General features: G+C 45.6%; 2 protein-coding genes across 4 annotated transcripts; both read right to left on the bottom strand.

The window, feature by feature from the left end:
- Positions 1–32,283: 32,283 nt before the first annotated feature.
- Positions 32,284–45,890, bottom strand: Cfap20 (cilia and flagella associated protein 20). The gene is made up of 6 exons (XM_052728645.1): positions 45,593–45,890; positions 35,892–35,971; positions 34,739–34,850; positions 34,013–34,201; positions 33,110–33,220; positions 32,284–32,700 (listed from the first exon to the last, which is right to left on the bottom strand). Exons 1-6 carry the CDS (start codon positions 45,674–45,676, stop codon positions 32,695–32,697), a joined length of 582 nt encoding a protein of 193 aa, XP_052584605.1. The 5' UTR covers positions 45,677–45,890; the 3' UTR covers positions 32,284–32,694.
- Positions 45,891–58,510: 12,620 nt separating this feature from the next.
- Positions 58,511–99,892, bottom strand: Csnk2a2 (casein kinase 2 alpha 2). Of its 3 annotated transcripts, XM_052727115.1 has the most exons (12): positions 99,743–99,892; positions 98,954–99,065; positions 87,655–87,756; positions 84,009–84,059; positions 75,149–75,208; positions 70,272–70,355; positions 69,487–69,597; positions 68,681–68,782; positions 68,142–68,242; positions 66,646–66,794; positions 64,239–64,332; positions 58,511–58,955 (listed from the first exon to the last, which is right to left on the bottom strand). In XM_052727115.1, the coding sequence occupies exons 1-11, from the start codon at positions 99,844–99,846 to the stop codon at positions 64,256–64,258; spliced, it is 1,053 nt and encodes a 350-aa protein (XP_052583075.1). In that variant the 5' UTR covers positions 99,847–99,892; the 3' UTR covers positions 58,511–58,955; positions 64,239–64,255. The 3 variants fall into 3 exon arrangements, with proteins under 3 accessions (XP_052583075.1, XP_052583076.1, XP_052583077.1); XM_052727116.1 differs by lacking the exon at positions 84,009–84,059 and having other exon boundaries at positions 99,743–99,891; XM_052727117.1 differs by lacking the exons at positions 84,009–84,059; positions 87,655–87,756 and having other exon boundaries at positions 99,743–99,890.
- Between the last annotated feature and the right edge of the window lie 34,202 nt (positions 99,893–134,094).

The raw sequence follows: 134,094 nt of genomic DNA, 5'->3' as shown, positions 1-134,094 counted from the left end.
GCTCAGTGATTAAAAGCCCTGACTGCTCTTCCAGAGGACCCTAGTTCAATTCCCAGCACCCACATGGCAGCTCCCAACTGTCTGTAACTATTGAAACTTTGTCTCAACAAAACAAAACAACAACAAAAAAAAAGAAGTTAATAAGAAGAGGATATCACACTTACTTATAAGCTCATCATGTGGGAATCTAAGGCAGGAAGATTGCAAGTTCAAGGCCAGGCTGGAATAATAGTGAGACTTTATCTAAAAAAAACCACTGGGGCGGGGGAGAGGAGAGAATTAAGTCATAATTGTTTAGTTTAATATGACGGAAAGACAAAACTATATTTCCTTGTTGAGAGATCTATTTTATTTTTATTTATGTGTATATGTATATCCAAACATGTGAGCAGGTGTCCAAGGAGGCCAGAAGAGGGTGTTAGATGGCCTGGAGCTGGCTTCCAGGTGCTTATGAGGCACCCAATGTGGATATTGGGAACTCAATTCTGGCCCTCTGTAAGAGCAGCAATGTTCTTAACTACTAAGCATCTCTCCAGCCCCTAAAAGTACATCTCTAAAGTAATGTTTTCCTAACGTGTGATGTTTTGTTTTGTTTTGAGATAGGTAGCCCTGGCTGTCCTGGAACTCGCTCTGTAGACCAGGCTGGCCTTGAACTCAGAGATCCTCCTGCCTCTGCTTCCCTAGTGCTGGGATCAAAGGCATGTGCTACTATACCCAACTCACGTGTGATGTTTTAAACATGTATACAGACCTAATCCATTGTTTATTGTGGATGTGGAGACTGCACTCAGGGCCATGCACATGCTAAGGAAACACTCTACCACTGAGCTGCACGCTCCCAACCACCATCTGGATCAGTGGTTCTCAACTTTCCTAATGCTGTGACCCTTTAATACAGTTCCTTGTGCTGTGGGGACTCCAACCATACAATTATTCTCATTGCTACTTCATAACTGTAATTTTGCTACTGTCATGAATTGTAAATATCTGTGTTTTCCAGTAATCTTGGGTGACTCCTGCGAACGGGGCATGACCCACAGGTTGAGAAACACTGATCTAAACTTTTTTTTTTTTTTTTTTAGTTTTTTGAGACAGGGTTTCTCTGTGTAGTTTTGGAGCTGTCCTGGATCTCACTCTGTAGACCAGGCTGTCCTCAAACTCACAGAGATCCACCTGTCTCTGCCTCCCGAGTGCTGGGATTAAAGGCGTGTGCCACCACCACCTGGCGATCTAAACTCTTTTAAGAATATAGTTTGAGGACTAGGAGCACAGCTCAGCAGTGGTAGGGCACTTGCTTAGCATGTGCAAGAATGCAATGTGAGCACATTTGTATTGTGCTATCATCTGTCTGCAAATGGAAGCGCTGCTCTTTCAACGCCTCCCATTCCCCCTCATCCCACCCCCGGCAACTCCCCTCCATCCCATTACCTTTCTCCGTGAATGTGATTATTCTGGGCACATCATGTAAGCAGAATCATACAATATTTTTCTTTTGTGACTGGATTATTTCATGTAACAGAATGCTGTAGCATATGTGAGGATTTCCCTCCTTTTCAATGCTGAATAATATTCCATTATGTGGCTATACAACATTTGTTTATCCATTCATCAATGGACAGATTTGCTCCCACCCTCTGGATATTGCAAGTAGTGCTGCTTCTGGACATTGGTGTACCAGAACCCCTGAACCACAGCTTCCAATTCTCTTGGGTATAAACCCAGAAATGAAATTGCTGGATTGTAAGGGATTCTGTGTTAAATTTCTGAAGAAACACTGTACTGCTTGCCATAGTGGCTGTATCATTTTGCATTCGTACTAACAGTTTTCCACCTTCTCCCCAGTATTTGCTTTTCATTTGGACAGTGGTCGTCCCACTGGCCATAATGCTTGAGATCTCTGAGAATAGGAGAATGTCATATATTCAGAAAATATGGTACTACCTGGGATGCATAGGCAACTATGTGGGATGAAACTCTGGGCCAGAGAGTGTGTACATTCTGAACTTACCAATTATTCCCACCACAGGAGACACTTCTCACTGCCACCTACCACAGGGCCCAGATCCTGTTTCTGTGGACGAGCACAATCAAATGCTCTTGTGGGTTAACTAACCTTCCTATTCTCTGTGAGTCCATAAGGTAAGGCAACCTCTGCTTGGTTCTGAGCCATGCCACCCCTCAGCAAAACCCTAACTAAGATGCCTCTGAGATCCTCCTTGCAACACATCTCCACCCTCCCACCCTGCCATGTGGGTCCCCAAGAGTTTCCTCAACTTTTCCTCAACAGTTGTCCTCAGGTTTGGAATGGTTTCAGCTCCTGTTCACATAGCTGCACTGTGTCTCAACGTGAGTCACCTTTGAGGAATCCATACAGCAGCTGCAGGCCCCTCCCATATTGCAGTTTGGGCATCCCCAGAGGGAAGCCCGAGGTGAGGATTCCTAAGAAAGTAGGAGCCGTAGTTCATTGCTAATGATCCGAGACATGAGTCGGGAGTGGGAAGAGAAGGGTGGACAGAAGACGGAGGACGTATTACCTGGCTATTTACTACTGGGGGTAAAGGGAGATTCATGCCACTGGTCCACCTGGGAGATGACCACTTCCAGGTCATCCTATCTATTACCAACCTTGGCATGGGCAGAGTCTCTCTTGAAGCTCTGGGAAGTTGGACCAGAATGTCTGACCGGCAGGGGAGAAACCTGGACAGCTCTGCCACACCCAGTGGCCCTGTCTTCCAGAGTGAATAAGATCACTAAGGAGACTTCTGTCCCGGCAGCTCACCTCTCGTTAGCCTGGGACAGGTGACTTGAGTGGAGGACTCTCACTTGTCCTCTCACCTGGTTCTGTCTTTGCCATGCTGGCCCTGACACCACAGGCAGGGCTGGACTCTCAGTACCCACACTGAAGTGTGGATGGCTCAGGTTTAGGGCTGGGGCCATGACCAGTGTGACTGGTTCACAGATCAGCACGTGATCCAAGCTTGAATTTCAGAACACAGCTGCTGCTCCTGGGGAGGCACGGCTCCCTTTCTGACGGGCCTGTGGGTCTTGAGCTAACTGCTGGTTGCCCTCACATCATTCTGGGAGGTGTCTTTGTGTGGGGACCCTGCAAGAGCCATTGCAGGGAAAGACCAGCAGAGACATGACCCCGGGACTGGTGTCTCAGAGTCCTGGATGCTCTTTATGAGGTGAGCTCTGACACCCCAGGACAGCAACCTGCCCATTTAGCTTAAGCTAGTTTGAACTGAATATTTGTTGCAACCAACAGATCCAGGACCAGTCCAATAAGGCCCCCTGGCAGACATAGCCACTGAGAGTGAGTGGGGGACTTCCTTGCCCCACATTTTTTGGAGGGAGTCATCAAACTGGGTCTCCTAGCAGGAGAAGCTCAGACAGAATATTTTTTCCATATTAGGGTGGAGGCAGAAATGTCCCTGTGGAAGCTGGACAGTGGCTCACCTGCAGGCTGAGGAGGCCCCTGCCTCTCTGCTTCATACTCTCCTTTCTCTCCTCCCTTTCCAGTCTCTGTTCTGCCCACCAGTGACCCCTCCCTTCCCAGTCCTACTTCAGGAATCCCACACCTCTCCTCCACATCCGGTCCTGCTCAAATGACCACTTCATGAAGGCCACCAGGGACAAGGTCCTGAACAGAGCATCTCATCCCTTCCCACATTTACAGCCTCCTTCTGAGTGGGTCGTGTGGGACCACATGCTCCCTCATCTTTCTCTGCTTTGGATTATCTTCCAAACATGTATCCAGGACTGTTTTGTACATTGGGACTCCAACATGATTTTTTAAAAAAATTTGTCTTTATGTCAGGGATAATGATGCATGCCTTTAATCCCAGCACTCAGTGGAGCAGAGACAGGCGGATCCCTGAGTTCAAGGCCAGCCTGGTCTACAGAATAAGTCCCAGGACAGCTGAAGCTACATAGAGAAACCCTACCCCCCCCCCCAAAAAAAAAAAAACCCAATAAAATAAAAATTAAAAAGTTGTCTTTGTGAAGCTTATGTTCTGGTATAAAGACCAATAAATATCCATAAGTCAGCCGACCACAGTTGTGCACCTGAGAGTAATGTGCTCTAGCAGGAAGGGGACAAGGAGAGCTCAGGCAGGTTCATGCATGCATGCATGCACTTTACATGATGAGGCCAGGGAACACTCGAGGAAAGGCCTGGAGGAGATTAGGGAGTATGGAGGATTGAATGATGTCCCCCGAAAAATGGGCCCACTTCCTGATGCCCCAGACGTTATTTGGCAAAGGGCTTTGTAAGACCTAGGATCTCAACGGGAAAGTATCCTCAGTTCTGCAAGTTGCCCCAGATCCAATGACAAGTGTCTCTATGAGAAACACCGGAGTGATGCGATGTCTGGTCTTTACTGGCCTTCCTGGTCTCCTACCGGGACATAAAGAGAGTGTGAATGAACAGAATCTGTCTACGTTTGATGGTCGTTAAGGGGAAGAGAAACTTGCTCCATTGTTCAGAGAGGGGTGTATGCTGCCCGATGCAGGTGTGGGTCCCAGGTTGCTATCAGGTTGCCAGGCGCATTGTTCAGGGAAGAGACTGTGTACAGTATGTACAGGTGAGGCTTTCAGTCATTAGTATTAGGGAAGGGGTGTGTGTGTACAGCCCAAAGCAACCAAATCTTAGGTCACCAAACTGCTCCTTGCACTTGCCTGCCTCACAGCGCTGCATGGAAAGCAGAACGTACCAGCAATGAACTTGGATGTTCACTGGAACAGTTCCCAGCACGGTGTTAGCTGTGTGACCTGACTCTCCTCACTGTAAAATGTAAGATGGAAAAGGTAAACCGAGGAAGAGCCTGATAAGTGAAGGGGAGCCAGCCTTGTGGACCGTGGGAAGTCATGTCGTGTCTGTTTTGAAGAGGAGACTCGTGAAGAGTCACCTGTTGGGAACCCAGGTACTGGCAAGGCGATGAGCAGGTGGTTAGGGTATGACTCAACTCTACTCAACCATCCCAGGGATGAAAGAGAGATGGACTTTACCAGGAGCCACCTGGGGTGGAGCCTTTGCTTAATGGCACAGGTCTCTGCCACATATGGAGACCCACAAGGTTTTGAGGTTGTTGCATCAGCAGAAACACCACCCCCTGGGGCAGCAAGGGAGCAAAGACAAGAGAAAACTCAAGAAGGATATTGGATTCCAAACTCAACGGACGGAGCCATCATTACACCAGGAGGATTAGCCTTGAGCCTTGCAGTACAGCAGCACTACCCTGTTAGGTCTGGGTTCCAGCTCATAGTTTCTTTTCTTTTCTTTTTTAAGATTTATGTATTTTTTTTTATTTTAGATAAGTGCTCTATCTCCATGTATGCCTTTATGCCAGAGGAGGGCATCAGATCCCACTAGAGATGGTTGTGAGCCACCATGTGGTTGCTGGGAATTGAACTCAAGACCTCTGGAAGAACAGCTGGTACTCTTCATGACTGAGCCGTCTCTCCAGCCCTGATAGCTAACTTTTCTTGTCAGTCTGAAGCAACTTCAGGGATGAAGGGCTGGTGCTTGGCTCACAGCTTCAGAGGATCTTAGAACATCATGGCAGGAAAGGCATGGCAGTGGATCAGAGAGCAGAGGGTAGGGGATGGGGCTGAGAACATAAGGGAATGGGATGGTTGAGCTGGAGCAGGGACCCAGTGGGAGAGCAATGAAAGATACTTTGGCCGGACGGTGGTGATTCACACCTTTAATCCCAGCACTCGGGAGGCAGAGCCAGGTGGATCTCTGTGAGTTCGAGGCCAGCCTGGTCTACAGAGCAAGATCCAGGACAGGTAGCAAAACAACACAGAGAAACTCTGTCTCAAAAAAAAGACAAACAAAACAAAAAAACAAAAAACAAAACAAAAAAAACAGAACAGATGAAGATAGGTTTCTTCTGTGTCCCAGAATCTAATCAATATTTATATGTATAATTCAGCTATTATTTGGCTTAAAAGGGCTTATTGGGGAATGTTATCATTTTTACTATTTTCTACAGAGAAAATATTTTCCAGTTTCAAATAACCGTGGACATTTGAATTATAACCTGTTTTTATGTTCAAGCTATCTGTGTATTTATTTCTCCTGCAGTTGTACATAAAATGTTTTTATATTTAAAAAAGGACAAATACTATAGAATTGTATTACATGAAATATATAGAATATACAAATTCATAGAGACAGAAAGATTAGACTCAAGTTATCTCAAGATGGAGAAGAAAGGAATATAGAGCAATGATTTCCTAAGTACAGAATTTCTGTTTTGTGTGATGGAAAAGTCCCACAAACAGAAGTAATATCAGGACATAATATGAATGTAATAAATCAATACAATCAAAGTTTTTTTAAAAAGCTATTTGAGAGATAATTTTTACTATAAATTTAATGGTTGGAAGTATGTTAGAATATAAATTGTTTATAAAATAAACTAATGGCTTGTTCACATTTCTTAAAAAAACAAAAAAGAGAGAGAGAGAGATACTTTGATAGAGGAAGACATCTTGGGGATAAGGAGAAACCTGGTGCTAGGGAAGTTCCCAGGAATCCACAAGGATGACCCCAGCTTAGACTACTAGCAATAGTGGAGAGGGTGCCTGAACTGGCTTACCCCAGTAATCAGATTGGTAAATACCCTGTCATAATAGAGTCTTCATCCAGTGACTGATGGGAGCAGATGCAGAGAGACACAGCCAGGCACCAGGCCAAGCTCCAGGAGTCCAGTCAAAGAGAGGGAAGAGGGATTCTATGAGCAAGGGGGGTCAAGATCATGATGGTGAAATCTACAGAGACAACCAAACCAAGCTACTGGGAACTCATGAACTTTAGACCAACACCTGTGGAGCCTGCATGGGACTGGACTAGGTCCTCTGCATAAGCTTGGTCTGTTTAAGGGGTCCCCTGGCAGTAGGATCAGGATCCATCCCTGGTGTATGAGCTGGCTGGGAGGAGATATGAGAGGGGGATCTGTGGTCGGTATGTAAAATGAATAACAATTTCTTAATAAAAAAAACCCTCAAAATAATAAATAAAAAAGGAAAAAGAAAAAGAAAGTAGAGAGAGCCCGCCAGAACTTTCGAAGGCCCACCCCTGGTGGCCAACTTCTGCCAGACATGCCCCACCTCCTAAAGGCTTCACAGCCTTCAAAACAGCACCACAGTGGAGGAGGGATGGCTCAGCCCATAAAAGGCGTAAAAGGCACTTGGCAGGCAAGCCTGAGTGTGACTACTGGGACTCACGGTGGAGGAAGAGAACTGACGCCCATAAATTATCTTCTAACCTCTCTTTCAGCAATTCTCAACCTGTGGGTTGTGACTCTTTTGGGATTCAAATGATCCTTTCATGGGGGTCACCTAAGATCATTGGGAAGATATGGATATTTATAATATGATTCATAACAGTGGCAAAATTACAGTTATGAAACAGCAACGAAAATGATTTTATGCGGGTTGGGGATTTAGCTCAGTGGTAGAGTGCTTGCCTAGCAAGCGCAAGGTCATGGGTTCGGTCCTCAACTCTGAATTAAAAATAATAATAATAATAATAATTTTATGGTTGAGGGTCACCACAACATGAGGAAATGTATTAAAGGGTACAGCATTAAGAAGTCGAGAACAAACTGCATGTTGTGGCACATACCCCCACCCTCAAAATAAGTCAGTAAATATCATTTTTAAAATTCCAATATAGGTCTCATCTGTTAAAAGTGCTTACTGGCTTTGCAGAGGTTCTGAGTTTGGTTCCCAGCATCCATGTCCAGCAGCTTACAATCACACTTAACTCTAGCTCCAGGAGATACAGCACCCTCCTCTGGCCTCTGCAGGCAACTACACTCATGTGCACACACACACACCATAAATAAAATTGAACAATTTTTTTTTTTTTTTTTTTTTTTGGTCTTTCGAGACAGAGTTTCTCTGTGTAGCTTTGGAGCCTGTCCTGGAACTCACTGTGTAGCCCAGGCTGGCCTCAAACTCACAGAGATCTGCCTGCCTCTGCCTCCCGAATGCTGGGATCAAAGGCGTGCGCCACCACCGCCAGCTCTACTCTGGTGGATTTTGAAGAACCAGAAAGAGGACTGTAGTGACTTGAATGCTGCCCCCCTCACATCTGCCCCTAGAACCTGTGTGTGCAGTCTTAGATGGGGAAAGGGTTCTCGTAGATGTCATTAAATATCTGAGACAGGGTCATTCTTGATTTTCCAGGTGGGTCCCAAATACAGCAAATGTCTTTCTGGAATAGCACAAAGGGGAGCTGGGGATATAGCTCCAGGGTAGCTAGAGCATGTGCTCACACATTCAAAGAAAGGGAAGGACGGAGGCAAGCAGGAAGCGGGAGAGAGTTATGTGAGGATAGAAGCAGCTATGACACAGGAAGTAACATCTGGAGCCACTAGACAGGAAAACACTGGAGTTTTCTCTCAGAGCCTTTGGATAATGGCCCCCTACATGCTGGACTTGGGACTTTGAGCCCCAGAACTGTGAGGGAACAGATGTCCTGTGTTGAAGACTCTGAGAATCTGGTATCATTTGTTACAGTAGCCTAGGAAACCAATAAAGGAAGGAAAATCGAGTGAACTCTGGGTAAGGATGCTCCAGAAAGGCAACCTTAAAAGACAAAGTCTCAGCGTGTAAGAGAGCAGGGGCCAGAGCAGGGGATAGAGGGGCCAGAGCAGGGGACAGCAGGGGCCAGAGCAGGGGACAGCAGGGGTCAGAGCAGGGGACAGCAGGGGTCAGAGCAGGGGACAGCAGGGGACAGAGCATCAGGATAGCAGGGGACAGAGCAGGGGATAGAGGGGCCAGAGCAGCGGGAGCCCCGTAGACAGGGGGAGAAGTGCAGGGTGTGAGGCATGCTGAAACCGGAGGAGAGGGCACAGGTCGGAATCTCAGTCTCAGTGAGCAAAGCCTGAAGTCACCGTCACAGCCACCGCAGCAACTGCCACTCATGGTCCTGTCTGTCTTCTACCTCCTCTCCTAAAGTAGCAACTTCTCTCTCCCTCTGTCTCTCTGTCTCTCTGTCTCTCTGTCTGTCTGTCTGTCTGTCTGTCTGTCTCTCTCTCTCTCTCTCTCTCTCTCGTGTGTGTGTGTGTGTGTGTGTGTGTGTCTATGTGTGTGTGTGCAGCTGCAGCCTGGGTGCTCATCAATAAGGGAGCAGATGAATAGCCTAAGTATCAAGATATAGGTGAATATTCAACAATGAAAACCAGCAGATTAGCCAGACGGTGATGGCGCACGCCTTTAATCCCAGCACTCGGGAGGCTGAGGCAGGCGGATCTCTGAGTTGGAGGCCAGCTCGATCTACAAAATGAGTTCCAGGACAGCCAGGGCTACACAGAGAAACTGTTTTTGAAAAACCAAAAAAAAAAAAAAAAAAAAAAAAAAAAAAAAAAAAAAGGAAGGAAGGAAGGAAGAAACCAGCGACTATGCAACAGCCTATGTAAATGGCACAGATACTGTGGCGAATGGAAGAGCTAGGCACAGAAATACGCACACTATGTGATCTCACCGGATGTCCCCACACAGTCAAAATGAGTCCGTGACGCAGGTGAGATGACCATTACCTCTGGGGCTGGTGTGGGCAATCCTAGCTACCTAGGTGGGAGCAGGTGGCAATTTTCTGAAGTCCCCATTCTGTGTCATAGTAGCCTTTATCATAATCAATCAAGTGACACTTAAGATCACAACATTGCCATGTGTAAATTTTCCTTGAAAAAGAACCAGAAAGAAATGTTGAATTCAAGTTAATGCTACGCTCAGTTTAGAGGTGAAGCATGCTGGTGGCTGCGACTTGCCTTGAAAGGAATACATTACGAGCAGTAACAGATACTCGCTAAAGGAAGTCTCAGGAAACCCATAAACTGGACGGTGTTCACACCCATTCTTTCTACATTACTGGGTGTTGTAAGAAGGCTCAGTCAAGGGTGTGGCAATAACAATAAAACTCTCTCCGGTGTGCGTGGAATCCCAGAACTGCTGGGGCTGCCTGGTGTACCCGGAAGGTGGACCGTCCTGGAGGTGACAGGGCCTTTATGATATCAGCATTTCCTTCCGATTCCTGTCTCATCCTTTACATGCGATGTATACAGCTTTGTATCCTGTTTTTCCAACAGCCTTCTATCCACATTTCCCCACTCATTTAAAAGCTCATGCTAAAGATATAAAATACCTTCTATTATAGGGTGTGGGTATTCGATGTTTTGTTTGGTTTTATTTGTTTTTTTTTTTTAATGACTGCAAAGTTTACTGTAGAAAAAAAAAAAAAACAGAAAACTCTCCAGCAACCCTGACATCCTGATGTTTTGTGGGTCCATCTGACTTTCTGTGTGTGCACAAACACACACACACACACACACACACACACACACACACATGCATACATACACATGAATACCACAGCATGCATATGGAGGTCAATGGACAACTTGTGAGAACTGGTTCTCTCTTTTCTCTACGTGGTCCCTGGGACTCAAACTCAGTTTGTTGGGCTTGACCATAGTGACTTTTATCTACTGAGCCATCTCACCTGCCCTTGGGTGGACATTGAGGTCCTACAGGACACTGAGTTTTGTTGTCTACTTCATGACTTTTTTGGAACACGAATTTTCAGAGTGCCTGATTCTCTAAGGGGCGGGGGGCCATCCTGTGTCCACTGCTGTGGCACAGGGTCAGCCTGATCTTCCTGCATCCTTTGGGTAGCCTGGGATGATAATGTTGAAGGTGTGCAGGTTAGTGTGGTTTGAGGGTCCGGCAGAAGTACCCAGGGGTGACACAGAGGGCCACTCTGTTCCCTGGCCCTGCCTGGCTGCCCCATCTGCCCCCACTGTCCCCACTGTCCCCTCGCTGTTCCACTGCCTGTCCTAGCTTCTCATGGCCTGTCCTGAGCTGCCCTTAGGGTGAGGTTGAGACTTGCGTGTCCCTGAAGGCTGTGGTAAGAGCAGATGCCTGTGGCCATCCATCAGGGAGACTTACTTCAGGGAGAGAGGCTCTTGGCCCCAGTCGCATCCTCAGACCAGTTCCGTGTCTAGAGGAAGTCTCTGCACTGGGCCTCATTGTGTTTCAGGATTTCCCGTTTCCTGACCGCCTAACCTATTTATGGGCCACAATAGTTCCTTCCCCAGGGAACTCTACTGTACTGGGCCCAATTGATGGAGCCTCTGGACAGGTCCAGCCTGGGCTTGGGGATCATTTTACATAAGTGGGTATCATTTTACATGCTACATTACAGAGCCAGCTAGGGTGTGGGGTTGATGACTCTGAGGCTCTGTCTGAATACAGCAGTCCATCAGAGACCGTGTGTGCAAGACGACCAGCCCTTGGCTCAAGGCGTCGTGACAGGCATTCTACCTCGGCACCAACTTCCTTTCTCATCTCATTTCCTACCTCCCTTACCTGCCCCTCCCCACTAGCTGGAGGCCCACTCACTTCTTGGCACATGCCTCTTTTCCTGCCCCAGGACTGATGCTTGATGCTTGTGACATTCTATCCACCCTCAGTAATTAAATCTAGCAAGATTTAACCAATGAGGAGACACAGTTGTAGTTGGACGATTCCTACCCAACTCTCAATGCCCATATTCAAATGTCATTTCTCTTGGGGAGCTTTCTCGTGCCTGGATCCTGGTCCACACCCAACCCAGTTCTGATCCCATCAAGAGAATATTAAGCAAATGAGTATCAAGCAAATGCTGTAGGTGTTTTAGATTAAGAAGCAGAGCCTGGAATGGGAACTCCTGGACTTGGTGAGAGTCTTGGCATCCCAGAAAGAAAGCAAAGGAGTTTGGTGGGGTTGGAAAAAGGCTAAGGAATTCCACAGCTACTGCGGAAAGCTGGTCTAACCTGACCTTGGGCTCATCAGCAAAGCTGCAGTGTGTGGAGGCTAGGGAGCAGGGAAACTGTCCAGTCCTTCAGCTTCACCCAGACCTCCCAGACGTGCTCAGGGAACGTGGCTTTATTGGGCCAGGGTATCCTCTCCAAACAGCAGCAGCTGAGGGGGACTACCAGCCATCTGGGGACCCGAGGAGACAGGAGCAGCATTTGCCATAAGGAGTCCAAATCCTGCCCAAAGCAGGCTCCCTGGAACAGGCACAGCCACCCAAGTGCCAAGTTGTGGTAGCCATGCTAGCTCATTATGGATTACATCAGGTAGCAACAAGCATGTCCAACAGTCCCCTGGCACACTTAGCATGGCGTTCGTCGCTTACTGTGGGTTGGAGGGGTAATGACTGATGAGACGCTGCATGCAACTGGCCAAATTGCATTGCCTTCTGGGCTCATCTGAGGTCACGTGTTCTAAAGTTCAGAAATATGAACAACCCCAAACAGGGACCTAGTAACAGATCTGCTCTTTGTGAACTATGAAGAGGCCGCAATATCTTTTCCAGGGCTTGGCATTTAGTACGAATCAGTGGATGGATGATGGACAGGTAGATGGGTAGATGATAGACAGGTGGATAGGTAGATGAATAGAGGGTAAGTGGATGGTGGGTAGGTGGTAAAGAGGTAGATGGCTAAATCAAATAGTGGATAGATAGATGGGTAATGTATGCGGATAGATGAATGATGGATGGATGAATGACAAGTGCATGGATGGATGATGAGTAGAAGATACATCAGTGGTAGATGGATACTTAGTGACTGGATGGAGGGAGAGACATTAGATGGATTGAAGGAGGGCAAACAGGCAGGTGGACGGGTAGTGATTGGCTAAATCAGTCAATGAATGGATGGATGTAAGTGAATGAATAATTGCACATTTTATTGTTTTATTATATTATTTATTTTGAGACAGGGTTTCTCTATGTAGCCCTGGGTGCCCTGGAACTCACTCTGACCTTGAACTCAGAGATCTGCCTGCCTCTGCATCCCAGGTGCTGGTATTAAAAGCATGTGCCTCCATGTCCGGCTTTAAGTGCATTTTAAAAAATGATTTCTTGCCGGTGGTGGTGGCGGCGGCGGCGCACGCCTTTAATCCTAACACTTGGGAGGCAGAGGCAGGTGGATCTTTGTGAGTTCGTAGGCCAGCCTGGTCTACAGAGCGGGATCCAGGAAAGGCACAAATCTACACAGAGAAACCCTGTCTCAAAGAAAAAAAAAAGATTTCTTTATTCTTATTTTGTATGCATTGATGTTTTGCCTGTGTGCATGACATGTAGGCCTGTGTGAGGGTGTCAGATCTCCTGAAACCGGAGTTACAGATAGTTGTGAGCTGCCATGTGGGTGTTAGGAATTGAACCGGGTCCTCTGGAAGAGCAGTCAGTGCTCCCAACCTCTGAGCCATCTCTCCAGCCCCTAAGTGGATGTTTTATACATGGAAAAACTGGAGTTCCAAGAGGCAGAGGTCACAGGGAATTGTGGCTTGTACTCAAGGTTTAAAAAAAAAAAAAGTTGCAGAAGATTCCAATTTATTTACCCCAGAGATGACAAAAAATGAATAAACTAAAAATCAATGGATTCAGGCTCTGCCTTGTTCCTATGACAAGGAACATCCCCTAAGGTAAGTCCTAAATGGATATGTGATGGGTGATGGGTGATAGACTGGTGTATAGGTAGAGTACCCTAAGGAGAGGAGAGGGGAAATCCTCTGGAGAATGAGTGTGGAGTGGAATGGGCTGGGAGAAAAGATGACCCTGGAGCAGAGGCCCTGCTCCTGCTGCTTCATGGCCCTAAGGTAGTCTTCAACAAAGGCCTGGGCCATCCAGACGCGAAGCATGTGTTTATACAGGGGAGGAAGCAGGCAGAGAGTCAAGACCGGCTGGAGGAGGGCCACATCCCTTTGACCAAACTTAGATGGAGGTGATCATGCCTAGGGAAGGGGCAGGGAGAGGAGGAATGTTCAGAGGTCCCAGTGTCCCCATGCAGCTGAGCGGTTCTCTGAGGAAGGCAGGGAAATCGCGGTGGGTTTTCAACCTGGTGGAAAACAGAGAGGAAATGAAGGTGTCTGGCTGCCGGTGCCTATCGCCTGGACCTGCGGGCAGGAGGCTGGAATCCCATCCTTACAGTATGTATTTTGCAACCTGAAGCCATGTGCTGGGACCTTGGGCTCCCCCAAACAAGTGACAAAGGTCTGGCCAGATGTCTACAGGGATGCTTCGGGTTGGCACAAACTGCAGAACATGCCCAGTTAAGAAACCGTCATAGCTCTCCTAGGTTCAGTGGGCCTAATCCCCAAGGGCCAGGAGCCAAGGCTCAGAGCCCTGGAGGGAGGAGGGTCTGAGGCTCTGTCTCTGTGTTACCCTGTGTGACCTTGAATTGGAGACGATGCCTGAGGCTCTGTAATAAATCAATTAGACCCAGGGCCTAACCTCAGGTTGGCCACTGGCCAGATGTGGGGCAGTTGACATTCTGGAGCCTCTGTCTCCTCCTGGGAGAGAAGAGTGCAGCACGTATCCAGGGACCCAGCAAAAAGTGCCAGCCTTTTCTGCCTTGCTTCTCTGTGACATTTAACATCAGCCTTCAGGAAGCAGGCAAACGCTGTCCTCACATTGCAGGTGAAAATCCAGGTCCCAAGCCTGTGCAGTGGCGCATATCCACTGTCCCAGCCACTCAGGAGGCTGAGGAAGGAGGATGGCTGAAGCCTAGAAGTTGAAAAACAGCCTGTGCAATGTGACGTGACCCTGTCTCAAAGACTCAACAGCTCTAAAAAATACCCATTCCTGGCCCTAAATAACAAACCCAGAGCCTCAAGCAGTGAACTTAGTCCTGTCCGTCCTCCCCGCCTCCCCCAGAAAAAAAAGAAAACCTGCTTCTCTCTCAACCATGGCATTGAAGACCACGGCCAGGCTGTCTCCATTTCTCACAAGTACCTGGGGTCTGTTAGCTGCAGCAGCATGTGTGTGTGTGAGTGTGTGTGTGTGTGTGTGTACACGAGTCCATGTGTTCACGAGCACACTATGCCAGCATTCACTTGTGCACACACATACCTGTGCTTGCGTACTCATATTCATATCACTTTGTATATGTATGTGACACACTCATTCATATACATGTGAACATATACACAGTCTTACCCTCGAATGTGCACGATACTTCTGCACACTCCTGAACACACTCACAGGCCTGCCTCTCCTCACCTACTGGCATCCAGGGTCCAGTGCTGAGAGACCAGGGTTTGTCCTGAGGCTAGCAGGAGAGGGAAGAAGAGAGGGAAGCAGAGGTGGAGATGAGGTGGGGAGGAGGGGGGAGGGGAGGGGAGGGGTGGGGAGGGGCAGCAGCTAGCTGCCTGTTCCATGGAAGGATCAGATTTTCCCTGGAAACACCCAGGCCCTGCCCTCCGCCCCTCTTCTCCAGCGGCCTTTTCCTGACTTCCCTGGAACAAAGGATGTGGTAAGGATCCACCTGGGCACGGGCACACACTGGCCTCACCATTCAGCTTGGGCTGAAGAGCCCCTCCGCTGCCTGCCACGCTCCCTACCACAGCTCTGACTTGAAGAGAAACTGAGTTGCTGAGCTGCTGCGCGCTGCCGACCCGCAGAAGCATGTGCAGTCCATACCCTTCAAAGGGCCGCGGTGGCTAGTCCCCTGCCTGAGGGAGGGATGGGCTGCTCCGCGGGGAGGAGGGCACCTTCCCTGCAGGCCTTCTAGTGAGAAGCTCCTACTGGTGTCTAATTGATCCGTCTTGTGTGGTTCCTACCCTGGCCCTCCAAGACCCTTGCTTTGTGTCTTCTCTGCCAGCAGAGCTGGGTGGGTCACAACAGGATGACTGGGAAGAAGCGGCCCCTGCCCAGGCCCCGTTTCCATCTGTGGCTCCTGCCCAGGCTTCCTGCCCCCACCCCCACCTCGTCTCCTCATTTCCTCGATCTCCCCTCCTTTCATTTCCCTCTCCACCCCCACGCCCTCGCCCTCCCCACCCCCCACCAGGCCTCTTGGGCTTTCTCCCGCTTTCCTGTCCCTGTGGCTTTCAGACGCTCTCTCCTTTCTTCTCCCTCCCCAGCTCTCAGACCATCCTGTCAGCCACCCTTCTCCCCCGGGGATGGCTCGCACGTCTCCCACCAGAGCTGTGTCCTGAGTGGGTCCCCTGCTCCCACCCCCACCCCCACCCCGCTCCTTCAGTCCCTCCTGGCTCCCGGGTACTCTCCTCCACGTGGGGAGGGCTCTTGGCTCCTGATGTCGTCCCTGCTCTGGGGACAGACTTGCAACCCTCCCTACTTGCCATTTCAAGGCTCCATCTCAGCGGCAGCTTCCTCCCTCCATTCCACCCAACCCTGGCCTTTGCAGGTACCCCTCCCCTCTGCCTAGGAGACCATTAGTCGGCCCTGCTCCGTATACACTCTCCCTAAAGGTAACAGCCTCACATCCCTTCTTTATCATTATTATTACTATTATTACTATTTGACAACTTCATGTATGTATGTAATGAATTTCTGTCATTTTACCCTTGCTCATCTTCCTCTCTCTCCTACTGAACCCTTCTTCATAAGTCCGCTCCTACTCTGAGTTCTGTTTGTGTCTGCCGAGAGAGAGCCTCTGAATTTAACTAGGGTTGCGTGCATGAACACCCCCGAAGGTCATTTACTGGAAAAAAAAAAAGGCGACTTATCAGTGGTTACATCACTAAAGAAAAATGACACCCCTCCCCTAGTCACCATTAACTGCCAATAGTTCCTCAGGAAGGGGTGGGAGCCTCATAAGCCCCTCCCTCACCTTTGATGAAATGTTTCCAGGGCCAGTTAGCAGGAAGAGGTTCTCAGATTCAGAAATCACACTACCTTGCCCACTCTGCCTTCCCAACAAGGAGTTTTCACATGACTTCATGACCAGATCCCCCCAGCCACTGGGAGGACCCCTCTGTGCTCCCCACTTCCTGCCCACCTCCTCTAAAAGCAGGTCTGCCCAGCCCAGAATGCAGCAGCTGCAGGGAGGGATGTGGCCTTGGTGGGGGTGAGAAGTCCAGGCCAACCATTCAGAAAGAACAGCTAACACTCTGAAAGAGGCCAGCCCACATGGCCCCGGGACAACAGAACTGAGGAGACCTCGGACCCTACAGACCTGACCCCTTTTCTCCAGTCTGGAGGATTCCAGTTCCCATTTAGGGGTGTGCACTAGATAGGCACCCCACACCCCGGCTGGTGCATGGCTCTTTGTCTGTGGGGTTCCCTGCAGCAGAAGGCTGCCGCTGGTTGCTGCCATCCCAGCAGCCACCCAGCATTACAGGCTGTAAATCACTGCTCTTGTCTGACTTGGCCTATCTGCACATACTTTGAAAGGGAAGGACAGATTCTTGCTGCCCCCGGCTGCTGCCCCCGCCAGCCCAGAAGCTGGTGCCGTAGAAGAGAAAGGGGGTCTTTATGCCCACAGGCAAGAGGGCACTCTGTCCCCTGTCAGTCCCCACACAATGCACTCTGGTGAAAGGGCCTTTTGTGATTGGCCAGGACAGACTTAGCACCCTCCCCACTTAGGAGGCGGTGGTCACCAGATCAGGGGCCCTCTCCGGGGTTGGGGGACGGTCACAAGCCACAGTCAGGGAAGCCTTGGACCTAAGAACTCTAGGAAGAGGTCATCGGAGTCTGAAAATATGCAAGGACACAAATGGTGGCCGGAGGGGTGGGGATGGAGTCCTGTGTCCACACAGCCTGTGCTCACATAGCTGCTTGAGACCCTTCCTAATGGAACTGTCTCTGAGGAGGCCACGCCCACTCCCAGAGTGACCTCCACTGCCTTGCCTTCTCTTCACCCCACCCTCCACCCTGGCACATGCCACCTCAAGGATGCACATGCGTTGTCCCCTCCACTCAGGATGCTGCTCCCTGAGACACCTAGCTCCATGCCACCACTGTGAAGGAAGAGGGGTCTACAGGGACCTCTTGGCTGGCTTCCTCACACCACACTGTGATAACTGTGTCTGTACATGTTAGTTATTGGTCTTCCCAGTTAGGACAGAAGTTAGTCCGGCAAGGGAGTTCACATTCACTTACTTCACGGCCTGCTCCCATCACCCCGTAGGTTCACGGTGACTGTTTGTGTGAACACATAGATGGTTGTTACTTAGCCTTTCTCCCACCCTGAGAGGCGGGCACAGTGAGCCCATTTATAGATGGCGGCTCTGGGAACTGGGGGATGTTCCCCTGGCTATGTGGAAAGGGAGAAGTAGGGATGTGTTTTCAGACCCATTGCCTTTCCTCACATACTCCCTGGCATTGGCCCCCAGCACATCCCACCTGGCTGGCCCTTTAGACATGTGTGTGAAGATGCCACACATGGCTGGCTCTGAAGTTCAGCTTGACGGATCCATCCCTTGCATGCTGGACGAACCCCACGCTGAGTCTTCATGCCCTGTCATCCTCTAAACCTCTCCCCTACAAGGCTGACCCCACTGAGGCAAGTCTCTTAATACCCCCCAACCTCAGCACCCTACTGGCAATGTGGGGCAGTCACCCCCACCCAGCAGGTGCATCTGTGGGGACATGCACAGGAAAGGGTGCCTGGGACCTGAACCACAAAACCATAGGTATCCACAAGAAAAGGACCGAAGGACCACAGAGTCTGACTTAGTCCTCCCCCTCCATGTCCTTCTCCCCAGCTGGAGGAAAGGCTGAGAGGGGCTGCCGGAGGGGGTCATCCTCCCCAAGGCCAGGCAGAAGGCAGGAGATGGGAAGCCAAGGAGTCCTCCTCCATGGGAGAAGGTTCTCTTCAGAGGAAGTCACCATTCAACCAGGAACCAAGCAGGATCCATCTTTCCCGAGCCTAAGAGGACTTGTCCGTCAGCAGCTTCCATCTGGACGGTGCTAGAGAGAGGGAAAGAGGTTTTCCTATAAAAGCGGAACGCCATTTTCCTTAGTCCCGACACTTCTTCAGAGTCCTTGTCTTGCCCCAATCCATCCTGCCACCTTCGCCCCTGGTGACTGGACAGGCTCCTCTAGAACAGGAAGCTGGTCCATCACTGTGCTGGTGGGACCATGGGCTAGGAGCAGCAGGGCCACTCGTCAGCAGAGGCAGAGCTGGGGTGGAGCACGGTGGCTCTGCCCCACCCAAGGCCTGCACCTGATCTGAAGACAGAGCCTCGGGTGCAGCTGCTGTCTGCAGTGCTTGCTGGAGCCATCATTCGCTTATTCACTCTCACTCACTCACTCACTCATTCATTTATTCATTCACTCGTTCACTCATCTACTCATTCCACTAGTTCATCAAATGCACTCAGTGCCATGTAGTTCGGCAGCTGGCCCTGCCCTCTCAGGGTACAATGTGTTCCTCTCGGTCCCCAACGCCTTTCTTGAGTACCCCGTCTTCCTCCTGGCAAGAATATCATCAGTCCCCTTACTTCAAATCCCTCCCAGTATCTCTGTGAGAATAATCAAGGCCCAGGAGCTGTGCCAACCACTGCAACATCCTGATGACAGCTATGGTTACCATGACAACACACCATGAATGGACCTAAGCCCACCCACTCCCAGGAGGTGCATGTTGCCCTTATGACTCCTCTTTCTGCAAGGGAAGGCTCGGTGAGGTGGCCATGGGTCTTGGGAGAACACAGATGTAGCACCAAGAGTTGAAGTTCAAGTCCAAGCTGGCCTGTCCTCCACAATGGCCTTATCGCTGAACCACTGGACTTTTTCAGGCCCCGAGGCTCATGTCCACCATCCATCAGGCAGGGATGTCACATAGCCATGGAGGTGTGAAGTCCCCACAGCGCCTGCTTCCTGATAGGTGGCACTGGGAGGCCTTGCCTAGATGTAAGGGATTGTTTCTCCTGTGGTCCAGACAGCCCAGTTCCCTACGAGAAGAGGTACCATCCCTTCTCCAGCACTGGCCCCTGGGACTTCCTTTTCTTCTTTACTTCTGTCAGGGCCACAGGGACCAATATGGGAAGACTGAGTCCATCTTAACCCCTAGGTTTCATCCTGTTCCTCCCACCAAGCCCTCAATCAGTGCAGACTGTGCTCAGAGCTCCAGCCTCTCCTGAAGCCTTCTTCTGGCCCGTTTCCTCCATGGCCCAACTCTTTCCTCCACAGCCTGGGCCACTCTGCTGGACCTGGCTCTGCTCCTGTTTCCCTACCCCATTGCCAGTCCTTGACTCGGCCAGTCATAGTTCCTGGTTGGAAGCCAGTGGACCACTCAAAATAACCAGTCCCTTTCCCTAGGGCAGTGAACAGCTGCAAGGGATTTGAGTTGTCAGACCGGAACCAGAAAACCCCCACCCACAGCCCCACACCCACAGCAGGTGGCGGGGGCCTGTGGTAAGGAGTCTGCCTAGCCCTGAGTTCAGAACAGCCTTGTTCCCCAAGCAAGGCCTTCTCCCATCGGGGTAGAGGAGACGGAAGGAGTCTCTGAAGGCTGGCCTCCCCCCACCAAGCCTGTCCACCTGTGCCTCCAACTGGGCCACTTCACGCCTGGGGCTCAGCTCAGAAATCCAATGTCAAGGGATAGTCTGTTTCGCCAAACAAAGATGTCTCTGCACTCTCGGCCTCTCGGTCCCATCTACCACTCTCCACAGCCTGGGTTTGCATCACCTAGGTCCCCAAAGGCCTCCTTCACAAAGCCTTCCTCCTTCCTCCTTCAGTTTGTGAGGAATCAAATGGTACTGCTGTCTCTCAGCTCCTGCCCTGCCTTCTCCCTCCCACACCACAAGAACTCAGACACCCCAAGCTGATTCGAGGCAAGCAGCGCGTCGGTCTGCACAGACCCACAGACCTGCACACGTTTGGGGACCTGGCCTTCCTGCCTTTCATTAGCCTTTTCCCTCTCTCCTCTTCTTTTCTCTTTGAAGATACTCTTCCATCATGTGGTTTAGCTAAGCTGCCTCATATTCTTTTTTTTTGGGGGGGGGGAGGACTGAGATGAGCTACCTGCAATACATAAGCATTTCAGGCTTTCTCCTGACCAGGACCCCTGGTGCTGGCATGATCTGGGAACCTACGGGAAATGCAGGCTCTGGATTTTGAGCCCCTCACCTGCCTAATCAACTTGCATTTTAACAAAATTCCTAGGTGGTGAGACGCACATCAGATCAGCTTACTAAAGACACGATTTTACAGTAGTGGACATTTTCTGGTAGTGATAAAGTTTTATTTCGTTCATTGAAAGCATTCATAGTAGTGGAAAGTTCAGTATGGCTGCCGTGAGTCACACTAGAGTGACTGGACAGGCCATTTGGCATGCTGGAAGCTGAACACAACAACTAAGAATTTTGCAAAAAGGGAATTGAACCTGGTCCCTTTGGAAGAGCAGTCAGTGTTCTCAATCACTGAGCCATCTCTCCAGACCTTGATTTTTAAGTTTAATTCATTATTTATTTAATTTTTGAGATAGGGCCTTACTACACAGACTAGGCTGGCCTTGAACTCACAGAGATCTGCCTGCCTGCCTCTGCCTCTGCCTCCTGAGTGCTGAGACTAAGGGTATGTACCATCACATCCAGCATATTAAAAATTTTTTTTAAAAAGACAGTTTCTTGTATACTCCAGGTTGGCCTCAAACTTGCTGTGGAGCTGAAGATGACTTAGACTTCCTGATCATCCTCTCCATCTTTCCAGGGCTGGGATTGCAGGCATGCTACTGTGCTGTGCTGGCTGGTTTTATGTCAACAATACACAAGCTAGAATCATCAGAGAGGAGGGAGCCTCAGCTGAGAAAACGCCTGGCACATTGTAATTAAGAATTGATGGGGGAGGGCCCGGCCCATTGTGGGTGGTGTCTCCCCTGGACTGGTGGTCCTGGGTTCTATAAGGAAGCAGGCTGAGCTAGCCATGAGGAGCAAGCCAGTAAGCAGCACCCTTCCATGGCCTCTGCATCAGCTCCTGCCTCCAGGTTCCTGCTCTGTTTGAATTCATGTTCTAACTTCCTTCAATGATGAACAGTGATGTAGAGGTGTAAGCCAAATAAACCCTGTCCTTCCCAAGGTGCTTTTGGTCATGGTATTTCACCCTGACTAAGATAACCACCATGCCTGCCTCAAAACCAGCGATTCTGAATTCAACTCAAAGCCAGTAACTGAGAGCAGGTAAAGTGGGAGTCAGCTTAGAATACTCAAGTGTCTCCTAGATGTAGGAGCCCTTGAGATTTCACTCACGTAGCCTGGAGGAGGCAGCACACGCCTTTAACCCCAGCACTTGGGAGGCGGATCTCTGTGAGTTCGAGGCCAAGCCTGGTCTACAGAGTGAGTTCCAGAACAGCCAGGACTGTTTCATAGAGAAACCCTGTGAAAACAAAACAACAAAAAGATTCCACTCATGTGACAGGACTGAAAATTTAATTTATTTATTTTATGTTGTGAAGGGACAAATTAAAGCAAGCTTTATTAAAATATTAAATACTGACCAAGATGGAATTTGGTCAGGACCACTCCTGGAAACATCCCAGCTTGAGTGGCCTAATTTTGTTTTTGTTAATCAATATAATTTTAATTTAAATCACCATATAGAATTCCTGGACAGGGCAAACATGAAATATCCTTTGCTTTCTAATGGCCCACAAACCTAGATGGTTGTCACCAGCCTGGCTCTCTGTCCCCAAGAGGGTCTGTACAGCCCCCATGTCCTTGTTATGCGTGACTTCACAGAGAGGCCCATGGACACTTTTGTGGAAGGGGAGGGTGCTGCCATGGGGTTCCCAGGGTGAGCTTCAGCTCCTGGGGACCATCTGGTTGCCCTGGGGTTCACTTTGGCTTCAACAGTGGGTGCTGGGGGCACATCTAGGTACACAACCAGACGAGTCGTGTGCTGGGCACACCCAGGCGCACAGCCCATCCAGGGCTTGCGGCCTCGGGAAGCCCTGCTCCTTGAGCTCCCTTCCTTGAGGCTGCTGGTTTTGCAGGTGTTTGGGGGGACAGGGGAGAGGTTGGTTAGAAAGAACCCCCTCTCCTGCCCTCTTCCATGCCACGACCAGTGACCCTCCTGCCCCTGTAGTTAGTAAAGTGCCTCAGAAATCCTGTTCATTAACAAAATGAAGCAAGCTCAAAAGAGGTGTTTGCGCAGAAATCTCTCTGTCCCCATTTATAGATAGGGAACCAAAGGCAGAGGACTAACATGCCCCAGGCAACACAGTGAGCCTGCAGCGGTGGAAGCAAATCTCAAACCCAGGCTATATAACACCAGTAGCACTGAACCACTAAGCTTCGATGTGCTGGGTCCTCCTCCTCATTATCCTATTGATAAAGAGAGAAATGTGGAACTGGGGGAAGCAGCCATGAATGACGGATGACATCACATGCGCCACTTGTAGGCAGCGGTGGAATACCACACAGCAAGGCGAAGAAACACGTGACAGCTGGTACAACAGCCATGGGAGCCTCACAACTGTGGTGCAGAGTGGAAGACATAAGCCACACTGGAGCAAGGACAGCTCCACTGACACAGCTACAAAGACAGGCAAACGACATGTTGTAGGATGCAGGCAGGGGACTGGATGTGTTAAAACTCCGAAGCACTTGGGAGGCAGAGGTAGGAGGATCTCTGTGAGTTTGAGTCCAGCCTGGCCTACTTGGAGAGTTCTAGGACAGCCAGGACTGCATAGAGAGACCCTATCACAAAAAAACAAAAGCAAAAGAAAGATTTAGAGCCAGGCAGAGTGGTGTGCACCTTTAAATCCTAGCACTTGGGAGGCAGAGGCAGGTGGATCTCTGTGAGTTCAAGGCCATTCTGATCTACAGAGTGAGTTCCAGGACAGCCAGCGCTACATACTGAGACTCTGCCTCAAAAATAAATAAATAATTCAACAAACAAACAAACCTCCAGAATACTTCACCTGAAGGCGGTAGTGAGGGGTGAGGGCACAAGTCCTGGGAAATACTTCAGAGGTGCCACAAATCAGTAGTGGTGTTCACATGTCAACTTTTTAAGGTTATTCTACTTAGAACTAGATTTAATATAGTCTTTTGGCAAGATTTCTTAATTTAAAAAATCAAAATTGGGGCTGAGGAGACAGTAAGAGTGCTTGCTGCAGCCGGGCGGCGGTGGCACACTCCTTAATCCCAGCACTCAGTGGATCTCTGTGGGTTCTGTGGGTTCGAGGCCAGCCTGGTCTACAGAGTGAGTTCCAGGACAGTCAGGGTGCTGTTACACAGGGAAACCCTGTCTGGGGGTGGGGTGGGGAGCTTGCTGCATGGGGATGAGGACCTGAGTTCAAACCCCCAGTATCCAAGTTTGTTTGTTTGTTTGTTTTAATGGGCCTGGCTGTGCACTGGAGTCCTATAGGCCTATAGTCCAGTCCTTGTAGAGGTGAGGACAAGAGGGTCACTGAGGTTGCTGGCCACCAGCCTAACTCCAGGTTCAGTGAGAGATCCTGTCTCAAAGGAATGAGGCAAAGGATGGTAGAGTAGTCCACCTAACATCCTCTGGCCTGTGTGTTTACAGGCAGGTGCATCTGCATACATGTGTGCATACACAAACACACAAATAAATATCAAATTCCTTGGCCCTGGCTTATTAAAATACAGATTTCTGGGGCCCAGCTTGTTCAAATGAAGATTAACTGCCCTGTCTCAAGAGATCTGTATTTATGTTCTCTTTCTCAATCTCTCTCCCTCCCTTGTAGTTCCCCCACTCTGTCCCTTCCTCTCTCCCTCACTCCCTTCCTGGCCACATTCCTGGTCTCCAGGGCTTCTGTCCTATGACTGATTCAGCCTGGAAGGAGGGGGTTGATGTGGTTCTTGGAGGTGTAGAGGAAGAAGCAGAGACCGCTCAGGAAGCAGGGAGTGTAAAGCGTCTGCTCTTGGGAACCTACCCCGGAGGTGCCCTTCACATCGAGCTTACTTCCCTGTGCCTTTTCTATGACCTGGAGGCACAGGGCATTGGGAAGCAGCCAGCTTGTGTCTCTCAGCTTGATGAAGGCTCAAAATTATAAATCCACAAGGCACTGAACATCTGGATGGAGTGTGAGCTGTGGAAAAACCTTGCCTATTGGTATCCATGGTGTCTGAAGCTAAGCAAAACAGTGCACGGGGAGGATGTGGAACAGACCAACAGAATCCCTTAAAAACGTCACTGTTTCACTGCATGACAGTTATGTATGTTAGCATAGGTTCCCCATCACCCAGGGTTCCCCCACTCTGGCTTCCACAAAGTGAAGCTGTAGAATCACCCCAAGAGGGTGTGAGACCAGTGCTCAAGAATCTGAAGAGGATTGTGAGTTGGAGGCCAGCCTGGGCTACATAGCAAGACCTGATCTCAAGAGACAGAGACAGACCATAAACACAATTGCCTTCACGTTCCAAGGCTCACTCCACAGCCTCCTCTCATGCTCTAAAACTGCCTTATGCTCACTTGAACCCAAAGCATCCTTTGAGCCAGGGACATTACAGGTAGAAGCCTCCCTGAGCCTCTGGCCCTGAGCAAGGGAGAGTTGGAGTCCTTCCTCAAAAACTGACAGGCACTGTGCTACACTGGATGCAAAGCTGAGACCACGGTAGAAATTCCCTGGTGAACGTGCAGAACGGCTCTGTCTCCAAAGCCCCCAGCAGTTCCCCCTGGCTTACTCCTGGGGTGCTTCTGTGGCAGCTCTGGTCTGTGGGTGCCAAGGGAGAAAGCAGGCTGTGGGTGGGCTTCAGGTCCTACAGCCTGAGATATCCCAAACTGACTGGACCCACCAGATTCCTATTCCTTTCTTAGCTCAACAATGTGGCTACCTGGGTATCTACCCCCAACAAAGACTTGGAAAGGTAAAGAATGGCTTACAAGACTTAGGAAGCTCAGAAAATTCATACAAGAATGAGGATTGTTTACCCAGGCTAGAGCCCTTTCAATAGCCAGATGTGCCCAGTGGAGAAGCCACAATGCCAGCCCAGAGCCTGTCAGACCTGGGGACCTAAGATAGGGGCAGCCAATGGGAACACGACCTGACTCTCCCTTGGCCCAGGGCTAGGCTAGACACTGCAAACTGACCCCAGAGAGCTCACTGGGGACAAGGGAGAGTGACAGTGACCCAACCAGTGACCCAGGATGAGGAGGCTGGATGGGTTATGGAGAATGACTGTGGATTGTGGTGGGCCAGTGTACCTGGCCACGCTGCTGTACCTACCATTGTTCTTAGGACAAACACTTGTTACATCAATGGGATCTTTTCCTGCCAAATTGGACCCTGCTGATATCTTTATCTATTATTTGTTTGTTTGTTTTTTGAGACAGTCTCACTATGTAGCCCTGGCTGGCCTGGAACTCACTGTGAAGACCAGACTAATCTTGAACTTGAAGAGATCCACCTGCCTCTGCTTCCCAAGTGCTAGGATTTAAAGGTGTGAGACACCATGCCTGCCCTTGCTGAAGTTTAGTTTATTCTCTTAGCTACTGGACCCAAAGAGCAACTGGCGTGTGCTTGCACTGGTCAGTGGTGGCCTTCAGAGGTCCATGGAAAGATTCCGTTACATGGGTAGGATAACATAAACCTTGAATGTCTTACAGATTTTTTAAAAAGCAGAAAGAACAGAAAAATAACGGTGAAAATATTTAAAAGAATATATACTGGAGGCTGGGCATAGTGGCGCACACCTTTAACCCCAGCATTCAGGAGGCGGAGGCAGGCGGATCTCTGAATTTGAGGCCAGCCTAGTCTATAAAGTGAGTTCTAGGACAGCCAAGGCTCTTTTATGCAGAGAAACCTTGTCTTGAAAAACAAAACAAACAATAAAGGCCAGGTGTGGTGCACACCTTTAATCCCAGCACTCAGAAGGCAGAGGCAGGTGGATTTCTGAGTTGGAGAACAACCTGGTCGACAAAGGTAGTTCCAGGACAGCCAGGGCTACACAGAGAAACCCTGTCTCAGAAAAAAGAAGGATGTATACTGGGGCTAGGAAGACGGCTTAGTGGAATGCTTGCCTGCAGACACAAGGGCCTGAGTTTAATCCCCAGAATCCAAATAAAAATGCTGGGGCTGGAGAGATGGCTCAGAGGTTAAGAGCACTGACTGCTCTTCCAGGGGTCCTGAGTTCAATTCCCAGCAACCATATGGTGGCTCACAACCATCCATAAGGAGATCTGGTGCCCTCTTCTGGCCTGCAGTCATACATGCTGTATACATAATAAGTAAATAAATCTTAAAAAAAAAAAATGCTGAGTGTGGTGACATGTACTTGTAATCCCAGCACAGGAGGGGTAGGTTTTCTCTGGCCAGCCAGCCTAACCTACTTGGCAAGTCCCAGGCCAATGAGAGATGGTGCCTTTGTTAAAAGAGGTAGGTGATACTTATGGAACAACACTGGAGATTGCCCTCTGCCCTCTACATGCATGCACACAACAAACATGTGCATACACACAGACATCCAAGGAAAGTGCCCTGCATAAGTGGAAAAAAGCACTCCTGAGAGCTGTAAGATTGTGAGGTGAAAGGCCCAGGGCCAGAGGTGGGTTGTCTCCTTGTAAGTTATTAGCCAGTGAGGCACCCACACCCAGAAGTCATAAGGACTACTGCTGCCGCTGTTGGGTGCATCCCAGGACTGGACGCTGAGACATTCAACACTTTGGCTGAAGAACATGGAGAAATCAGGCTGGGGTTGAGCCAAACTTCTCTGCTATTGCCTAGCTTTCACACTGCTGGAAGTGTTACTCAGGTTGGTAGGGTGAGATAGAATCTTCATACTACACCACCAACATGATAGGCAACATGTGACTCTGGTGCAATAATGGCATGACCGTTAAGGGTACAACCATCTGGTTTTAATTGGCTCCTAAGACCTGCTCCACAGAAGGGAACTCACACCTGGTACTGTAAGTCAGGGCAAAAGCTGGGAGATCATAGGCCCCCATGAAGAAGCAACTACTGTTGTTTTGTTACGTGGATGTGACCTACCTATCAAATTGCCTTGAGAACATCTGTGTCTACATCCACAGATTTGCTGCTGTTGGCTTCTATCATGGAAGGAAACTTCCTATTTCTGCAATGGGCAGTGATTACTACAGAGACCACCAACATACCCAGTTAAGCTGCTAAGAAAAAAAAAATCATTCTTGCTATGGTATAGTGAACCAATGTTCAGTCATAAATGGGAAAAAACAAAACAAAACCAAACACCTGCATCACCCCCTCCAGGGCCCAGGAAACACTGGAAGATGGGGGGTAAAGAGCCTGAGACATTGGACGGGTGCTGTGTGGCTACTTCTGTTGTACAGAAACACACCTTTTATAGGAGGGTGGGGATGTTGTAAGACTCAGGAAGTTAAAATCTATGGGGTGCAGGAAGCTCACCAAGGTCAAAAGGTTCAAAAGACCCTTCGCCAAGATTATATGAACGGTAAACAGTTGCCAGTGGAGGGGGGACTTCTTGGGGTAGCTTGTAAGTTGTGAAGGCAGCTCCAGAGCAGCTTCTGCAATGTGTCATCACGCCAGGCAAGCCTTTCAGTGCTGCTGGCTGCTTCTGAGTCATCCCTGCTCCTGCACACCCTCACCCACACCCCTCTAAGGAACCCCAGCAAATGCAGAGGCTTGCCAAGCTAAACTTCAGAGAATCACTTCTTCAAGAAGTTGTCAGTAACTCCAACTTCACAGCAACACACTCTACCAAGTGGTCAGGGTATGGTATGGCCAGCAGGGCCTGGAATGTGACTAGGACTCGGTCTATTCATGTTCCTGAAGGAAAGAAACGGGCACTTTCTACTGCGATTCCAGGTCTATTCTAGACTTTTTTTTTTTTTTTTTTTTTTTTTTGAGACAGGGTTTCTCTGTGTAGCTTTGCGCTCTCCTGGAACTCACTTGGTAGCCCAGGCTGGCCTCGAACTCACAGAGATCCGCCTGGCTCTGCCTCCCGAGTGCTGGGATTAAAGGCGTGCGCCACCACTGCCCGGCTGTATTCTAGACTTTCTGTGAGCAGGTATCTGAAATGGTTTTATGGTATAGTCAGCCCTGTCTGGTCTTCCATTGGGAAGTCTAAGGCTTTACTGGTGCCCTGGCCAGGAGATCCACACAGCCTTGGTGAGCCTTTTGCCTTCTATATAGGTCTGTAGACTAGGGTAGCCCCAACCTTTGTCCTTTCAGACATACTCCTGAAGGTGCCTCACAAAGACCTATGAAAGTATGTTACAGTTGGGGCTGGAGAGCTAGCTTAGCAGTTAAGAGCACTGGCAGCTCTTCCAGGAGACTCCAGCTCGATTCTAGCACTGTGACAGCTCATAAACATCTGTAACTCCAGTCAGTTCCAGGGGATCTGAAGGTTTTTTTTTTTTTAAGATTTTTATTTATTTATTACATATATAGTGTTCTGTCTACATGTATCCTTGCAGGCTAGAAGAGAGCACCAGATCTCATTATAGATGGTTGTAAGCCACCATGTGGTTGCTGGGAATTGAACTCAGGACCTCTGGAAGAGCAGCCAGTGCTCTTAACCTCTGAGCCATCTCTCCAGCCCCGGATCTGAAGCTTTTAGACATACACACAGGCAAAACACCTAGACACATAAAATCAATAAAACTTTAAAAAGTATGCTGTGGTAGAAGGCTGTGCCCAATGTACTATGCTGTATGTGCTAATTCTGGGTGGGGGTTTGTCCCACCCTAGGTGAGCCTCACAGCTGAGTGTGACCTTGGGTGTCTAGTCCTCGGGCTTCCACCTCGAGGGCTGGGATTATTAGGCATTCACCATGTGGCTTGGTTTTATGTGGTGCTGTGGGTCAAATTCAAAGCTTCAGGAAAGCTACTCAGACTCTGCCAACTGAACTGTATGTTCCTAGACCGTTCTTAGAAATGCCCCAGCTCAGGCTCCCAAACTCCAGGGAGAAGGAATGGGGGTGGGAATCTGAGCAGGCTGTTGTATCTGTCAGGCCAGGTGTAGAGTGGGCATCTACTTATGTGTCTGAATACAAGAACTGGGACCAAGTCTGCATCGGACTTCTAGTGTGAGCTTGCCACAGCGTACACTCCCTTTGATGCATCTGTGAGACACAGACCTCTATACCTCAGCTTTCTACCCTCAGCCTCAGAGTTCAGGTAATATGTGGCCATGTGGCAAGTGACCAACAGCCTTTACTGCCCAGGCCAAACCAAGTCTAGTCTTTGAGGCAGGCGAATGTGAACACAAGACTGAGTGGCCCAGGACTCCCATCAGGTGAACTGGGTCCTCATACCTCTCTGTCACTATTAGAGTGATGTCAATGTCTTCATCAGTAAAACAGGAGTGTAGATATGTTTTCTGTGACACCAAGAGTTTTTGGCTAAGGGAAACTGTTCAAATCCCTGGAAGTGCTTCAGGAAGTCTGGTCTGGTGCCAGCCAGCTTGTAGGCTGGCTACAAATGAAGCAGTCATTGCACTGGTGGCTAATGAGGGCCATAATAGATCTCCAAGCCCCAGAATGAGCCACTGGGACAGCTGCATGCCAATAAACAAACTGTCATTTAGAAGGCAGCGTCTATTAAACATGACTTCCAAGGAGCTGCACAATGCAGCCCTCCCTGCCCTGGTGACCCCAGACCAGGCCTCTACCCCCAAGGTCTGCCCTTCCCCCAGCTTCTCAATTAGTAATTGCCTGTCTGTCATCTTCCTTCTGAGTTGAAAACCAAAGCCAAGGGCCATGTCATAGTTGATGCCCCTGTCCTCTTGGCCCGGCTCCAGCCTAGATAATATCTGTCTTCCTCAGCACCCCCTCACTTCCTCTCGGATGGGTATGTGGAGCATCAGAGAAGTCAGCAGCTGCCGCCAGCCACCCTTTAGAGGCTGGTGAGGTAATCCCGAGTGCCAGCTGACAAGAGCCTCAGGGTGAAAGGGGCTCTGTGTGGAGGAGAGAGTCTTCCTGTTTCTCTCAGTCTCCAGGAGCGCCTCACTGGTGTCCTGGCACCAAGGGCAGAAGAAAAGCTACCCCGGACTTCCTTGTCTCCACAAAAGCATCATTCACTCCACAGCAGCCACAGACTGCAGCGAAGATTTCAGCACAGTGGTGGGCAGGAAGCCCTGGTGAGGTCACTGACCGCCCACTCCCACCTTACTTCAGGGATTCCTTTTGTAGAGGGGCAGGCACATGGCAGCCAAAAAAAAAAAAAAAAGAAAGAAAAATCCCCAAAGTGTGAACGCTGGCCAACTCAGCCGTCACCTGGGCTGAGGGTCCTCAAGATGCTGAATTGCCAGGGATTCTCAGGACAGGGTAACGGCTGTGGAAGGGGGCTCTGGTTGGCTTGGTGACCCAAAGAGGAAGGTCGGAGAGTCAGGTGAATGACTCTGTACCCGACAACCGTGAGGAGAAAAGAAACAGAGATGGTCATGTAAGGTGGCAATGGGGACCCTTTGTTCCCTGCCCTCCTCAGAGACTTGGCAGTGCTTGCTCAGAGCAGTTTGGAGGCCAAGGATTTGGACAAGGGTGTTCCCTGCTTTTTAAAGTCTCAAAAAGTAGAAACTGTAGTGAGGTATCTCAGAATCTGCTTTCACCTTCAACCAAAATCAAAATGACTCGGAATGACAGCCAATCTAGAGGAACGGAGAACAGCGTCTGGGGCGGCTTTCTGTCCTTTTTAGAGGCAAGTTAACTGTGCCCCATCCTCCAGGTCACCGACATGTCTGCACACTCTGAGGTCCCACGTGCCACAGACAGTGGAGTGAGTGGAGCCAGGGAGATGGCCGAGCTCGGCACAAGCCTGACAACCCGAGATCCATCCCCAGAGCTCATGGTGAAGGAGAGCCAACTCCCCAATGGTCTGAGGTCCACACGCACGCCACGCCATACACGCTTGTCACATGCAATAATCGTAATTTTTTTTTAAGTTCAGGTTTGGGGAGATGGTTCAGCAGTAGACAACTTGCTGGAGGTCTGACTACTTGAATTCAATCCCCAAGACCCACACTGAGTAAAGAGAGAACTGGTTCCTGAAAATTGTCTTTTGACCTCCACATGTACACCCTTCCCATAAATAATACACATAATTTTTTGAAAAGTTATTTTTCGGGGAGTGGTGACACAGGCCTTTAATCCCAGCACTGGGGAGGCAGAGGCAGGAGGATCTCTGACAGTTCCATGACAGCCAGGGCTATGCAGAGACTTTCTCTCAAAATAAATAAACAAACAAATAAGTTCTTCTGCAAACTTAATAAACAAACAAAAAACAAAAATGTGACCGACCTCAGGGCCACTCCACTGGTTGTAGGAATACAAAGGTGCTCTGACAAGCCCTTATCTGGGGACCTGCTCCAATACAGGGGAATCCAACTGAGAACCACGAAGAGCTCAAGGGTGTGCAAGAGCAACTTCAGTCAGATGCCATTTTGTGTTAAACTCAATCTACAATCCACACCCTACTGAGGTGACTCTCCCGGTGACATCCTGGCTGTATTCTGTTATCAGCTTATCTAGAAGTTGCTCCAGTCAGTACGTACAGGCCTGTCTTACACTGCATGAAATGGCTGTACTGTCATAGCAAAACCAGAAACATAACCACAAAAAAGTAGTAGAAACAAGTTTACAAACCAAGAATATAGCATTTTATTCATTTCCAGATTATGCGTCTTATACAACATATACATATATTTAGATAATATATAAAAGAAAGAATAAACTGTAGAAGAAACATTGGTCTGATCTGCCTTGCAGGACGTCTCTAATTCCGTGCGTCTGTTGTGAGTGTCTCACATGCCAGGGCAGGCAGCAGAGGAAACCCCAGCAGCTGGTGTCACTCAAAGCTCTGCTTTCCCCACTGAACTTAGAATGCAAGTAACAGACTGTGGCATGGTCACTGGTGTCCACGACAAAGACACCAGTAGTCAATGAGCCACAGCACAGTGGATTATTTAAATGGTTTGCACTGTCTCCATGTAGTTGTTTTTAACTAAGAGTCACGTCCAGAGTCTGTCCCCCTTAGTTGCTGTCCAGTTATTGCTGAAGGAGAAAAGCAGAAAAGAGCAATCAGTTTCAGCTACTAGAAAACGGAAGGTCAATGCCACAGGCCCCGATTTCTGGTGATACCCAATGGACACTAGGCGGTGGGGACACAAGCGTGGCTGAGCATGCACGCAAAGTGTCCACAACTGTACACTGCTTGCTCACTAGCCTTTGAGGCTGACCAAGAATCAGCCCCAGGACCTACTTCCAAGAAGACCTGGGAGTAGGATAGGGGAAGGCCTGAGAGGGGGAGATGCCCTGCAGTGGGGGAGGCAGCAGCCGCAGAGCAGTCCACAGCTTGGCCTGGCACTGCTGGGCTGGATGGAGAACTAAGGGGTGGTGGCAAACCTCCGTCCCAGGCCACGGCTCCCCAGCCCCTAGGCTTCCTTGAGGAAGGATGTCTTACTTTGGCCTTGTTCTGAACTGGGAGATACAGTTTGAACTCTGCCGGCAGCTCATCTTCTGAGTAGAGTCTGTCTGAGAAGTAAACCCTTCGGATACGACAGTTTGCGTGGATCTGTGGAGATAAGACTCATTTTGACAGGCTAAATACAACTCTTTCCGTTTTGCCTTATTCTCCCAGAAGCCCTCTCATGGCACCCCCCAAACTCCAACTCCATTAGCAAACTGGCTTTGCTTTGGGGTAGACTCCAACAAGAGGGGGACTCAGAAGCTGCAGAAATGGTTCATTGGTTAAGATAATTTATTGTTCTTGCCACGAGAGGACCTGGGTTCAATTCCCAGTCCCCACACCATAGATCATATCTATCTGTAACTCCAATTCTAGGGGATCTGATGCCCTCTTCTGACCTCTGCAGATACCAGGCACACATGTGGTACATGTACATACATGCAGGCAAAATATTCATATACATAAAATAATCTAAAAAAATTCAAGGAGGCTGGAGAGTTGGCTCAGTAATAAGAACACTTGCTACTCTTGCAAAGGACCCAGGTTCAGTTTGCAGCACCCACACAGTACGTGGCTCACAACCATCCCTAACTCTAGTTTCTGGAGTCCAATAGTCTCTTCTGGACTTCTAGGGCACCAAGCATGAACATGGTACACAGATGTACTTGCAGGCAAAACACACATACATATCAAATAAAATCTAAAGAAATTTAGGAAAAAAAAAAAGGATTTTGACTGTTGAATTTACCTTGTTTGAGAAGACCTCAGAGTATTTTCTGGATCTTTTGGAGGCCCTGAAGAGTGCCTTGGGAACTTTGGCTAGCAGCCCCACACTGTCCCCACGTGTTCAGCCAGTGTGTCTAAGCCCTGCTGGGACTCCACGTGTGGAAGCAGTACCTGCACTCTCAGGGTCTCGATGTAGTTTGTGCCGTAGGCCCGCCGGGTGAAGTCAGACAAGTTGAACTGAATCTGGTTCCAGCCGTCGTCCAGCCGCATGGGCATGGTGCAGATGAAGGGCTTGACGCGGGTGGTGCTCTGGTAGTTACTTGCTCGGAAGCGCCGGCGGACATTTTTGTCATCTAGGACCTGCAGCACCCAGGAGGGCCACACTAGTTCCATGTTCTCAGGCTCAGGCAAGCCGTTAAGACAAGACTCTGGGCCTCCACAGCCTGGTTCCCAAGGCCAAACCCCAGGGAGAGTAAACAGGCCAGAGACAGGTCACAACTGGTCACAGATGGTCTGGAAGTAGTAAGTTTATCTTATTTGTTGTCAAGACAACAGCAGCTGTGGTGACATATGACACAGCCAGCAGGCTCCCAGACCATAGGATGATTTCCTATTTCTTCCCTCTAAAGGCTCAGAAATACTAAAACAGAAACAGTAACTCAATAGTAAACACTTACTCCCCAAATGCACATGTTAATCTTTAAGCTTTGAACTCTTGTAGCTATGGATTAGATTTTCTGGGTGTTGTTTCTTTCGAAACCTCACACTAAAACTTTGGTTTTAAAACACCAAATTTACACCCTCGTGAGAGCTGCACTGAGCTTTAGCAGAGGCAGGAAAGAGCACATAGCAAAGGCTAACATGCATTCCTACCGTCTGGGTCTCCTACACACTCACCTGTACTTCAAATGTAAAATACTTCTTCAGGTTTTTGATGATCATGACGAGGAAAGGCAGCTTGATTCCCAGTGTCTTCTTGGGGTCTGCAGGACATGTGATGTATGTGGTGCTGTCAACAGAAACACCAGGGAATGGGTTACTTGTCTTTCTTCCTTTGTGCTGTGTACAATACCACATGACCCAAGACAAAAACTAGAAAACAGATCTAAAGGACTCAGCTTCGTCACGTAATGAACCCCTCAACGGTTCAGCTAGTGAGCATTTTTTAAAATGTCAGGGCTGGCAAGACAGATCAGTGGGTAAAGGCACTTGCTGTCAGTTTGATCCCTGGGACCCACATGGTAGAAAGAGACAACTCTGACCTCCAAACACACACCATAGCATGAGTGCCATCCTCCCTTCCCCACATATACATATAAAATAAATAAAACAAAAAGGTAAAATGTCAAGTGTAGTGATCTGCCAGACTGTTGGAGGCCAGGAGATCAAGGCCAGTTGGGCAAACATAAAAAGATCCTATCTTAAAAAAAAACAAACCCAGCCAGGTGGTGATGGTGCACGCCTTTAATTCCAGCATTTGGGAGGCAGATCTCTGTGAGTTTGAGGCCAGCCTGGTCTACATAGTGAGTTCCAGGACAGCCAGGGCTACATAATGAGACCCTGTCTTGAAACACCAGCTCCCAAAATCAAATCAAAACAAACAAACCCAAACCTACTCAAACAAAAGCTTGAGACCAACAATAAAGTATCTGAAAAACGAAGCCTGGGAAGTTCTTCTAGTAAAAGACTTCAATTCTAAGGCAAATATGAAATAATAGAAAATCAAAAAACTGGAGTCTTGAAAGCCATGATAGCCACAGCTGGATGATCAGAGCACTCTTCCATACTCTGGGTGAACAGTAATAACACAGCTAACTGCTCTCTATGCTGGGCATGGGTCTAAGTGCCACATTTAATCTTCACACTAACCCTACCGGGAAACATCCCCATTTTGCAGATGAAGAAACTAAAGCTGGAGATGAAGTAAACTGCCCGAGATAAGCTGTAAGCGGTAGAGCGGATCCACAGACAGCCTGATTCTGCTAATACCGGAGTGTACTGTCCTCCTGATGCAGCTCGTCTAGAGAACAGAACTGAGCTGGCCACCTACCTGACATTTGTCCCTTCGATCTCTAGCACCAGGGACTGGATGTCATTGTCAGTGATTCTTTTGATGTGGCCATTCCGTACCTATCAGGAAGAAAGTTTGTCAGTGTTGCAGGATTTGACAACAGCCTTATAAAAATCCTGAAGGTTGAATGAGCCATTAGAGGAAAAGTGGCCCAAGGCACATGACAACAGCAAGTCAAAGCCTATGCCTAAGGGACTATGCTATTCCCTCTACCCGCCATTTGGAATAACTTCCTTCACGACTCAGACTCAGCTAACATTTACTCTCTGTAACAGCAAAGTTCATCAATATTATTTTATTTATTTATTTATTTATTTATTTATTTATTTATTTAATTGTGTATACAGCAAGTGTTATTTATTTATTTATTTATTTATTTATTTATTTAATTGTGTATACAGCAAGTGTTCAGCCTGCAGGCCAGAAGAGGGCACCAAGATCTCATTGTAGATGGTTGTGAGCCACCATGTGGTTGCTGGGAATTGAACTCAGGACTTCTGGAAGAACAGCCAAGTGCTCTTAACCTCTGAGCCATCTCTCCAGCCCTCATCTATATTCTTATCCAGCTCCCACAGCAGCAATAAAAACTAAGGTAAAGTGGTAAGAGTCCCACTCTTAGATATGAATTCGACATCCCAGGACTGTAAATGGAAGGTCCTAAGTCGGAGATTGGATTTCCTAGACCTTCCACTAACCATAGCTTCTTTGTCCACAAAGATTAATAAACTACCATCAGCTGGGCATGGTGGCACACACCTTTAATCCCAGCACTCCAGAGGCAGAAGCAGGCAGATCTCTGTGAGTTTGAGGCCAGGCTGGTCTATATAGTGAGTTCCAAGACAGCCAGGGCTATGTAAAGAGACCCTGTCTCAAAAACAAACACCACCACAAAGGTTACTAAGAAGGAAGGGAGCAGGTGAAGAGTGAAAGCAGTATTTCCAGCCTTGTCTGTCGGTGCACACCTCAAAGCTAACTACTAGAAAGCTAAGGCAAGAGACTGCTCTGAATTACAGGCCAGCCTGGGCTACATAGAGACCTTGTCTCAAAGTAAATGTGTGTATGTATGTGTCCCTTGAGTTTACTCCTACTTTTTCCTTCACCTTCTTTTATATAACTTTATACTTTTCTCCAGGATGAGTTCAGGTCCTTCCCATACCATGTACAGACATCCCATTTTCAGTCAAGTGATCTCTCTTTTCTAATTCACTTTCTTGGCTCATGTTGTCTAGATGGCATAATTTAGCACTTCATAAGTATAGAGACATACATACTACATATTACACAGAATGTGAGGAACCCACATTAAATATTAATTCCCTTTCTAAAGTAATTAGGAATACATAAGCATTTCTGGGTACTAAACCCAGAAGCAGCTAATATGCACAGGAGATGTAGGGTGAACGTTCTAACATGGAAAAGATCAAGAGGCTTAGAAAAGGTTACAGGAAAAGGAAAACGTGTCTTCTGGGTGTGACAAAATGGCAGTGTTGGCTTCACAATCAATGACTCAATCTCACTGACTAAAGCTCCTGTTCATTAATCAGCCTGCTGATTACGATTTTATTTTCCATTAGATTTGCATATAGGGAGAGGGCACCATGGGTCTGACAATACTGTTGTGGGATATCTGTACACTGTGTGAAGATATACTGCTGTGATTGGTTTAATAAATAGCTCAACGGCCAATAGCTAGGCAGGAGATACAGGTGGGACTTCTGGGCAAAGAGAGGAAGTAGGAGGAGATAATTGAAGCACACAGGAGATGCGGGGGGGTGGGGGGGCACGGTGGATAAAAGGTAAAAAGCCACAGACAAAACATAGATTAATGTAAGTGGATTAATTTAAGTTATAAGAGCTAGTGGGATAAGCCTAAGCTAAGGCCGAGCTTTCATAATTAAGAAGTCTCCGTGTTGTTCTTTGTGAGCTGGTGGCCAACAACAAAGCTTATTTCACAATACTTTTCAACACAGCTCTGTGCTTTCCCATCAGTTTCTGTGTGCTCTGTCACTGAGTCTGATCTACCCTCACTGTGTGAGGTGTTCTCCAGGTACATCTGGAACCATTGCCCACCTTGTTCTACAGCTGCAGTGGTCTTGTCTGTGAAGTTCAGCCAAGAGTAGGATCAAATACACGCAGTCTTAGGATCTTCTTCAGTGCTCACTCTGAGTGAGGCATAGGCTAAGTGTTCAAATATGTGCTGACTCTGGAATCTGTCACCCTAAGAGTTGGCACATCTGAATAGGTTCAAGGAGGGCTTTAAACATTCCTGGATAACATATCGACCACAGACTATTATAGGAAGCTGGAGATCACGGGAGTCTCACGAAGCACGTGAAGCTAGTGGCATAAAGAATGTTTCTTACAAAACATGCTTTGGTACCATTTTCAGGCACAGAATGCCAGGCTAGATGGACCTCTCATCTGTGCCAATGGAGCAGTTCTTGGGTTGTCAAGACACAAATGTCATATTGAAAAGCTTCTCAAACAAAGCTGGCCACATTCAATGCCCTCCTGCTTTGAATTCTGGGCCACTTTCCAACAGAGATTAAGAGCACAAAGACTCAAGTCTGTAGAACACGCCAGCACTGCCCACCTCCTTCCCCAATGCTCCCAACCAAAGTAGCAATATTTCTGCAATGTTTTCTGTGGAAAATCAGGCAACTTATTGAAGGAAGAATCTGTCAAGAAATTATTTCCAAATAATGTGCTATAGCTCTACTGATAAGAGCCCAGAGCATTCCAACAGGATGGAATATTAATTTGACAACACACCACTAGTTATTCTCAATAACATAAACATTCCTTCTTAAAAAGTTAGCTGCAAGGGCAGGAGAATTCAAGAGACTACTAAGCAATTAGGGCCTTAAGTCTACTATTGCTAAAAGGCAACATGTTGCTATTTATCCAACATTGTTTCAAATCATGGAGTCAATCTTAACATTTCCGAAAAGCTCTCTGTCCAGAGTCAACAAGAGGTCTCCCCCGGCTCAGAAAGCAGCCAGATTTCACAGGGAGGAACTGTGAGGAAATTGGCCTTCTGCCCTTCTCTAAGTTTACAGCTTGCAAATCTGACCCACTCAAGTCCTTACAAAGGGAACAATGCCTTCCAAAGCACGCAGAGGGCAACAGAGGAAGCTAGAATGGACTCTAGTATCCCAGGCCTCTCCTCACCCAGAGGCAAGCATTTCCCCCTTAGAAGGCCCCTTTCAAAGGGCTGCAAATACAAACTCCCTGGAAAAAAGGAGTGGAGGGCAGATGATGATTTGGGGACATGAGCATTCAAGGACAGGAGACTTCCAAAGTCTCTTCTCTAAGGCTCTGAAACAAGGGAGCGGTTCTTGGGGCAAGGTTTCCACCCTCTCCCCTCTGGAAATGACTACATTAAATTACACAGACTAAGCTGGGGTGTGGTAGTACATGCCTGTAAACCTAGCACTTGGAAACTCGGAGGATCCTCAGTGAATTTTGAGGCTAGCCTGGTGTACATAGCAAATTTCAGGCTAGCCAGGGCTACACAGGAAGACCCTGTCTCCAACAAAAACAAAGCAAAACAAAGACACAGGCTGTCACTGCCTTCAATTGTCCAGGCCTTCCAGGAAGTAAGCCCGTCCTCTGAGCAGCTTCTCATAAACACACGAGGTAGGATGTATGTCCCAGAAAGTGTCAACTTCCTTTCCTTCACTCAGAGTTCACTGGGCAGGCCTGGCCTTCGGAGGAACACAAAATGTATTTGCTGGCATTTAGTACACATGTGGAAGCAGATTTCACTAACTTCTTCCTCTAATTAGTGCGCACTGCTTCTGACGTTAATCCTTTCATCCATGATACACTCTCACAATCAGTGTGGCCTATGAGTACTTTCTTTGCTATCCTTTTACTAATACTTAAAAATTATGGCTGAAGAGATGGCTTAGTGGTTAAGAGCACTTGCTGCTCTGGCAGAGGACCCAGGTTTTGTCCCCAGCATTCACACATCGCTCATAATCATGTTACTCCAGTTCTGGGGGATGTGATGTGCTCTTCCAGCCTCTGCAGGCACCTGCACTCACTTGGTAAACATAAACACTATCTGGCAAGTGCACATGGATACACACACACACACACACACACACACACACACACACACGCTCCTTAATCTTTAAAGTCAGTGTGATGGAGATGCACCTCTGGATGTCCACCAGAGTGCTTCCAGAGACATTTAAATGAGGAGTGAGGACCCACTCTGAAAGTGGGTGGCACCAATCCATCTTCTGCTCTGACTCCATCATTGAATAAAAAAGAAAAACGAGCCGGGCGGTGGTGGCGCATGCCTTTAATCGGATCTCTGTGAGTTCGAGACCAGCCTGGACTACCAAGTGAGTTCCAGGAAAGGCGCAAAGCTACACAGTGAAACCCTGCCTCGAAAAAAACCAAAAAAAAAAGAAAAAAAAAAAAAAAGAAAAACGATGAATGCAAGCTTAGTGTCAAGATTCCCTTCTCACTGATTCCTAGTCTTCACAGGTGTGGAGTCCTAGTTGCATGTTCCTGCTACCATGAACTTGGTCATGCCTTTCTCCCTGCTATGAACTAGCTCCTCCTTAAACCAAGAGCCAAAAAACAACTTTCTTACTAACCTCAGTTGTTGTCACAGCAATAAGACAACGAATAGCATGCAAAGTAACAGGTTTAACCAGGCACAGTGTCTGATGCCTATAATCTTAGCATTTAGGAGACTGAGGCAGAAAGATTGCTACACGTTTGTAGCTATCTTAGGCTTTGTAGCTCCAGGTTAGCCTGGGCTACATTGTGAAGACTTTGAGACCTTGTCTTGTATGAAGACCTGAGTTTGGATCCCCAGCACCTACATTAAAGTAGGGCATAGCCAGTCTTGGTGGTACACACCTTTAATTCCAGCACTCGGGAGGCAGAGGCAGGGGAATCTCTGAGTTTGAGGCCAGCCTGGTCTACAGATCGAGTTCTAGGACAGCCAGGGCTACACAGAAAAACCTGTCTGGGGGCAGGGGAAGGCAAGCTGGGCATGGCAATGCACTGCCTCTCATCCAGCACTGGGAGGTGAGGGGTGGGCAGACAGGCAGATCCCTGGGTTCACTGGCTAGCCAGTTTAGAAGACATCCAATGTCCACATCTAGCCTCCACACACTACATCAGCACATACACTACCCATAAACACTCAAAAAAGGGGGAGGGGGAATGAATGGATTTCATAATGATATACCTAAATGTGATTGTATTTTATTCTTTTTTTTTTTTTTTTTTTTGGTTTTTCGAGACAGGGTTTCTCTGTGTAGTTTTGTGCCTGTCCTGGAACTCACTTGGTAGCCCAGGCTGGCCTCGAACTCACAGAGATCTGCCTGGCTCTGCCTCCCGAGTGCTGGGATTAAAGGCGTGCGCCACCACTGCCCAGCTGTATTTTATTCTTATTCATTCCTGTGAACCCTGATACCCCCTGTCATCCTACACATGAAGTATGTGGGGACTTCTGAGCCCAAATTACTGGCAGTAACAGAAAAGATGGACCTTCAGTACTACAGACACCAAAGGAACAAACCTTAAGCTCATCTCCCAGTTCTTCTCCCAGGCTTTCATGGTTGCTGGGCAACTAATAAAGAACACTGATTTTTTTTTCCCCTTCTCATGTAAGCCCCAGGGAGGAGGGTCAAGATGAGGGAAAAATAATACTACAGGGATAGGGAGGAAGCTGGCCAATGTCCACAATTCTACAGAGTGATTCAAAAATAACATATTAGCTGTACCATTCCCATCCCATCCCCCCACTTTCATTTTCTGGCTCCACTCACTCATCCTGGCAGGCAGCTGAACCCTCAGCCATCTGGCATGTCCTCTTAATGACACATGTCCCAATTTACATTAAGCCCTTAGAGCAGGCCACTGCAACAGGAAAGTGTCTGCCCAGGGCCAGGGGCCTGGCTCCAAGTCAGAAAACAGGCAGAGGGAGCCCTCTGTGGGAAACTGTGGTCATAGCTCAGGCTCACAGGTTTGCAGCATTTTTTAGGACTACTTACGCAGCAGACAGGCAGCTGGAATTCACTCTGTAGACCAGGCTGGTCTTGAAGTCACAGATATCCACCTGCCTCGGCCTCCCAACTGCTGGGATTAAAGGTGTACACTACTACCACCTAGCTCATACTTGAAAGGACACAAGTAACCAGAACTCATTATGTTTTCATCCAGTTACAGTAAAAGCTATTAATCATTAAAATAAAGACTGACCCTGGGAAAGTGAAAATCATTTTACTCTATCCAAATGCACTCAATGCTATTCACGGAATGACTCAGCATACATCAACAAAGTTTGCCAAATTAAAAGTTGGGTCTAGGGCCAGCAAAGTGGTGCAGCAGATAATCACTTGCAGCCAAGCCTAATGTCCTGAGTTAAATTCTTGGACCCATGTGGTGAAAGGAGAGAACTGACTCCTAGAAGCTGTCCTTTGACTTCCATGGGCACAGGCATGGTCATACACATAAACACACACACATAAAAATGTAATAATTTATTTATTTTTAATTCTGGAGAGGGAATTTGTTCACCCTTAAAATGAGTAACTGGGACCCAGTCATCCTGACTATTCAACAACAACATCAGAAGACTCTGATAAAGTCCCATTCCATGTGGAAACAGAAACAGCAGCAGCTGAGAGGAAGAGAAGGTGAGAGGGAGGGAGGGAAGGAAGAGAGAGCAAGACTGTGGAATCCCGGGTTCCAGTGTAGCAGCAAAGAGGACTGAAAGGCATGCAGCACTGTGCAGGATGAGGAACAGCTCCTTTTATTTATTTTTGTTTTTTTGAGATGAGACCTCACTACGTCACCCTGGCTGGCCTGGAACTTGCTATATTGACTAAGCTGGCTTCGAACTCACAGAGATTCACCTGCCTCTGCCTCCGGATTAAGATTGTGCTCAGCAAGCTCTAACATTTTTAATTCATGTAATTGTTGGTTCCAGAAGTTAAGGAACATTAAACAACCTGTTGATTTTTTCTACGCTCTTGCTCTGAAAACCTACAAACATCTCTATCAGGAAACTCAGTGTAGCCAAATCTTAACTAAATTCAAGTGTGATGAGAAGGAAGCTGAGGTTCTGAGCTGATAATAAAGTAACCTAGGCTGCAGGGATGAGGCAAACATCGGAGGCACAGCCTCCTCTCAAATGTGACCCAAAGACAAGGAAACGTGGGCAGACTCGGGGTGAAGTGCAGAGGTTTGCAGTTGAAGAGAGTGGCCTTGGTGCAGCAGGAAGCTGTCTCTAAGGAGAGGAGGGGAGCCTGGGGAGGGAGCCTGGAGAACTGGTTAAGCGGGTGTAGACCACCTGCCTGGGCCTCGGATCCTCAGTGCTACACTACAGGTTTGGGAGTGGGAAAGCCAAAGAAGCATGACTACTTTAGTTTAATTTCAGAAGCCTAAGCAGATGCTATCCCTAGTCTTTCAGGATTGTTTTTCACAGAAACCAAGTAGGTATTCTCTCTGTGCACAAACTCAAACGTCAGAATAGTAAATATCCAAGTTATCAAAATAAGGACTCAAACTAGTCTTCAGACAGTATGTACTTACCTCCTGGCAAAGGACCAAGCCTATGCAGGTAATACAGACAAGTGAATCTGCTTCCACCCCACAATCAGACTTCGCCCTTATTACAGCTCTGTATTATTCCCCAGGAAAAGGTGAATTTTTTTTCACAATTCTGTATCTTCTCAACTTTATACAATGCCAGTCACTCAGATGTTGCTCAATAAATCACTGATAAACATATAAAATCCCAGTATTTCCTTGACTGGACTGGATTCCCGGTTTCTGAGAACTTTATAACTTAACTGAGGAACAGCCTCAGTACAACAGAGCTGATGTGGATAGTCCCAAACTTCCTCTTTCCTCCCTCTCCTCCTCTTGCCTCAGATGGAGAAAACCTCTCCACTAAACACTATTGTGTTTTGTCCAAATAGAGTTGGTAACATGTAAATAATTTATTTTGTATTGTAAAGATTTGTCTCAAAACGAATGTTCTGCAGTTTTCTTTGCCAAAATGTCTGTTTAATTTGCTCCATGTAACCCTGCTCTAACAATGAATGCTTCATATGTGTTTATGTCATCAGGGTACCATTGGACCTCTAGTGGCATTGTTAAGGGACACAACGCACCATGGTTACTCTGCTTTCATATGCTATATGTAAACATGTTGACTAGTCAAAAAACCATGCTTGGGAAACACACACACACACACACACACACACACACATCACAGATCAAAGTCGGGGGGTATTAAAATGGACGCTTCTTATAAAAGCTTTATCTCTTCCCTCCCACTACAATCCAGCATGCTCTCCGGACCTGCTCTGACTGCTTTATAACAACACTTCATACAGCTCAGTTTCCAAGTTCAAGTAGCACACAAGCCTGTTCTCTCTACACCCTCTGTTCCTAATAGATATCAAGCCGGTGAGCCGTCATCCTCCTGACACTGCCAGGTGGACCCACTCTGGGTTCTCTTTGCAGAGGTCTAATTTAAGAGCTCCTGATGCTTCACTTCAAAGTGAACAAAAGCTCAGGAGCATAGGGGGGGAAGTTAAGCGTCTGCTTCCTATGCAATACTCTTGACGCAACTCCAGCTCTGGAGAGAATCCTTTGCGAGAAGACTTGGTCAGACTGTTCACGGGTCAAAGGCCGGATTGAGCTCTCCACTGTTTTAACCAAAAGACATGACACTCCCAACATGCTTCTCTCAGAGCTGTCCTCAGAACACACAACTGCCCAGCAGTGACAAGCAGAAGGCAGTCCAGGTGCTCTCTCAACCACTGTGTGGCCCAAAGCCCTCCTCTGCAAATAAGGAAAGTCGCTGTACTGTTCTAGTTCCACTGCCAATAGACCTGGCTTCCTTGGCCCATTCTACATTCACCTCTATAAACACTCTACTAGGAACACCACCTCTCTCCACCCTCCCCCGAAGAGGGCAGAACTAAAGACAGTCCCTAAAACTCCTGGCTTCCGCATTAGAGTGCCCACTTTATATTCAAAAAACGGTCCAGGGGACTGCCCCGGGACTCTGCATGAGAAATAAAACGCCAAGATAATAAATGCAGACCAACTCACATCCCGCTAGATCTTAACATCTCCAAAAGTGGCCAACGAGGGCCACCATCTCATGTGATAGGTGAAAAACTGCCATCCATTCTAGAGGAGGCCCGGATAAAAATACGGAGGCTTGACACTATGGGTCTGAATTGACGGCCTCTGACAATCACCATTTTGCAGTTTTCCCAATGGAGAAAGCCGGGACGGGAGGAACAGTACAGACTCCCAAGTCACAGAGGGCTTGCAGCAGGTTCCAAAGGTTAGCCTGTCAGCATCAGCGAAACGGAGGGAGCTAATGAATGAGACCCGAGCTAATGAATGAGACCCGAGCACGTCTGGCTTGGCCCGTGCGCTTCTGGCTGCGCCTCTGTTCAGGATGTCAGAGACAAAGGCCCCCCGTCTACAGAGCAGCACAGTGCCTGGGACCGGCGAACACGTGCACGCCTTTCATCGCAGGGAGGTACGTTCCCAGCTAGGCGGAGGGGGGGCACTCTGCACCCATTCTCCTGACCGGGAAGCCGAGGCGCAGCAGCCACACCATCACGTGGGCGGCGAGAGCTGTCGGGCTGGCCCCGCCCCCGCCCCGCCCGGCCGCTCACCTTTTTGTCCCAGATCTGCAGGGGCTTGCTGCCGATGCTGTAGAGGATGGAGAGGAAGCCGCTCTGGAACGTGTTCTTGAACATCTCGCCAGCCGCGGCCCCGCAGCCGCCCTAGGCCCGGGACTGAAAGTCGGCACCGAGCGGCCAAGGCCAGAGGAGGCCGCCGGTCCGAAGGAAGGACGCTGAGCTGCAGCCACTGACGGCGGGAAGCGGCGGCGCGACGAGGATCCACAAGCCTGGGCGCGCACAGAGCCACCTCAGCACCGAAACCACAGCAACTGCCGCCCGCGCCGCAAGCCTGCCTGAGGGGAGGCGGAGCGCCTCCGCGGCCCGCCACGGATCCCTCCGCACTCCTGGGCCCGCCTCCCGGCGGCGCGTCGCCCAGTCAGGCCGCAGGAAAAGCAGCTTCCGGTTTCTTTCGCTCTTAAGCCCGCCCCTTCCTGCCTCCCCTGGAGCCGAACTCGGTTGCCAAGGGACTATTGCCCTCCCTTCCCCACCGCAGCCTAGACTTGGTTTGTAACAGCGGAAGGAGACATCGAGTTTACCTCACATGTTGACAGTGTCTTCGTGGTGTCATGGGAACCGGGCTGTAGAGGGGTGGAGTCACGACAGGCCCCGCCCCTGGGGGCGGGACGAGTCGGGAAGGTGGTTTTCTGTGAATGACAATAAGTTCCTTGGCGTGGTGGCGCCTTCATTTAATCCCAGCAGAGGCAGAAAGATGTCTGAATTCGAGGCCAGCCTAGACTACATAACGAGCTCCAGGACAGCCAGAATTCATAGAAACCCTGTCTCAAAAAACAAATGTCGTGGATTGGCCCAGGACAGAAGAACATGTAAGTGAACCAGTATTGAGCACCTTATTTACATCATCACCTTTAATTATCAGGTCTAGTCACGGTGAACAAGATGCTGTCAAAGCGATATTCTGGGGAAAACGTACCGCCTTAATGCATAGGTTAGAAAACAAGAAAGCCTGAACATTAAGATAAAAGCAGAAATTAATAAAAATTAAACAAAATTGGACTGGTTAAGTTGAACCAACAGCTGATTTTTTTTTTTAATGCGTCAACGTCTGGAACATTTTAGGAAAGACATAAGCTGTGGTATTTCAAGTAGAAGGAAATCTCAAATATGAGAGACTTCCCCTGTTACTGAACATCTTCCCCAATGGTATATTGTGCATTCAGGCTCTGCTGAGTGTTCTGCACACAGAAAAGAGTTTGCAGCAAAGGCAATCATTTTAGCAATTTTTATCATCATAGTTGCAAATTACTATGTGACAGGTGTATGAAATGCCTTACCCTGTATTAACTCACTCAATCCTCACACCAAAGCTTTAAGTACTTCAGCCAGAATTTCTAGATACGGTGAAAAAAATATATGAATTTTATTACTGTATAAAAATAAAACTCATTATATATAATTTATTTTTGCATGATATCTAGAAATCTGCCTGGCCTGTTTAAAGTTCTTAAACAAAAAGCCAGGCACAAACCTTTAATCCCAGCACTCAAGAGGCAGAAAGGCAGGCGGATCTCTGTGAGTTTGAGGCCAACCTGGTCTACAGAGTGAGTTCCAGGACAGCCAAGGCTGCTACACAGAGAAACCCTGTCTTGAAAAACAAAAACAAAACAAAAAAGGTAAAACAAAACAAAAAACAATGTATGAAGCCCTTTGAGTTGGAAATGAACCAGTCTAATGTTGAATTTTGAAAAACGATTGCTTATGTTGGGTTTCTATATAGATGATCACCATTTGCATAAAAACTACCTCTTTTCTCCCAATGCTCAGTCCTTTTTGTCCCAGTGAATCCACATGCAAATGTCCTACTTCTTCCTGTGGAGGTGTGACAGGCACTCGGATCCTAAACTGTCCAGGACAGAAGTTTGCAGTCGCTTCCTTCCCAACTGTGTGTCCTGTGGACATTTTAGTAGTTACCAACTTGATTCCTTGTGCAGACCAAACCCACGAAGTCGGCCTCTGCTCCCTTTTCTTCACTGCGGGTCTTCCTGCCCAATATATCCCCAATGTAATTGAAACTCTGAGCTATGGACACCATCCTGATCCAAGCTGTCAGTCACTCCTCATGAACTCCTCTTGCATCCCTTTGCCTCCACCTAGGCTGCTCCATCTGGGCTGACTGGCTGCTCCTTACTCCACTTAGAATGCTGCTTTCAACTGGGTGGTGATGGTGCACGTCTTTACAGCACTCTGAGTTGGAGGCCAGCCTGGTCTACAGAGCGAGTTCCAGGACAGCCAGGGTTGTCTCCTGCATATGCTTCCTATGGCTGCCATGATAACACACCACATCCTCAGTGGCTCAAAACAATAGAACTTTCTTCTTTCATGGTTCTGGAGGTGGGATGTCCAAAATCAGAGTAGTCAGAACTACCCCCCTTTGAAGGTGTTAGGAAAAAAAAATCCTTCCTGACCTGAGGCATTTCTTAGCTGGTGGCAACAGGAGTATAAACTCTACATCCATTTTCACATGGCTGCATTCTCCACTTCTGTGTCCTCTGCCCCTCTACTAAGGATACCAGTCATCAGACTTAAGACCCACCATGAATCCAGTATATCATCTTGAGATCCTTAACTGCTGTCTTAGTTACTGTTCTATTGCTGTGAAGAAACACCATGATGGGGCAACTTATCAAAGGAAGCATTTACTTGGGGGCTTGCTTACAGTTTCAGAGGGTTAGTCCACCACCATCGTATTGGTGAGTGTGATGGCAGGCACGCACAGAAGAAGTGGCTAAGAACTTACATCCTGGTCCACAGGCAGCAGGCAGAGCAAGGATGAGATTAAGCCTGGCGTAGGCTTTTGAAACCTCAAGCTTACCCCCAGTGACACACATCTTCCAATAAGGCCACACTCTTGTGGGGTATTCACCAGAGAAGACTGCTTGGATATGGGTTTAAGCCAATAGAAAGTCTTTATTAGCTGGCCAGAAACTACTACACTGGGTGTTTGGGATCCCAGTGTAATCCTGGCCCTTTCTTTCTCAGGGTGAGCTTTTAAGCGCGCGCGCGCACACACACACACACACACACACACACACACACACACACACACACACACACACACATGTTCTGGGTTAGTACACTTCAGTTAACCAGAACAGTTAGCCAGAAGCAGAACTACAGAAGCCAAAAAGCAAGGTTAGTATACTTAGAGACTTTCCCAGAACTATGGGCTTTGATGGGTTAGGCCTTTGTTTTAGTTTTGGCAGGTGGTGCTATGTGTTTTACAGCCTCGATGGCATTTTCATCATGGAGTCAGTTGTGCTGAGGTCTAGGGCCCTGTTATAACACCTCCCAATCCTTCTTCAACAGTTCATCAACCGGAAACCAAACATTCAAATATATGAGTCTATGGAGGTCATTCTTATTCAAACCACCACGACTACATATACAAACCCTCCTCTTTCCAAACAGGCTACATTCTGAGAATTTGGGGTGAATGTTATTCAATTTACTACTCGACTTTTCGAGGTGATTTGCTTGATGCACCCCTCTGAGACCCCATCCTTCATACCCTAATTACTCTTATCTCCCTCCTTGACTTCTCTGTTCATCACTGCTTGACAGTCTAGACAGTAATTCACTTACATTTATTTTCCTTCCCGCTCAGTTTTGAACTTCTTGGAGAACGGATTTGGTTTGTCTTGCTCACAGGTGTGCTCCCAGAGTCAAATCAAACGCCCACAGTTTGAAGCAGCTATGCAATAAGTACGTGTTGAGTCAGTGACTCAGTCTTGAACTTGGGGCTCCAGGCCACGGTGGGGCCAGTACTGTCTCTTTGTCTCTCCTCTCTACAGGTTCGAACTCATTCAGCTGATGGACCTGCTCATAATCAGGAATGACCTGTGCCATTCACCTGCCCACAAAAGCTCTATAAAGTGTCTTTTTCTTTCTCTGTTTGTGTAGAGACTACATATCCGTGTGTGTGTAGGTCCCTCATGTGGCAAGACAGACAAGGATATCAGTTGTCTTGCTCTGTCACTCTTTTATTCCCTCAAAATAGGGTCTGTTACTAAAACTGGAACTAGGCTAGCAGCCAGCAAAGCCCAGCAATCCCCCTTTCTCCACTCTCCACAGTTCTGGGGTTACAAGTGCCCTCAGCCATACTTGGCCTTTCTACAAGGGCTCTGGAGATATGGAATCAGATCCCCCATGCTTATGCAGCAAGTGCTCTCACCCACTGAGCCATCTTCCCAAGCCTTTTGGAGGCTCCTATTGTAGCAGGTTGGTTTGCTAACCATGCAATTTCCTTCATTAAAACGAAAACACCATTGACATGTGTGAAGTGTTGCTTCCCCGAGCTACTCATCTTCAGTAAATATCTATGTGGACTGTGTCTGGTCTTCCTCCTATTGGGGTTGAAGGTTTTCTATGTGTACTGGATAGTTTTATGTCAACCCGACACAGGCTAGAGTCAGCAGAGAGGAGGGAACCTCAATGGAGAAAATGCTTCCATATGATCTGACTGTAGGCAAGCCTGTAGGGCATTTTCTTAATTAATGATTTCTGGGGAGGGACCAGCCATTTTAGGTGGTGCCATCCCTGGGCTGGTGGTCCTGGGTTCTATAAGAAAGCAGGCTGAGCAAGCTGAGTGGAGCAAGCCAATAAGCAGCTCTCCTCCATGGCCTCTGCATGAGCTGCTGCCTCCAGGTTCTTGCTCTGCTTAAGTTCCTGCCCTCACTGCTTTTGATGATGAACTGTTATATGAAACTGTGAGTAAATAAACCCTTTCCTCTCCAAGTTGCTTTGGTTATGGTGTTTCATCACAGCAATAGTGACCCTAAGACACTATGATTCCAGCTTTGGGTACAGTAAAGACCATAAGATAAGAGGTAGGGAGAATATAGGTAAATGGACTTGGTTTTAGCATATTCCCCCTAGGGTTGTGTAAGGAGTCCTTTTCTGTCCCACCAGCCAGCTCCCAAATAATGACACAAAGACTTCTTATTAATTATGAAAACTCGGCCTATAGTTTAAGCTTGTTCCTAACTAGTTCTTATAACGTAAGTTAACCCATTTATATTAATCTACATTCTATCATGTGGCATTACCTCTCTTCCACCTTGCACCTCCTGTTTCTTCTTTGTGTCTCCTGGTGTCTTCCGCATGCCTGGATGCCTCCTCCTCTTCCTTTCTCTCTCTGGAAATTCCACCTATATCTCTTGCCTAGCTATTGGGCATTTAGCTTTTTCTTACACTAATCACAGCAATACACCTTCACACAGTGTACAAATATCCCACAACATTTCCCCCTTTTTGTCTAAATAGAAAGGAAAGGTTTTAACTCTAACATAGTAAAACTATATACAATAAGAATAATTATCAGGTGAGAATTACATTCACAATGTCCAGTCCATTAGTGTTGGCAAATTCAAAGAAAATACTCCATTATCTATTCTGTCTTGGTGAGTCCAAAGTTTTGTATCTGAATTACTTTCTATCAAAACTAAGGAAAACTGTAACCAAAACTATCTAATCTTCAACCCCATCAGAGGACCCAAAAAGGATATAATATTACCTGATTAAACAGGAAGTGCAGAGCAAGCAATTTCCAAAACAAGAAATGACAAAGACATTTAGCTGCCTGGACAGTCACCCAAGGTTCCTCTGCAATGTTGAGGCATCCATCTTCAGTCTACAGGCCTAGAATATCTGACAGACTTTTCTGTGAAGCAGGAATTTTGAACAACTATCCTACCTTGTCTTGGCAAAGTGTGGCAGTCACTTTCTTTTGTGTCCTGCTTGTCCAGTTTGGACAGCATACTGTCAGCAGTAGAGGCAAGGGCAGTTTCTTTCCCAGTGACTAACTTTCCCACAATGAAAGCAAACTCCATATGGAGGTTCTTCAATGCCCATCATCCTTTTTTGAAGTAGATTGGTGCTGCCAGGAGTAGACGTGTCATGAAAAACCTTAAAACATCTTAAATGCCATATTGTGTAGATCTCTGAAGTATTTGAAGACCATCTATCTACCTAAAATATATCTCTATTTGACCTTGAAAACATACCTAACATGATTATAAGTTTGATTGTTATAGGTGATTAACTACTAACCTGTATTTATTATCCTAAATTGCTTTCAAGGACTAAAACTTTACATTTTAAAATGAACTGCATAGGTACAATACCTTAAACAAGAGTAGAAACATGTACAGAACATAACAAAAATAACCTTAAATTTTTATCAATATACAAAAACCCATACCAATGTAAAATATTTTAGACTAGTGTTTGTTCAAAAGTAGACTTAACAATATACCCTTTTATCCCATCATTTCTATACTACACCCCTTTTTCCCTTCAGAAAGAGATCCCTAAATCTAATCTCCTTTGTTCAGCTTTTTCCCTGACCATGACTAGTAACAATTTGTAACCAACCCCCCTAAATGATGACAAACATTCATAACCTACCAAACAACCAAAAACCACCCACCCCACTTCTTGGGAATGTGGGCATTGTGTTCTCTATACTGCTTCCGTTGTATAGGGTTGATGATATCTTTAGGGGACCCTGAGAAAGCTGGGATAATGGTCAAGTCCTGGAAGAGCTAGCTGTATTATTTTTTTGTTTACTCTCTGTGTGATGGGAAAGTGCAGAGCTTATCTTAAGTCTTGGCTGGATAGTCTGTGAGACTGGACCAGCTCAGCTAGCAGCTTTGAAGTTGTTCTGGATGCAGAATTTTGACGAAACTGCAACAGAGGCATTCTGAGAGTCTGGATCACTTGGGCTACCTGTCTTTACTGGTTTCTGGTCCTTTTTTTCTGAAAACACATGAACTTTTAAAGGTAACTATATATCTGCATTAACACAAGTATGGAATGTGCAGTGTGCACAAGTCAGTTAAAGATGAGTTTTTGTTTTATGTTTGAGCAAATTAAAAGATATTTGTTAACTTAATATGTTTGTTTAGACTGTATAACCAAACTTCTATACATGTGATATAATGTCATGTAATAATAGGTCATGAGGACTCTGTAGCCAACCAGATGTATCATGTCTCATCCAGTCTCAGAATTGTTTCCATGTCGAGGGATCAGCATATATGTCACCTGTCCTGGAATCTTTCTTGGTTGGTTTCTTTCTTTATGTCTATAGCCAAGATTTTGAGGAGGTCTCCCCCAATCAAATTTGATCTTCATTACTTTTTTATGTTTATTTAAATTTATTTTAAATGCATTGGTGTGAGGTGTCAGATCCCCTGGAACTGGATTTACAGACAGTTGTGAGCTGCCATGTGGGTGCTAGGAATGGAACCCAGGTCGCCTGGAAGAGCAGACAGTGCTCTTAACCTCTGAGCCCTTCCTCGAGCCCCGATCTTCATTAATTTTGAAGAGAACCATAATTTTTTGCTTCCTGTGTAATCAAAGGCATAACCTCTCCCTCAATGCAGCACATTTCCCAACTTCCATTTTGAAGCCAAGACATCTCTAAAGTATATAGGCTGGTTTAATTCAGGAGTCCTTTTCATAATCCAATGTCTCTCAGCAGCTGCCATTCACTCATCAGCATTCACAAAATTCAAAGTCAACAAAGCAGCATACAGGATCCAGATGCCCTGTGCATTTCCCATCTTTACATGGCTTTTTTCTTTTCTATTACTTTACTCTCTCTTTAAAGACTTTACTACTATTTTTAAACTATTTATTTTTTTCTATGACTGTCTACACCCATTTTTTTACTGTATCTGTTTAAAGGCCTTTTCCATCTGGACTGCTTTACTGCATGCCTGCAGCCTTCTCTGGCTGCATAAGCCAAGCCATAAACCTGTTGCATGGTTCCATGCATGGCGCTGGCTGGTTCAAACTTACAGGTAGCGGCTAGGAGCCATCTGAGAGACTGTGGACCAGGAAGCCACATCTGGCTCAGTGTTTGTGTGTTTGGAACTTTTTAAAAAGATTTTTCACGTCCTATGTGGAAATACATGCCCCCATGTTGGATGCCATATGTAATGAGTCTTTCTCTGTCTCACCAGCCAGTTCCCAAATAATGATATGAAGGCTTCTTATTAATTATGAAAGCTCAGTCTATAGCTTAGGCTTGTTCCTAACTAGCTCTTATAACTTAAATTAACCCATTTATATTAACCTACATTCTGCCACATGGCCTTACCTCTCTTCCATCTTACACTTCCTGTTTCCTCTTCATGTCTGGCTGGTGACTCCACCTTTCTTTTTTCCAGAGTCCTCTCTGTCCCCACAAATCCCACCTAACCTCTTCCTGTCTAGCTATTGGCCATTCAGCTCTTTATTACACCAATCACAGTGACACATCTTCACACAGTGTACAAATATCCCACAACAGGGGTGGAGTATGCTTTGCTCTGTTTCTGTATCCCAGGCCCTGCCAGTTTCCACTACTGTGGTAGACACTCAGTAAATAAATGAATAGATGGCTGGCTGGATAGATGAACAGAAAACCATATGGTCACTTCTATCATTTACATTTATTTCAAAGGTAAAGTAGACCAAATTTACCCAAATTCAGGCCTTGCACAGACAGATGCATTCAACTCTGTCATTCTTGTTTTCCGGCTGCCTCTAACACTCTAGTTCTTGTATGTGTATCTCATAGACTTCAACAGTTAGGAAGCCTTGCTGATAACTGGATATTATCAATGACAGCAATGACCAACACAATTAGAATGTAGTCAGATAAAGAGACAATCAGCAGCCAGGCCTCCTGCTTTGGGCAGGCCTGTAATCCTGGCTACTTAGGAAGGAGGATCAAAAGTTCAAGGCCAGCCTGTGTAGAGAGTGAACTTAAGGTTAGACTGGGCAACTCAGCAAGATCCTGTCTCAAAACAAAAGAGAAAGAGGACTGGGGATGTAGCTTAATGGTAGAACACTTTGCTGCCACGCAGCAGACCCTGGGTTCAGGCCCCAGCACCACAGAAAGGAAGGGCAACCAGTGAGAAGGGGGCTGCAGTGTAGAAGCAGAGCAATTGCAATCCAGGCAGCAGCCACCAAAGCTCCCATGTTGCTACTCAGGACAACTAGCTCAGGAGGTGTATCACAGGGTGTACTGGGAATGGCATCAATGACACAGGCTTTTAAATCACAGTTCTAGCTAGCCTGGAATCTCTAACCATCAGCCTGTTCTGGACCAGAACTGAGGTAGGGTATATCATGTTGATGGAATATCAAAACAGGTGGACATTAGTTTTTGGTTTTTTTTTTTTTTTGTTTTGCTTTGTTTTTTGTTTCTCTGTTTTAGCTCTGGCTATCCTGGAACTCGCTTTGTAGACCATTCTGGCCTTGGACTGACAAAGATTCACCTGCCTCTGCCTCCTGAGTGCTGAAAATAAAGGCATGCACCACCATGGCCCGGCTTAAACATTTGTAGTAGGAAGTTTTGCTGTGTCCCACCTGGTTCCACAGCCACTCAGTCCCAAGTAAACATACAAAGTCTTGCCAGGCGGTGGTGGTGCATGCCTTTAATCCCAGCACTGGGGAGGCAGAGCCAGGCAGATCTCTGTGAGTTCGAGGGCAGCCTGGACTACAGAGTGAGTTCCAGGAAAGGCACAAAGCTACACAGAGAAACCCTGTTTCAGAAAACAAACAAACAAAAAGACAGGGTACTACATAGCCCTGGCTGTCCTGGAACTTGTCCTAGAACTCACTATGCAGACCAGGCTGGCTTCAAACTCACAGAGATCCACCTGCCTCTGCCCCAAGTGCTGGGATTAAAGACGTGCGCCACCACATCTGACACCCATTAAGTTTTTAATGTATTGACTCATGAAAGTTTAAACACGGGTGCCAGCTCTGGCTGGTTTGTGGCTGTTAAACAAGAATGACAGTTGATCCTAAACATACAATGTAGAGGGCAGGGGAGAGGACTCCGTTGGTAAAGAGCTTTCCAGGCATCAGAAGGGCCTGAGTTTGATCCTCCAGAACTCACACTTACAAGTTGGGTTTTAGTGGTGCACACATGCTAATTCCAGCAGGGTGGTGGAGACAGGAGGGTCCCTGGAGCTTGCTGGCCAGCCAGCCAGTCTAGCCAAATAAGAGAGCTCTAGGTTCAGTGAGAGACCCTGTGCCAAAATATAAGGTGGAGAGTGCCCAAGAAAGACACTGTGTGTTGACCTCCATACATGCACACGCACTGTGTGCATACCTATACACACATGACACAAACTGGATTTTAAATGTACAAATTTAATAACCAAGGGATTATTTCAAGCACCAGTGACTGTAAGAATCCCTTTCAGGGCACAAGGTTCTGGTCATCAGCTAATACCCAGGGAACAGCAGGTATCCAAGTCAACCTGGCCTAGAAATTCACCCAGAGCACTTGTCCCTGGGACACATAGGGAGGCACTACACAGTGGCATGCAGAGGTTTTTCTCCACTTCTCTCTGCTGCCAGGGTGGTGGCCTGGCACAGTAGTGAGATGAACAGGTCTGCACTTTAGACAGAGCAGAAGCAGGAGAGTGCCCTGAACACTGGAAGCCTAATGGGGCCAATGAAAGACAGGGCTACTGCAGAAGTTCCTGCTAACCTGTGAGCGGAGGCCATGTGGGACTCTGTTGGGCCCCTGTGTGACGATTTTTAAAAATACTTCCAAGTTGATCATCAGGAAGACGGACTCTTCGCGGTGGATAGTTTTGACAAAGGTGGCATTTGTAACCTCACATCTATGGATAGTTTTGACAAAGGTGGTGTGTATAACCTCACATCTATGCTACCCCAAAAGGACATCATGCTAACCCCCGAGCCAGACTTCAAACAGCTAGGATCTGCTTTCCTTCCGTCCTTAAATGGTATCATTTGGAACGCAGCCTTTTGAGTCCGGCCTCTCAGCACAATGCATGTGAGAGGAACCTTGTATTAAGAGCCTGAGAAAGAGAAACTGCATTCTGGGAAGAAAAGCCCATCCTCTCCACCTTCTGGCCCTCTGGCCATGTGTCTGCCGGCACACACATAATAAAACACACACACCCCCGCCCCCACCATGCCCCATCCCCCATCCCATCATGCACACACACACATAATAAAATTTTGAAAGGGAAAGTTGACATATACCCCTTTAAAAAGTAATTTTTATCCTATACACACCCCACCTACAGATGCAGAGCAGATTTGCTCACTCAGCAATTCTGAAAAACTAGAAACAGTCCAGAGTTTCTGAAGGAATTAACTGTGGCACATCACACAGTGGAGCACCGTGAAGCCAAGGAGAGAGGTGAGGCAGATGCATACATGCTGAATGTGAGTTTCACTCTCAACTGGAAACATTTTAGCAAAAGAATGTATCATTTTCTTACATTGGCATCATCACTAAGTTTTAGGTGATAGTTTAAAGGGTATACAGAAACATGAAAAACAGGTCAACCTGAGTAGCGGTTAAGATGGCTTGGAGGGGCTTTACCTATTACCTTTTGATAACATTTGAACTGTTTACTACAAGCACAGTAACTTGTCTACAGATGCTGGCAGGGTCCTCTGACGGCCCACGTGTGCTGTGGATGGGCTCCTCAGGCTAGCAGGCTCCATGTCATCGTCTCAAAGGGAAAAGCCCTCTTTCCCTTTCCTCTCCAGCCACCCCCAAACCCAAGCATATCTGACAGGCCTGTCATTTCTGAAAATCAGGACTTCTACACTGGGAAGTGAAGGAGAGCTGGGGCTAAAAAGTGGGGGGAACCAAGGACTAAGCTAGCTTTCCCAGTTCTTCACGAGCATTAACGGATCCCCATGCCCCTACCTGTGGATCTGTCCAGCAGAGACCCTCCACAGCTGCACAGGGCTGTTAACTGAAGACAGGTCTGTGGAGACAGCACATATCCACTGTATACAACGCGAGAACATGTGAATGACCTATTGATGCTGGAATACCAACGCAATTTCTAGAGCCTTGAATTGAAAAGGGCTCCAGGAAATGCTTGAGAACTTTAGGTCAGTGGTGGGATGAGAAACCAAGGCAAGCTGCTTATAGCCCACTGGTTTTTTAGTCTATGGCCAGTGGCCTGGAGGGCACTTGCTGGTGTCCAGTGGTGGGGTAGGGTGAGATGTGTTAAGCTCTCATACCTGGAGAACTGAATGGATCTGACGTGTGTCCAAAGGACATTGACACCATGGTGGCCCGGTAGGGGCCTGTTATATTCTTTCCTCATAATCACTTTAATACTGAGAGTGTTCACACTTGGATTCACATGGCCATTCAAAACAAGAGGCTGAAGGGGGCAGGGCAAGTGGCCCTTGTGAAGAGCAAGTCTGAACCCCAACCCACTGCCTGCTTCAAACCTGCCCATGTCTCTGAGCTCTACAGGCAGTGGCTAGAGGCCGGCCACAGACCTCAGCTGTGTTTACTTCCTCTGCACAGCTGTTCTGGGATCAGAGGGCTGAGGACATTGAAAAGCACTATAAACTGGCTTTGTTTCCTGTTAACAATGGCTGCTTCCACTGAAGCCTCTATGTGTGAGTGCGCACACGCGCGCGTGCGCTTCCCCTACCTGTCCTGGGGGTCCCAGGACAGGATGAGAAAGAAGCCTCTTTGGGGCTTGATCCCTTCCCTCCCATTGGATAGCAGACTCAACCTGTCTCCAGGACTGAAGCTTCTCTTCAGAAGGGAATGGGTCTGACTGAGTGCCAAAATGCTGAGGCATGAGCAAAGAAACAGCAAAGGGTGGCCTCCAGCATCTTCCTGAAGTCACCACAGGAGCATTTAAACCCCTCAGATACTGAGCCACTCCTCATTTGGAAGAGGCAAGGGTGAACAAGTCACGGGGACTGCATCAAGATAAGGCCCAGCTCTGCCCGCCTACGCAGCGAGACACACGGCATCCTGGCCCTGCTTCCCTCTAGTGAGAGCCTGGTACAAGTGCACAGGCCATTCAGTCCTCTCTGGCCACAGGTCTCCGTCAATGGCCCCTTCCATACTGAAAACTCTCCATCCACTTCTTTTAAAACGTTTTATTCAATAATATATACTTTTAAAATAATATGTAACTGCCCATCATGCCATACACTGCCCCGATCCCATCTGTGGAGTCTGTGATCAGCCAGTCCTTGGGATTTGCTGGAGCAACAAGGCAGCCATGGGACAGGGCAAGGGCACGGGGGGCAACAGTAACCAACAACCATTTTTGCATACCCTTCACATTTCCCATGCTTTCTGGGTCGGGAGGAAGTCAACAGGAAGCCAAAGGCATGTGAACCTTTTACATTCGGAAGTGAGGTCTGATATACGGTGGTGGGCTGCCCTTCAGGTGGTCTAGTTCGTGCTCGCCAAGCCTGCCACCATTTTGTGTCTGCTCTCGGGACGTGATCTCGCTACACGCGTTAAGACGTTTGATTTGGTTCTTGTTCTGCTTATGGAAAAGTGTGAGGAACCGCAACAGACCTGGGGAGAGATGGGAGGAGGGGAAAGAGGGCATTAATCAATCTGAGCCAGAGTGAGGCAGGCCACCAGGGACAGGGTGCAAGCTTGTCTTCTCCATGTCACTCCATGGGACATGAGCACAGGCCTTCAAGTGTCCTCTTCCTGCTCTTTGACACCAACAGAGGCAGCCATTGGCCTGCCTTCTGGAGAGGAACTCTGGCCACATCATGCCACCATCAATTCTCTTGCCCTGACCTTCAAGTTCAGGTGCTGATGCAAATGCCTTGACCATTCTGGCAAGCCAGACAATAGGTCCAGCTCCAGGGTCTCTCAGACCTGACATTTCCTGAGGGTGTCTTGAGTCTATTTACTCAGGGAAAGGGCTGAATCTATTAATCACTGAAGGGCAGCAGGTGGGCTCAAAATTTTCAACCTGCCCCTGAAAAGAGCTAGCTGTCTAGCATGACCTCCTTCCGTAACGATCACGGTAAAGCAGGTGATTGACAGGCCAGTGACTAGATTCTAGATGTGGAAAGTACTTGGCATCCAGTAAGCTGTCTCAGTCACTTTGTGGAAACTTCCCTTGGGGATAGGGTTCTTTCTACTGCTTATGAGAAAAGCTGCCCATGCATGTTAATTACATTGCATCCAAGCTCTTCAGCTATTGTCCAAGGGTCCAATGCAGAGGTATTAGTGAGGGATAAAAGCACATGCACCCAAGACCCCTACCATCAGCCAAATGATGGCACAGGCCCACATTCACATGCGTTTGCTGCAAGGAGTGGTGGGGAGAGATGATCACAAATGCCCAAGCCTGGGTCCTAAGATTAGTCATGTAACAAGTCAGTCCTGAGAAACAGGGGTCTTGAGTGCCGCCACTGAGAAACAAGTAGAGAACATGTCCACCATGACACTCCAGTCCCACTCCTAAAGAAGTCGTCACACACAAGTGATGGCCTTAGCCACCGCGTAGATCTTCGAAGCGCCAGGTTTATGCCTGCGCTCCCCACCTCCCCCAAGATAGGGAATGCAAGTTAAGGTCCCCAGCAACTGATTTGTCTCCTAGTTGGGAAGGTCAGGCATTGTCAACATACATTTTTATTTAGGAAAACTGGATTTTACATGGCACCCCATGTCAATCATCTAGGGCTACACCATGGAACTGGGTCTGTAGCGTTCACTTGGAAAGGGATCACAACACAGGCAGTGTTGTTTTCCTGCAGACAGAAGGCTCCCTGGTTCTTGAAGATTATCCAAGCTTGCCTCTGGATATCAAGATTTCTGTCCAAAACTTAAGTTACCATTTACAGCAAGAAGAGCCAGCAAGTGAAAAACTTAAATTTATTGATTCAAAGTTTGTTTTTTAATCCCCCAATACATGCAGTTCAGGGTTAAGTGTCACATTTGTAGCACATTGTTGAGTACTGACACAAAAGTATGCATCAGCTGCATAATCCAACCTTGCCAGCTTCTACAACAAAGACCCTCCACCCCCCCACAGCACAAAAGCAAGTGCTCTTGGCCACCTCCCTTCCCCATCATCCCCACACTGGGATTCAGTTTTTAAAGCAGGACACACTTCAGTTTTAATTTATTAAACTCCCCGACAAACTCAGGTTATGTGTTCACAAGATCTGCTTGCTTTTGCTTTCAGAAGGGCTGGCATTCTGCAACCATCTCTCCCCAGCTCTTATCCACTCACTCACGTCAAGAGGGAGATGCCCTTTCCTGGGGGTGTCTGGGAATCTGAACTGGTATTAAAGCAAACGGTTAACTGGCTCCTACATTTATCTCAATGCACATAGAGACTCTTCCTGTCGTTCCTGTCCCCAGCCTCTGCTGACACAGCAGCATGCTCCTGGAGAAACTAGGTTGTTTCCCTGAGTAGGCACAGACCCTAAGGCCCTTGGCAACGACCTCTCAAGGACCACTGGACCCAAGCCAGGGGCAGTGTCCTCTCCAGGCACATCTGTGACAGCAGCTTAGTGTCCCCTAAGTGCTCCTTGGTTCCCAGGAGTCTGAGCCCTTCAAGGCTTCCCTTTACAACATTTTTCTTACTGGATCCTTTCCTGTCACCTGTCCCTCCTCAGCCACCCTCTCTAAGCATCCCGGACTCCTAGCTCCTTTCTCTTAGCAGTCAGCCAGAGAATGCTTTCCTTTCCACAAGAGGACCCATGTGCCCTAAGCCAGGTGGGCATGGACATGTTAGGGGAAGGTGCACGAGGAGGCCTGGCTGGAACTCTGCTCCACAGCAAGCCTCAGTAACAAGTGTTCTCATTAGACAGGCAATGGCTTCTACCCAGTCACCCATAACAACGGCAGGAGCGGGGTCAGCTGACTGGAACCTGAAAAGAACAAACTGCCACAACACACTTCTAAGTAGCATTCTCAGCATGGCTTTCTTAGCCCAGGCAACCTTGATGTCATGCTCCTTGTGGATACCAAGGAGAGCCACTGATCTGGAGCCTCTGCTCAGCACACCAGGTGCAGGTTCTTGAACACAGGTAGTACCTGAGATGATAGTGCAACACTACCCTGGTCCCCACGGTTTGTTTTTGTTTTTGTTCTTCATTAGGAAATAATCAAGTTCTTGTCATAGGCACTTTTAACTTGTTATAAGGTAATGAAGCAAACAAATGAAAATTACTGAGATGAGTTTAAGAAGTATATATTCACTGTAAAGGATACTGAGTGGGTAAATTTACCAGTTTAGTTTGAATAGAAAACTAGACTCTTACCCCTACACACATACACACACAAACACACTTTAAAACTCTCCAAACCCAAGTAAAATCTCCAGGGGGCTAGACCCAGGTACACCTAGCCCCAAGGTAGATTTGGAGACAGGCAAAAAGAGGTCTACTAGATTTACTGCAACTTGGGAAAGACCAGCCTAGGAAGAGTCCAGATTCAAAGGGAGCAAGCATTAAGCCCAAGTATGCTCCACAGCTAAGGAGAAGAGAGGTAAAGTACAGGTACTGCTGCATACAAAGGACATCCCGCTGAGCTGTCACTCAAGGACCTCTCTCCTAGAGCATGCCAAAGGGGAAGGTCAGGGGAACATGGCCAACTCTCCTCCCACACCTTTTTACTGTCTCTGGATGACCCAGGGCAAAGAGGTGGGGCTACTGCTCAATCAAGACCATCCAAGGGGCTCTCAACAACTTAAAACGAGAAAGAACAAAGAGAAGCATGGGTGATCAAGGAGATGAGGTTAGAAAACAGGAAAGACATATGGTGATACACCCCCCCTGACAACCAAGGGCACACGAGAAGGTCCATGGTAATCCCCGACACTTGAGGTTTGCTACTTGACATGTTAACACAGGTTCAGTCGCATCCATATCATGTTTCTGAGTCTTGGGAAGAACAAATGTTTACATCGAACAGAAGGTGCAATGCAAGGAGGCAGGATCTGTACGAAAACCTTAGCTGCATGTCAGTGTTCTGGCTTTATAAAGGATCTTAAAGAAGATTTTTAAAACTTTATTTATTGTTGTGTGTGTTTACATGCCACAGCACACGTGTGGGAAGAGGACAACTCATGAGAGTAGGTTCTCCCCCCACCACCACGTAGGTTTCGGGGACTGAACTCTGGTCATCAGTCTTTGCAGCAAATGCCTTTACCTGCTATATCACTGGCCCAAGATCTTACTTTTTAACCTATCAACTCAACTCCACACTATCAAGAGAAGAGTTACATTTGCCTTTTAAGTTCCCACAGACCAAACGACAAAATAGAATCTGCATTTAGAGATGGACCTGCTACCAATACCAATACAAGTTTATTGGAATTTGGAATGTAAACACATGTTTCAAACAAACAATCTAACCTTATAAAAATGTATGGCATTATTAAATAGTTAATGAAGAAACCCTAAGTGTAATGTGGTAGATACCCCAAACATGTTAGGTCCCCAGAGCTGAGGCATGGCTCTGCAGACAAGGAGAGGGGACTGGTTGGCAAACCACGTCAGTGACCAGTCCCCCAAATGAAATCAGCCCTATAAAAAACAAAAACAAAAAACCCCCAACAAAATCTAGCTCTTTGCTCACACAAAGGTCAGCACAGTGGATGGATAAAGCTTTGACACTTGCTCCAGGAGCCCCACTTCCTCCCCCAAGCCCTGGCCATCCCTCTCCAGTCAGCTGCAGGAGCCACAAGCCAGCGCCTCCATGCCAGAGACTTCTCTGCCATCACATTCATGTATGACCCATCAGAGCTGTAAATGCCCATCAGCCCGAGTGCAGACAGACCTGCTTGTCATGGGGTTAAAAAGAGGGACGATGGCGGGTATGCCTTCTGCACATGTGAGGGCTTTCCTGAATAAATCCTAATAGAACAATTCCCTCCCTCTTTGACCTGCCTGAAGTCAACTTTCCAGCTGCAGCTATGGTTGTGAACAAAAATAGTCTTTGTTTTCAAGTGGTATATTAAAGCAGGTGCCCACACAAAGATGTGCTGAGAAATGGTGAGGTTTTTCCTTATAAGGCAGGGATTTAAAAAAAAAAAAAAAACAAAAAAAACCAAACCTAAAAAAAGCAACAAGATTCAATAGTTAGGCAAATCAATAAAGGTGAGCCCCAAGTTATGCACACAGCATGGAACTATTCATGAGCCTGGGACCTGTTCATGGCATCTCAAGATTTACAGTGCCATCTTCTGACACTACAGAGGACATGGTGAGAGCAACTGCAGTTTGCTTCCAAATGAATATACTTAGAAGAAAACTGCAGGAATGAGGTACATTTCCTGGAGAGCTCATGTCATAAAAAAATACATAACACATGAATTTGTAAAAGAGCTTAAAAAAAATACTGTCACTGTTTTAATCTTTTTTTTTCCTTTTTCTTTTTTCTTTTTTTTTTTGTAAATGAGGCTGGTGTGTCAGAATAGACTGCTGACTTTTGCTAAAACTTGAGCCTGAATTCTCACAGAAGAAAACCAGACCACAATGGAATAGATAGGAAGTCAGATATTCAGAGCTTGTTGACCGAACGGGTTAATTCAACAGTGGTATCCTGTTAAACGCAGGTACACGTACAACAACTCCGAGCTTCTCATCTCCCATGCATTCCAAAGGGAGAGTCCCTTCCGATCCTGAACTATGCGCACTGCCACACTGCACAGCGCAGCTCCCTGCAGACTAGTACGGGGAGTTTCTTGCTTTTGACAGGCTTTAGGTCTTTACTCTTCTTTGCCTTTAGAAGGAATGATTAGAATTTCTTTTTATCACACTGTAGTTTCCTTCAAGTTTTTGTTTGGTTGGTTGGTTTTATTGGCAAGCATCAGTGCCGCATTACCGTCGATTCCCCAGGCTTCATCGTGCTGCCGTGAGACCACTGGAAAGCACGGTGTTCTCTGCACAAGGCTGGGACTGCTCCTTCACCACAGGGTCTGCAAGAGAAGAGCCCAGGTCGCCACATCAGCACCGGCTTTGAGGGTATAGTGGGAATGCCACAGCCAACCTGCCTTTCCTCTTCTCTATGCACCAAGACAGACACACATGTGGAACTCAGGTCCCATAAGAACAGGCACCAAGTCAGGATCAGGAAAGAACTTTCTTTTTGCCCTCAAGGCAGGGAATAGAACCCAGTGTCATACGTGCTAGAGAATCAATCTTCCACAAGTCATACCCTCAGCTCCTTCTGAAAATTGTATTTTATTGCTCAGACTAGCACTGAACTCCCGTTCTTCTTCAGCTTTGTCCTCTAGCTCAGCCAGGGTGGCCATCATGCCCTCTGGGAATTACTTGGAGATAGTTTTTCTACTTCCTTCGAATACAGACCCAGCTGCTGAAATCACAAAGAATAGTGTGAATTTTGAACAGTGGTATTCTTTGTGATTTCTTCTCTGAGTACTAACATCCTATCTAGCCCCTAAATTCTTTAAAGCATGTACAATAAGCATATTATAAAAAGGGTGAAGAAAAGAGCCAGTGACAGTCTATCAATTTTAAGCAGCAGTGAAATATGCAGTTTGTTTAGAAAGTAAACAAACAGCAAACTATCTGAACTATCCATCAGGTTGTTTTTGTTAGTATTTCTGAGGCAGGGTCTAACTATATACTCTAGATGGCATCAAATCTGTAATCCTTATGCATTTGCATCATGAGTTTACACCAGTATTGCTTTTTACTTTATTGGGTTTTGTTTGCTTGCTTGCTTGTTTTTTGAGACAGGTTTCTCTGTGCAGCCTAGGCTCTCATGGAACTCACTCTGTAGTCCAGGCTGGACTTGAACTCAGTGATCCACCTGCCTCTGCCTTCCCAGTCCTGGGATTAAAGGTGTACATCACCACACCTGGCTATTTTTGTTGTTTTTTAAGACAGTCTTACTATGTATCCCAGTCTGGCCTCAAACTCACAAAGATCTGACTGCCTCTCCCTCTGCGTGCTTGGTTTAAAGGTGTGTGCCACTACCTGGGGTGACACCGGTATCCTTAAAGTGGCCTAACTTGAAGGGTAAAAACAGCTTTCTGTGTTGGAAATTAGAAAGCAGACAATGGAATGTCAGCTGTCTAGGGCCCAGAAGGCTGAAAGAGAAGACCCTTTCAATTTTTAGTCACCTTAAACTTTTGCCCTAGGTTTAAGAGCATAGCAATCAGTCCTTCATATCCGTTAATATTATTAGGAATCAGTTAAACTCCAAAGGACAAAAGGATAGGAAAAGAGCACCGTAGTCAAACAACACACAGAAACTTTAAGGCTTTAAGGACAGAGTCCACCTTGATTTAGAGTGCAGTCAGTCAAGTCGCTACTCAGCTTCTTCCTTTCCCAGCCTCTTCCATGCCTAGACTAAGGCACCTCCTCTTTCAACAACACAGGTAAAGTGTATGTGAAACTTTCAATGGGAAGAACTCCCCAAACCACATGCAAGTGCAGCAGGAACACATACATGCTCTGGGAGATGTCAGAGGTTGAGAATCCAGCTGTCATACCTGCCGGCTTACCTCAGATTCCTCTTACTCACATATTGCTTCTTTTGGAAACACATTAAAATGATCTTACTTACCCCCCCCCCTTTTTTTTTGAGACAGGGTTTTTCTGTATAGCCTTGGCTGTCCTGAAACCTGCTCTGTAGACCAGGCTAGCCTCGAACTCAGAGAATTGCCTACCTCTCTCTGCCTGAAGTGCTAGGATTAAAGATATACACTACCACCGCCTGGCTGATATTACTACTTTGAACTAATTTTTTTTTTTTTAAAGATTTATTTATTTAGTATACAATGTTCTGCCTGCATGTATGTCTGCAGGCCAGAAGAGGGAGCCAGATCTCATTACAGATGGTTGTGAGCCACCATGTGGTTGCTGGGAATTGAACTCAGGACCTCTGGAAGAGCAGTCACTGCTCTTAACCTCTGAGCCATCTTTCCAGCCCCTGAACTAATTTTTTTTAAAGGGGAAAAAAAAATCTTTGATTAGGTTTTCACACTTGAAAAAACAAAACAAAACAAAACAAAAAACAACTTAGATACCTCCAGTATACAAGCCCATGGTGATGGGAATGGGTAGACACAGAGGTACTACTAACAGTGAATAAGCAAGCACCTTCGGGAACTAATATCATTACCTGTAAAGTGGCCTCAGAGATCCAGAATAATGAATAAAATTTGAAGTCTAATTCCTAGGTTGATCTAATCCAAATACCTAGTTTTCTGACTGACCTCAAAGATAAAGGGCGCCATTTTTTTGGCCTTTTAATAACTCACAGAAGTACGGGTGTTCCATGGCCTCTTTGGCAGTCAGTCTCTGCTGATGGTCGTACCGCAGGAGCTTGTCAAGAAGATCTAGGGCCTCGGGGCTGACAAGGTGTCTATTCTCACTATGGATAAAGTTTTCCCAGCGCTTTCGTGAATGTCTAAAGAAAAAAAAAAGTGAATCATTAGTATTGAGACTAAACAACAAGAGAACTCTTCTAATAGACCTAACATAAACAAACCTTTAGAATATTGCACTTCTTGAAGCAGCTGATCTCATTCTTATCGGTACCTACTTCAAATAGGCTGTATCCCCACACCCTGTTGCCCCCAGTTATAACCATGGCGTACTGACATAAAGTGCTCAATCATTAGATGAGCAGAATCTATTTAAAACATCTATACCTGAGTGAGAATTTGTTCAGTATTTCTGGATTATTCTTATGCCTATCTTTTCATCAATTGCAAGTGAGGCCTGGTGGTGACTAATGACGAATTGGTCAGTAGATATATTTAGAAGCTGGCTTTAGAAATAAGTGCTTTCATGAAATAATGTCTGAAGACCACCAGGCAAATATGTACTTGTAATATACTGCACTGAAGCTACAATCCTAGCACCCAGATTGAGGCCAGCCAGAGCTACACAGCAAGGTTTTGTCAAACAAACAAACAAAACAACCCACAAAAAAACAAAACAACAACAACAAAACTAACCAACCAACCAAACAAAAAACCTAAACCATGAAAACCAGAAGAGTACCTGAAAATTCAGCATGCCTTAATATTTATTATAAATAAAACTGACTTCAAAAATAAGCTATTCACTTCTTATTTGAAGAAGCATAGTTTTCTAAAGATTTTTCCATCAAAATAAGCATATGCAGGGTGGGGAGATGGCTCAGTGGTTAAGAGCACTGGCTGTTTTTCCAGTGAACTCAGGATCAGTTCCCAGCATCCACATGGTGGCACTTAACTATCTGTAACTCCAGGTCCAAAGGACCCCTTTTTTGGCTCTGCAGACACCAAACATACACACACGGTGCATATACATGCACATAGGCAAATCATGCTTACATATAAAATAAAAAGAAAATTTTTTTTAAAAAGGACATGCTTTGACCAAATAAACACTTTTTTCTATAACATTATGATTTTGTTTTCCATTTGTTTCCACAGGATCTCATGATTCCCAGGCCAGCTTCAAACTCAATGATCCTTCTGCCGCAGCCTCCCAAGTGTTGTGATTAGAAACATGCACATCCACACATGGCTTATTTTCCATTTTTCTGTTGATAAATAGGCCAAGGCAGGTAGATCTCTGTGAGTTCAAGACTCGTCCTGGTCTACATAGCAAGTGAGATCCCACCTCAATAAATAAATAAGTAAATAAATAAATATCAATACTGATGTTAGGAAAGGGAAAAAAATTGGATTTTGTCCAATCGTCCCACTTCTGAAATAGAGCAAAGTGCTTGCCCCTCCCTCCCTCCCTTTCCTTTCTTACTTACTGTCCCAAGATATCATTGAAGTGCGGATCTAGGTCTATGTGGTACTTCTTCAGATACCCATACAGTTCATCTGTCCCCAGAACCTTGGCAATTCGAACAAGCTGAAACACAAAACAAACTGACCAAACCACCAAGCACAGAGCTTCCCATGAGCTTGTGAGGACACTGTGCCTGGGAATCAGGAAATTCCACGCTGAGCACTCAAATCTCTAGGGACTGAACAGAGACCTGAGTCTAGGATAATCAAAGAGACTCAAGGACACAGTGCTCACATGAGTGCAAGTTTCTGAACTGCTTTTAAAGGGTTAACCTAATTTAGATGCTAACATCTTTGGGGACACTGACCAAATAACTAGAGTCCGATTTTGTTAGACAAAGAGGAGCCTTACCTTTTAGAGCCATCTTGAAAGTTCACCATAGACAGCACTGAATGTCTCTGCATGCTTGGAGCCCTCATGCCCATACACACACTCAATGCCTCCTTCCTGTCTCAGAAGCTATTTCCCTAGCGACGAAGAAGCAGGGCTGAGTCTGCTCACCTGGTCATAGTTGTCCTGCCCATGGAAGAACGGCTCCTTTCGGAATATCATGCTTGCTAACATACAGCCCAAGCTCCACATGTCCAAGCTGTAATCATACATCTGAAGGCAGCGAGGATGGTCAATCAGTCAAGGATGGTTAGAAACCCTGGTTCTCATCATATTCACCTGACTTCTGAAGATTAGCCCTGACTTTTAAGGCACTAGAGCCTTATACATATTAGACAAGCATCTACTATCAAGCTCCATCCTCAGCCTTTCTATAGTTATTTTAGAAATAAAAGTCATTCCTTTCCCTTAAAAAGAAAAGCCAGCCGGGCGGTGGTGGCGCACGCCTTTAATCCCAGCACTCGGGAGGCAGAGCCAGGCGGATCTCTGTGAGTTCGAGGCCAGCCTGGACTACCAAGTGAGTTCCAGGAAAGGCGCAAAGCTACACAGAGAAACCCTGTCTCAAAAAACAAAACAAAACAAAACAAAAAAAAAAAAAAAAAAAAAAAAAAAGAAAAGCCATCAAGAGACTCAGTTGGTAAAGGCTGTCAAGCCTACTAACCTAAGTTTGGTTCCAAGAACCAATACGGCAGAGAGAACAAGCTCCTGAAAGTTGTCTTCTGACCCCACATGGGCTGTGGCACAAGTATGCTCATATATATACACATAAAGAATTTTTTTTTAAATGTAGCTGAGAAAAACCTTTAGAATAGAAGAATAACTGGGTTTTGAATGCATCCAAATTGACTACAGAGCAACCAGGAAAACTCCTAAGAGAATATAAAAATAGCTCAGAGCAGCTTCACCAACAAGTTCACCTGATAGTCCACAAGGAGCTCTGGTCCCTTGAAGTACCTCGAGGCCACTCGAACATTGTACTCCTGAGCAGGATGATAGAACTCCGCCAGACCCCAATCAATCAGTCGGAGCTATGAGAACGACAAGACCAAACAGAATGCAAAAGGGCACTTTAAGATGCCCACGCCTATGACGAGGCCACACCACATTTCTACAACAGGTAGCTGGCCACACATAGTGTACCCATGAAAAACTACACTTTAGAAACTGCAGATGAAGTCATTTCTGGAGCAGAGTACTTGGAATGGTTTTTACTCTCCAGATCAAAAGCATTCAACCGTTTTCCGTTCCATGCTACTTACATGTGGAACACAGCCCCCCATCATTCATAGCTCTTAACATCAGCTCCAGGCACTACTGAAGGACTTATGGTGCGTACCCCACTCCAGAAGAGGAGCACTGCTCTAGTTGGTCATTAAGCTAACCCTGGCTATGACAACCAGAGGTGGAGAGACCCAAATGTACTTTTCTTAGGGCTAGTCAGACTGCTCTAATGGTGGTGAAGAAGCAAGGCAGAAACCACTGCTGTCGTTTCTTCCTGAGACCCTGTGAACACTAAACCAAGATAAAACCAGTGACCATAGTCAAGGTCACTGTGCACTTCCTGGAGCCTAGAGGAGTCACAGTAACGCAGTCTACTGAAGAGATCAGTGGTGGTCTGCAGACACCACAATGCTATTGGACAATGTTTAGGTTTTCCCTAAGCCTTCAGCAAAGATTTGGTGCTGCTTGGCTGGATTGGTACCTTTTTCTGTTGGTGATCTATCATGACATTGTGAGGTTTCACATCCCTGTGCATGATTCCCTTGCTGTGGCAGTAATCCAGAGCCTAGGAGGGAAGAAAGCACAGAGAAAAGTAAGCAAACCCTCTACCACCTCCAACGCAAACACATTTTTATTATCTGTGACACTTTAATTTGAATAGTCTCAAAAAGGGCAGCTAACTGCCTTTAAGGAGAGAGAAAAAAGATGCTCTCCGTGGACACCACAGCTGGCAGCTAGTAGGAAGGGGGCTGTTGATGATCATGCTGAATGAAGGTTGCTTTAAAAAGGGAATGAGAGGCCAGAGTGTGGGACCTCAGAATCCACATGGGCATGAAGAATGACATCTTAACGTATCTTTTAACAAGGCAGACTTAAGCTATGTGGGCCATGTGAGTTTTCCAGATTAAGAAGCATTTACATTTTCGTTAAATATAAAACCTGAGCCAGCATTCAAGAACTATCATTACTACTCTCAGAGAGAGAATTACTTCCTGAAATATAATCAACATAAAAGGATTTAAGTGTTGAAAGCCAAAGGTCTTTAGTAAACTGAGAGCTGTGTAACCACTGCCACCATGTTTTGGAACTTTCTAGTATCTCCACAGTTCCCTAGAGCTCATTCTTAGTTAATGCCCACACCAAGCTACTCCCAGCCACTGGTGAATCTGCTGTCTGTTCTGGAGACTTCTTTCTGCTGGACATTCCTAACAGCACAGTACTTTGTCCACTTTTCTCACTGAGCTTATTTATTTTTGAGACCGAATCAATTACGAACTTACTAGTTTGCTGACTTGGGTTGTTTCTACTTTTAGCTGTTGACAATACTGCTGCACTGAACAGTCCTATGTAGGTTTTGGGGAGGTATGCATCTATTTATCTTGGGTACATTTTTTAGGGGCAGAAGTGCCTTGTACGGTAACTTTACAATTTCTAGGGAACTGCCTGCTTTCTCAAATCCAACACATGATGGTTCCAGTCTCTCTACATTCTCGCCAACATTTGTCACTATTTTTTTTTTTTTTTGTTTTTTTGTTTTTTTGAGACAGGGTTTCTCTGTGTGGCCCTGGCTGTCCTGTAACTCACTGTGTAGATCAGGCTGGCCTCAACTTACAGAGATTCGCCTGCCTCTGCCTCCTGAGTACTGGAATTAAAGGCATGTACTACCACTGCCTAGCTGTCATTGTTACTTTTTTCTTTTAGTTTCTCAAGACAGGGTTCTCTGTGTGACTGCTATGGCTGTCCTGGATCTCATTCTGTAGACCAGGCTGGCCTCAAACTCACAGGGATCCGCCTGCCTCTGCCTCCCAAATGCAGGGATCAAAGGCGTGCGCTACCACCGCCCAGTCACTGTTCCTTTTTTAATTCCAGCTATTCAGGTAGGTTAAAGTAGTAGCTCAATGTGTTTCTGATTTGTATTTTCTTATTAGTGATGAAAAAATTATGTGTCATGTGTTTATTGATCACTATACATTTATATTGCCTTTGAAGAAATGTTGATTTAAATTTTTATCTTTAAGTTTGGATTAATAAGCCTTTTTCCTTTTTATTGTTTACACAGCCCAGTCAGGCTGCCCTTTACTCTCTCTGTACCCAGACTGGCCTCAAAGTCAATATCCTAACTCAGACTCCTAAGTGTTGGGATTATAGGCATGCTCACCACATCCAGCTTTTCTTTTTTTTTTCTACTACACCTCCGACCCATACACTCACAGCTCTTAAGTCTTCTTTCCCATACACACCATGTGCCACCTTTGTGAACCCCACAGTTAAACCCTTTGGCTTATAAAGCACTAGAAAGCTTCAATAAGCCAGAAAACCCTTCACACGGGGGCTATCCTGTATTCAAGAATGTTCAGCACAACACCTGGCGACTCCTTAGCCTAAGTATCCGTTGTGCCACTCAGGCTGTGACTAGACACCCAGTACCCTCCTGGCTGGGGAACAGTGGCAGACTAAGGACACATGCCAGGAATCTTTATGCTGGAGGTATATTTAAGGAGGGGAGGGCAGACGGTAGTGGCGGCGCACGCCTTTAAATCCCAGGACTCGGGACGCAGAGCCAGGCAGATCTCTGAGTTCAAGGTCAGCCTGGTCTACAGAGGGAGATCCAGGACAGCCAGGGGTACAGAGAAACCCTGCCTTGAAAAACCAAAAGAGAGAAAGAGAGAGAGAGAGAGAGAGACAGAGAGAGACAGAGACAGACAGAGACAGACAGAGAGAGAGGGAGGGAGGAAGACTATCAGCATATCAACATACACAAAATGCTCCCTGGTCTGCAGCAACAATAACATACAAGGTTTGATGCTTTTAATTTGAATTTGGAGAGTGGGCAATACAAAACCTGGGGATAGAGGTGAGATATAATCTCCAAAGAAGGGAATACTAGAGGGAAGGGGCCTAAGAGCACTTTCTGGACATCCAGAATTTCTTCTACCAGCCTTGTCCATCATTCTCTGCAGCAAAGGTAGCAATCTGTAGCTGTGGTGTGTCGCAGAGTAGCTGCTAGCTACAAAAGGCCACTAAGCACTTGGCATGCGACTAGTATCACATGGGTAGAAAACAGAATTCTTAAGTTTTGCTTAAACGTCTACCATAGATCTAAGGACACTTGGCTGAAGGCTTACACATAGAAAGTCTAGTATCATGGAAACTCAAAATTTACTTTACAACAGCTGTAGCAAGATTCCATTGTGTGGTTGTGCCTTCTTTCAACTAGCATTTTGTTTAAGCAGTATTTCACAGTTCCCACCCAAATCCCATCTCAGCAGTTTTCTTATGAAACTAGGGTCCATGAGGGCACATCCCCGAATCTGAATCAGATCACATAAAGCCCTGGGGGTGGGGGAGGTCACTGAGCAGTCACACACAGCCTTCAGCCTCAATTTCCTTTACATTTGCTGTGAGGTTAAATATTTCCTACTTCCTACTTCTATCTCTTCTCTAAAAGAGAAAATGTTGATTTCTGCCATTTTACCTAGTCTGTGTCAAAGATCTAATCCAGACAATACCTGGGAAGTGAGAAATACACAAAGGCCAAGGCTGAGGGAAAAAAGCAGTAGTGATTAATTCTTGGCAGTGTTCACTGGCCAGACACCCTGTGGGGCTCCTAACAAACTTTAAATTCCCTGAAGAGATACTTCAGTTATAAAATCTGCTACAGCTTCTGATCGTTCATTAGCAGGAAGAAAGAATACTGCTACCACGAGACAGTAGCATGGCCCTCAGCACTGAGGACAGATGTGCTAGGTTCTGTCTTTATCCAGCTGGTACTTGCTAAAATCTACAAACCTGAACACTGACTTCAGTGAGCACTGTGAGAAATGGGCAGTGGCTCTCAAGGGTATATGTATGTGGCTTTCAGGGATGAGCCTCTAGGAAACACAGCTTGCTGTTCAGAGCACTGCAGACCTCTTCCTACTGGACTTCTAGTCTGGAGAAGACACAGTAAAGGCGGACCACATCAAACTCTAGTCTACCCTTACCAACCAAAAGGAAGCTCAACAGACATGGTGTGAATCCCAAGCCTACCACTCTGACTCCAGCAACAGGCTGATCATTCAAGTACAAGTCTAAGGAGAAGCATTCATTTCATGGAGCCAGTTCTTCAAACTTCACTCCCTAAGTCCAGCCTTGCTTCAACCTGGTATTTTGTTCAAGCAATGTTTCACAGTTCCCACACAAACCCCATCTCAGCAATTTCCTTAACTGAGATCTACAACAACTAACGCCCCCTCCCCAAATTTTTACAATACTCTGTATTTAGTTATTTATTTCTTTTTCTTGGAGATAGAGGTCTCACTTTGTAGCTCTGGCTGGCCTGGAACCAGGCTTGTCTTGAACTCAAGAGATCCTCCTGCCTCAATCTCCCCAATGCTGGGATTTAAAGTCATATGCCGCCATGCCTAGTCAATTCTTTATTTATAAAGCACTTCTGGGGGTAGTTCATGGTTCTTACTAGGTTCTTAGTGATTCATTACTCTAAAAGGTACATGTAGCATTTTCAGAATGCTTTATTCATGTGTTTTCTTAGACAAATGAAAACATTCCTCCATCAACTGATAATGCTTCAAAAAAATTTTTTTTTAATTACTTGATATTTATAAGCCATTTAGAAGGTCCACCCATCACTTCTCTCTGGATTAAGTGCTAGTCAGTGCCTGGGAATAAGGGGTATATATTCTCATATAAGAAAGAGATAGTAAGATAGTTTGAAAAAGAAATGGCTGCCAATTCCGCAGACATGCCTCTACATGATTTTCCCATTGGGAAATAATAACCATTTTATACCCTCTGAGGTCAAGGGCTGGCCACAAGGTTGACTTTTGCCAACAGGGTACTGGCAAACCAGCACAGGCCAAGTGGGATTGTTTACACGTTGAGGCCTCCATTCTTACTGCTATTTGAAAGACAGGACCTCCACTAGTTGAGCAACTCCAGCCTACATCACAGATACATGAATGAGGCTAACACAGACCATTCTGTCTCAGTCAGGCAGACGTGAATCTAAAAAAAAGTTACCAGACTAACTCCTGAGATTATGAGCAATAAAAAGCCATTTTAAAGTCTTTAAGTCTGAGGTGACTTTCTATACAGAAAACACCAGGATTAATTAACTGGCAAGGAAAAAGCTCAACTGCCAAAAAGAGCCCAGGGGTTGTGAGCTTTGTATAATGGCCCTGTACCCTTCTGGCCAGTCTTCTAAGTTCTACTGAAAATCTGTGAGGTCTCACAACAGAATTCTTATCACAAGTTAAGTCTCACTAGATTCTCTGGGTATCAGGAAATATTCTGCTTGAATTCTGTCTTTTCAAAAACTTCTTAAAGGAATGAGCCTGAAAAAAAAAAAATGCTACTTACTTTAAGTAGTTCATACATATAAAACCGGATATCAAAGTCAGTCAGGATCTGGTAGAGTTGCTGAAACAGATTTCAGAAAATAGGAAGTTAATTTAGTCTGACTGTATTTGCTATTCTAAACATGGGCATTCCTCCGCAAACTTAACTACAATGGACACCCACGCCTTCATGGCCTGACCTAGAATGGCAAAGACGAGGAGTGCGCCATTCCACCTCGAGTAGAGAGGGAAACACTTCAGCCAACTTGATCCTTACTACTTACTATCCCACAATTCTAACAGCCACTGCCACACTGCTGTGAAGTCTACACTGTCTAGCTGTCCACATCTAGCTGAGCCCACCCAGCACATAGCACACCTGAAGACCTTCCCGCTGATGTGGACTAGTGTCGGGGATGAAGTGGTTTGTAAAGGGACAGAAGGAAAATGAGGGACATTTGGAGACACCAAGACTTTTCAAAAACGTATGTCCTCTGTTCCCCACCAAACAATTCCAAGCTGAAAAAGATTTCAGAGGCAACAACTGACTTTTTTTTTTTTAAGGAATAGTAGAATAAGGCATTAAAAATGAAAAGGCAGGAGTGTCAAACACAATCACAAGACAAGCTAACATACTCATGGAAACTTTCATTACTGACAATCCAGAGATCCACCTCACGGGAGTTTGAAATCAATTTCAATTTCTTGGAGCAGAGTAGCAGGACTATTAAAGCACCATAAGTGTAGTCAGACACTATGCATTGCCTCTGATAGTCGGTCAAGTCCAAGTAAATCTTTCCCTGTCAATCTCGGCAGCATTTTCTATAATTAAAGTTAATTGGAACGACTTTAAACTTCTCTATCAGAAAGAAGAATCACACATCACAGGGATGCTCCAAGGAGCACACAATGGTTACACTGAGATTCTATAGAGAGTAAACTAAAACCACTTATCTGCAAATATGACAAAGAAACTAACAAAAAGCACAGGTTTAGAGGAAGAGGCCACACCTCCCCTCCCCCTTTAGGGACGAGTAACTTGCCTTTCCAGCTTAGTAGGAATACAAAGCTCTATCTAGCAGCCCCAGACAGCTGCTGGCTCAGGTCCACAAGCTGCTGGGTTGCTAGGGGCTGAGCTGTACTCAAGCACCCTTACCCACTATTTCTGCCAAGTAGTTTCAGCTTCCTAAGGACCAAACTCCAGGTTTCTCTCTCCCCAGCCCTGTGCTTCAAGGCAGGTTTCTTAGCTAGTACTTGGTCACAACTGGCAACCAAAATGTATAGGTCTAACTTTAGATACCAACTTGGGTGTGAGAGAGATCAATCACAGAGACTGTGCTAACACTGAACCATGATGTCAATAAATAGCCCAGAAAAAAGAAAAGATCAAATTCGTAAAACCTCAGAATGCTAGGATTTTTTATTTCTAGAAAATCAATATAGGCTATTTTATTTGAACCTTTATCTATAAAAGGCTTTTCCTCTTGTATCATGTACTAGCTATATCAATCATCGTGTAAAGGGCCTAAGGTATAAAAATAAATGTCCCTGGACTGTCAACAAAGTATTTCTGACTATTCCCACCAGTACTAATTTTACTGAATATGAAAGACATTACCTACACAACAGTGCTTGGACCTCTTCCATCACAAAGCCCTGAATGGCTGGCCATCACCCAGCCTGACCTCCTTTTTTCACAAGTTCTTTGTGGGATAAGATTAAACTACATCTGGACCAAGTAACCTCCTGGGCTTATGATTAAGGCCTCTCCAGGGGCCAACCTGGTTTCTTCTAATTGTTGTTGCTCCACTCTCCACTGCAGGCTTCAGGAATCACTTTCTTTGAAGACATCAACATGCATGTTCTCAACCATCCTAATGCTGAAGCCCTTTTATACACAGTCATTCATGTTGTGGTGACCCCCAAATATAAAATTATTCCGTTGCTACTTCATAGCTGTAATTTTGCTACTGTTATGAATGGCATGTAAATATCTGATATGGGACCCCAAAGGGGTCCCAATCCATAGGTGAGAACCACTGCTCTAAGGTGTTAATAGCACAGTGAGACTCTCAGTTGCCCTAGAATTAGCACCAGGTACTAGCAGTGATCTGGAGTTCTGAAGGTAAATCCTCACTATTGTAAAGGTGAACTTGCTACCTGCCTAGAGTCCCATACCAATGTTGCCTGAGTACCTTGGCTATGTACATATGAGGGAAACAGCTACCCTCAACTGTGGTGATTCAGGATCTCTGAACTCTCTCCCCACCTTCCCAAGAGTCATAAATCCATTGCACAGCTGTACCCTACATCCATTTCTCCACCAAGCTCTCAAGCCAAACCCTCATATAGTAGGACAGCAGGTCTAGCTCCTCCACTTGCTTTTATAATGCTCACCAGTTAGTGGAACAAAACAGAAACTATCTTCTAAGAATTAGAGTCCATGTTAAATTTCCTAAGAACCACACTTTCCCTCTAGCTATGTAGAGAATATTATTAACCAAGCAACTGCAGAATACTGGCAGGAAGTAAGCTCTGCTCACATTTGCATAAGAGACTTATCAAAAACAAACCAAGCTATGTTTCCTGGAAGATTACGGGCTCACAAGTAAAGGTACTTGCTATCATGCCCAACAACCTGAGTTAGATTCCCCTAGGACCCACATGGTACAAAAAAGAACTGCCTCCCACAAGTCTGATTTATACACACACACACACACAAATAAAGATTATGAAGGTAGTAAGGAAGAAACCACTTACCTATTCCAGTTCACCTGCAAGGCTTCATACACACTGGTGTTTCCCTAGAAACCAGTTCTACTACAAGAGTAATCTAAGGAGCCTGGTTGAACATGTCTTTGGCTTTTAAAATAAACCCTGAAACACGTGAAGAGGAGAATGGCAGACAATGCAACTTAATAACCAGGCTTGCGTCTCCTGTGCAAAGTACAGACACCCAAGGAACGGCCACACTCTTAATGCACGCATGCAGAACTTCAAAGATGCTAGGGGCAGGGCAATGCATCACAGCCAGTCAGATCCCACACAAAGTCCTTGCCCAATGGCTACAATTCAAGAGGACTTCATTTTCTATGGACCCAGTACACAAAAACACAGGTATGAGAGGTATGAGAACACAGAGCAAGCATACACAGCTCAGTCTACAAGAAATCTCAGGGCTCAAATGGAGGAAGACCAAAAAAGGAGGAAATATAAAGTGAAAAACAAGTGTTATTTCATGCTGTAGCCACCCATTTAGATACTGCTAACGTGTAACCTTAAGACAGAAAACAAAACCAAACCCCCCAAAATCCAGTGTTTTTGGAAATTTAAGGAACTAGAACACATTTTCAATCTAGCAAATAAATGTTACAACCTGATAATGTCACAGTTCTTACAAGGAAATGATAAAATGTTAATGACTTCTAGCTGTAGTCCACTGGTTCCCCTGATGAGGAACCATCTGGTCTATAAGCCCCACAGGACCAGCCAGCACAGGGTGCTGCTCCTCAAAAATATCAAGGTGGGTGAACCACCACCTTCTCAGGAATGAAGCTCAGTTTAGTCTTACCAATCTTCAATGTTCAAATGATGTCTTTTACTTAAAACTTACGTTCATTTTCATTTATAATCTTTTTTTTTTTAAATTGTAACATTCTAAATGTATAGATAACTGACATGTCTCAACAGATACCTTTTCCTTTAGACTTGTTCTGAGACATGGTCGTTCTACACAGCTCAGGCTGACCTAGAACTCACTATGTAGCCCAAGTTGGCCTTGAACTTAGGATCTCCTATCTGGTCTCCTAAGCACTGGGAGTACAGGTGTGTGCCAGCACATCCAGCTCTCACTTGAGACACTTTCCAGTTGAGGGGTGTGCTGTTAAGTGGTCACACTAACTCTCGGAGATGACTTTCCCATTTCTTTTTAAAGTTCTGTCTTTTTAAGGGCCACTGTGTTTCTTCTACTGTTTAACCCTGACAGACAGAAAACAACCGGGGGCTTTAAAGGGGAACTGACCAGGCGAGCACCTCTACCACGAGTGAAACATAGGGAACAGGAGAAAGGAGCCATCACCGTTTAAAACAACCCACTTCAAATCACAAAGCTGACGTCAACAGGCTCCAAACAGCCAGCACTATCAGGCTGGGTATCTGCGGTGCTTGGGACCAAAAGTTGTCTGTTTGTCAAGACAGGGTTTCTCTGTGTAGCCCTGGCTGTCCTGGAACTTGCCCTGTAGACCAGGCTGGCCTCAGAGATCCCCCTGCCTCTGTTGGGATAAAGGTGGTTGCCACCACCACACTTTGTTTCCAATGTTGGACATGGTATTTTTCAGCTTTTAGAACATTTGCATATAAATAATGAAGTATCTTGGTGACAAGACCCAACATAAAATTCATTTATGGTTTTGTTTTGGGGGTATTTTTATTTTTTGAAATAGGGTTTCATGTAGTCCAGGTTGACTTCAAACTCCTAATCCTTCAACTTCTGCCTTCCAAGTGCTAGCATTAGATGTTCCAGCCACATCTGGACAAAATTCAAAATCCATTTGTGTTTCACATACACAGAACGATGGCAAATCCAAACCTTTTTTTTTTTTTTTAAAGAGACAGGGTCTTACTATGTAGCCCTGGCTGGCCTCAAACTCAGAGAGCTACCTGTCTCTACCTCCCAAGTGTTGAGATTAAAGGCATTTTATGCAGTTCATTCAACATTTTAAATAGTTCTGGTCATGAAACAAAACTTTCATGATGTGCTTCCCATTTTCTACTTTGTGGGGTGATAATGATACTGTGCAGCACTTCGCATTTGAGATTTGTAGACTAGGGATGCACAACCTGGATGTATCCTATTTTCTGGACACAAGTACAATCAAATTAGGAGTCAATGATAAGAGAATTTTTGAAAAGCCCAGTTGATCTTAAACCATATACTCATAAACATATAGCTCTAAAAGTCATGGGGGGCACTAGTTACTGAGAAAGTTCTGAAAAAGGTCATGGTGTAAATGGATTACAGTGTAAATAACTAAACTTCTTGGATACTGTGGCTAACACAGGAAAATGCTAAGGTTCCATTAACAGCCCATTCAAGAACCAAGCATGATAATGTCCAGCTAACTCCAAGATGACTCAGCAAAAAGACAAGCTAGCAATGGGAGGAAGGACAGATGTAACAGCAAGGGTGTCAAAACACCGAATGGCCACTCACAGTGCTGAGAGGTAGCTGATGTGCAAAGTCTGGGAGAAAAACTCCTAATCCAGTTTAAAGTGCGCATTTCCTCTTTCTTTCTCTCTCTCTCTCTCTTTTTTTTTTTTTGTTTGTTTTTTTTGAGACAGGGTTTCTCTGTGTAGTTTTGGGGCCTGTCCTGGATCTCACTCTGTAGACCAGGCTGGCCTGGAAGTCACAGAGATCTGCCTGGCTCTGCCTCCTAAGTGCTGGGATTAAAGGCGTGTGCCAGCACCGCCTGGCTTAAAATGTGCATTTCTAATTAAAAAACTATCATCTAACATTGATAAATAAGAAGTTAGGAGGAGAGCTGCCTAGATTTACACACTGTATATACACTTTCAGAGACTATGATGACGAAAAGCTGCCCAAACTTATTTTACACACGTAATATCACCTAGATACCAAAATGAGATGTCTGCATAATGAAAGGAAATTTACTGATCAAAATTGATTATCAACTGGTCCAAAACAACAATCACTAAGCCATGTGAGCACACAGCACTGCTGCTTTTATTTTGTTGTGTAGTACTGGTGATGGAACCTAAGGCCCTGTGCCATAGGGACATCAGTGCTAGGTGAACACACAGACCAAGCCACAACCTAAGCCGAGCTCATCATGGCTACCACACCACCCTGACATTCAACCAGGACAGACAGCTCTCTGGATATACCTTAAAGCCAGTTATTAATGCACTTCACACTAAAAGGGAAAAAGATGAAAAGGAAAAACCAAACTTTCCCATTCAGGCAGACACAGTACAAAGTAAAAAAAATCCTTACGGACATAAAGACCAAGAGACCGCTCATTTGTGACCTGTCATCCTATCCAGAAAAGAAACTAATTATCTAAGCACCATTATTTATCCTTCCAAAAACACACTCTACCTGATATTTAGTGTTCTTTTAGGATGACCAAAATAGCATGGTTCAGTATTGAAAGGGGATTCCCACCCTCTGCTTCGCCTGAAGGCCCTCTAAAGTAACGCAGTTCCAGGCCTGGGAAGGAGAACTCCAGAACTGAGAGAGACCGCAGCAGGGAGCCAGAAAACGTGTCCATGGACTTAACAGCCTCAAAAAGCTGGAAACTCAGCCAACGGTGAGGAGCCCATAAGCACAGAGCTTCACACTAAGAAGCACAGAAAGGCCCAGACATGGACAGCGTCAGCTATGTCTGAAAGAGAGGCAAGTTGGAGACAGCCAGCTGTGAGCTGGTGCACCAGCACCTCTGAGATCTGCGTGAGATTGCATAGCCCTCTACTGGAGACCCCAACAGCCCAGAGTGTCCTCAAGACTGCCCTTCAGAGCATTACTCTAAAACAAGAGCAGCAACTAAGAGAGCCAAACAACAAAATTGTGAAGAAAAATAGGTGAAAGGCATGGGGAGAAAATGCAATCATCTCTATGAGAAAACAGATATTATATAAAGCATAAGAGAACAGGGCATATTTTTAAAAATTCAGAGACTGAAATGGACTTCTAAACTACAATGAAGTCTAACATCTGAATTATACTCTAGACAGTGAGAAGAAGAGAGGGGCAGATATCAAAGAACACTGACACTATGGAAAGCCATGAGCTTTCAGATGGAAAAGGCCCAGCAAGAAGACAGAATAAAGGATGAAAGGAGCCCACAGGAAGGCACATGTCTGAACATTCAGAAGACTGAGAACGAAGAGAAATTCCTAAACATTCCCAGAAAAAGAAAAGAAAAATCTGTAAGATCAAAGAGGAGGGGCTCCGTGCTGACAATGGAACAAACACTTCAAAACTGAGGAAATCATGAATTTCAATGTACAATTATACCCCAATGAAGACGTAAGTGAGGATAAAAGATATTCTCAAATACCCAAGTCTCAAAACCACCGATCTCCACAATTCCTTTAAAAAAGCATCCATTAGAGCACCTATGTCTTCAGAATACTTCCTTTAAGGGTTCAGAGAAACAGGTTTCCCAGGATGTTAGAATTCCTGTCAACTCCCCACAGAACCCTGATACAGCACCCGGCAGACACCACTTTTGAGAAACACAAAATGCTGAAGCCACACTGACTTCACCTGTAAGGGAGTTGTAACAAAAAAGTATTTGTTACATACAGGAAAGGGTGCATTGGGTATAAAACTCACTACTCATTTTAAGTAAATGCATCTTCTTTCCTTAGTTTTCATTAGATACCCTTAGAGAGATTACCCAAGAAAATGACATGTGCAAGTAAGGTTGTTTCATTTCACCTGCAGCATGGATGCTGGACACCTGCATCTTCAACTGACAAGATGGTTTTATCTCTAGCTTCTAACTCAGCAAACTCCCAAGTGTCTGATTCCTTGCCAGAGGGTTGTATTCACCCTCAAGTCCTCACATACCCCTGGAAAATCAACATCACTGTTTTGTTTTTTATATATATTGTTTTCAAACTGTGTTCTAAAAAAAGGTTTTCTTTTCGTACAACTTAACACCAGAAACCTCATTAGTAGGTTCATGCTTTTAGTTTCAATAAAACAAATTCATGAACCAAGTTAATGCTGCACATGGCTGCTTACTTCCATAATTCCAGCACTCAGGAGACTGAGGCAGAAAGGCTATGATGAATTCCAGGCAAACCTGGGATAGAGTGTCTCAAAAATCAGACATTATTTAAAACATTCTTTTAAAGGAATGCTTCAGCTGGGAACACTGGCAGACACTTGTAATCTTGGTACTCAGGAGCCTGAGGTAGGAGGATAAAGTCTGAGGCCAACCTGAGTTAAACTCGACACTATCTTAAAAACTTCAGGTCAGGCGGTGGTGGTGCACGCCTTTAATACCAGCACTTGGGAGGCAGAGCCAGGTGGATTTCTGTGAGTGCGAGGCCAGTCTGGTCTACAGAGTGTGATCCAGGAAAGGCGCAACGCTACACAGAGAAACCCTGTCTCGAAAAACTAAAAAAACAAAAACAAAAACAAAAACAAAAAAACTTCAGTATATAGCTGGGTGGTGGTGGCACACACGTTTAATCCCAGCACTTGGGAGGCAGAGGCAGGCAGCGGATCTCTGAGTTCAAGCCCAGCCTGGTCTACGGAATGAGCTCCAGGACAGCCAGGGATACAAGAGAAACCCAGTCTCCAAAAACCAAACCAAACAAACAAGAAAAAACTTCAGTATAAAATAGTATGTCCTGATCAAAATAAGACAATGTAAGTACCCTAGGACAGGGTTCTTTGACAACAGCGACTCGAAGTAGGTGTTTGGTATCAACTGCTTTGGACAGAGTGTATGAACACATGTTTAGCGGCTTCAATCCAATGACTCCTTCACAGAAGCTCTGTATCCACTTATCTTTTCCTATCAACAATGCAGATCTCAGAAAATCAAAGTTAATGTCCACTAAACTGTGCTGTATAGAACAGGGATGTTACAGATGAAGTATGGCATCTCATATTACAGATGAGAGGACCCCACAGTGCAGCTGACTCCTTAAGAAAGCAAGTCAAAAAGCAATGAGTAACTCCTCAAACTTCAAGAACCCCAACCAAGGTCTGCACTATTTGGGGTCCAAGCTGCCATCTGACTCACCAACATCATCCCTGACTGCTTTGATTTTAAGTTCAAGCAGTACCCGCTCCACCCCCACCCACCCCTCATTAACCCCATGCCAGAAAGAAGCATACACACCTTAAAATCTGTATTATTGATATATTCAAATACCAAAGCTGGTGTCTTTGACTGAAAGAGAGAACAGTGATTCTTTTTAGATACTCAGACAGTAATAAATGCAATTTGTAATGGCCCACCCTCAAACCTCACAGACGAAAAAGTGGGTTCTCTCATTAGGGACTGCCCGGGTTTTTAGATTTGTTATTCATTTACGTGTCTGTGTGTGTCCATCTCTAGAGAGACCACAAGAGGGTATTAGAACTGGAGCACTAGGACCTGAGCTCAGGCTAAGCAGCAAGCCCTCTCATCTGCTGAGCAATCTCTCTAGCCCTAAAAACCTGTTTTGTTGTTGATGTTGTTTTATTTTGAAGTACTTACGATGTCTGGATTGCTTCAAAATAACTGGGAAAGGGGGAGGTGGGAGAGGGGCATGGTTACAGGTTGGCATAAAGGTGAATACTGCTCAGTCATAACACAAGATGCTCTGTATATATTGTTTATGTCTGTGTATATGTAAAGTTTTAAAAAGGGAGATATTTCCAGAATGACCCAGCAGCAGTCCTGATTAATCTATTAGTAATTTATTATGATTTACACTCAGCAATATCCCAAGTTGCCATCTGTATCAGGCGCTGCACACTTTCATCTTGGTTTAGCAAACAAGATGCACCTGACACAGTTTTCATACTCTGTTAAGTCTTTTCAGGCTCCTAAAAGATCACCTGGGCTCAGAGGTGAATATCTATAATCCAACTTTTGAAAGTACTGTAGCTGAAGAGACTCCTCAGTGGGTAAGAGTCTGCTGCACCCATGCAAAAGCTGGGTGCCGTAATCCCCAAGAGATGGAGACAAGAAGACCCAGAAGCTCGTTAAGCAGTCAGTCTAACTGAGAAGATTCTGGCCTCAAAACACATGTACCCCCACTCATCTGCACAAGGTACACAGCATATAACATATATGCTCTACACAAAACTCAAGTCACCAGAGTCTTCAATGAAATCAGTAAAGTGTTTAGTTCAGTACTTCCTGTAGAAGTCTAGAGCTGCAAATGTCAGGGTTACTTAGGAGAAATAAAATCATGCTAACTGGCAGAAATAGTGTTTCAAAACTGGGAGAAAAGCATGGGTTTTAAAGGTTATAGAAATAAAAACTCATCTCAAAAATCTTTATTGCTGGGAACTTTAGCTCAAGGACAAAGCATAGGTTCTTAGGCAGTGGGTCACAGCGAGTGCGTGTGTGAGAACATGCTCTCGTGCCTCCCCCCACTCAAGCGCGTGCATTTTTACCTGAGCAATAAAGCCCTAGGAACACTGAGAACAAATGGATCTAACATTGTCCTCAAGAATCTGACCTTTCTACAGACTCAAGTAAGCCTGATCCTCTCAAATCCAGGGGCTAAGGTTCCCTTTCTACTTCCACCTACATTATTCAAGAATAGACTTATGAGGCGAATATGTATGTGTCTGCTATGTGCATGTGAGTGCAGTTAATCAGAGGCCAAGTGTCTGTTTCCTCTGGAGCTGGCTCTTGGTCACTTGACACAGGTGCTGGGAATAAAACTCAGGTTCTCTGGAAAATAACAACCGCTCTTAACTACTGAGGCATCTCTCAAGCCCTGCTTCAATTTTTTTGCTTAACTCATGTATTACACAAACATGTTAACAAATTACAAATATTAAGTCAGGTATCAGTAAGTTCAGCTAACAGAGAGGGAGAGAGGAAGAGGCAGGGGACGGGGAGAAAGGGAGGGAAGGAAGAGGGACACATACACCATTTGTCTACCATGTGCAAAGCCCTTAGGTTTAGTCCCTAGTACCATCTTCTGAAGTCATGTGTCCCAACAGGGGTCTCTAGCTCAGGTTAGCCTTAAATCCCCTATGTAGTTGAGAACAATCTTGAACTTCTGATCATCCTGCTTCCATTTTTCTGTGTGCTGGGATTATAGGCAAGCATCACCTTGCCTAGTTTATGCATTTCTAGGAATCAAAACTTAGGGCTCATTCATGCTTGCAGGCACATACCAACTCAACTATAATTATTTCACATTTGTGCTCGCTCACTCTTTCTGTTCTTTAAATGAACAATATCAATTTTTACCTCCAACATTAAGACTATACAGTGTGTGTGTGTGTGTGTGTGTGTGTGTGTGTGTGTGTGTGTGTGTGTGTGTGTGTGTGTGTGTATGTGTGTATTCTTAAGTGGACAATACCCATTTTAACCTCAAACATTAAGCAGTTCAGGGCTAGTCACCAATCTGAACTAAGTAGGATGGGATATAATATTTAAAGAAATCAGTTATAAACTGGTGCATAATCACCCCTTCTCAGTCTTGATCAGGGTCCAAAAGAAAAACCTTTCCTCATGCTGTATTAGTGTGCAGCTGGGCAAATTACTCAGCTTTTGTAGACTCCTGTTTTCATACAGTACAATGTCAACAATAGCAGTACTGATCTCTTGGATCACCGTGGGGATTAAATGGTGTGATCTGTAGGCCAGGCACTGTGCTAAATACTCAGCACAGAGCCTGGCCTACAGAAGGCTAGCTGTTATAGTATGAGGACATCCTCAGCATACAGAAGCAAAGACCTGCTTTTTTGCTTCCATAAAACTGCCATAGAGAACAGGGAAATAATCTCAGATAAAGCAGGTGGACAAAAGAAACAGGATACAAGTGGCACCCAAGTGGATTTTGCAAGGATAGAAGCCTAGCCAATCAAAAATACTCTGTCACTTTTCCCTAGGGAAAGGAAACAAAAGTAAACAGCACCCCTAGAATAGGTCAAAATTAAGCATGTTATTTGATATATTTAAAAAAAAATTTTAGCCGGGCGGTGGTGGCGCACGCCTTTAATCCCAGCACTCGGGAGGCAGAGGCAGGCGGATCTCTGTGAGTTCGAGGCCAGCCTGGACTACCAAGTGAGTCCCAGGAAAGGTGCAAAGCTACACAGAGAAACCCTGTCTCGAAAAACCAAAAAAAAAAAAAAAAAAAAAAAATTTTATTATTGTGAATGTGTATGTGCATGTGTATATGTTGGCACATGTGCCATGGCACAAACGGAAGTCAGAGGCCAACTTTGTGGAGTAGGTTCTCTCCATCTATCCTAATGTGGTTTCTAAGGATCAAACTCTAGTCACCAGGCCTGTGTGGCAAGTGCCTGTACCTACTGAGCCATCCTGCCCCAAATCAGGCATTTTAGTTGTAAAATATACATATATTTTGAGTTGTACATATGCAACATAAGGCTCCTTGTGGTGGATGCAGAACTAGAGACAAGCATATGAAACAGCAAAGTTTCTTTCTCAAAGGACTGGTGGTCTGGGACCTGCCTAGTTCTTTACATTAGAATCAACAAAGATTTCTAACATCAGGCTTACTAGAGTGAGGTAAGATAGCAAACTGGCAGTGAGAAGCTTCAGGGGGCTAAATCAAAGAAACAGGCAATAACAGCTAACAAATCAGGGCAGGGTTCTTCTCTGCACATAGATTGCATTTAGTGGTAGGAGTTAGCTAATCACTGGGCCATGACAGTTGTACGGTTTTTAGACCCACTCAGCAGTCAATAGTAGTGCCACCAGTCCATTATGCAGCACCACACATGGCCCTGGGTGTTAAACAACACCCACCCCAATCCACTATCACGCTCCCCAGCCACCAGGCACCTACCACAGGGTCCTTTACAGTGTCAATCAGCTTAATGATATTTGTTCCACCACGAAGGTTCTCCAGAATCTTAACCTCTCGTTTTATCTTCTTTTTCTTCACTGGCTTAAATACACAAGAGTAATCAGAAGTGAGACTTCTTTTGAAGTTAACATAATAAATACAACTTTAAACAATGTTAAGGCAACAGCATGGATCGTTTGCTGTGTACTATGTTGTGTTAAAGAATACACTTAAATTAGATGAGAAAAAGTGAGTTTACCCATTGTAAACTTTTAGGTTAAATAATTTGCAGTTTATAGCTTATGTAGCAAGATCTTTAAGTAGTTATATATATAAGTAGGCATTCAGCAAATCTGAACACCCATGTCGTATTTTAAAAATAAATGCACGCTTAATGGATTACTGCCAAATATGTTACAGCTCTGAACAGCTGTAGATCATGGACAAACAGAAAAACTGAAACAAAATGGCCAGACACTTGCTCTTCCAATGAGTTACATGTAATTGTGTCTTTAGGGGCAAGAGCCAATTCACTGACATCAAGTTACAAACTTGTTTCCAAGCTGTTGGCTCCCATTTCCTGTTGCCACTCCCATTTCCTTAATATTTAGGATCAAATCAGCTCAGAGTCAGGAACTCTCCCAACAGATCTCATTCCTAGAGAGAGAAAGCTGTTGGCTCAGCAAAGGAGAAAACTGATCTCATCCTGCAATGATTATTAACTGCTAAGCCACCAACCTACAGGATGGGAAATTATAGGTCTTCTTAGAAAGACTCCATTATATATATATCATTTCCTGTCTGAAATAGGATCTGAAGTCAACAAATCTAAAAGCAGTTCTGAAAAGGCAAGTGTGTCATAATCAATGATCTGCAAGTCACTCAGGACAGTGAGAGACACATGTTAACTCTCTGACCTAAGTCCATTCACCCTCACGAAGCCTCTAAACAGGAAGGTCAGCAGCAGAGGAGCTATTCACACAGCTAACAGGAGCAGAAGAGTCAGGCCTGGCACTCTGACTGCCTGGCAGTACCCTCTTCACCACTGGATTTTACAAGGAAGAGACTGCTAAGGAAAAGGACTACTTCGTTAAAACACTGTTATTAAAATAGCAGAGGCAGAGAGAGGCCCATAGACTTTCCATGAAATGATAATACAATATCTAAAATGCCTTGGGCTGGGAGGACTGCAAGATGGTTCAGTAAGAGTGCTTGCTGTCAAACCTCATGACCTGAATTCAATCCCTAGAACCCACAAGGTCAGCGGGACCCACTCTCACAATCTGTCCTCTGACCGTCACACAGAGTGTGCTCTCCCTCAATCCAACACACAGCATATATAAATGTAATTTTTATATACTGAAACATACCCCTGAACAAGAGCAGGGAAGGTGGGCTGGCTGGAGACATGGCTCAGCAGCCGAGAGCTGTGCAAGCATGAGGACCTAGGTTCAGATCCCCAGTGCCTATGTAAAAGCAAGTGTGACTGCAGCTTGTTGGTGGCTAGCCTAGCAGAATGAACAGTGAGCTCTAGGTTCAAAGAGAGTTTGTCTTAAGGGAGTAAGGTGGCCACGTGGCAGTGGCGCCCACCTTTAATCCCAGCACTGGGGAGGCAGAGCCAGGCAGATCTCTGTGAGTTCAAGGCTAGTCTGGTCTACAGAGCGAGATCCAAGACAGACACCAAAACTACATAGAGAAACCCTGTCTCGAAAAACACCACCACACACACACACACACACACACACACACACACACACACACACACACACAGGAGTAAGGTGGAGGGCCACAGACCAGGACACCAACACTGTCCTCTGGCCTCCACCAGGATACACACAAAGCAAGAAAGAGAAAGAGAGCACAGCACCACCTGCAACAGTGCACACCCAGGGAGCACACGGACTGTGTGCTGGCAAGCCAGCTGCCACAACTTCTCCACTCTGCCAGGGTTCCCAGCACACAGACGCCTAGGGTACCTCTTCCCTATCTCTCCCAGGAACCTTACTTCCTTGGTCTCTGTGATCACTGACCTCAATGTTTGGGGGAAATCAAGTACCATACAACCCAATTAAAAACAGCCAGGGAAGGACACATACATGCAAGTAGCCTCCAGGCCTAAAAAAAATGACAAGGTCGTGAAAGTATGGAGCGACTAATTCAGATTTAAAACAGAAGACAACTGAATGTAACACATAAGCTGAGATTTTCCTTACAGTGACAGTGCTATAAAGAAAACTAGCAAACATGAATAAAAACCATAGACTAGGTAATAGCACTGGCTTAATGTTGATTCTCATTTTTGAACATGATCCTACAGAACTGTGTGAGAAACCACTGTTTTAAAGAAAATACTAAAGTACTTAAGGATGACTGTGATTTACTCTCAAAACATGTCAGAAAAAACCATGATAATTATATCTATGTACCACATCTGAACACATACATTTGTCTACATAAATGTGATTGTATGTGTATGGATGTGGCGTGTGTGGTATATTTATGGGAGGAAAACAAAGAGAGAAGGATAAAGCCAATGTCAGCATCTGAAGAATCTGGTGAAAGATGTCTGGAGTTTGTTGTTGTTTTAACATACATATTTTGAGACAGGGTCTCTCTATACAGTCCTGGCTGTCCTGGAACTCACTATGTACACCAGGCTGGCTTCCAACCACAGAGCCCCACCTGCTTCTGCTCCCCAGTATTGTAATTAAGGCTATCTGGTGACTCTTATAACTTTGTTAAAAGACAAAAGTTGGCTGGTTATCGTCTATCCATCCAAACTCAGGTGACAGCACTCCTGTTCAAATGCCTGCAGCCAGAGTCCTGTACAGTCAAGACAGCTCTTTGCTCCTGACAACACCCCCTCAGCAGGGACGGCCAGCACACAGTGCTTTCATGTCAATGCCACTTTCTCCAGCCGTGCTGTTCCTCATCAACGCAGGAAGGAGGGCAGCTCCTGGAACCTAGAAAGACTGTTTTTCATGTCTAAAGGGAACTTACAGTGCAGCTGAAGCACATTCTGATGCCCCCAAACTCCCCAGAGCAGAGTGGGGAACAGCTGAGCAACTCTGAAATGGTCCAGCGGAGCCCATAGCAGCCGGAGTCCTCAGATGCTGCCAGATACCAAGAAGACTCAAAAAAGAAAGTGACCCACAACCCGGGACACACCCCTCCAAAGCACTAAGCACCAGGCAGCAAGCGGTTCCATCAGCTTCCATGTACTGCTCTGAGCCTGAGGAAGATTCCAGAAGCTAACTACTGAAAAGCCTGGAGAGTAAAGGAGATCTTTTTAATTCTACAAATGGAACCAGTGAGCAAAAGAACATTTATCAGGGAAGATTACCGACACCTTTAAAAGCTTTGTAAGTTTTATAGAAATACAGATGCTCTGACTTTTGTATAGAGCACATTCCCACTGGCCACAGTTAAACAGCATGCAGAAACCACCTCGAGCATGCTAACAAGGCTCACACTCATGTGTCTTATTCAGATGGTATCTAGTTCAAAGATTTAAATGGCATTGGTTTAGCTGTTTTCCATATTGAATTTTTTTTTTATTCAAAGTAGATAAAGCAGCAAAAAAGTGAACTTGCCATCCTCCTGTCGCAGTCCCTAGAGCACTGGATCACAGGTGTATACTACCACATATGTTGAGAAAATATTTAAAGGAGAGAAAAACATTAAAAAGTTTTAACTACAAAAACTTATAACATTGAAAATGTTTTAGATGTACACTCCAAAGATGTAAAGAGGACCAAGTGTCTGTTCTGAAGGTTTTCCACACGTGAAGGGCAGTGCTGGCGATCTGGAAGACCCTTGTTCAAAGTGGCCCAAGGGTAAAGAATGTCTTGTCAACTTACCCAGATCTAAAAAAATTTATAACAAAAAAATATGTTTGTGACACACTGCAGAAAAGGAGGCGCTCACAAGACCCATCAACTCCTTACTCACCCCAGAGCTTCACTCCTTTAGAACCAGTGCTGAGGACAACGACAGGATTAACTGCAATACAGTACTTATTAAGGGCAATTCGTCAACTCTTACTTACAAAGGGGGTGGGAATCAGGACCTCAATCCTTTCCAGTAAGTATCAAAGGCAAAACCTCTTTTAAATTTCTTTCCAAGTTCAACTAGATTGATAAACTCAAGACAGACAGTAATATAGCCACAACTTTCATTCCACTACCAAACCAATGGCGGCCAAACCAAGGGGTTAATCCATCACTTGCAATGAAGAATTTAATCAACAATGGGTGCCAGAAATGAAGAACGAGGAGGGAGGGAAAAAGCTCGTCGGGCTGACATCTATTTCCTTATTTTCAGACATCTCTGAAAACCACTACATTGGACCTAAGTAAATACATTATTAGCTCAAAAATGTTATTCACAATAACTTTTCCTCTAACCTTTCAAGTCTCATTCTAATCATACTACCAATTCCTTGAGGGGAATTATTCTCAGACCCAAAGAAGAAAAGCAAAGTATCAAATCCAAGTGACAAGACATTAAGAAAACTAAGCCTAATCGCAGCACTCAAGAGGCAGAGCCAGGCAGATCTCTGTGAGTTCAAGGCCAGTCTGGTCTACAGAGCGAGATCCAAGACAGGCACCAAAACTACACAGAGAAACCCTGTCTCGAAAAACCAAGAGAGAGAGAGAAAGAAAATTAGCTAGTGTAATGGCACATACCTGTAATCCTGGCAGTTGGGAGGCTGAAGCATGGGAAATTACAAGTTCAAGGCCAGTCTGGACTAGCTGGTGAGACCTCATCTCAAAACAGAAAACAACATGTTGATGAGGACGCACACAAAGAACCCTCACATACTGCTGTTGGCATTTGTCTACTGTGGAAAGTTCCTCAAAAGAGAAAATCTAGTCAGGCATGGTGGCAACAGGCATATAATTCTAGCACTCAGGAGGCCGAGGCAGAAGAATCATCAGTTCAAGGCTAGCCTAGGCAACTTAGAGATGCCATCTATATATAAACAGGGAGATAAATTACCATATAAACCACCAATTTACACTTCTGAATATACACCCAAAAGCAGCAAGGCATAGGCTCAAAGAGGCATTTGCATACCCATGTTCAAAGCAGCTCTGGTCACAATAGTGAACACATGAAAGCAGCTGAGTGTTGGCCATGGAGGAATGGATAAAATCTACTATCCTCTAAAAGAAGGAAATCATTTTTTCTATTTTTAGTTTTCTTTGAAACAGGGTCTTATACTGAAGTCTAGGTTTGCCTTGAATTTAAGGTAATCTCCTACCTCAGTTTCTCAAGTGCTGGGATTATAGGCATGAACCATCATGCCTAGCAAAAAGTAAACCGTATTATATGTATAAATACATTGTAGGCAACATGTTAAGTCAAGTAAGTCAGTCATAAGACAGAGCTTTATGATTCCACTTATGAGATACCCAAGTAGACCAAACAACTAATAGTGGTTGCTAGGTGCTGGGCAGACAGAGGATTGGGGAATCATCATTTAATGGATATAGTTTTAGTTTTACAAGATGAAAAGAGCTACATAGATAGATGGCTGTAATGGTGCTAACAGCATTATGAATGCATTTAATGCCATGAATCGCATGCTTAAAAACGATTACGATGGTAAGTTCTATGCTTATGAGTAAAAGGGGGGAGAGGCAAAGCATAGAGCAGAACCTTTTACTCTCACCAAGTTAATGTCACAACCCCTTTATTGACTCTGCTTCCAAAATTGTTCAATTAGTCCAACTGTAACACTGTTATTACTATTTCATATTGTTCTCTCAGCACCAAGCTTATTAAGTATATTTAATCTTATGAGATGAATTAATTTTCTTCCTGCAGTATACCCAAATCATCCAATGTCATAGAGCTAACTAAGTATTGGACCTGACATCTAAATTCAGGCAGTCTACTTCCTGGGCACACTCGGGAAAGAAAAACACTGTGGATTATGACAATATTATCACCTACATACCCTTCTATCTTTACGTCATATAATTCTACTTTAACAGATGAGGAAAAAAAGGTTATAAATGAACAATCTAGAACTCAAAGTCTTCTTTCCTCTTTTTCACATAGCTAACAGTCTACCACTTAGATTATGAAGTGGTAGATCCAGAAATGAGGATGTCAATGCAACACGGAGCTTTGAGTCATACATAAGGATGGGAACTCTCTATCACTGTATACTTTTCACATACAGTTCACACTCAGGTTATCTTTAATATATGAAGGGAATTAAACTACACACCCCAAAATCTGGGAAGTAACTGTTATGAAACCTAAAGAACTGTGTGGATCAAAGATGTCTAAAGCAGCAGGTCTCAACCTGTGGGCCATGACCCTTTTAGGGGTCATATATCAGATATTTACATTACAATTCATAATGGTAGAAAAATTAATTATGAAGTAACAATGAAAATTTTATGGTTGGGGGGTCACTACAACATGAACTGTATTAAAGGGGGGTCACTACAACATGAAGAATTGTATTAAAGGGGGTTACATTAAAGGGTCACAGTATTAGGAAGGTTGAGAAGCAGTGGTCTAAAGTACTTGGTAAAGGAGCAGCAAGATGTCTCAGCAGGTAAAAGCACCTGCTGTCAAACCCAGTGACCTGAGTTCAATCCTGGGGACCATACTGTGGAGGGAGAGAACCAACACCTGCAAGTCATCCTGATTCCACACCTGACCCATGTGTGCCTCCCCACACATAAATAAATGTGATTTTAAAATAAAAAACAAACACAACAAAAGCACTAACAAAAAACACCACCAAGGCTTCAAAGCAAGAAAGCAAAGTGACCATTAAGGCTGTGCGTGTGCATATGCTCTGGGGGTACTAACACAGAACCTACTCAAACTGTGTCTGCATCCCTTCAGAAGAGGAACTCCACATATCAGGAGTCATTCCTTTTTACTTCAGTGAGTGCCTGCCCTTCCTCTCTTACATGACAATTCAGTATTACCAAGAAGTCAACTACCCAACGTCTCAATTTCCTCTGTGACACACAGATTCCTATTCGGTGTCTGCACTAACTCTGTGACCTTAAGAAAATTACATTCTTTCTCTGGGAGCTGCTTCTAATAGATTCTAAGCAAGTACATTCTGTGATTCTGCTTAACACACATTAATCACACTCTACCTATGTCCCTATAATGTCAGTACTACAAACAGCTCTGGCCAGTTTTCACATAATTTCTAATACTTTATTTTTAATGTTACTAATATTCCCATACTGTTTTAATAATAACTCTTTATACCATGAGACATTTGATAAAACTAGACTTCACAAAAAATGAAACCACCACTAATGTGCTGCTTTAGGAAGATTGGTATATATGCCTAACTGAAGAGTGAGACCTACGTCAGACAAAGGAGGAGAATTTCATCACATTACACCACCATTTGTATATAACAAAGGTCACCAGCTGACCACTAAATCACTAATAAAGAGCAGTAACCAATGCCAATCTTCCTTTTAAAGCTATCTTTTTGGTGTGTTTGTTTTTTCCGAGACAGGGTTTCTCTGTATAACAGCCCTGGCTGTCCTGGAACTCACTCTATAGACTAGGCTGACCTCGAACTCACAGAGATCCACCTGCCTTTGCCTCCCAAGTGCTGGCATTAAAGGCATGTGCCGCCACCACCCGACTAAAGCTACCTTTTTGAAAATTTGCTTTTATTTTACATACATTGATTTTGCCTGCAAGTATGTCTGGATGAGGGCATCAGATCCCCCAGAACAGGAGTTACAAACAGCTGTGAGCCACCATGTGGGTGCTAGAAATTGAACTCAGGGCCTCTGGAAGAGCAGCCAGTGCTCCTAACCATTGAGCCATCTCTCCAGCCCCTTTAAAGCTATCTTTTAAGAACTCAAAATTTTGCCAGGCAGTGGTGGCACATGCCTTTAATCCCAGCTCTCAGCAAACATAAGTAGGTGGATCTGAGTTCAAGGCTAGCCTGGTCTACAGAGAGAGTTCCTGAACAGTCAGGGCTACACAGAGAAACCCTGTCTCAAAAAAAAAAAAAAAAAAAAAGAGAGAACTCGAAATTTCACTATTCTATTTTGTTTTGTTTGATGTGGGGGAGAGTTGGGGAGCACTACATCTAGGAGCTCCAGCTTGCTAGGCTAGTGCTCTACAACTGAGCAACCACCCCAGTCCCAACAATACAACATCTTCAAAACAATTTAAGACAAATTTTAATACCATCATTGTCTTAATCAAGAATTAATTTTGAGGGAGGAGGGCAATGGGTAGCCAAGCTGTTTATAATACAAAACAATGCTGTTATCAGGAAGTCTTATATGAAGATTTCTAAGCCACTGCAGCACTAGTTCAAAATGCTTTGGATGTTTTTGTTTTCTTTTTTAAAAAAAGTATTGCTCTTAACATCTACTTAGGAAACAGTAGTTTAATTGAAAGCTCTCAAGGACCCCAGGAAGTGCTGTGATCCATACACACAGGCAGAGCTCACTAATGCTTTTAGTTCACTTCTGTGTCCACCTTTCTAAGTACTATGAAAGAACAGAATTGACTGCTTATGATCAAGATGAAACTTTTGACACTGAAGTAGCTTTCTGCCTTGTTGCATAAACCTTTTTTTAAAAAAATCATTTCCCCCTTTCTCCTTAACACAATTTCTGACACCACCACTACCCCCTGGAAAAAAAGGAAAAAGAATAAAAGATATGACTTCTCAAGGGGTAGTGGTGGTACAATCCTTTAATCCCAGCACTTGGGATGCAGAAGCAGATGAAGGCTCAGCCTGGTCTACAGAGCTAGTTTCAGACTACACAATGACACCCTGTCTGAGACAGGGAGGCGGGGGAGACATGACTTCTCTTTTAGGAAGTTTTAACCTCAGACTTTCATACATGTTCACTTTCCCACACATTAATTAAAAAAACAAAACACTTTAATAAGAGTATTACCTTATTAAAAAAAAAAAAAAAACCACAAAACTTTCACTAGCAGCTTTTTAAATTTGTAAAGCCCCTGAACAGCCTCAATATACCTTGATGAATAAAATATTTGAGAGCTTACATACAATTAACTGAAATAAAAGCCCTCCACGATCACTCTGCATCCAGCTGTGGTGACTGAATAACAAAGACTGATACAAAGTGTCACTGAGTGCAAGCACCTTGTGTGTGCATTAAGTTCCTTCCTGCAGATTAAACACAGGAGGCTTACGTGAAAAGGAAGCCTTTCCTAGACTGCCCCAAATGGAACAGCTGGCACTATGACCAGATATCGTAACAGTAGGTATTAGTTATAACTTCAACTTATTTGAGTAAATAATTTAGAATAAAGACCCTTTTCTTTTTGAAAAATAATACTGTGAATCCCTAACAACAAAATAACAATAATATTAGTGGTCTCTTACTCTATCCTTCAAATAGGAATAACACCTAAATGAAATGCCATAGGGCTTTGATAAATGAGTGTAAGGTGCTTCAGGCTGCCCTCTGAGAAAAAACAAATACCTCGTGAACTAGGGCATCAAAAGCTCATGCTGGAACCCTGGAACTTCCCCTGTTCAAAGCTAAGAGCCTATAATCCAATGCTGAAATCAACAGTAAGAGGCATGAAGAAATAGAAAAGAACTCTGGTGAAGGAAGGGTCATTGCAACAGTGATGTCAGGTACATCTCTCTGTGTCTAGGTCTACCATTTGTAAAAACAATTTGAAGCAGCTTCCATACAAGACTCATGTGAAGATATATGTGAAGCCTCTTCAGAGCAGAAGAAAAACTATCAAGCAACTAACCTCTGAAATTCTTCACAAGAACGATTGAAGAGCAGTAATACTATGCTTCCCTAAACAAACACACTGGGATTCATACACATACCTGAGTGCTGTTCCCTTTAAAACAGACCACAGTAAACTGCACTTATTCTAAAAATGCTATTGCTCAGACATTTAGACATTTCCCTGGATTGCTTTAGATTTGGCAATTTAATCCTCCAAATGTACAGCAATGGAATTCAGATATTATGACTACAATTTGTTTTGCTTAGACCTTAAAATTAAAATGTCTGAAGGAACTTCTGTTAAAAACACTTATGTGTATGTTGTAATGAAAGTGTATGGTTTCTAGCAAGTTCCTTGAAAGAAACATTTCTCTTGCTTACCACCCTGCCCCCATTACAGACCTTCCGTGTACAATTCACATTTAGTAGGGCCAAGCTCCCAACACCATCTCTTACTTCTCACCCAGTGTCTTAGCAGCAGAGGCAGCATCACCTGTCCCTTAGCAACTCTGCTCCTTTATCACTAGGACAGGATGATAATGAGCAAAAGCAGCAGTCGCTTTTCTGAACGATGTTTCACAGAATGCTAAAATCTACACTACAGTTAAAAATGGACCGAAGCAGGGCACAAGCTCTCCAATCCCACATTTTTGTTCCACAGGACCTCCACTGGGCCACTGAGAAAATCAGGTGAAGTACTACCGCTTCCCAGTGTTCTGTCCTTCACTAGTGACACACATACATGATCTAACATGAAGAACTACTCAGATCCTAAGGTGACATGCGTGTGCATTAAATGATCTGACAACACAAAGAACCGCTCAGGTCCTAAGGATCACTTTCCCGTACAGCCTATAAAACATCATTTAATCTTCAATCACCTGTACAGAAACTTGGCTGACTCTTCATGCTCATTAAGATCATGTCTTCATTTGAGTGATAACAGCCTTATCATTATCAAACTCAAAGGGCTGGCTCTGCCATGTAGTTTTGTCCCAGTTATTATTATTTCAGTGGCTAGAACGGACTCTTCTGTTGTCCCACATCTCTTTCACTGGCTGGCTTGCTCTAGCCAGCCCACCTGGAATTGTATTGCTAAATGAAATGGAGTATCCACTGGGGGAGTTGCTCTGTATTCTAGCCTTTTAACTTATCTCTGAAAGGACTCCAGATTTTTTTTTTTTTTGACAATTTTATTTCTGGAGTAATTCAGAGCAGAGAAGTTCAATGATGAAGGAGCCCTGTACTGACAAATTCTCCACACAAAATCTATTTTTTTTCTTGTGAATACGTATTTATTCTGCATCAAATACAGCCCCTCTCACAAGTTGAGAAGCCCACATCTTACAACTTCAAATGTTCCTGACCTATCAAACTCAAGAGTTTCGACCAGTCTGCACATTTCCTCAAAAGTTTAGAGGAACATGTGAAAGCAGTGCTTTGGGGCTATCCTCCAGGAGATACGAGAGAGCTTGTCGTGCTCCTTCTGGAATAGCTGGTCCTTTTGCCCTGTGGGGGAAAATGTTACATGGCACTCATAGGACACTCACCTTGAGAATTTTTACAACCACCCTCTCATTGTTGGTGATGTTAATGGCCTCAAATACTTCACTATACTTGCCCCGACCAAGTTTTCGAACCAGTTGGTAATCATCTTGATTACTGTGAAAGGCAAGAGACACACATAAATGCCAGGATTTGGGAGTAAGCAAGCCTATGTTCACCATACATCCGTCTGGCCGATTCCATTAATCAAGCATTTGGAAGTGTCCCTAGGTTACGCATCAACTCGTCCCCTAAATGAAAGCCACACAGAAGCTTGGCTCCCTTCACTCTGCAGAGCTCCTAAACTAACTGACTCCTTCTAACCTGGGGAGAAAGGGTAGATACTGCACCTTACGGTCCACGTTAAGGGGACCGAGCAAAGGATCCGCCCGGTCGGTAATGGGGTGTTCCCCTGCCCTCGGCTCCACAGCACCTGCCTCCCATTTCATACCCTCCAGGGAGCCACTGCCTGCTTTAGAGAACCTGCACATCTTCAAAAATGTTCCTCCCACCCAGCCTCATTTCAGAAAAGTAAAAAGGTAGAGATTTTAACAGCTCAAGAGGGCAGCCATGGACTTCCCATCCCGTAAGAACCCCAAAGTGTGAGGAAGAAGGGCGGTCCCCACCCCTGACCCCACGTTTCTCCCCACCGGCTGCTGAGCCGGGGGCCAGGGCCGGGCGGCCAGGGGAAGCCGGAGACACGTGCGGCCGGGGCCGGGCCTCCCTGCCAGCCCCGAGGCCGAGCGGCCGGCCGGGTGCGGTTCGCGCGAGGGGGCGGCCGGCGGCGGCTTTACCCCCAGCTCGGGACGTGGGCTTCGTAGTCCCAGTACTCGCGGCTCCTCAGGCTGTTCACCTCGGCGTAGACCCGGGCCCGACTGCCCGCGGCCGGGCCGGGCATGGCGGGCGGGACCGGGGGGCGCCGCGGGGCGCCAAGGGCGGCGGCGCGGCGCGGGGCGCGGGGCGGCAGGCGCGGGAGGCGGCGGGGCGCGGGCCGCCCGAGCAGGAGGAGGAGCGCGGCGGCGGCGGGCGTCCGCGCCAGGCCGGGCCCGCGGGGGCGGGCGGGCGGACGGACGCTCGGGCCGGGGGGCGCGGGGGGCGCCCGCCGAGCCGGCCCGGGGCCTGCGGCGGCCGGCGGGACGGCGGGGCTCGTGCTCCGCGGCGGCCTCCGCTCGGCTCGCGGCCCCTAGAGGCAGCGGCAGCGGCAGCGGCAGCCACCGGCCGGGAGAGGGACAGCGGCGGCGACGGCGGCGAAGAGGGAGGAGGAGGAGGAGGAGGAGGAGGAGGAAACCCGGAAAAGGGGCCGCGCTCGCCAGGAGCGGCCGCCGCCCAGCCCCGGCCCGCCCCGGCCCACAGCGCCCCCTGCAGCGCTGGGGGACCGTGGCCGGCTCCCGTCCCCGCAGCGACCGCGCCACCCGCCAGGCAGTGTGGTCCACCGCCGGTCCACCTGCAGGCCACCGCCCAGGAGCCTTCGTCCTCCACGGGCGCCCCTTTCAGCGCAGCCGCATAATCCAGCCGCCTCGTGTCCACCCACCACGACCTCCCATTACTAGCCCTGGCCTGACCTTCCTGTCACCTAGCTGTTCCCACTCCTCAGTCAGTGACTTGCTGATAAACCCAAGAACCCTTACCTCAAACTGGCCCCCCTCCCTCACTCCTCTTCGCCCTCTGGACCCCACCCTGCCATCCACAGATCCTCATTAACTCCAAGACTTCCCATTCTCTCTATGCAGAACCTGTCTAGTCCTAGACCCACCCTTTCCTCCCAATTCCCTCCAGATTCCTCCCTGATAGACCACGGAGTCATCTCTTGGGTCACTTGGTTAGACTAGAGTGGACCAGGTGGTTTCCCTGTAAAGTTACTGTTTTCTCCCTTTCATTGAACTGGTAATTTGTGGGAGATACTTTGAGACTGTAAATATCCATTTTTTTTGTTTGTTTGTTTGTTTGTTTGGGAGGAGGGAGAGCTGGGAAGTGAAGAGTCCTGCCTGGAAGGGGAGACTAGGGGTTGAGCATGGTTAGATGGGCATCCAAGCCTCGGATACTCTTCTCTTTGATCTTCTGGGGTTCCTGGCTGTCTTGCTTTCCTGTCCATATTCTGTATCAACAAGAATATCCTCATCCAGCTCAGGTTGCTCTGAGTCTAATTTTTTTCATTGTTTTCTAGATGAGACTGTATTTCTTCTTTGCATACCTAACTACCCAGGTTCAAGTCCCAGTTCTGTAGCTCACAAGTGATGTGGATTTGAGGCAATGATTCAACAACTCTGTGCTTCAGATTTTGTAGCATACACCCAGCACCTACTCACAGAGTTGTGCAGAGAATTTAACAATGTAAAACAATTGGGACTGTTCAATATTAAGACACTACATGCCCATACTATTTGTTAGTTTGGATTTTGGTTTGGGTTTTTTTTTTTTTTTTTTTTTTTCCCCGGACAGGGTTTCTCTGTGTAGCTCTGGCTGCCCTGGAACTCACTCCGTAGACCAGGCTGGTCTTAAACTCCGTGATCCTCCTGCCTCTGCCTCCTGAGTGTTGGGATTAAAGACGTGTGCCACCACCGTCAGGCCTCATGCTGTTATTAACTCTGTCACCTTTCCTGAGACCAGCACGTGTCCACCTTTCAATTCTTTGTTCCCTTCAGGCTTGCCCAAGGATACCTCGCCTTCCCACAGCTTGGCTTTCTCTGAAGTTGATACTTTTTTCCATGTCCTTCATAAAACTTCAGCTTGACATGAGTTCTCTCCTGGTCATCATCTGTCCCTTCCTGTGAAAACAGTGTGAAAGCATGATGGGGCACGGAGTGCTCACCACCAGGTCACTTAATGTCTGCCATAGCTGGAGGCCTGCTGGTTACAAAGGAGACCCTGAAGGCCACCACATTACCCATGGACCAACTGACCCTTTGTGTGATCCACTGAGAAAGGATTCCTGTCAAAAGAGTTCAACCTGTGTCAGATTAGACACAGCCACACTGAGGGGTTATTTGGCAAAGCATCTAGTCTGAATTGCCTAAAATGTCAGTGTCACAGCAAAAAGAAAATGTGGGATGCTACTCTAAATTAAAGGAGACTGAGGGCCACCCATGAGGCTGCATACTGTAATCCTACCTGAGGGGTAGACTGTGTGTTCAAAGCCAGCCTGAGCTACATAGTAAGATTCTGGTCTTTTGTTGTTGTTTGTTTGTTTTTTTGCTTGCAGGGGATGTAGCCAGATGTGGTAGTATATGTCTATAACCCCAGTACTTGAGAGGTTAAGGCAGGAATATCAGGATGCGTTTGAAGCCAGTCTATCTGGACTATGGCATTGAGACCTGTCCAAAAACAAAAATAAGCCAACACATTTTGTTGCTCAGAAGCCTGGAAAGACAGAGCATTTCTACTGCCCTTATCACTCAGAATCAGCAAAGAAGAGCATCCAAAATAAATAAATGGATCAAGCCAGGTTTGGTAGTGCATGCCTGTTATCCTAGCACTTGGGAGGCTAAGGCAGGAGGAGGATGGCTTAGGTTCTGTAATGTGTTCAGGCCAGTGTGGGTTATGTAGACCCTATTTAAAAAACAAGAAACAACAGAAAAGCAGGAACGTGTGAGTGTGTGTATGTGTGAGAGAGACGGGGTTGGGGGGGGCTAAGAATACAGCTAATAGAAAAACTCTCATTGGGGGTAATTTAAAAATGGGATGTATATTATATAATACTAATGTTTCAGTGTTAAATTGGAGAGTATGAGCTTTTTTTTTTTTTTGGTTTTTCGAGACAGGGTTTCTCTGTGTAGCTTTGCGCCTTTCCTGGAACTCGCTTTGGAGACCAGGCTGGCCTTGAACTCACAGAGATCCGCCTGGCTCTGCCTCCCGAGTGCTGGGATTAAAGGCGTGCGCCACCACCGCCCGGCGAGTATGAGCTTTATATTGGTGTTAAACAAGAAAAGCCCTTCGATTTTAAGAATTTCGAGTGTTGAGGGATGAACTGTTTTAGTGTCCACAATGTGTTCTCAAGTGGTTTTGTAGAAGACCAAACAACTAACAATGACATCTGTCCATCCCAAGAACATGGCCATCCATGGAAAGAAGGAACCACTGGTTGACAATAAATGAAATAAGCAAAATACCTGAAAGTGTGCATGCTGATTCCAGCTCTGTGATTCTCGCACTCTGGAGGTGGGCAGGTAGGAGAATCAAGAGTTCGAGGCCCACCTTGGTTTCATAGCAAGACCTTGTCACAAAACAAAAAATTCAAAAAGCCCACAAGTTTGGAACTCTGCACAAATTCAAACACTTTCAGAAACAAAAGCTGAAAGAAAATCAAGCATTTAGAGAATAATGGTCTCTGACCTTCGATTTCAAACCTCTGACCTTTGATTTCAGGCCCACCCAGTCTCTGATTTAGCACATCCTCAAGATCTTAAAGCTGCTCTAAAGTTTGTTTGTTTTTTTTCATTTGTTCATTTTTTCCCCCTCAGAATTCCCTAAGAACTTGTCCAGATCAGCTAGTCATAATCCTAACCCTTGGATGGGCTTTCTCAGTTCTAGAAAGCCCACAATGTTGTGCAGAAATTGTAGCTGCTTCAAGTACGTGTGCTTTCTTTCCTCGGCTTGCATCAGATTCTCAAAGGATGAGAATGGCTATGGCCTGTAGAGGATTCTAAACTGCTGCCATTGATCTGAGGACTGTGTCCAAACCCAGCCAGGGCCCCATTCTTTGCCTCCTCCACCCTTGCCCACCTCTGGCCACACCCACACTCCCTGTCCCTGCCTCTCATCCTTCACCACCTAGCCCACACCCATGCCTCATAACCTGATCCCACACCTGTGCCTGCCTGAGGATTCTCCCACACATGGCTCTGGCGCAACACGCTCCAGATTTGGCTGATACTTCATTGGCTCAGCCCTGAAACCTGCAGTCAGCCCTCCCACAGCCAAATGGAAGGTGTTTTTATGGCTTGTTGTAAGGTAGGATGGGTGCCCCACAGAATTGGCAAAGACCCACTTTTTTTTTTCTTTATATGGCTAACTTGGCAAGAGTTGACATGAGGTGGTACCCTGGCAGCCTAAGCTGAAGGAATCTGGCTTGCGTTTGTGAAGGACCAGGCAGGTACTTCTGCACAAGTAGGCAGAAGGGCAGGGAGAGACTTTTCTTGTCTACTGTGTGCCATTTTATAAGTAAGTGTGATCAGAGTCGTATAAAAGGCAATGCAAGAAGATATCTTGAATCAAATCATCCAGCGTTTTCCCACCAACTCCTTCCCAATTCTATCCAAACACTAAAATGCTTCCCCAAACAAAACCAAAAACATTTTGAAGATCTTAGAGCATTTTCTGTCTATTTTCTCCTGGTACTGGGGATCAAACCTAGAGCCCCCATTCACCTGTCTTGATAAGGTCCATTTTCAAGACATTTGAGAGGTCTACAATTTTTTACCTTGCATCATTTTTTTTCTTAAAAAGGTACCTTACAAGTTGGATAGGAGTTGTGTATCTGTGATTCTCCATAGTCTTGAGGCTTAGGCAAGACCCTTGAGCCGAGGAGCTAAGACCAGCTCACATAATATAGAAGACCTCATCTCAAAAACAAGACTAGACAAAACAGATTTTGAATGATTATGAATGATAGTGATGATAGTTTCTGCATTCTACATAGTTGAATTTTTACCAAAAAGAAAAAAACCCACAAAACTAAAACCATTGAGTTTCTGCTTTAAATGAGTAGACTATATGATATGTGAATTATATCTCAATGAAGCTGTTAAAAAAAAATCTACAGTTTATCCAGGTGTGGTGGGGGCACATGCCTTTAATCCCAACACTCAGGAAGCAGAAGCAAGTGAGTCTTTATGAGTTCCAGGCCAGCCAAGGCTAAGTAAGTAGTAAGACCCTATATTAAAAAAAAAAAAACAAAAAAACAAAAAAACAAAAAAAAAAAAAACAGAGAAAGAAAGAAAGGAAAAAATTATGGTTTAGAGATGCAGACAATGCCATACCTTTTCTTTCATGTTCAGAAACTAAAATATGCTTGTGTGTTTCAATATGTGTGTTGTGTGTTTGAAGATCACAGAACCAGAAAGGGAATAGTGAGGAGGGAAGAAGAGATTTTTGTTTTCATTTTTATTTTGGGGTGGGGTGTATGGGGTGGTGTGGGGCATGTGGCACAGAATTTGTGCTGGAGGCCAGAAGACAACTTTCAGGAGTCAGTTCTTTCCCACTGTGTGTTCAGGTTTCAGACTCCGGGTCACCAGGCTTGGTACCAGGCTTGGTAAGTGCTCTTCCCCACTGAGCACCTGCACAGCCTGAGAGAAGGCCTCAAGGGCAGTGGGAAGTAGAGAGAAATGGAATATGTGTGCTGACAAAGCTCAAGGGAAGACAGAAGGAAGGAAGAGGCTCAGCTGGAGGAGAATGTGGGAAGGCAGCGGGGGAGGGAGGCCGGCAGCGAGTCAGAGTACCTGCTGTCTGCTGTGCAAGCTTGTAGACCCGAGTTCAAATCCCCGGTATCTACATACCTGTGGGTATCTGTCGCCCCAGTAGGAATGTGTGTGGGAGGATTACTGGGGCTTTCTGGCTGCCAGGATAGCTCCAGGTTTAGTGAGAGATCGGCCCTGTCTCAAGATAAGGTAGAGAGTGATAGAGCAGAACACTATATAAACGTGCACATGCACCACAGACATATTACACACAAAAAAATTAATAAAAAGTAAAACCCACAGGTTGGAGTTGCCGTGAGGACTTCCTTTTTTCCAGACGAGGAAACCAAGACCCTGGTGTCAAGGATAATTTGAGGTAGTCAGTATTTGGACTTACAAAGTTATTTTCCTAACTCCTTTCTGATTCAGTCATCCCTCCCCCAAAGACATCCATTGTGAAAATCATCTTTTTTTTAATTTTTATTTTTCGAGACAGGGTTTCTCTGTGTAGTTTTGGAGCCTGTCCTGGATCTCACTCTGTAGCCCAGGCTGGCCTTGAACTCACAGAGATCTGCCTGCCTCTGCCTCCCGAGTGCTGGGATCAAAGGCATGCACTACTGCCGCCCAGCTAAAAATCATTGTTTTTAATTCTGGGAGTATAAAACAACTTATACGTCAAGCCAAGGGATCAGTTAAAAGAATTATAGTACCTTCCTCTAGTGAAATAGTAGACATTTTTAGACATATTAGACAGAAAAATGGTGCTTACGGTGGTGGCGCATGCCTTTAATCCCAGCAGAGGCAGGCAGATCTCTGTGAGTTCAAGGCCAGCCTGGTCTACAGAGTGAGTTCCAGGACAGGCTCCAAAGCTACACAGAAAAACCCTGTCTTGAAAAACCAAAGAGGAAAAAAAAAATGGTGCTTGCAAGAAATTTTCTGTGATAAGAAGAGTTTTATGATAAAAGGGTTTTTTTTCTAATTGTTACAAAAAAGTTATGCCGTTAGTCACGGTAAAAAGAATGACATGGGGCAGTGAGGTGGCTCAGTAAAGTGATTGCCACACAAGCCTTACGATGACCCGAGTTCAACCCCCAGAACCCATGTAAAGGTGGAAGGAGAGAACCTACTTCACAAAGTTGTCCTCTGACACATTATAATAAATAATATGTAATAAATCATAATGTAATAATAATGCTTAATAATAAAATAAGCCAGGTGTGGTGGCACGGGCCTAATAATTTTAAAATAAAATTAAAATGAAAAGCGGTCATGCCCACTTCCTGCTTTCCAGCTTCTGGAAATGTCACCTTAGACTCTGGGGACTGAGAGATTGTCCTGGGTCATCCAGGTGGGCTCAGGTCATCACACGTGAAGGAGGAAGGGGACAGTCAGAGCAGAAACAGTGATCAGAAGGCTAGAGTTCGGGTTTAGAAGACGAAGGGCCATACCCAGCTGGTGTATGGCCTCCTGAAGCTGGAAAAGCCAAGCCAACATTCTCCCCTAAAGCCTCCAAAGTAAAAACGCAGGCCTGTGAGTACCTTGGTTACCAAGGAGACCAATTCAAATCAAGCTGTGTTATGATGTTTGTGGTCATTTGTCAAAGCTGTAGACGGAAACTCTCTGACCAAAGCTTGAATCCGTTTCCGAGTCCCTTCTGAGTAGCCCGGTCAGGAGCTCCCCTCTCTGTTCTTGTTGTTGAGCTGGTGGCGGCTCGGGCAGGAGGAGTCCTTTTCTCCAGTGGTATAACTTGGGTGAGCTGCCGGTACCCGGGAAATAACCCCACACCCATGCTCGCGCAAACACTGTAGCTAAGCTCAGTAAGTCACAAAAATCAAAACAAAGAAAGACATGAAAACAAGAGGAGGGACTGTTGGAAAGAAGAAAGGAGGGGAGGAGATGAAAGCGGGCAGAGGACGGCAGCAAGGATCCGCAGCCTGGTGTCTTTCTGTTCCTGACGTCTTAGCGCCTCCATCTGTCTTCGGCAATAACGCCCGGGAGTCTGTTTGGCTAGAAACTGCTTATTCTCGATGCTGCCTTCCATACCCACTCGCCCCTACACATCAGTTACAAATCTCCACTTGTCCTTGCTTGAGTTGAGCCGAAGCCCTCATTCGCTGACACACTCTGGTAGACGGTCCCTACGCCTGTCACACCGAAAACAGTTCCACTAAGTAAAGTCTGCTTCTCCATCCTCCACAAGTGACACAAATAAGTCGTTCTTTAAAACGGAACCGTTACTTTGCCAAAAGAAATTAATGTTTCCTTTAACAGTAACAGACATTTTTTTTTCCAAAGAATCCAGGAGTCAGTAAGGTAAAAAGCAAAAGCTATTCTTTGAAGCCTTCTATAATCTCACAGTCTGGTGTATATCCTTCCAGGACTTTCTCCTACAGTAAAAATAAACGATACAACCTATGCCCTTCTATTTTGTTTGGCTTCGCTTCAAAGCAAGATACCCAAATACACGCCTATATTTAGCAGCATGGTTGCAGACAGGTAACAAATGCATAGGGAATGAACTAGAAGGAAATACAGCCAACACCTCTTGGTCTTAGGATAATGTTCATGTTTATAATCAGAAAAAAAGTCATCAAGGTATATGGACTTGTCCCTATCCTCACTCAGAAAACTTGACAAGTTGTGGGGACTTTTCATCAGTTGAGAGGAAGAACAGGGTAAGAAAATGGGGTTTTGAGTTCTCAATTTGATATAAGGAGCCCATAAGTAATGTTGGACTCTCACCTAAGGGTCCCTCTGGGGCTCCAGACAGGTGGATAAGCATGTGAAATAGGGTCCAACTGCTGCCCTGTTTCCTTTGCACACACGTTCCTTATGGACATCCTTCTTTTATTCTTTTTTCCCTAATCACCCTTAGAGAGTGACTTGGTGTCCTCCATCCAGACAGTGCCCTAGGGGAAGGGCAGAATATGGAACAGCACAGTTAAAAAAAAAAAAAGGCACAGAAACAGAAAGTTTCTGTTAGTCTATCAATGAGGGCCCCTATCATTCAGCCCATCTGGCTGGGTGGGGATAAGAGCCCTCAAAGTTAGTTGAACTCTCCTAATACTCACAAGGAATCATGGATAAAATCATTCAGAGCAAAATGTAAATAAAATGTTGAACATCTATTAATCTAAAATATGGAACAATAAATTCTTCAAATTTCAAAATCTGTGTGTATGTTTGTATGTATATATATGTGTGTGTATGTGTGTATATGAATGTGTATGTATATGTATGTCTGTGTGTGTGTGTGTGTGTGTGTGTGTGTGTGTGAACACTAGAGGTTAACATCAGGCATTGCTCCTCAATTATTCTTCACCTTACATTTTGAGAGTCTCTGTGAATCTGGAGCACACCAATTTGGCTAGACTTGCTGGCCAGCCAACCCCAGGGATCATCCTAGCCTCTTCAGGACTAGGATTATAAGTGGGCCATTACCTCCTGGATTCTATCTATCTATCTATCTATCTATCTATCTATCTATCTATCTATCTATCTGTCTGTCTCTATCCCAACAAATTCATCATCAGCGTCTTCCTCATCACATCCACCACGGCAACCAGCCGCATTTCTCTGCAGATGCCAGCTCACTTCTACCCTCTTGCTAAAGTTGCTTGTCCCTTTACATCGGGACTACTCAGAGCCTTTGCTCCAATTTAAGCCTGCGTCACCTCTGCTCCACAGGCTCAATGCAGAGGTCCTCTCAGCAGCAATCTCTGGGCTTTCAGACTCACCCCATGCCAGGCAAAGTCGTGGCTAGGACTCAGCAGGTTTGTGAACTTGGCCAAAGATTTACACCACCATTCACTAACCTCTATGTAAAAGTTAGTATTTCCTTTCATTCTGGATGTAGGGGAAGAAAAAAAAAGAGGAAGGAGGGAAGGGAGGGAGGAATGAATGAATGGATGAATGAATGAGTCACAGTAATATTAGCAGTACCTGTGATCTTGACAAGATACTTCCTTGTCACATTGCAGTTGGTGTAAATGGGGAGCAAGGTTGTTCTCCAGAAAGGCCAGCTGCCCTGGTTGGTATAAGGAACAATGTGTGTGTGGGATCCTCCTAGGGCCAGGTGTCTCCTGCATTCCAGCCCTCACTCTTTTTCAGTGTAGGACATCCTAGCTGGCCATCAGACTGCCTTTTATGTCTCCTGATGGACATTGGCCACTGCACCCCTAAGAAGAGTAAACTACAGCATGATACACATCACACTTTCCTGCTTTGCTTTAGGAAGTGCACTGTGTGCATGCTTTTGGGTCTTCACAACTGACTGGAGCATCATCTCATGAAAGCCCAGATAGTAGGGATGTGCCCTATGGCCCTGGGGACCTGCCCTCTGGGCTGCCCACCAGAGTAATGTAATACAAAGTGCCAGGGATCTACCCTCAACTGCAGAAAGCACAATCTAAGCCTCCGAAAAAACTCTGAATGACGCACACCCGAGGTGACCAGTCTCTTCATCGAGTCAACAGAGGACACACAGATGGCAGTGGAGAAGGGTGGTGGTTGGGAGACGACACTATTGAAACCACAGTCAACACTGGTGTCATCACTGGAACTAACACTGAGTTAAACAGGACCCAGCCTAATTCTCCAGCAAGTGGAAGCATTGTGTCATCTGCAACCACCTCTACCTCACGACTGTCTAATCCTAGCTCTAATGTCATCTGCTCCGGTCGGCTCCCTCGGCGCACAGGGACACCCTCATGACTGTCTAATCCTAACTCTAATGTCATCTGCTCCGGTCGGCTCCCTCGGCGCACAGGGACACCCTCATGACTGTCTAATCCTAACTCTAATGCCATCTGCTCCGGTCAGTCCCTCGGAGCACAGGGACACCCTCCAGGCTCACCTACAGCTTTAGTTGTCAGGTGTCTTTCAGCCTCTGCAGTTGATAACAGTTTCCCCACATCTGTTTGAAGGCTGAAGACCAACTGCAGAGCATGCAATGGGAGGTATCTGGCATCTCTTTAGGATTTGGTTCAGGCATCCTGGACACAAACAACACAGACAGAAAAGTCGGGCTGGCCTCTTTCCATCCTGCCATGGTCATTCAATGTCCATTGATCCACTGCCAGAGACAGTGACTTCGGTCAGTTGATTATCAGGGTACCAAGAAGATTTCTCCACTGGAATGTCACCGCTTTACCTTTTAAATGAATACATCTTTGTTGTTGTTGTTGTTGCTTTTGAGACAGGGTTTCTCCATGTTGTTTTGCTGCCCGTCCTGGATCTCACTCTGTAGCCCAGGCTGGCCTTGAACTCACAGAGATCTGCCTGCCTCTGCCTCCCGAGTGCTGGGATTAAAGTTGTGTGCCACCACTGCCCAGCGGTGGTGGGGGGGTGTTTTTTGTTTTTTGAAACCTGTAATTCCTCCTGGCCCTCATCAAACACTGTACTTATTTTTTTTTAACATAAAAACAGGTTATAATTCAAAACTCCAGGGTTTTGAAACTGGAATAAAATTTTCTCTGTAGAAAATAGTAAAAATGATAATATTTCCCAATAAGCCCTTTTAAGCCAAATAATAGCTGAATTATACATATAAATATTGATTAGATTTTGGGATACAGAAGAAACCTATCTTCATCTGTTCAGAGAGCTGTGTTTTACTTAAGTTGTGTGAGATTCCTATTCACCTTCCCCTTCACTGTTGGATTTACGGCAGACATTTTTCTATAGGCTAATCCATAATCTAAAAAGATTTTAGCCTCCCCTCCTGAAAGTACAGCCGGCATATTCTTTCATCAGCTTGATACGGTACAAATTCTTTTCTTTTCTTTTCTTTTTTTTTTTTTTTGGTTTTTTTGTTTTTGTTTTTTTTTTGTGTGTGTAGCTTTGCACCTTTCCTGGAACTCACTCTGTAGACCAGGCTGGCCTCGAACTCAACAGAGGTCCGCCTGCCTCTGCCTCCCGAGTGCTGGGACTAAAGGTGTGCGCCACCACCGCCTGGCCATGGTACAAATTCTTAATAGTGAAATGTTTCACTAAAGCTTGCCCATCGATTGGGCAAAACCAAAACTTATTATAAGCCACAGTCATCCTAGGGTCCTCCCTGCTAGGTAGCCTCCCTGGATGTGTGGGTTGTAGTCTGATTGTCCTTTGCTTTATATCTAGTATCCACTTATGAGTGAGTACATACCATGTTTGTCTTTCTGAATCTGGGTTACCTTGCTCAGCATGATATTTTCTAGTTCCATCCATTTGTCTGCAAATTTCATGATGTCATTGTTTTTCTCTACTGAATAGTACTCCATTGTGTATATGTACCACATTTTCTTAATCCATTCTTCAGTTGACAGGCAACTAGGTTGTTTCTAGGTTCTGGCTATTACGAATAATACTGCTATGAACATAGTTGAGCATGTATCTTTGTGGTATGATCGAGCATTCCTTGGGTATATGCCCAAGAGTGGTATGGTTGGGTCTTGGGGTAGATTGATTGCCAATTTTCTGAGAAACTGCCATACTGATTTCCACAGTGGTTGTACAAGTTTGCATTCCCATCAACAGAGGAGGAGTGTTCCCTTTGCTCTGCATCCTCTCCAACATAGACTGTTATTAGTGTTTTTGATCATAGTCATTCTGAGAGGTGTGTGGTATCTCAGAGTCGTTTTGATTTGCATTTCTCTGATGACTAAGGATGCTGAGCATTTCCTTAAATGTCTTTCAGCCATTCGAGATTCTTCTTTTGAGAATTCTGTTTAGCTCTGTAGCCCATTTTTTAAATTGGATTGTTCAGTATTTTGTCTAGTTTCTTGAGTTCTTCATATATTTTGGAGATCAATCCTGTCAGATGTGGAGTTGGTGAAGATCTTTTCTCATTCTGTAGGCTGTCTTTTTTTGTCTTATTGACCGTGTCTTTTGTCCTACAAAAGCTTCTCAGTTTCAAGAGGTCCTATTTATTAATTGTTGTACTCAGTGTCTGTGCTACTGGTGTATATATTTAGGAAGTGATCTCCCGTGCCAGTGCATTCAAGAGTATTTCCTACTTTCTCTTCTATCAAGTTCAGTGTAACTGGATTTATGTTGAGGTCTTTGATCCACTTGGACTTGAGTTTTGTACATGGTGACAGATATGGATCTATTTGCAATCTTCTACATGTTGACATCCAGTTATGCCAGCTCCATTTGTTGAAAATACTTTCTTTTTTCCATTGTATAGTTTTGGCTTCTTTGTCAAAAATCAGGTGTTCATATGTGTGTGGATTAATGTCACTGTCTTCAATTCAATTCCATTGGTCTGTATGTCGGTTTTTATGCCAGTACCAAGCTGTTTTTATTACTGTAGCTCTATAGTAAAGCTTGAGGTCAGGATGGTGATGTCTCCAGAGGTTGCTTTATTATACAGGATTCTTTTAGCTATCCTGGGTTTTTTGTTTTTCCATACAAAGTTGAGTATTGTTCTTTCCAAGTCTGTGAGGAATTGAAACACTGTACTTATGAACTCACAGTTTCCAATTTTATTCAGTGAGTTACAAATGATATAGGCTGGACAAATGATATAGGACTTGACAATTAACCCAAAAATTCTCTTTTCAGGATCCCCTAAAGATGGAAGTAATTTTAAGAAAATGATGCCCACATTCCCAAGAGGTGGGATGGGAGGTTTTTGGTCATTTAATGAGTTATGGATATTGTCATTGTTTATGATGGTTGGTTACAAGTTGTTAATTGTTAATGGTCAGGACAAAAGCTGAACATGGAGATTAGATTCAGAGGTTTTGTTTAAAAAAGAAAGAAAAAAGAGAAAAGAATATAGATATGAGATAGATCACTGAATCTATTCTGAGAAAAAAGATAAAGAATAATAGGATAAATGGATAGATCACTGATTCTACACTAAAAAGAAAAAGAGGAAGATATAAAAATGACAAAAGGTAGATTACTGAATCTATTATGAAAAGAAAAATACTTTTAAAAAGGAATTACTTGTTTTAAATAAGACAAGTAATGAAAATTTTTTGTCTGAATTTGTCAAATGTTACTGGACTGGACATTGTTATATATTAATGGAGTTTTTTGTCTGAATCTGTCAAATGTTAATGGACTAGAACTCGTTAATGTAATCTTGACTGTGTATATTGTATATTCTTATTGGATATAATTTTTCTTGTATAGTTATAAGCTTTTTTAATTTTAGACAAAAAAAGGGGAAATGTGGTGGTATTGTGTTCCCCAAAATATTGTACACCCTAATAAATTTATCACAATATTATGAGGCTGAGGATAGTGGTGTACACATATTATCAACATTATCATGAATGTTAATGTTAAATTGTTGTGTGTTTGTTTATATGATGTGTGTGTGTGTCTGTGTGAGTGTCATATGTTCTCGGAAGCATGTACATGCCACAGTGCACATGTGGAGGTCAGAGGGTAACTTTTGGAGTCAGTTCTTTCACTCTGCTGTGGGTTGCAGGATTGAACCCAGGTCACTAAGCTCATACAGCATGCACATTTACCCACTGAGCTGTATGGTCAACCCATGAATTTTTTTTTTTTTTTTGAGACATGGTTTATCTGTGTAGTCCTGGCTGTCCTGGAACTTGCTCTGTAGACCAGGCTAGCCTCGAACTCAGAGAGATCCTCCTGCCTTTGCCTCCTGAGTACTGGGATTAAAGGTGTGTGCCACTACTGCCCAGCAATGAATTACTTTGATGTTCAAACTGTCCATTATTTTACTAGTGAGATTCCCTTCCAACTGGTTCCTGAGTATCTTGTTTGTTTGTTTGTTTGTAGATAACATTCACTAGGCAACCCAGGCTGGCTTGAACTCCTAGCTTTCTGAAAGCTAGAATTACAGGTGTGTATTACTATTTCTAGCAATGTTTTAGTTATAAAAGATACTCCAGGATCATGATGTCATTTTTCCTGCCCCAGCTCTGCAGTCAACTACTGCTTCAAGGTGTCCTTATTCCTTTTTGTAGAGAGTAGTTTTCAGAAGTCATGATATGGGCATGAAGTGTGTTCACCGTTAACTGCACTCTGCTACCCACAGTACCTCATAATTGCATCAACTCAGCCCCTCTCCCTCCTCATGCACACACACACACACCAGTTACTACACTTGTCAATACTGAAAACTATGAGTTTAAAGTGTCCGTTTCCAGCTAAAACCACATTCTAGCTTTGCCTCTTCTGTGTTCACACTGCCCCCGACAGTGAGTGGTCTGGCAATGCCGAGCTCTTTCGGCTGGAGGAGGGATGTTACAAAAAGCCCCTGCGCGGGTGTGAAGGAAGAGCATTTACCACGCAGACTCTGGCATGAAGTGTTGAAGCAGGACTCAGCGTCATCTGCAGTGACTTGCGCAGAAGTTCCCTGTGGGAGAGACAGCAGGAATCCCACAGTTGGGTCAGCAGGTGACAGCAGCTAGGTAACAGGGAACGGCAGAGGCCGCCATTTATGGACCTTTGTAAAGAGTTTGAATTTTCAAATGGCCATGATAGGAAGCCATCAGAGCAATCCGAATAGGGGAGGGGCACAGTTCTTATGGAGAGCCAAGAGACCGGCTGTGAACTAGGTAAATGAATGGGATGGCCCAGAGGTGTGAGGATACTTGGCTCTGAGTGTCTGGTTGGGAGACTAGTCAACTGGGTAGGGTCTGGGCTCGGAGGGTGGTATCTAGGAGATGAATACCACTAAAAGCCTAGGTACAAGCACTTGCTTGTGTGGTATTTGCTGTCACTGCCTGTCCACTGGTAAACGATGGAAACCGTGCTTTGCTGTGGCCACGGGCCTCATCTGGTCCTTTGCTGTGTCCTGGAATGTGACAGAGCTATAAGCTTTCAAACTGAGCTCTCTCATATCCTTCCCTACCCTTCTCGGTGAGTCAAAAGTGCCACTCTTCTGAGCCCTGATCCTGCAGGGTGTGGATCAGCATCTGATATGCTAATAAATAATGTTGTATTGACATCTCTTAGGATACCTACCCCTCCCTGAAGGATTCACTGATTCACTTCTTTTTTTAGGTGGCAACTTATTTACCTACTTCTGGGAATGTGCTAATAATGAAGGAGCTCATTTCATTCTGGGCAGCTCTCAAATGGCACTGTCCTAGTTAGGGTTACTATTGTTATGATGAAACACCATGACCAAAAGCGAGTTGTGGAGGAAAGGGTTTATACGGTGTACACTTCCACATTGTAGCCCATTACTGAAGAAGGTCAGGGCAGGAACTCAAGCAGGGCTGGAGGCAGGAGTTGATGCAGAGGCCATGCAGGGGTGCTGCTTACTGGCTTGCTCCACTAGGCTCGTTCAGTCTGCTTTGTTATAGAACCCAGGACCACCAACCCAGGGGTGGCACCACCCACAATGGGCTGGGCTCTACCACATCAATCACTAATTAAGAAAATGCCCAACAGGCTTGTCTACAGCCCACTCTTATGGCGGCATTTTCTCAACTGAGACTCCCTCCTCTCCGATGACTCAAGCTTGTTTCAAGTTGACATAATACCTGTAGCACATACCTGTAATTCCAGCACTTGGGAGGTGGAGGCAAGAGGTTGAGAAGTTCACAGCCAGCCTCGGCTAGACAGTGAGTTTGAGGCCAGCCTGGGCTACATGAGACCTTATCTCAAAACAAACAAACAAAAACAAACAAACAAACAAACAAAACAAAACACTGAAGAAAACTGACTCTCCCTCTCCCAGCAGCCCTCAGTTGCCAGGAACTCCTCAGCTGGGGGTGGGACTCCCTAGCCCCCTCCTCACTCTACGCGGGGTTTTGTCTGGCTGAATTTGCCAGGTCTTGAGGATGCGATGCGGTCACAGCTGCTGTCGGTTCACGTGCACATCCGCCCTGTTGTGTCCAGAAAACACCGTTTTACTGTCATCATCTACGGCCTCTGGCTCTTACACTCTTCCTGCCTTCACTTCTGGCCCCCGAAAGGCTGCACGTGTTACCAGTACTAAGTGGATTCTACCCTTGTGTTTTAACTAGAGAACGCATGAAACTGAGAGGAAATAATGGTGGTGGGGTAGGGGAAGAATTGGAAGAGAGGGAATGGGGGCTGGATTTGATCAAAATATATTCTCTGCTTGTAGGAAATTCTCAGGCAAAATTAGAAAAAAAATTATGTGAATTTCTAATTAGTCCCTACATTTTTCTTGACCAGAAAAACATGTAAGAATAATAGGTGCGATTTAGCAGTTTAAAAAAATATGAAGAGGTAAATAATTTTCATTAACATCACTCACCCCCCATCTCCATCGACTAAAAGTTAAGTGGTCTACGAGTATTTACAGCAGCATTTTTCTTAACAGCCCCATAGGGGGAGGCAACTCACATATGTACTCACTGACTAATGGCTAAGTACAATTCTGTACATCTGCCATTGAACTATTATTTGGTAATAAAAATAATGAATTACTGATATATGCTTCAGCATGAATGAACTATGAAAACATTATGCCAAGTGAAAGAAACCAGTCACAAAAGACCCACATATTGTATGATTTTATTTATAGAAATCTCTAGAATAGGCAAATCCATAGAGACAGAATGTGGATTACTGGTTGCTAAGGGGTGGGAGGCAATGAGGAGTTACTGCTAATGAGTGTGGGGTTTCTTTTCAGGGTGATGAGAATGCACAACTGTGTGAATATGTGACAAGCCACTGAACTGTGTGCTTTATATGACTATACGGTATAGGAATCATTTCTCAATAAAAAGTTAGTTTTTTTTTGTTTTTTTGTTTTTTTTTTTTGTTTTTTTTTTTTTGGTTTTTCGAGATAGGGTTTCTCTGTGTAGCTTTGCGCCTTTCCTGGGACTCACTTGGTAGCCCAGGCTGGCCTCGAACTCACAGAGATCCGCCTGGCTCTGCCTCCCGAGTGCTGTGTTTTTTTTTTTTATAAGGAAAACATTTAACTGGGGGCTTACTTACTATTTCAGAGATTTAATCCATTATCATCATGGCAGGGAACATGGAGCAGTAGCTGAGAGGTGCATCCTGATTCAGAGGCCTTAGTTTTTTTGTTTTTTTTTTTAATGCAAGGACGGAAGGGAGTTCCAGGGAGGAAGGAGGAGGGAGGAAGAATGGGATTGAGGGAGTGAGGAAGAGAGAGAGGAAGAAAGGAAAGGAGGAAAGGAGGGAGAAGGGTGAGAGCAGGCAGGAAGCCAGGTCAGAGCAGTGAGTAAATGAAACCCCCCATGTCTCAGGGGACTGGTCTCATCTTGCCGGAGTGTAGATAGACAGGAAGATGAGGGGTGAGAAAGGACCACAGAAACTTTTTTTTATTTTCCCTTAGGGAAACACTGAGCCCGTGACAATGTGGATTCTCCATTAGAGAACAGAGGCTGTGGGACTGGAGAGATGACCCAGTTGTTCAGGTCACCTGCTGCTCTTTCAGAGGACTGGAGTTCGGACCCCAGCACCCACATTGGGCAGCTCACAATGGCCTGTAACTCTAGCTCTAGGGGATCTAACACCCTCTTCTGGCCTCCAGGATCACCTGCATTCACATGGCACACATACATACATACATGCATACATACATACATATATACTAAAATAGATAAACCTTTTAAAAGCCCATGAAGAGCATTTGAGAACTCCCCAAATTGTAAAAACAAAAGAAGCACCACATTTTTTTGTGCATGTCTAACAGAGTCCTTTAGTTTTTATTTTTTTAATTTAATTTATTTATTTATTTTGGTTTTTCGAGACAGGGTTTTTCTTTTTTTTGGTTTTTCAAGACAGGGTTTCTCTGTGTAGCTTTGTGCCTTTCCTGGAACTCACTTGGTAGTCCAGGGTGGCCTCGAACTCACAGAGATCCGCCTGGCTCTGCCTCCCGAGTGCTGAGATTAAAGGCATACGCCACCACCGCCCAGCTTGGCCTCAGTTTTTAGAGATGTACCTTTGTTTGATTTGAAGCTGACAGTTCACTCAGGCCCAGTGTCTACAGAGTTATATGCTAGTTGACAGAATTTCAGTAGTGACACATATAATTTCTGTCTGCTAACAAGGAGAACCCCAGCAGGCACATAGTTGACACACATCTGTAATGGGGAGACTGAGGCAGTAGGATTGAGGGTTTGAGGTCAACCCTGGTTACATTGTGAGGACTTGTCACATTCACATAGAAAAGATAACCCCAAAGGTAATAGTCTCATTGTCCTGTAGGCCATTAATCAATTTTTGTCCTAACCTGGCAGATTGATTTTGTCATGCCTTCTCCTGATAGGCATTCTCCTCTAAGGCATTAGATGGTTCTTTGTACCGTCTAACATTTCCCAATTTACAAATACATCTTGGGTGCATGCTCATTTTAGTAAGAAACTGAAGTTTTGAATGTTCTTCAGGTAATAGTTTGACGAGGAACAGGAGTTGTTTTCTGTATTACAAAAACAATACTGGGGGCTAGAGAGATGGCTCAGTGGTTAAGGGCATTTGCTGCTCTTGCGGAGAACCTGGATTCCATTCCCAGCACCCATATTGGCAGCTCACAACCATCTGTAACTCCGGTTCCAGGGGATCTGACACTTCCTTCTGACCTCTGCAGGCATCAGGCATGCACAGAGTGCATAGTCATACACGCAAGCAAAACATTCATACACATAAAGGAAAAGAAGTAAATCTTTAAAAAAAATTTAAAATTATACTGAAAAGTGATGCCCTTGAATAAAAGACTGTAGATGTAACAGTCTTATTAAATAAGAAACAGAGAGCCAAATGCAGCGTTAAAAGCCCAAGAGGTCAGAGCAGTAGCTAAGAGCTGAGACTTAAAACTGCCTTCTTATCCTTTCTGTTGCTGCCGTCCTTCTCCTCAGAAAGAGGCCTACTTCCTGTGTGTCTGTCTTTTTATTGACTTTTTGTTTTGTCTTCTTATTGGTTGTAAACCCAACCACATGACCTCCTCGTCACTGCTTGTCTATACAGACCTCCAGGTCTTCTATGGTTGGTATTGAGATTAAAGGCGTGTGTCTCCATGTTGGCTGTATCCTTGAACAAACAGAGATCTGCCTGTCATGTGATCGGGATTAAAGGTGTGTGTCACCACCGCCCAGCTTCTGCTATGGCTTACTATTAGCTCTGACCCCCAGGCAACTTTATTTATTAACATTCAAATAAAATCACATTCAGTACAAATAAAATATCACCATAAAAGATATCTGAACTTGTACCAGGAAGACCCCCGCTTTGCTCTGCATGAATAAGGAGGTATTGCAAAGGATTCTGGGTATTTAGAGCCAGGGGAGATGTTACAGCATTGCCATATGAAAAAGGGAGTTTGGGGAGAGCGACAGAGAAAGATGTCTTGTTCCGGCCTGATGTACATGCACGTGAGCACCCATACCACATATTTTCATGCACCACACACACACACACACACACACACACACACACACACACACACACACAAAACAACCCCCACACAAAGAGAGAGAGTATGCTTAAAATTGTTATAAACATATGTATAGGAAGCAGGAAAGAAAACCAAGAAAGTGCTTTTTCCTATTTTTGATACCAGATTTTCGAGGCTTCTACACACACACACACACACACACCATCATTAAGTAACCCTCCAAGGTTTGCTAAAAGCCACTAGCTGGGGATCTTCTAATTTAGCTCCATGCAAACCAGAGCTCGGCCTGGAGACAGAGTCAGACCCTGTAGGTTGAGGGTCCAGCCCCCACTAGGGGTTCCAGTCTCAAGTGCAGACTGTGATCTGTGCTTCCAACCAACTGGGCGCCTTAACTGAGGTCCCTTCAACCCTGCTTGGGGTCATTCGTTTTGTTAGAACTCAGGGAGTGTTCTAGAGAAGATGTAACAAAGATCATAGATGACAGCAAGCGGTACCAGAGCTGAGGGAAGAGGAGAGAAATGAGTCCCACTCCCCACTGGGTGCTCCTCTCCTGCAGCTTCCGAGAGTTCCCCTGTCTCAAAGCTCTCAGAACTCAGTTCTTCGGGTTTTTGTGGAGATTTCCAAGGCAGACATGATTGGCCTTCAGTGTATCACGTTAGCGTTCAGCCTCTCCCCAGTCCTTCTCGTCACTCTAGAGACTGCAAGGACTTCAGGAGCAGGGGTAGAAATCAAATGCATGTCCTGTGAGCTGAATGTCCCTACTACAAAAATAAGTCTTTTCAACTTAATCCTCCAAATGCCAACCATGCCAGAGCCAAGAAATCCTGCTTTATAAAAACGAAGCTACAAGCTGAGCCGTGATGGTGCATGTCTTTAATCCCAACAGTTGGGAGGCAGAGGCAGGTGGATCTCTGTGAGTTCAAGGCCAGCCTGGTCTACAGAGCGAGGTCCAGGACAAAGAGGGCAACAAAGAAAAACCCTGTCTCAAAATAAAACAAAACAAAACCAACCACCAAACAAGCAAAACAACAACAACAACAACACACACACACACACAAACAAAAAACAAAACAAAACAAAAACAAAACAAAACCCCAAAGCTACAAAGAAAAAGGCAGAACCTAAAGTGTCCGCACTGTGATTAGAATTATGGATCCAGAAGCAATGAACGCCATCCCCTCTCCACCTCCATTGCCCAGTGCCCTCCCCCTGGGGACGGGATAAGGAAAGATAAAGGTGAGTTTTGCTGTTGTTATTCTTCTCCCCTTTCTTCTGGAATACAGTTCCTGCCCCTGACTTTGGAACATTCCACAGCTATAATAATGAATGAGGAGGATCTCTATATGTGGACATTGGCAATGACTAGAATATATTAAGTGAAAAAAGCAAATTGCCAAACCATATGCATAGTACGATCCATTTTTATAAATGTTAAAATTATACAAAGGGATATGAACACTTGCTTATGTGCATAACGAGGCAATGCCACAGCGATTATATTGGAGCTAAAATCATAGACTGAGAAAATCCTCTGTCTCATCTCCAAGACCAATTAAAAAAAAAAAAACCTCACAGTATACAGCCCTGGGAGGTTAAACACACAAAAAGGCATCAAAGGATCAGAGAGGGGGCACTAGCAGGTGAAAGAGGGTACTGGAGGGTTCGGAAGATGGGAAGCAGCTGAACTGACAGAGCTGAAACTGTCTCAGAGGTGCCAGCAGGCAGCCTGCTCTGCTAGTCTGTGCCAGGGGTGTCCAAGCCACCCCTCACTGGCCACATGCCTCCCAGGTCAGCTACAAAGGTAGCCAAATATGTTGGTGGTAGATGACATCATATCGTCATGTCCAAGGCTTAAACATGCCAGTGCATAGTCATTATGTGAAGAAGAAATGGCTAATGCTCCCACAGGGGCATAACTTCCATGGGAGGAGAATTGGCATCATTTGGTGCCCCAGACATTGTACTGATGTCTGCTGAGAAATGATCACCATCAATGGACCATGTTGGCAATATCTGCCTGGTAAATTGCCCCTATAAATGTGGGGCATTGCTGTGTATTCTTGGCTTGCATACACTCACATGGGAAGCCTTCCCAAGAAGCAGAAGGGTCCATGAGTGGCAGCCCCCAAATGCTAGGAATTGGGTCAAAATGATACATCAGAGTTGGAGCGGAACCGCACATAGACGTGTGACTAGGCTTGCCATACCAAAAGCAATGAGGTCACAGCCTGGACTTCATTTTCCCAAACAGCCACGGCGTCTCCTATTTCATGTGCCACCCCACATTACCCAGACCTCCATCCTATTGAGAGCTGGAGTCTGTGCTCCTTTTCCTTCAATGGGGGTGGCATTCGATTCGTGACTCAGTCATGACAACAGAATTCAGTAGAAGTGCCACTTCCCAGGCTGGAGCTCTTATACTGGAAGCTTAAACCTCCATGTCAGCAGTTTGACTTCCCTGAGACCACCAAACCTCAAAGTAGCCTATGTGGAGAAGCACAGGGAGAAGCCCCGAGACTGCAGAGAGACAGACAGAAGTCTAGTCAGCTCCCTGTCGTCTAGCTGACTGGAACTGCATGGGAGATCCCAAGCCGGAACCCCTCGCTGAGTCCTCCCCCAATTCTCCACCCACAGAAACAGATTGTAAAGTGAATGCTGTTGTTTTCATTACTTTGGGGTGATACTTCTCAAGTCAGTTATCCTCGGAGTGAACCTCCCAGAGGTCCTTTCAAATGTGACACGGCCAACATCTATCCCTTCGGACCCTAGTACAGGTTTGCTCTACAAACCAGGGAAACTCCCAACCTAAAGACACAGGGCAGGGCTAAAGACTGGAAGAAATGTGATTCTAAAACCAGAGGTAATGAGCGGAAGTCCATGTGAACCCCTACCCTTCTGGCCACTTGGCTCTGAGGATTTCTGCCACTCAGGCACATACATGTCTCCCACAGGATGACACTGGACAGTCACCGCTGGGGAAACTCAGGAAACTAGCGTGTAGCCGTGGTGAGCCAGGTTAAATATTCAACTTAAGAGTGAGTACGAGTACAGTAAAACGTTAGGGGGCCCGAGAGATGGTCCAGCTGGCAAAGGTAGCTGCTGCGAAGACTGATGACCTGAATTCAATTCCCACGATCCTCATGGCAGAAGGAGAACCAGTTCACAACTTGTCCTCTGACCTCCCACGGATGCTGTGGCCTGTGTGTGAGCACTCTCCCCATACTCAATAAATAAAAATGCGATTTAAAATTTTTGTTAATGCTAAGGTTGCGGTGCAACCCGGTGGTAGAGCATTTGCCTAGCCCTGGACCTGATCCTCAACACCACAAAAAATAAAAGCAGATAATGCCAGAAAATATCGACTGAGGATTGGGGAAGTAAGACTGGGAAGGAAGGAAGCCGATAAACAGGTGTGTGATTAAGCCAGTGCAGTATGGTCAATTGGAGCGTGACCGTACTGGGGGTCTCGGGGGAGAGTGTGCAGAAAGAACATGGCTCAGAAGTGTTCCATCCAGTGGGCAAGGATCCATCAACTGCCATTGTTTCTTGTAGCTTTTCCTGCACTCAGAATGAGCATACGACCTGGAAGAAATTCGCCCTTGGGAACAGTCGTAGACATTTACAGTCAACGGCTCTTTAACATAATACTCCAGAAAGCTCATTTGGAAACAATTTATAAATTAATTTTGAAATTTAAGGATGCTAAACCAAGCAAAGATTCAATCCATCAGATTTGAAGACAGAATAAAAGTATTTGTATATTCCCATGGACCCTACCTTGGAAACTACTAGAGTGTTGAACCACCAAAAGAAAGCAAGCCCTTCCAAAGAACGACTCAGGATCTAGGATGCAGGGAACGTGGCGTAGACAGGCAGAGAGCGTGGGATGGGCCACCCAGGCACACTGAGTGCAGTGGGGGCAGGGTATGAGACCTCTAGAAGGTTCTAGTTGGGAATGGGACCTACAGGTTATCTGTTGTGGTTGGCAGGGTAGACAATGGCTTTCAGAGGGGTTTTTACAGTTCTGTTGGAGAGGAAGGAAGGAAGGAAAAAGAAAAGAAAATGGGGGATGAACTTTTTCCCAGTGGGAAATCCTGAACAAGGGAAATAATGCATTCACTGTACTTGGCTTGGGAATAGTAGTTCTTACTCTTGGCTAAATATCAGTAGCACTTGGGAAGCGTCAAAAAATCCCAATGGCTGCTCCCTGCTCTCAGTCCGGTGTAAGAGAGTTGAACACAACCTGGGCTTTGTGGTCCCTGAGTTATTTAGTGTGCAATTAAGGTTGCCAGCCTTATCTTGGCAGGAGAAAGATTTCACTGATCACAATAATGTAAAAATGGAATAAGACTTAATCAGAAATTTGTCATACAATTCTATGGAAAGAATGGAGAGAGGAGGCATGTGCGTGGGCATAGCAGTCAGTCTAGAGTCAAGAGATCAAGGCATCACAAGGGAGCAGCTTATTCAGAAATGAGGTAGATGCCAGGAGAGACAGATGTAAGAGCGGCCTTTTCTTAGAGAATCAGAACTCACAGATGGAAACTGTGTGTGTAGGCAGGAAATGAGGACATTACTTATTTTGTCTAGAAATAGTATTTGACTTACTAATACCACCAGTGTGCATGAATTTGACCAAAGAAAGGAAGGGAGGAAGGAAGGAAGAAAAAAGAAAGAGAGAGGGAGAGAGAAAGAATGAAAGAGAGAAAGAAAGGAAAATTATCTTGATAAAGAACAAAATAAATGGTTGAGAGGCTCGAGAGATGGCTCAGCAGTTAAGCTCACAGGCTACTTTTCCAGAGGACCTGGGTTTGATTCCCGTCACCCACATAGAGGCTCACAACCATCAGTTACTCCAGTCCTAGGGGATCTGAGGCCCTCTTCTGGCCTCCCTGAGTACCTGTCTCAAATGTGGCACACAGACACACATGCAGACAAAATACTCAAACACAGAGAATAAATAAAATGTAAAAAAAAGAAAAAAAATTGGGAACAACCCAAATGTCCACGAAAAGGAAATAAGTTATGCTGTATTCATCTACAAGAGTGCAGCACCTCAGAAGGAGGGCCCTGACTTGTTCAATGTGTGTGTGCTAGGATGACAGTGACTAGTGAACAGTAGCTATGATACATCAGTATTTATAGAAACCACAGGCATAAAAACGGAGTTGCGTATCTCTCAGGCGAACACCAACAGGGAAGTGGGGGAGGAGTCACCTGGTGTGGTGAGAGGGAGGAATGGTCTCAGATTGCAATGAAGGTCACAGGGGGCTTATTCTGTTTCTTTTTACTTTCCAAAGAAGATAAATTTCTGGATTATTATTATTGTTGTTGTTGTTGGTGGTGGTGGGGTGTGTGTGTGTGTATGTGTTTGCACACTGGGAATCAAGCCCAGGGCCTTGTGCATGCTAGGCAAGTGCTCCACCACTGAGCTACATTCCTAGCTCCTTTCTATTTCTTGTAAAATTAAAAACTAATTAAAAAATGAACATGCAGAGATGAAATCTAGACTATTCCACACCAAGCCGTTAGTAACAGTTTTCTTTGAGTTGTGGGCCTGGCTAAAGAGGAAGGGAAAGGTTTCTGTGTTTACTCTAGCCATCCAATAATAATCATTGTCTACAGCGACCTCTGGGAGACTTTTGACCAGGAAGGGGTCTGGGAATTCAGGGAGTTTTGGCCTGGCATGTGTCCTGCTTCTGAATTGGGAGGAGGGCAAAGGGCGAAGGTTCTGGCTTGGCAGGGGCAAGGGCAGGCCCCATCGCCAGCGGATCTGGTAAAACCAGCTGCAGCTGAGCTGTGGAAAGGGCATGTTGACAGGGTGACTCACAGATGAGGAGGGTGGAGGTGGCTCGCCCCTTCCCTTCTCGCCCCTCCCCTTCCCGCTTAGCCACCACGCAGCTGGAGCTCACCCAGCAGTCTCTGCGACCCTAAAGAAGCGATCCTTTCCAAACCCGGAGAAACAAGGGACCGTTTGACTTAGGTCATGCATGAGGGTTTCTTGGAGCCAGCCTGGGCAGGTGGAGCCAGGTTCATTGATTTACTACACACGAGGGAAAACTGGGGAGGAGCCATGAAATCCAGGACCTGTGGGCCTGTGTGTATGGAAGTTGGGATAAGAGCATGGTTTTAATCACCAATTGATTACCCTCCATATTCCAAGAGATCTTACCTCTATGCATTTTCTCTGTGACCATCAGGGACCACTTGTGAAACTTACAGAAATGTGTATAAATATCTCCAAAGTTTTAGACTATTTATTATTTATTCTTTGTTTTTGTTTTCAGATAGGGACAAACTCTAGCCCAAGAATGTTTGGGACTCACTCTGTAGTCCATACTCATTTCGAGTCTACAGCAATCATCCTTCCTCATCCTCCCAAGTGATGGGATTACAGGCATGATTACATACCTGATTTTATCTGACAGACAAGCTAGTGGCTGTATAAAGTGGGGGTTTCAGCACCAGATGTATAAAGTGAGGCCCTAACCCATCCAAGGTATGCTAAGGGGAAAGTTTTATTGTAAATACGAGGGAGAGAACAGCCAGAGGTACCTGAAGAGTCCAGAGCAGGGAGAGAAAGTAGTAGACTAAACACGGCTAACGGGATGGACCAGGCCATAAGTGGGGGATGAGCAAGAGAGAGGGGGCCAAATACCGAGAGTGAGTGAGTGAGAGAGAGAGAGAGAGAGAGAGAGAGAGAGAGAGAGAGAGAAAGAGAGAGAGAGAGAGAAGAGAGACACGACCAAGAGAGAGCCAAGAGAGCACAAGACCAAAATGTCAGAGTTCTATAGGAATGAGAAGCTGGGGAAGGGAAGCCCATGAGCTGGAGAGGTGTAGGGTCGGGGGCAGGGTGAGAAGAGCTAAGAAGGGCCAAGATGCCAGTGTAGACTGTTCCAGGTACTTGCCTTGCTGAGAGAGCCCGGAGGCCAGCAATCGCTTTGGTATGCTAATAAGCACCACAGTTAGTCATTTGTCCCTTTTCTTTGGGACCTGACAGTGGCTAAGTCCAGTGTCTTACCAGCCCAGTCTTCTCTCCTCTCTCTCTGTTTTTTGAGACAGAGCCTCACCATGTAGTCCAGGCTGCCTTCCAACTCAAGATCCTCCTGCCTCAGCTTCTTCAGTGCTATGATTACAGGCATGCACCACCTTCCCCAGCAAACCCTGCCTTTTTACCAACCATAGGGCCAATCTTGAGAGTTAAAGAGACTCCGTCACCTCAAGCAACACTCCCCTTCTTTGTCATCTAATATTAACTTCACACCAGTGCCAGGCTGGCGAAGCTGAGGGACAGCTCACGCTGGGTTCTCAAACATTGGTGGATCATTTGTCCCCAGTCTACCAGTACTGACGCAGGACTGTATCTATGGGCCCTGCACGGAATGCCTACAAACCAGACCTCAGTTCAGTTTTTCAATGAGCTTCCATTGAAGATGATCTAGTCTCACCTACAGTTAGGCTGGCCATCCAAGTGTCTCTGGAACCCTGGGTTTACACGTCTCCAGACTTATTTATCTGCTTCTTTGTGGTTCTGGGCCTCAGCTTAGAGCATGGTGCACCCCAGCCAAGCTCTCTGCCACAGAGCTTCATTCCTAGCTTAGTTCTTTGAAACAGGGTCTTACTATGTAACCCAAGCTAGCCTCAAATAAATGATACTCTTGTTTCTGCCTTCCCAGTGCTGGCCTGAGGTGCATGCAATAGGTTTTCTGTACCTCATAATGGGTTTCTCGGCTGACGACGCGGTAAGCCAGATCAAGCCAAATTTAAAAAGTAGAAGACCATGCTCATTTTGAGCAAAGCCACTCCCTGGTGAGTCCTCCAGTCCCCAGAGATCTAGGCAGGAGAAAAATCACATGGACGAACTCAAGGGGTGCACTTACACAGCCTGTAGTCGAGGGGTGATGACGTGTCTTCCACAAGCTGGGTTTGTGCCAAGTATGGTACGCTTTTAGGCTGGATCTTAGGCTGCTGGCAACTTCAGGGGAGGAGCCACCAAGAATACGGAAGTGGGCTTTTTGGTGGCTCTTCTCCATTGGAGATTCGCTGAGAGGGCGAGGTTTGGAGGGAGAGAGATGGGGCTTTTGCAGGAGCAGCTGGAGCCTCCAGTTAAACACCATGCTTGACTATTTATTTATGGCCCAGGGCTAGAGAGATAACTCAGCACAAAAGACCACTTGCTACTCTTGAAGATGACCTGTGTTTGGTTCCCAACAGCCTCATTGGGCGGCTTACAACCACCTGAAACTGCAGTTCCAGCAAGAAGGAAGGGGTGACTGGGGGTGCCCCAACATCTTGAGGCTTCAATACACGTGAAAGGAGAACTCTGGGTGTCAGCAACTCCTCCTTGTGTTTTCTCACTTTTCCCCTCAAGTCAGGGTCTCACCGTGCAGAGCCTCGTTTGGCCTTGAACTTGCTGTCCTCCAACCTCCACCTCTGGAGAGCAGGGATTATAATATTCACCAGCAGGCCCGACAGCTATCAATTTGTCTTCATTGGGGGAAGGCAGGCAATGTTCTGCGTGTAAAGAAGGCTGAAAATCTGGGTAGTATGCTTAGGTCTCACAGCTGGTGGCGGGGAGAAAACAGAGGGGGCATTAACAAAGCGTCTGAGTGCATACATCCTTGCTAGTGGTTCTGTCCTTCTGGTTCTTGCCTTTAGTACATAAATTCTGCAGAAAAGAAACCAGAACTTTGTGGATTAACAGTTGAGCCCAGACTTGGGTAAGAGAAACATAGACTGACATCTGTTCTACCAAGAAGCAAACAGGTACACAAAACGTGATGGGGGTGTGTCAAGAGGTCCCAGGCACCAACTCAAAGGGGCTTCTACAGGCCAAATTTGGGGTGATCCAAGTGTCAACTAATTTAGCAGTAGCAAGATATTACAATTTACACAATAAAGTAAGAATCTAAATCTACCAGGTGGTCTGGAGAAATGGTTTGGTGGCTAAGAGCCCCTGATGATCTCCCAGAGGACCCAGGTTGGATTCCTAGCACCCAAATGACAGTTGACAATGCTCCACAACCCTCCTCTGGCCTCTGCAGTTGCTAAGCATACACATGGTACCCAGATATGCAAGCAGCCAAAACAACCATATACATAAATAAAAATAAACACAAATCCAAAAAGAACTTATCAGTCCATCCTGATAGAAGTAAACGAAGTAGAATTTTAGACAAAGAAACATAAAAGGAATGATGGGATTAGAAAAAAACACCATTTGGCAGCTGTTATAGTAACAGTGAATTTGGGCGAGAATCACCAAGGAGCACTAAGGCTGGTGGGTGGAGAGTGGTGAGAAACAAGATACTTAAATAGACTCGCAGCATCTTCCAACAACATACCCGTTAACCATAAAGGGACAAGCAGCAGCTGCAGCAGAGAAACCAGGCAGACGCCATCTTAACCAAGGGGCCAGCCCATTTTCAAATTCTCGGGTTGATGGCACTTCTTGACCTCCAGGTGACACTCCATTTCTCTGATATTGCTGTACAACATGCAGAGCTTGAATTGAATCACAAGAAAACAGTAGACAAGCCCAAGCTGAGGAGCACTGTACACAAATAACTGTGTTTACTCTTTAAGAATATCAAGGAGGCTGGGGCTGGCTCCATCACTTGAAGAGGCAGAGACAGGTAGATCTTCATGTTTGAAGACAGCCTATTATACACAGTGAGTTCCAGGACTACATTTTGAGACTCTAAACACACACACAGACACACTTGAAAGGAAAAAAAAAAAAAAGAATGTCAAGGTTGGGGGTGGAGATGGTTCCGAGGTTAAATACACTTGCTGCTTTTGCAGAGGACTTGGGGTTTGGTTTCCAGCATCCACATGTCTCACAACCACCTATAACTCCACTTCCAGGGGATCTACTGCCATCTTCTGGCCTCCACGGGCACCAGGCATGCACACAGAGCATATACATGCAAACAAACCACTCACACACATAAAATAAATAAGCCTTTTACACAATGAGTGTTAAGGTCACAGAAAATAAAGATTAAGGCACCATTTGAGGACAAAGGAACCTGAAAACATTGATGCATTCCTTTATCTTACTATGTAGGGTACTAGCAGACCAGCAGAGAAAATTTACACAAGGAACGTAAGTTAAGACAAATCACAGTGACCTTATTCTCTCAGGCATTATAATTTATTTAATGTCACTATTTATTTATTTGGGAGGTGCTAAGAATCAAACCTAGGTCCTCTGCCAAGAGCAGCCAGTGCTCTTAATCACTGTGCCATCTCTCCAGACCCCAGCTAAATTTTATTTTAAAAACTGACTCTATTATTAAAAATAGTTTATTATTTATTTATTATTTTATGAACATTGGTGTTTTGCCTGCATGTATGTCTGTGTGAGGGTGTCAGATCCCCTGAAACAGGAGGGGACAATTATGAGCTGCCATGTGGGTGCTGGGAATTGAACCAGGGTCCTCTGGAAACGCAGCCAGTGCTCTTAGCCACTGAGCCATCTTTCCAGCCCTTATTGATTCTATTTTATAGTTTACTAAAATGCCCTTGTTTCTAGGACATGCACACTGAAGTATCTGAGGACAAAGAAGTGCCACAAATTATTCTTAAGTGTTTCAGAGAAACGAATACAGAGAGAATGATAAAGTCAATGTAACTGGTTAATATTCAGGAGCTTTGGAGAATCTAGGTAAGGGTAGATGTCAATTCTCTTAAACTATTGCAACTGAAAATACTGCTAAATCAATGGTTTAAAAGAGTTCTAAAAACAGACTTATAATACCGAGATTTCAATGTGGTCACCAAGGGGACACCTCACAACCTGAGGGTGGTGTCTAGAATAACATTGGCCTATCCACCTGTGTAGGAACTTATCAGATAAAATACAGTAATCTTTAGCTGTTTTACCTTTGTATGTGCATGTACATGCACAAATATGTGTGTGTGTAATGCTTGTGTCCCTGCAGGCCCAGGCATGCCATAGTGTACCTGAGGAGGTCAGAGGACAACCTTAGATGTTGGTCTTTACCTTGACTGAGGCATACACAGGCGGCATGGGCTGCTAGCTTCCAGCCATTCTCCTGTCTTCTCCCGTCTTGTCAGGGGCACCGGAATCACAGACACTACAGAGACCCCATTCAGCTTTTGGGTTCTGGGGATTCAAACTTAGATCTTCACGCTCCCACAGCAAGCACTTTGCCCACTGAGCCATCTACCAGTCCTATTTTTTTTTCTTTTCTTCAAGACACAGTCTCTCTGTATACGCCTAGTTGTCCTGGAACTCACTCTGAACACTAGGCTGGCCTCGAACTCAGAGATTCACTGGCCTCTGCTTCACAGATGCTGGGATTAAAGGTGTGTACCACCATGTCCAGCTCAATTATTGTTGTTTTTTGTTTGTTTGTTTGAATTCTGAAGGTCATGACTTGTTTTCATCTGTTACTTATCTTAAATAAGTACAACTGGAAAGCTGGTGTGACATACATGCACTGAAGTCCAGTTTCATTAGTGTGCATGCGTGCACACTTATCATCACTTCAACCTCACTAATTGTCTGATTCTCCCCAGAATGGTACCATTCATTTTCATCTCACAGCAAAGAATATTGAGCAAAGTCACATGCTTACAAAAAACAAGACTCTAGCTCCAAACCACGGTCTTTTAAAGCTTTTACTACACTGAGTATTGATTCTACTGATAACAACAAGCATTGATTGGGTACCTGCCTGAGCCTCATCTCATCCAGAGAATGGATCACAGTAACATGGTTAGTGAGTTACATCAGTGCTGGAAGCAATGTCTCTCTGAAATATTTATCTAATTATTCTTTATTAATAAAAATTGGGAGTCAGATATCGGGGTAAGAACCTGAATGATCAGAAAAACTGCGGAGAAGCCATCCTACCTCTTCTGTTCCTTCCTCTGAAAAGGCTGAGATCCTCTCCAAGCCCCGCCTTACTACTTCCTCAGTCCTCCAAAACCTCTATGGTTAATTTCAGTCAGCTAGTGGCTAGCTCCGCCCTCTGATTCAAAACCAACTTTATTGTCAGAATGCAATCAAAATATCACACAACAAGTCTCCACATAGTAAAATGTTCACATGTCAGTTAAGATCATGCACAAGGCACAAGGAATACCATCAGGTCTAAGATGCCGCTCTCCACTCCTGGAACTGCTCCCTAGGCAGGAAGACAGGGCACATCCTAGGCAGGTATGCAGCGGCAGTGGGCAACTCACTAGTCTGTGGGTCCATAGGCAGGAGGGAGCAGCCTTGGCCAGCATGAACCTGAAATAGGCATTCTAACACTGCTCCTCAGTTTGGGAAGAGTCACTGCCTTTATTTGGTAACAGTCCTCCAGGTAAGACCTCAAGCAACCTAGCGGGTCTCCCTTCCCCAACACGATGCATCTTTCCTGCTACCATCAGTGTAATGGCCTGGTGAATGAGTCTTGTCACTTTGCCTGGAGATCCCCCCCACCCCATTGCCCCTGGAGGTCCCAGCCAGGATCAGCTGGGGGCCAATGGGAAAGAGAACCTGTCTACAGCATCTAAAGAGGACATACTATGGGAACTGGGATGTAAACGATGGAGAGCCACCATCATCCCCAGCAGGGGAGGCAAGGGAGCCCCTGTAGATGTTGTAACCATGGCTACAGTGATGCTGAAACAGAGAGGAGGACCCGTAAAGCTTCTTTCCTTCTGCCCACTGGGCTCATCTGACCCCAGGTCTTGGGAGATACAGCCTGAAGGGGTCTGGACCAACCACTTCATCCCTACCTCCTCACGAGAGGAAGGAACAGATCTCAGGGCACAGAGGTAGCCATTTATCTTGGCATTCTAATAGCTCATTCTAATTGCTTGACACAATCTAGGCTTGTTTCCAACAAGTTCCTACTCTGTGATCCAGGCAGCCTTGAACTTGTGGCAAGTCGGCCTGGGTGCTAGAATGACAGGTGTACCACCATCCCCTGCTTAACTGGTTGTTGAGGAAGGAGAACACAGTGCCTTGTGCCTGATCTTTTTTTTTTTTTTTTTAAATTGGGGGTTTGTTTTCATTTTTGTTTCGAGACAAAGTCTCTCCATGTAGCCCAAGCTAGACTTGAACTTAATACGGAGCCCCAAGTGGCCTTCCACTTAGCAAGAAGTCCAGGCTAGCTTCCAACTTATGATCGATCACCTTGCCTCGGCCTCCCAAGCACTGCGATTATAGGTGTATTCCACCACGCCTGACTTAACCTGAGTTTCTTCAAAATATACTATGACCTACCGATTCTACTCCTGAGTCAACACCTAGCAGAAATGTGCACACCTGTGCTCTCTAAGACATACACTAAAATCTTCATGGCGGCACTTGCTACAACAGCCCCAAACTATAAACACCCCAAGAAGCCATCCCTGGTGGAATGGCGCTGGCTTATCACAATGGGATACTGTGCAGCAGCAAGAGTGAGTGGCATATAACCACCCACACAGGGGCGGGTGACACTTATCAGCTTGCTGGTGAAAGAAGTTAGACTTGCATGGCATGATTTGATTGATCAGAGACAGAAGAGGAGGATAGGTCAGTGGCTGGCTTCAGGATTCAGGGTAGAGGTTGCTCGTGGGGGTAGTGATGACATTTAAGGGGGCCTTTGGGAGGCCGGGGTTCTATGGCCCACGAGCACCAAGAGATAGTGTCCTATTTCTTCAGTCCTACGCTGGTTGCACGAGTCTCTTCCATTTTTTGAGGTTGTGTCAAGCTGTATACATATGGCTTGTGTACATTTGCTTGTACACAAATCTTTCGTAAGAAGGGAACACCCCAACAGAGAGACCATTTTCTTCTACCACCCCCTGTTTCCCCATCTCAGTCCAGAGAGTGTCCCTAGAAAAATGGGTGAAGGAGGGAGCTGGGCTTAGGTTTGTGGCCAAAAGCAAGGGAAAAAAAATGAACACGAAGGGCTGTGTTCTGTCTGTGTGCCGAGCCCTGGGCTGAGCTCTTGCGGGAACAGGATCACGAAGACTGCAATGCACACATGGACATGCAGCCCTAGGTGATGGTAGTGTGATCAGTCAGTGAAGTGTGCTTAATACTTGGGTAGATGAGACCCTGTGGTTCAAAACATAGACTCCTGCAGAAATGCAGACAGGGGCAGCATCCACATGGAAATACCAGAGGCCAGGTGAAAGGTAGGGGTCCCAGAGAAGTAGAGGCAATGGGAAGGGAGCATGGAGTCCCTGCTTGAGGCAGTTGTCTGGATTAACAAGGGTGCATTCTTCTTGCTTCCCAGGGTACAAATGCCTACGCCTCCCTCAACCTCAGCCTTGCTGGTATCTGGAGCTAGATAAGTCTTGGTTGTGGGGCTTCTCTGGTTCATTGTTCTGCAGCAGCATGTATTGAATAGTTTCTCCCCTCAAATTCAGGCCCACTTAGAACTCCCAGTCGACCCTTAGTTAGAATAAGGATGCTCACAGGTGTAATCAG

This window comes from Peromyscus californicus, unplaced genomic scaffold, assembly GCF_007827085.1.
Source record: "Peromyscus californicus insignis strain IS unplaced genomic scaffold, ASM782708v3 Scaffold_8__1_contigs__length_139910024, whole genome shotgun sequence".
NCBI classification, from domain to species: Eukaryota; Metazoa; Chordata; class Mammalia; order Rodentia; family Cricetidae; genus Peromyscus; species Peromyscus californicus.
This window is presented reverse-complemented; position numbering and strand designations above follow the sequence as displayed.

Coding starts and splice junctions, on each gene's coding strand:
- Csnk2a2 (XM_052727115.1), bottom strand. CDS start 99,846: ATGCCCGGCCCGGCCGCGGGCAGTCGGGCCCGGGTCTACGCCGAGGTG. Junction 99,066..99,742: donor GCCCACGTCCCGAGCTGGGG/GTAAAGCCGCCG, acceptor TGCCTTTCACAG/TAATCAAGATGATTACCAAC. Junction 84,060..87,654: donor ACACTGTAAAGGACCCTGTG/GTAGGTGCCTGG, acceptor TCTCTCTTTCAG/TCAAAGACACCAGCTTTGGT.
- Cfap20 (XM_052728645.1), bottom strand. CDS start 45,676: ATGTTCAAGAACACGTTCCAGAGCGGCTTCCTCTCCATCCTCTACAGC. Junction 35,972..45,592: donor TGCAGATCTGGGACAAAAAG/GTGAGCGGCCGG, acceptor TCTTCCTGATAG/GTACGGAATGGCCACATCAA. Junction 33,221..34,012: donor TCGAGACCCTGAGAGTGCAG/GTACTGCTTCCA, acceptor TTATCTCCACAG/ATCCACGCAAACTGTCGTAT.